The 143,735-nt window shown below is 44.0% G+C and overlaps 6 protein-coding genes and 2 long non-coding RNA genes across 12 annotated transcripts in view; 4 read left to right on the forward strand and 4 right to left on the reverse strand.

Annotated features, from left to right (window-relative positions):
- AMIGO1 (adhesion molecule with Ig like domain 1) overlaps positions 1 to 2,547 on the forward strand; it is an 8,858-nt gene extending 6,311 nt beyond the window's left edge. The window contains exon 1 of the mRNA XM_083620058.1: positions 1 to 2,547. This exon is cut by the window's left edge and continues 6,311 nt beyond it. The gene's annotated coding sequence lies outside the window, so the exon portion shown is untranslated.
- Positions 2,548 to 20,270: 17,723 nt separating this feature from the next.
- CYB561D1 (cytochrome b561 family member D1) lies at positions 20,271 to 26,935 on the reverse strand (the record flags this gene model as incomplete). The annotated part of the gene is made up of 3 exons (XM_083620068.1): positions 20,271 to 20,855; positions 23,826 to 23,863; positions 26,806 to 26,935. 3 exons carry the CDS (start codon positions 26,933 to 26,935, stop codon positions 20,358 to 20,360), a joined length of 666 nt encoding a protein of 221 aa, XP_083476194.1. The 3' UTR covers positions 20,271 to 20,357.
- Positions 26,936 to 32,706: 5,771 nt separating this feature from the next.
- Positions 32,707 to 55,254, reverse strand: ATXN7L2 (ataxin 7 like 2). 4 transcript variants are annotated; one of them, XM_083617802.1, is made up of 11 exons: positions 55,058 to 55,254; positions 51,259 to 51,327; positions 48,820 to 48,924; positions 46,520 to 46,724; positions 44,951 to 45,249; positions 43,809 to 43,891; positions 41,120 to 41,364; positions 40,427 to 40,619; positions 39,758 to 39,879; positions 36,062 to 36,941; positions 32,707 to 32,852 (listed from the first exon to the last, which is right to left on the reverse strand). In XM_083617802.1, exons 1-11 carry the CDS (start codon positions 55,197 to 55,199, stop codon positions 32,838 to 32,840), a joined length of 2,358 nt encoding a protein of 785 aa, XP_083473928.1. In that variant the 5' UTR covers positions 55,200 to 55,254; the 3' UTR covers positions 32,707 to 32,837. The 4 variants fall into 4 exon arrangements, with proteins under 4 accessions (XP_083473928.1, XP_083473925.1, XP_083473926.1 ...); XM_083617799.1 differs by having other exon boundaries at positions 36,062 to 36,938; positions 55,058 to 55,248; XM_083617800.1 differs by lacking the exon at positions 55,058 to 55,254 and adding an exon at positions 54,708 to 54,839.
- Positions 55,255 to 55,328: 74 nt separating this feature from the next.
- On the forward strand, positions 55,329 to 68,254 carry LOC310764287. Its single transcript, XR_014549103.1, has 3 exons — positions 55,329 to 55,351; positions 56,161 to 56,278; positions 61,279 to 68,254. It is a non-coding gene; the product is annotated as an uncharacterized lncRNA (long non-coding RNA).
- SYPL2 (synaptophysin like 2) lies at positions 66,063 to 83,790 on the reverse strand. Its single transcript, XM_083617855.1, is given in 7 exon segments — positions 66,063 to 69,528; positions 71,464 to 71,655; positions 72,590 to 72,794; positions 78,238 to 78,362; positions 83,012 to 83,083; positions 83,280 to 83,642; positions 83,644 to 83,790. Coding segments are annotated over 7 exon segments (1,218 nt in total). The 5' UTR covers positions 83,776 to 83,790; the 3' UTR covers positions 66,063 to 69,399.
- Positions 83,791 to 96,449: 12,659 nt separating this feature from the next.
- Positions 96,450 to 112,122, forward strand: PSMA5 (proteasome 20S subunit alpha 5). The gene is made up of 9 exons (XM_083617862.1): positions 96,450 to 96,653; positions 98,426 to 98,492; positions 101,845 to 101,971; positions 103,615 to 103,682; positions 104,902 to 105,009; positions 105,117 to 105,175; positions 107,660 to 107,762; positions 108,291 to 108,377; positions 111,844 to 112,122. Exons 1-9 carry the CDS (start codon positions 96,625 to 96,627, stop codon positions 111,919 to 111,921), a joined length of 726 nt encoding a protein of 241 aa, XP_083473988.1. The 5' UTR covers positions 96,450 to 96,624; the 3' UTR covers positions 111,922 to 112,122.
- Positions 112,123 to 114,678: 2,556 nt separating this feature from the next.
- Positions 114,679 to 117,917, reverse strand: LOC310764291. The gene is made up of 2 exons (XR_014549109.1): positions 117,821 to 117,917; positions 114,679 to 117,096 (listed from the first exon to the last, which is right to left on the reverse strand). It is a non-coding gene; the product is annotated as an uncharacterized lncRNA (long non-coding RNA).
- Positions 117,756 to 143,735, forward strand: part of SORT1 (sortilin 1) — a 50,379-nt gene continuing 24,399 nt past the window's right edge. The window contains exons 1-2 of one of the 2 annotated variants that reach the window (XM_083617798.1): positions 117,756 to 118,115; positions 143,006 to 143,065. In XM_083617798.1, coding sequence (XP_083473924.1) covers positions 117,933 to 118,115; positions 143,006 to 143,065 — 243 coding nt within the window. In that variant the 5' untranslated portion in view covers positions 117,756 to 117,932. The remainder of the gene's footprint in view (positions 118,116 to 143,005; positions 143,066 to 143,735) is intronic. The other variant, XM_083617797.1, reaches the window with a different exon arrangement.

Below are 143,735 nucleotides of genomic sequence, written 5' to 3' on the forward strand. Positions count from 1 at the left end.
CCAGGATTCCTTGGTCCACCAAAGAGGAAGCAGAACAGAGGACTCTGGGATATCCCTGTATCACTGAGCTTGATCTTGGCAAATTTACTTCTTCATGTGGAAATGCCCTTGGCAGTGTGAGGCAAGGAGCCCAGAGTTTTAGGCACCACCTCGTGTGACATGAACAGCTCATACTGGGCTATGAACAAGGATTCATTGGGGTGTGTTGTTGTGTTTTTTAGCTTGATCACAGGGAAATGTGCAGAAGGAAACCTTGCAAGGGTTGGTTGTCAGGAGTTGGCATTGTTGGGAACTTGCTGAGGTCCACACCATTTCTTCCTTCTGAGCCTTCTGGCCCTACCACTCTTCCCCCTTGCTGTCACTGCCTGTTCTCCTGCCCACTCAGAGCATGTGCGCAAGGGGAAGAGGGAGCAGACGGAGCAGTATCTGCTGTGTGCCTTGCATTCTCCGTCTGGGGGGCTGTGTGACAACAGACAAAATAGGCAGCAGGGACAATCTTGGCTAAGTGTATCCCATTCCCGAAACCCAGAGCTAGCACCATTGGGAGGAGATATTTCTGAAAGGCCCGGGGCAAGAAAGCCACTGGGACCAACCCAAACATTACCTGACCTCACTGGCAGTAGGTAAGCATGAGAGAGAAGCCGGTTGTACCATTGACTACTTGTTTCAAAGCACATCAACGGTCTAGTGTGGATGTAAGACTTCCACCCCTGAGCCCTGGATCCAAACCTCCCTCCCATCTCTCCTGCGCTTAACTCTGGTTTGGTGGTATTCCTGCACCATGAACCCTAACCCTGGCATGGCAATGCCATGGTGATATATAACAAGGTGCTGAATCCTAGCAAAACTAGTTCTGAGCTTTTCTCTCCCTTTGATTTCATAGCTGCCCTCTTCTGGTGTCCATCGGGGACTGGATTGGGGGCCAACGTCTTAAGAGTGGCAGGACCACCATCTTATTTTGTGACCGCTCAGGTCACTCCTTGCACCCTCTTGGTCAAAGCAGTGAAGAAAGGAGCTCTTTTTGCTCCTGTCCTACAGGTGGACGTTGCTACGCCTCATCACTAAGGCAACCTTTTTATTCCATCGAAACTGGCGCAGTCACGAGTGGATGCCACCCACATGGTTTCCCTGTTGTAAGCTCTAGGCTGGTTGCTGAAAGGGAGGCTCTGCCTGCTCTCCACGGGGTGCCAGAACCACTCGCCTCTCAGCAAACCACCTGCTTGTGCCTGCTGTCTGTGTGCAACGTGCCACAGGGTCCCTGCTGAGAATCTAAATATGCTCTGAGTCCACACTAAGCTGCCAGGAGAGAAATATCTTCCTTCCCTTACTGGATAGGGCATCCAAAGGAGTATATATATTTAGTGGAGGTAAGAATAAGGAACACAGCTAGAAATAGCTCCGCTATGGTTGTGGGTACTGAAGTCCTCCTTAGGATCATGCACTGGGCCTGGTATTTACTTTTGTTAAACAGCATAAAGTGCTCGATCCTAACTGAAAATAATCCCTTGATGCCGCTTCCTAGCTGTTTAAAGAGAGAGAATGTGAGTGAATTCCCCCCACTGCCATAATATGCAGTGCGCTCCTTCAGACAAGCAGAAAACAAATAGGCTTTCCCCCATTTAGTTTGACCTTCTGGCTTGCTCATTAATGATTGCCATCTTTGTGGGTTTCTAAGGCTCCTGAATGTTAGGCTATTTTAGAAGGTTCATCTATTTAAACCAAGATATGCAAATCGCTACCACTGGTTTCATTTGCTGTCGGCTCCTGCTCCCACGCCTGGGTCAGCTACCAACATTCCACATAAGCATCTTGAGGGGTTTTAGTTGAATGAGACTTTGGGGACGAGAGCTGCGCTGTCAGATCTGCAGTGGTCAAACGTGAATCTGCCCTGAATCTGTCTGCCCTACTGATAAGGTCAAATGTAGAGTGCCAGCACAGTGGGAAGAAGTCAAGCTGCACACAGCACAATCCTCTTTTTTTAAAGGAACCTTTGTATGTGCTCACCATTCCTGGTGCCTTAGGCAATGCGTGAGCATGACAAATGTGCAGTGCAGCTGCAAACATGCTTGGGAAGGGAGATGAAGGGGGAGTCTGGGGCCTAGACAGAATGGCTGGCAGCAGATGGTTTCTTAGGAGATTACTGGAAATCCCCACCCCCACCCCTTAAAAAAAACAATGGAGGGAGGGCAAGGCAAGAACAAGATTAGGGATGCATGTATTTACGTATGCAAAACAAAAGGCAGGCTTCCCACTGTATTACTGCACTTTTCTGAATCCATACAGCACAGCAAAGAAAGCTCCCTTCACACCACCAAGAAAGGTTGCCCAATGCTTGTAGTACAGCATGGCCCCATCTCTCACTCCCCCCATTCTGTGGTTTGCAGGTCAAGCAAAATGTTATTCCAACCTGCAGAGGATGCATACATGCTTATCTGTTCCAGGCAGAGACAACAATCCCCAAGAGTACCTGGGCTGCATTTTTGTTGAGGAGTCTGTACTCTCCAGCATAGACATAGGTGAAAATAAAACATGTTTTATGAATATGCACCTGCAAGGATCTGTCTCTTTTTTCCACCACCATGATGAATATTGACTTCGGCGTTCTCAATCAGGGCCCAAACACAGAGGCAAGCCTTGGCCATGGATCTTCAGTAAACTTTCATCAGAATTAAACGTAGCTAAGAGGGCACTTTGGGACGTGGTTTGTGGGGTATCGTGTGTGGCACTGCAAAAAGAGACAGAGAGGAAAAAACTGCCAGGGTTGGGATTGTTCGGGTTTTTCCTGCACAGTCAGGCAAAACTCTTTCAGTCGATGCTGCAGTCAAAATCCGCAGACCATGAAGGCGGAAAAGAGTAGAGTTGCTGGGCATTCACCTGGATATGATGTCTTTCCCTTTAAAAGCTCTGCAACACTCAAGGCCTAAATGGCTGTTGCACCTTGTGTTATTAGATGGTTCTCTTCACCCACTCTCATACCTGCTATGGACCAAACACAAGGGTCCTCCTTGGTCCAAAGGCTGACTGCTCTCTCTGGGTGTAGATCTGGCATCTCTAGAGCACATTAGCAGTGATCCAGCACGTGTTTTATTTTTTAGGGTCAAATGTGGATCTCATGGCAGCTTCTCTCATGCATGTTGCACAAGTGTTACCCATCAAGCCTCAGCTAGCAAGATTCAACACCACATACGTCCCAGAAGTGCAATGAATTTATAGAGTAACCCTAAAGTATCAACGGCAGAGCGCAGGCAATCCACAGCACACCTCCCAGGTGTGGACTCTGAAAGTCCTCTGCCTGAGACCTGCTATTACTTTAGGCCAATAGGACTGGACAGCTCTCCAATATCCTTATTTAAGGATAGTGGGCACCGTACTTCATATATCTGAACTCGGCTTACTGTGTGGCAAATCTGGGATTGCTGCCTATTTCTCTGGCTCAGTGCCCTTCAGAGCTGCTGAGAAGACTTTCCTCAGTCACACTACCAGATCATTCCTCCACTGCCACCCATGCAACACCTGTTGACATAGCATAGAACTATGAGCAAGTAAAATAGGGCAAGCTCAACCTAGACACACAGGGCTAGATCTGGATATAGCATAAGGCCATGCAAAATCGTTTCCATTATTCAAAACGTGCAATCCTTTGAGAGCAAGAGGCTCATGTAGAAAGAAAACACCTGATCTAAGCGGACAGCAATGCTCACCCAAGGGGTGGCTGTATTTATTCAAGCATGAAAGACTATTGTGCTCGCCAGGGCTTTCCATCAGTAAGGTATGAACAGCCACTAATGAAGTTCGTTCAGAAAAAAAAGCATTTCCTTTCCCCACTTGGCTGGACAGAAGAGATTGATCTGAGCAGACAGTAACCAATCTCGCTGAAGGGGCCACTCGTGCATTCATGGCTGGACGTTGCCATAGGCTAAGTTGTCAGCACATAATAAGGTATCATCTTTTTCAGGCATTTATATCAAGGAAGATAGTACTGTTGTATGCAGTGTGTGTGTGTGTACTGTGAAAATGCACCTCAACTGCACATGGCTAGGGGTTTCCATTGGAGTTGCCCTCTCATAATCTTAGGGTGCTTCCACACAAGGGCATTGTACTGTAAACTGGTCTCTCAGATCCAGTTTTTCTGGCACAACTGGCACGTGAATATTCACATGCTCCTTTTCAGACAACATTCATGGGCATTCTGCCACTTGACATCCACACCTGTGGGCAGAGCTGGATGGGATGTATCCAGACTGTGTTTTTTTGTTTCATCCTTGCATCCAACCATTTCTCTACCACCCTCCACTGTCTTTTCCTGGGCATACACAGTAGTGTCCCCACAGAAATCTTTAAAGAAAGATCCCAGGAAATTCATACGAGTGCATAAGCAAATTGCGTGTTTCGCAACAGGGAAAATGGACCTGTGAAATTCCCCTATGAGGAATGGTTGCGGCATTCAGGATTTTTCAGTTTACCACAAAAGAGGCGAGTAAGGAATTTAAAAAAAAAAAAATATCCAAGGAATGGAGAAATTGGATAGAGGGGTTTTTCCTCCCTCTCTCATAACACTAGAACCTGTGGACATATAAAGAAACTGAACTTTGGGAGATGCACAAAAGACGCAAGTAAGTACCGTATTTTTCGTTCCATGTCTGTGCGTCTTATGGAGCGAATGTGTGGTCGATTGTTGGCTCCCTTTCTGGCTCCGCCCCCTTGCCCAGGCCTCCATTTTTGAATGTTCTGCAGACGGAGGCTGTTTGTTTCCCCAGCGACATGTGACTGGCTGATTAGACAGATAGTCTGGAAACTGTAGAAACGGCTCCCTTTCCTTTCCTAAAGAAGCTGCAGAACTTTGAGTTGAACCCCATAAAACCAGGATTTTTTCCCCTTTGCAAAGTAAGCTCAACAACTTTGAGCTGATCCTCAAAAAAGGGGGCTTTTCCCCTTTGCAAAAGAAGCTGCACAACTGTGAGCTGATCCTCAAAAAACCCACAGGAGGCAGTGATGACTCACCACCTTGGAGACATAGAGGATAAGGGTAACTACTAGCCAGGATGACTAGGCTCTCTACCTTAATGGCTGGAGGCAGTAATGCTTCTGAATACCAGTTTCTGGAAGTCACATGGGGGAGAGTTGCTCTTGTGCTCTGGTCCTGCTGGTGGGCTTCCCACAGGCATCTGGTTGGCCACTGGGAGAGAGCAGGATACTGGAACAGACCTGTCAGCAGAGCAATAGACCACTGACCTGATCCAGCAGGCTCTCCAAGGAGAATAATGGCTGTTTCATTTCTAAGAATAACCACCTACCCCTTCCCCTAAGGTTCAAGGGAGGTTGCAACATTAAAGCACAATATTAAAAACAGTTCAAAGCAATTTACAATCACAACAACAAGGTGCATCCTAAAAATATGCACTTTGAGTGGGGGAAAACTAGGATAGCAAGGTGTGTGTTTGGCATTTGCTGGAAGCTGTATAATGATGCTGCGAGATGCACCCCTGCGGGGAAGGAGTTCCACAACTTAGGGGCTGCCACAGAAAATACCCTCTCTTGCATCACCACAGTCCCAAGTCTCCGAGGGTGGTGGAACTAGCAATAAGGCCCTCTCCACAAAACATCTGAGGGGGTCTGTACAGAAGGAGGTGGTCTTTCAGATATTTGGGGCCTAAGTTATTTAAACTTGAAACACTAACATCTTTAAACACTAATCTTTTTTGCTCATGGGTTGCTAAGGGTGCTTCCAGACAAACTGTTTATTGAGCAATCGTCCTGAATTGCTTTCAGGGAGATTAAACTACACCAGCTATCTAATATTGCATTCATTCTAATTCATTTGTGAATGATGATGATGATGATGATGATGATGTCTCAAAGCATGTTTTATCACACTGCATTTCCCCCATCACTTTTCTTATCACAAAAACCTGACCTTTGGGGGAAGTGGGTTTGCTGCACAATCACCTATATAACTGTGCAACTTGAATTTACTGGTGTGAGATTATATACTATCACTGCCACTAAAAAGGGGGCAGCCTAACCATCTGGAGCCTAGTAGAAATAAATAAATATAGCTCATGGCTTTCAAAAACAGGCCCCATGTTGGCTTTTGTACATACACGTGAACACACCCATGTGATGTGTGCACCCATGGTTTCTGCAGTGGAGCCAGGTAGGTCTGAGAAATTAATGAAAAGGCATCCCAACGGATGAAAAGGTGGTTCAAACAGGACAAAGGAAGAGTGTGAAAACTTCACAGGTATACACAGATTGGAAGCATATATTTGCACCTAAGTTGGCACTAATGTATGAAAATTCCCAGCAATTGGTTCACTGGCTAGCTGCAAACTGCTAGACAAAGACTGATGGAAAATAGATCACTGTAAGATGTCTAGTAACAAGGGCATTCTAAGAACGAAGCCAATAGTTTATTCATTGCTTTAAACTAGGATTGAGTCTCTGCAGAAAAATCCCCTGAGCTCATAGACAGGTATTAGAAGGGCTTTAGATTCATCTCCATATGAATGGGATAATAACTCTGAAGTTAAAGTATTAAGACCTAATTTATCCTCTCTGACTGAGAGCTTTATGCTACCGCTTGGACTTTAAGACCGGTCAAGCCTTGCAGAGATCACTTGTGAATTAGAAAGCATTGACTGACTTCCTGTAAAGAGAATTAAGAACCTGCCCTTTAATGGTATATATTAGAATACAATATCGTACCTAGAATTTGCTAAAGGCAGTAGAAGCTTGGCTAGTAGAAGCTTGGCTAGCCAGCTTGCTTCTCAGAGACAAACACAGGTGTCACAAGGCTGCTGAATTAGTGAAGATGCCTCCCTTTTGTGATGTTTTCTGGAGCTAAATTCCATCCAAACATTTTATTCACAACCAGTATGGCTCTGACAATGCACTGCTCCAGGCACATGCTGATTCAGAGGAAAATTCATTTCACTGGTCCTTTCTGTGCAAGAGTGGAAAGCATATTCCCATATCACTTGTCATAATTATTCACTAAAAGACACCCACCCACCCGCAGGAACGTAATGGATACCCCGTGTAGATGGCTTGTGATGAGTTGGTGTACAGGAGGTTTTCTGTCTTCTATTCTAGTTGATCCAGAGTGCCTAAATAAATGGAGAGGCAGTGTGGTGTAATGGTTAGAGTGTTGGACCTGGGAGACAAGGGTTCTGTTCCCCACTTGGTCATGAAACTCACTGGGTGACCTTGGGCCAGTCACTGCCTCTCAGCCTAACCTACCTCGGAGGGTTGTTGTGGGGATTAAATGAGGAGGGGGAGAACCATGATCTCTTTAGAGAAAAAGGTGGGATATAAATGCAATAAATAAATAAATGCATACATAGATACCTTCTCAGAAACGGGCTGCTTTTAGCAACGCAGTACAATCAGAAGGTCGGCGGTTCGAATCCCCGTGATGGGGTGGGCTCCCATTGCTCGGTCCCAGCTCCTGCCAACCTAGCAGTTCGAAAGCACACCAAAGTGCTAGTAGATAAATAGGTACTGCTCTGGCAGGAAGGTAAATGGCGTTTCCGTGCGCTGCTCTGGTTCACCAGAAGCGGTTTAGTCATGCTGGCCACATGACCCAGAAGCTGTACGCCAGCTCCCTCGGCCAATAAAGCGAGATGAGCACTGCAACCCCAGAGTCGGCCACGACTGGACCTAATGGTCAGGGGTCCCTTTACCTTTACCGTACACATTACTTTCAGATAAGATACCGTAACTTTCCTCCGGGTGGCACTGGTGCTCCAAAATCCCCTTCTAAGGCAAAACTTTTCAGCAGCTGTTGATCAGCTGGCAAAAATACTGAGCAAGAAAGTCACACAGATGGTCTTTCAACCCCACAGAAAGGGACATGTTTCCGCACAACAGGCCACACCAGGAGGCAGATTGGGAAACAAAGCAAAAGTCTGAGGTGGCAGATAGACTTACTTAAAGTTTTTGTCACACTCCAGCTTCCCAAAGGAACAGTGAAAACACTCCTCACCTTCTCTAGTTGCAGAAGCAGGTTTCTTATAAAAAGCCTGACAGAGAGGCAGAGAGAAGGAACACGATAGCAGCCAAAAACAGGTGAAGACTATCATCTATCTATTGATCTATCTATCTATTTCTATCATCTATCTATCATCTATCTATCATCTATCATCAATCAATCAATCATGTATCTATCTATCTGTCTATATATCTATCATCTATCTATCCATCTAAATATCTAAATTTCTATCTATCATCTATCTATCTATCTATCTATCTATCATCTATCATCTGTCTATCATCTACCTATCTAGCTATCATCTATCTATCTATCTATCTATCTATCTATCTATCTATCATCTATCATCTATCTATATCTATATCTATATCTATATCTATCTATCTATTGCTTTTCTTTACAAAATATAGCCCAAAGTGAATTACAAAATAATGCAAATATTAAAACCAATTAATAAAGAAAAACCAAGCAGAAAAATCCAAAACCACATTTATACATATAAAAGGCACATTCCACCCACTGAAAGAAGTTGCAGATACCTAGAAACCCTACAAACTAAGAGCCAAGGGTCCAGTTAAATAGAAATGTTTTTGTCTGGTACCTAAAAGTAGATCATGACAGTGCTAAATGTACCTCCTTGGGAATAGCATTCCATAAGCGGGGAGCCACTGCTTCTCCCTCAGAATAAAAAACCCCAAAAGCTTGCTCTCTACCACATGCACATATGCACAGAGATCAGCAAAGGTGTGGGACGGGATAACTGGCTTGACTGACGTCCACAATCACACAAACTTCCCATGGATACTGATCTGTGGAACTGAAAGAGGTTGCAGGAACATTTGCAGGCTTGTGGTGGTAACAGGTCAATGGCAGTCAGCTCAGGTTCCACACAGCAGCAATTGCAAGTTCCCACTGTTACCACCCTTGTGACCCAAAGCAATTATTTTTGCCCTGACTTGTATCCAGTTCTCTCATATGGGACAAACATGTACGGTATTTTGTACACAGTAACGCACTTCATACTTGACCCAGAAAACACCTCTGTCTTAAAAGTACAGAACATTTTGAACACACTGGTGAAACCTATTGTTATGAGAAATGGGATGGATGAATCCAGGGATTCCTGGTGGATTACAGACAGACAGACAGACAGACAGACAGACAGACAGACAGACAGACAGTTGTACGTTAGGGGTGGGCCTAGGCTGTATGCCTGAGTCCCTTCTAATTCCTGGATCTAGCAAGGGTTAAAATCTAATGGAGGATCACCATTCTTCTGATAGGAAATGCTCTGTGGGTGGGTTGCGAGACAAAAAATGGGGGGGGGGAGTTTAAGGAGGGTCAGTTGATGTGGAAGTGAGAAATGTCCCTATGTTCATCTGAGGCATGTTTGAGGGTATGTCACCTTTGTCAGGTATGCCACTACAGTGGTACCTTGGGTTAAGTACTTAATTCGTTCCAGAGGTCCGTTCTTAACCTGAAGCACCAATTTAGCTAATGGGGCCTCCTGCTGCCGCTGCGCCGCCGCCGAACAATTTCTCTTCTCATCCTGAAGCAAAGTTCTTAACCCGAGGTACTATTTCTGGGTTAGCGGAGTCTGTAACCTGAAGCATATGTAACCCGAGGTACCACTGTACTTCCCCATCAGTTTCCAGTGATTTGGCCCTAAGTCACCATGTTCCAGATTCCCTACTGACTGCCCCTCTGAATGAGAGCTACTTCTCCCTTGCCTTCAAAAGGCACACCAGTCAAAAAGCTGGGAGAGAGCATCAGGGAAGGCCTTGTCTGCAAATTCTGTGGAAGAGACAATCAGGTGGCCTTGGGCAGGAATTATCTCATTAGGAAGAGAGAGCAGAGAGGGGTCCCATCACCGGCCAAGAAAGCAGGATGCCCTGTGTGTCCAGAATTCATTTGAAAGGAAGGGAAGGCAAAGCGTCTGAGCCAGTGCACCCCTCCCCTTCCTGAACGCGGATGAAAGCAGCTCAGAACTCCCCCACGAAAGAGCAAATTCCTTCAAGTACCACTCAGGAGTCTACCAGGCTGATGAAAGGCAGGCAGCGCAGACAAGAGGGAGCAAAAGATCAAAAACACAAGAGGCCTCCCAAGCACCGCAGCTTTAATTCAGAGCTAAATGACTGAAAAGAAGCTAATGGGCAAGCACCAGTCACTTATGGGAAAGGCCCTGCTGAGCTCCATTGTCTGGCCACCCAGAGCATCCACCCAGGCTAACCATGCGGCCTGCTCAGCTCAGCTCCCATCTGACATCCTGCGAAGGGGAGGCAGCTGCCAGGCAGGCCAAGGCCACAGAGAGGAGCAGAGAGAAAACAGAGCCCATTGCAGGGGTGCGTGTGCGCGCAGTGGTGGGAAACAGAAATATCTGTGAAGGGCTGTGAGGAACATCGAAAACACAAAATACACTGGGTATGTTATTCCCTCAGGACCATGTACCCATCTTGAAAGGCTTCTGCAGCTTTTCTAAAATATATTTTAGGGATGACTAACTAGGGAACCAATCTAGCAGTTTGAAAGCATGTCAAAGTGCAAGTAGATAAATAGATACCGCTCTGGTGGGAAGGTAAACGGCATTTCCGTGCGCTGCTCTGGTTCGCCAGAAGCGGCTTAGTCATGCTGGCCACATGACCCGGAAGCTGTACACCGGCTCCCTTGGCCAATAAAGCAAGATGAGCGCCGCAACCCCAGAGTCGGCCACGACTGGACCTAATGGTCAGGGGTCGCTTTACCTTTACCTAGGGAACATGTTTCATACAGTGGAGGGGAAGTAACAATCTTGCAGTGCGTTGTTCTGAGATGTCAGTCGCTTCACACAGATAACTTTTAGAGCGAAGAAACCGAGAGGGGAATAGAGCTCCACTAGCCAAGAAGGAGCTCTTTCCCACTAAACTAGGCCTGGGGAACCTCAAGCCCACGGTCCAAACGTAGACTGTGAGGTTTCTCTGGTCCTCCAAATGCTCCCCAGGCTACACGCCTCACAGATCCTGCTTTGCCCCCCAAGTGTTTCTGCAGGCTGGAGTGTGACTTTGCAGGCCACATTCAAGGTTCTTGTATTAAGTGACAAGGCTCTTAACATCTTGGGTCCAGGGTACCTCAGGTTAGTCACTGAGATCGTTGGGAGGAGACACTGATAGTGTTCCCTCATGGCTCAGAAGATGCACAGCTCATACCCACAAGGAGCCAGGCATTAAGTATTGTGAGTCCAATTTTGTGGAACTCTGCCCCACTTGAGGTCAGACTGGCACCCTCCCTGTTCCGGCACCTCTCAGGTGGGCTCCATTGCCATTCTAAGAGAATGAGGGAGGTATTCATGATGAGTTCCTGAACCTCTTTTCCTAGAAAAATCCATTGTTCCTATCAATTGTTTCAGTGAAATTAAGCATGATATTCCCAAACTAAAAAGTGTCCATGACAAACTTTATCCAACAAGACTTGCATCTCCAAGATGGCTCCATTATATCCCATGATAAAGTGTAGTCATGGCATTTGAATACAGGCAGCGACTGTTGCATTTTATATGTGTGCAACTGCACACACATGCATCATCCAAACCTGAAAGCGATCCAAAAACAACACAAAAAGCGGTGGGGCGGGGGCAGAATGAGGTGTTTGCAGGCTTTTTCAATGGTGTTTCAAATATACACAATTTCACTTAAACGCACAGTGCCTTGGAATGTAACCCCTGCATAAATTGGGAGTTGCCTGTACAGTAGTATCTCGGGTTAAGTATTTAATTCGTTCCGGAGGTCCGTTCTTAACCTGAAACTGTTCTTAAACTGAAGCACCACTTTAGCTAATGGGGCCTCCCGCTGCCACTGCACCGCTGCTGCGCGATTTCTGTTCTCATCCTGAAGCAAAGTTCTTAACCCGAGGTACTATTTCTGGGTTAGCGGAGTCTGTAACCTGAAGCGTCTGTAACCCGAGGTACCACTGTACTGTTTAGTGGAATCTCCCGCATGTTTCCATTGAGGAAAGCCTTACTTTACCCAAAGGCTATTAACAGTTCAAGACTGCTGTTAACACATTTATTTACTCTGCAACTGTGTTTGCAGAAAATGTATTATAATGGCTACCCCATATTAAAATGTTTCATTTCTTCCTCCCAAATGTAATGAGACGTGTTTTCCTCATTACTGCCGGGACAAGCTCCTTGATCCAGCCAGGAAAAATTGTAATATTTGCTTGCAATACAAACAAGAGGACACAAAGGTTATTTTGCCCTGGTGGCAACAAGATGTCAAAGTTACTTTGCTGCTCATGCTGTAAACCGTAAATTGGACAACTAAGTTCTCTGTAGTACCTGCTACTGCAACTGCTTCCGACACATCTGACTTGCATGAGCATTCAGGTTTGGAGAAGCCTGTACCAATTATCACAATTTATATGGAGTGTCTCTCACAACAACTGCAGGAGGATATAGCAGAGACAGAGAATCCAATTTCCACTGTGAATTATTTCTACTGGGATTTTTTTATTTTTTAAAAAATGCTGCCTATAAGAAGCCTTTGCAAATGGCTCCCCCTTGTGGATATTTAAATTAGAATCATGCACTGGGTGGTTCTTCTACTCTTGGGGATTCAGGGGTTAATATGGTTAATGCAGTCAGGGGTTAATACAGCACTCTGGATTCCGGCAATGCTGCCAACCCTTGTGGCAGTTGAGGAGCACAATATATACATAATATTGCAGAGGCAGACATGCATTATAGGATAACAGCACTAATGAGGTGGCAATAACACAATCTGCCATGCGTTGGCTCCAAGAAGATCCATTTGACACAGAATGCCCCCAATGGCTTGTGAGGGGCAGGTGCTGTTTTTCCTAAACTTGTTTCCATGTGACTGTCAATCATGTTTCACGCGTGATCAGTTTTCAAATGCAGAGCCTCTCAATGTGAGCTCTGGTATTCTACAAAAACGAAAGCACAGCTTAGCTCCCATCAATCCCTACTGGAGAGTCACTTGCAAACAAATTGGTACCCGAGCTGACAGTTACCCAGTGCTGCATTGTGTGGATTGTTTTTCTACCAGCCTGTGAAGTAGCCAGTAGTGTGGGGTCTTCCAACATTCCTTCATTTACTGAAGTGGCAGCTCTTCACATTGAAGGAAACCTCTTATCAGGTTTGCTTATCAAGCATCTCAGGGAAAGTAGCGTTAACAGCAACCCGATTTCTAGAGGTGGGGTAGCCTGGCATTTCAGATTGCTAAAGTTTTAACCACCCCACCTCACCTTAAACAAAAAAAAGCACAAAAAATGTTTACCTTCAAAGATAACACCCCCATATTTGTTCCCTGCATTTTGGTAGACTTTGGCATTCTAGCATCTAGAACAGACATAGGCAAACTCGGCCCTCCAGATGTTTTGGGACTACAATTCCCATCATCCCTGACCACTGGTCCTGTTAACTAGGGGATGATGGGAGTTGTAGTCTCAAAACATCTGGAGGGCCGAGTTTGCCTATGCCTGATCTAGAACAAAGCATCTCCCAATGTGCCATCTTTGCTCAGATTTTATTTATATTCTGTTCTACTTAGGGTTATCCCCCAACATCTCTATATACTATTTTCCCTCATTAATGAGTTTCTTGTCTCAGCCTCCTAGCAACTTGCATCCAGGGGCTTTCATCTATCTGCTTTCTCTCTTCTAATCATTTGTGAGGGAGCTTCCTTCTTTTGCACCCAACCTGGACTCTTGGCTGCTTTCAAGCACCTGCTGGTTCCTCTCTCAGCTATGAAGGCTGCTTTAACCTGGAAAGTGGTTCTTTTCCATCAAGCAGCCATTCCCATCTTGGTGCCCTCTAGATCAGGGGTCACCAAACCTTTTCAGCAGGGGGTCGGTCCCCTGTCCCTCAGACCTTGTGGGGGGCCAGACTATATTTTTTTGGGGGGGGGAATGATGCAAGAGCACCACGAGCCCTGGTGGCTGCTTACCTGTGTCTTGCGAGCAGCAGGGTCTGGCGGCGGCGGGATGATGAGTGGCGCGTGAAAGGGCTCCGGAGAGGGGCTGCTTAAAATGGCAGCCGTTCAAGTACTGCTGCTACTGGCACCAACAAAGCCCAGCCCCCTTCCTCCTCTAGGCAGGGCAGGGAGAAGCCAGGAGGAGGGAGGGAAGAGGCTGCACTGCCATGTGAGGGAGGGAGAGGGAAAGAACGCACGCGCTGGCAATCCATGCAGCAATTCCCGGACCATCTGCGGGCTGAATTCAGAATGCAATTGGGCCTGATCCAGCCCGCAGGACATAGGTCCCCAGATGTTGTTGGACTACAACTCCCATCACCCCTAGCTAGCAAGGCCAGAGCTCAGGAATGATGGGAGTTGTAGTCCAAGAACATCTGGGGACCCACAAGTTGAGAACCGCTGCTTTAGATGGTTTTGGATTACAACTCTCATCACCCCCACCCACTGGTTATGCCAACGGGGAGGTGTAGCTCAATCTGGATGGCACTAGATTGCAAAAGGCAGCATTCCTCGCGCCCCCCCCCCAATCCATGTGGCATTCTTTGCATCCTCGTATGAAATCCATTTCTTCTTAGATGGTCCATCTAGATTGGTCAAGTTCACAATGCAATCCTATACATCTCTATGAAGAACACAAACTTGTTTCTCTAAGGTTAAGTTCGTTTAGGATTTCAGTCACAGCTCCAAGGGCTCATTTATAAAAAGATAACTGTACTCACACATACTCCTTTCTGCAAACCTGAATGTGTGCACTTATACATATTTCATACACACCTGCACACCTGAAATGTGTGCCAAGAAGGGTACACATGTGACTGACTTGGTCCTCAGTAGGACTTGTCAACTTAGTTGTTTCAGAGCACTCTCTCGAAATTCAATACAAAAACCATCGCCGTTACAGGCTAAAAATGCAGATGGGATAAAACGATAGAGCGCTCTTTCCCAAAGAACAGGTATGGCAGCTAAACGAAAGTGTGAAGCAGGGAGCTGCAAAAGATAAATATCAGAAGCAAATGTGCAAATCAGAGATGGATAGGAAAGAGCCCCTGGTGTGAGAAATAAGACACCCTGGTGTCAACATTACTATGCAGAGCGAGCAGAAGCTTGCTGGGGAATGAAGACGTGGAAAGTGTTTTGTTTCTGCTCTACTTCACCTGTAATCCTTACCCATTTTAGTTACTGTGCCGCTAAAGGAGAGTGAATTAGGTTTTCAGCTCAAACATCTATAATCAGAGGAGCTACTCCTTTTTCCACTTCCAGAGTCCTACCAACCTAATGCCAGCGGTGGCTGAAATTTGTTGCTGGTTCAGCAAGATCCTGGACTGTCCATCACTAGCAAAGTTATAGACACTGTCCAGCAGCAACCCAGATCACTTGGGCAATCATCTTCTACATAGCAAAGGAAGCACTGCCTACAGTGATGTGGTGGTGATGTCTGAAGAGCAGAAGCTCAACGTAATAGGCTCATAACAACAGACCCAAGGAGTGTCTTAAATGCAGGAGAGAGAGCACAGTGTCATCAAGGAAGGACTTTGGGGCAGAGGTTCAGAGACCCACTCAGCAGAATGAATCAGAATGGCCCTGAAATGCAGCAGGGCTGGCTTACCACACCTGGAAGGAAGTGAGTGAAGTAATACACACCACCAGCTAAAGAGGACTTTATGGGCTTATCCACACTTGGCCTTTGCCCCGTGCTTTCCAGGCACAGGTCTCCACTTTAAAGCTCTCCCCTAGTGCTCTTTTTTCACCCTGGAAACCAGCTCATTAAAGCTGAAACACAACTAATGACAATTCAGATTTTCCACAGACTGCTGTTTGCTCCAATTCAGCAGTAAAGAGCGGGATTTTGTGCAGAAAGCTCAAAAAAGAAGAAAAAAGAAGAGTGTTCTGACATGGAGGTTTAAAGCGTGGACCATGCCTGGAAAGTATGAACGAAAAGTAAGTGTGGAGAAGCCCGAGCTCATTCGCTGATCAGAGCAAGGAGGGTCTGTCAATTACCCTGGCACTCCGGCAGATGACATCACTCCTACCCTGAAAAAAATCCCAGAGCTGTGTTCCCTGCCACCATTACATGCTAATTAGCTGATGAAACAAGTTGCAAAACATTGTTTAGTGCTGAAAAAATATGAAATTCCTGCAAGATATACAATGGTACCTTGGGTTACATACGCTTCAGGTTACAGACTCTGCTAATCCAGAAATAGTACCTCAGGTTAAGAACTTTGCTTCAGGATGAGAACAGAAATTGTACTCCAGCGGCACGGCGGCAGCAGGAGGCCCCATTAGCTAAAGTGGTGCTTCAGGTTAAGAACAGTTTCAGGTTAAGAATGGACCTCCGGAACGAATTAAGTACTTAACCCGAGGTACCACTGTACACAACCCTTAAGGAAAGACACCTAGAACGTATTAAACACGGTAGAAACAAATTTATTGTGCAAAATATTGACCAAATAACATGGTAGCCTTAGAAAATGACTATCTGTGTTTCATTTGTCTTGTGAACGTGCATAGAAAACCTATAACCTGTATCTAAAAGCTAGATTTGGATTTTACTTTTATTTCCTGTTTCCAATAATAATAATAATACCTTTATTGTCAATGTACAACCTGTGTACAATGAAATTAACCGAGCCTCCCTCCCCCCTGCCAAACACTCGATCTCATTGCACTCTGTGTGCTTGTCGCTGTTTCCACACAGGTTCTTATTCAAACCACCAGTTTCTCATCGGGAAACCTGCTGCATGATGAAGACCACCCTAGTAAAGGTTTCTTCCTGGCTTCAAAATTGTACTTACTTAGTCCAATTCTACCACAAAGAATTCCCCAAACTGCAAATCCTGGCAGCAAGTGCGTATTCCCAAGCCTCAACCATGAATTCTAATTCTTCTTCTATTTTGGCGATCACTCGTAGCCGAGTAAGATTGTCTTCCATAAAAGCCTAGTTCCAGCTGCTTACCTGTGAGTCAGGTCAAGAAACCTAAGAAAGTAGCACCCTACTAATAGTTCCTTTAAATGAAAAAAGATATTGTGCCACATGTGATGGCACAGGCTGTAGCCTGGGTAGCAATGGCTGCTTACGTAGCAAAAACGCCAAGGCCTTTGAAAGGCACTAGTGGTCAGAGGGGAAATCTCAACAACATTTCTGAGCCATGGAGAAAAACTATGCAGCTCCAGAATTTGTCTAACCGACCCCTGGGGAATTTTCTTAACCGACCCCAAGACAGAAGCAGAGGCTATTATAGATTCCGTTAGCTAAACTGCACACTTGTGATGAGGAAGCCTATTCACCCAAAGGACTGCATTGCCTCATGGACCACTTTCTGGTGGCCACATGCTAATGGTGGGCAGGTCCAACAGATTTGATTGGTCCAAAAGTTGGTCAACCTACCGATGCAACTTCGTACAATAGACTACATTCCAGCTATGCAAACAACAGGGTTTCTGCACTAACACCATCCCATCTCTGCATTCAGGAAAGCAAGGGGCACTGCCACCATTCAAAGGCACATTCTAGCCAGGCAAAAGCACCTGAAGGGCAGGTAAGAAATCTAGTTTATCAACAACATGAATATTTGGAGAGCAGGAAATTGATGTTCAGTGTTGAGCAATGGGTATTCAGCACAGGCTTGGTGCTGCTTTTGAGGGAGAGCTTAGTTATTACAAGAAATGGAAAATTGTGGAAATTTTGTGATGGAAGCAAATGGGGTGGGGAGGGAGGTGGGAAGGGAGGGTTGTTGTTCACCAGAGAAGAGAATGCATGTTTTCTCTCTATATAGCTCACTATCAACAGAGGTGGTACATTAAGCCAAGTGTGAGATATGCCTATGCTGTAAGTACAGGAATAAAGGAAGTTGCCTTATACCAAGTCAGGTTATTTGTCCAGCTAGCTCCAGCTCAGACTAGCTTATTCCAGAAATCCTTGTCTTAGACTCTGTGAAAGGATTCTGTGGAACTGTAACAACCCTTCATGTGGATCATTGGACTCTAAGAACAGACAGGTGGAATAGATACCTATACATGTATGGACCTTATGCATGAACTGACTAGAGAATGAACTGATCCACTGGGTCTTCTGCTTTTTTTGTTGAACTTTATGAGACTTCCATTGAAATCTACAATTTGATACAATGAATAGTATACCTTATTTATTCAAAAGTGCACCCGGATACGTCCTGTGTGTTTATTGAGTATGTTTCACGTAACCATAGGTTTGTTGTTGTTGTTTATCTACTCTGAATGACATCAGCTTTCCAGGGTCTTGGGCAGAAGTTCAGTCAGTAGAGCATGAGACTCTTCATCTCAGGGTTGTGAGTTCAAGCCCCACACTGGGCAAAAGATTCCTGCATTTGCAGGGGGGTTGGCTAGATGACCCTCGTGGTCCCTTGCAGCTCTATGATTCTGTGATTTGTTGCCTGGTCCCTTTATGTGTAGATGCCAGGGACCGAACCTGGGCCTTCTGCACACTCATAATGTAAGGTAAAGGTAAAGGGACCCCTGACCATTAGGTCCAGTTGTGGCTGACTCTGGGGTTGTGGCGCTCATCTCGCTTTATTGGCCGAGGGAGCCGGCGTACAGCTTCTGGGTCATGTGGCCAGCACAACTAAGCTGCCTCTGGTGAACCAGAGTAGCACACGGAAATGCCGTTTACCTTCCCACCAGAGCAGTACCTATTTATCTACTTGCACTTTGATGTGCTTTCGAACTGCTAGGTTGGCAGGAGCAAGGACCAAGCAATGGGAGCTCACCCCGTCACAGGGATTCGAACCGCCGACCTTCTGATCGGCAAGCCCTAGGCTCTGTGGTTTAACCCACGGCGCCTGCCACTAATCCATGCAGCCAGTCTGTGCTGCTTCTCAATTCCCAGCAAGGGGAGGCTGCCCTGCACATGCTTAGAGGTATTCAAAATATTTCCACTTTCTCTATTGATTCACTGACTGATTTTGGGCTAACCACTTAACCCTGCTCTTTCGTCTTCCAGTGAAGCAATGACCTCTAACTTCTATAACACACGCACACACATCATTCCTTAACAACAACCCAGCCTTCACCCTTAGGTTCCAGGGCAGGTTACAATTAAAACTTAAAAACAATTTGAAACAACTTAGGGTCACACAAATAAGGTGGGTCTGCTTCCAGGGACAGTTCAATGTGTGGGATATGACCTATAAACCCCTACCCAGCTGAGGTCCAAGCTATCTGCTGCTTCAGCTGCTTAAGCAACAAGGTCTAAGAGCGCTCTCGTGTTGAGTCATCAGTGGGAGTGATGGGAGGCAAAGCTCGTTCCATCAGCTCTGCTGAAAGACAAGCTCCCCCAGGCACCTCCTAGTCTTGAATGATGCCAGCTAGTCATTTTAAGAACTGGTGCCTGAGTTTGATTCCCTGCCCCCTTCCTTCCACATCCTTTTTTCCTTGTGTGGCATAGCATATTCTTTTTAAGATTGTAAGCCTACAAGGCAGCGTCGAGGCAGGGGCTGTATTGTTTTAATGGATAATATATAAGCCACTCTGGGAGCCTGGCTGGGTTTTGAGATCTTCAGGGGAGGCCCTTCTCTTGGTCCCATCACCCTCCAGGACAAACTTCGTAGGGACACAGAAGAGGGTCTTCCCAGTGGCTGCTCCCAGACTTTGAAACTTCCCACCCCCCCACAAGAAAAGGTGGTGTATATAATAATAATAATAATAATAATAATAATAATAATAATAATAATATAATAATAATAATAATAATAATAATAATAATAATAATAATAATAATATGTTGGACTAGGTGACCTTGGTGTCCCTTCCAACTCTACAATTCTATGATTCTAAAAAGAAAGAAGGAACTGGTGGGGGAGTGAAGCACCATGGGGAGAGCACAGGTGTTGGACAGGTGAGGGAAGAACAATTCCAGAAGCACAGAAACCAGGTGAGTATAACTCATGAAGTTCCTAGCTTGTGGGTGGCTACACGTCTAATTACTGAAGCATTTCACAATCTAAGAAACACAAGAAACTATGAAACATTGCTCAAAACCAACCCCATTGCTTCTATGCAACTATTTTCGAAGACACAGTAGTCATGAAGTCCTAGTGGAAACATGCAGACAGCAAGTTGTTGATCCCGTTTTCTGGGAAAGCACCCTAGATTCAGGCATGAGGCTCAGCCAAACACTTGAGTCTACCTGATCAATGAGCTGGAAAATTGAATCAGCAGAATGCTGGAGTACTAGTATTAGCATGTACTTGACCTAAAACAAAACAAAATGTCACTTTGACAAAAGCACACAAAACGCAGCACACAAAACACAGAATCAGGTGTCAACAGAAGGCTAAATTCAGCTGTTATAAACATTAAGCAGAGGAGAAAACAATGGGGGTGTGATATTGATTCCAGTGGGTTCTGATGGGATCCAAGACTCAAATGTACTGTCTCTTCTTACGAGTTCTAGTAATCTGTTTCACAATAACCAAAGCAGGACAGAAAGGTAACCCCAGGCAGAAGTACCAAGCCACCCCTTTAATCTGGGCCTGAAACCAGTCAGAATAAATGCCCAGGGCCACAGTGAAGGTGGCTAGCAGATAAACTATCAGTCCGTACGTCATGTGGATGAGCCGGAGGCGACCCACGGACGAGATCCTCAGCAGCCGAGGAAAGCGAAGGCAGAATCCACACAAGACCTGCCCACAAGCTGCCAGGAGAGTCAGGAGTCCCAGAACACTGTGCCAGGAGACCAGGTGTGGAAGCTCACTCCGGTTCTTGCTGGAGACAATGAAGGCCAAGCCCAGTGTGGCAGCCACAAGGGCCAGTGTCTGGGCAGTCCAGTGCAGCTGCACTTTCATTTTGTGGGAGCAGGAGCAGAAGAGGAGACCCTCTGGCGAGAAGATCAGGATGGCTTCCGTCAGGCACAGGCAGAACTGGTAATACAAGAACCCATTAGCAACCTAGCAGTGGAGCCCGAGTCACCTTCCCAATCAAATAATCTTCAAAATAACAAGCACAGAAGCACAGCCAAAGCTTTGGAACCAGTTATGTACTTAGTCACAGCAGGCAGTAAGCCTCTTCCTAACTGGCACCACTTCAGAGTGCAGACTGGATGGTTTTTAAGTTAAAAGTGGAGCTATACCCTACACCTTTCATTCATTCACCACTCAGGGCAGCCAAGTGTCAAATAATGCATGCTTGTAATGCTCCAATAGCTAGTAAACTCCCTGTACACTTATGACTAGCAGCTCAGGGGAAAGTATTCAGCCCAGCCTTTTCCCCTGCATGTTGTTTTTCCTATATCCAGGTATGGGTGTTGATGATGGGGAGTGTTGTTCATTTTTCAAGAGCATTCAGAACACACTTCTCATTTGCAACCTGAATTGACATGGTCTGGTGTGGCAGGGGGAGCTCTTCTGCCAAGTACATAAATGGGTCTCATGAGTTGGTGTTATCCAGGGTGGCTTATAACGTACCAAGAAGAGTTGCACAGGGTTGGCATTGGGAGTTAGCACCACTGGGCATCTGCTGAGGCTGACATCCTTGTGCAGAGGAATGCTGCTGACCCTGAAGTTTCCTGGCCCAGGTGGTTCTCCTCCTCCTCACTGTCCCTGGTTCACCTACCAGCAACATCCTTCCCTTGCTATGCATCCTCCCTTGGGGTGGTTGTGCAGATTGGGTCCAAAGGGAGAGGCTAAGCAAATGGGCAGGACTGGCAGTGACCAGGAGGAGGGGCATCCTCTCATTGGCACTCCAAAGCCTGGTGCTGGTTCTGAACTTGCTGGACCATTTTGGGCTCCCCTACTGCTTCACCTATTAGGCCCACTTCTAATAATAATAATAATAATAATAATAATAATAATAATAATAATAATGGAAAGATCTGAGGATTGGTCAAGATGCCAAGTCTGGCATGTATTGGCTGCATCCTTTTTAAAGAAAACATATGGTCAACCTACCATTGAAACTACCTATCTGTTGCTATTTGCACAGTGGCCCTGCAGTGGAATAAGTCATTTTCCTCCAGCAGAGGAAGAACAGAGAAATGAGATGTACATCTATAGTGTATGCTTAAAAGCAGTTTTAATTTGGATTAACTATCACAGCTCCCTGAACACTGGGAAGTACAGCTTTACGGCAACAGCTCTGTAAAGGCATTGCTAGCACATAACATTAATCCTTTGCATATGCACTCACAGCACTGTCTGCAGTCATGGTGGGCTTTCAGCCATACTTCTCTACATGCCTGAATTAGATGGCTGGGGGATCTGCATGAAGTGTGCAGCCCTACACATCTAGCTTTGCTCTTGAGATTTGTGGACATCCCACAGGGTGGAGAAAGAAACCAGTTTTTCCCCAGGACACTTTCTCTTTACTTCTTGGTATGCACTTTAGTGCTGAATCAAAAGAACAGGTCACTGTCATACTGACCTGCCTTACCAATCCACAGCTTCTTTAAAAAGCTGCATAACGTAAGACGTTGTGGCCTTTATTTGAAATCCAAACGTTATTGGCTCCTGGCTGAGAGCAAGATGTTCACAGAGAAGCTTTGATATAGGGCAGCACTTTCATTCTTGGCAATGATAGGCATATTTGACTCTTCAGATGCAGCATAACTGCTGAAGGAAGATTCAAGGGGCCAAGCTAGGAGGTGCCATTTTGCAACAAAAGAAAGGTTATTTATTGCAAGTGCGTGCAACAGACTAGCTGCCAAGACTCTAGATGGTTCCAGTCTGGGGTTTATTTATGAGACCATTTTAATCCCATCTTTCAGTTCCCAAGAAACCTCCAAGGTGGCTTGTAAAAAAATAATGCACAAATTAAACACAATAATTTACTAGAATATAGTTCAGTATTATGAGTACAGAGACTATCTGCTAGGGAAATGGCATGTGCAATCTTAGGTTACGAACAGCTAATCACTTTTTCAGGAGAGTGGGAGCAGTTTCTGTCTAGTGGTGTCACCACTTGTACATATGTAATGCTGTGGGGAAGGGGAAGAAAAACTTTGGCAGGCAATTTGCTCCTTTTGTCAGAGGAGAGGCATCTCTGGAGATGCCCCCTCTTTAGCAGTAGAAGGCACATGCATATTATTATTAAAAAATATTGAAATAGCATACAGAAAGCTTTGCAGAGTTTTTTTCTTTCTTAAAAGAAGCACAAACACCAATCCGCTACAGCAGATAAAAAGAATAGGATAGGACAAAAACAAATGTTATTGCAAGAACAATAACCTCCCCAGCTTACCTTTATTCTGTTTGATAGCTTGATAGCTCAACACAATCCTGTGACATAATGGTTTACTTAGCACATACCCGAGAAGCACATGAAGGGGAAAAGTGACTCAAGGTCAGAAGTGAAAAGGCTTAGGGGGTTGGGGTGATGTGACAAGGAGAATGATGCTGGCCATAGTATGTCATTGTAAAAGTGTGGGGGAAAACCACAAGGATGGGGAACATGTAGCCTCCCAATAGTCAGCAGGGTCACTGGCCAGGAATGATGGAAGTCCAGCAACATCTGGAGGGTCACAGATTCCCCATCTCCGCCTTAAAGAAAACCCCACTAAGCATGTGTAAGAGAGTCCTATTGGAGCCATTATGGCAAACGTGCTTGAAATATAGCCACAATGAAAACACATGTCCGAAGTGCTGGCAGAGCTTCTGGAGAGCATTTTGGATTTTAGCAAGTACCTCCCAAGGCACTGCAAAAACAGGTTTATCTGAAAGGCTCACTACAGGGAGAAATTAATGCGTGCATTGTCAGCTGCGAAAGGAGGACAGAAGCCCTTCCACCTCTCTAAAAGATTAGAGTGTGTACACATCTCTAGGCTTTCTGCTATATTCTCCCTAGGCAAAAACAGACAACATTCCTCAGATGTACTGAATAAGCAGGAAGCAACTTACTGCTATTGACATGAACGCAGGGTGCCAGGAAAACAAACCTATAAGAAAGAGAGAAAATGCTTAGCCAAAACTGTGTTCCAGTCCAAAAACAAACATGACTTCAACAACAGATTTGATTGCAGCTGCCCCTTCAAGCTAGGAAGTCTGATCTATCATAACCACTATCCATGTATATTGCTCATCACTGCAAGTTTTCCAAACATATGGCATGTGGAAGGAACTCTTGTTAATGCTTCTTGCAAGAGTTTCAGATGAGGCAGTGTTTGCCACAGCTTGGACCAACCTGATCTTATCAGACTCACCTCAATAAAAAGTCAGTAGCGGCAAACAAACTTTCCTGATAGGCAGCTTGCCCACGATGACCACTGCTACTGCTCTCCCCCTGCTATAAGCAGCCACAAGGGAGCACAAAATGAATTTTTAATTTGTGCAGACCTAGCCAGAATCCTGTATCTGTGGACTGTGTCCCTTGAAGCATCCTTTGCAACAGTCAGGGATTCTATGGCAGAAGTGGAGGGCTTCTTAAAAAGCCCAGTGAACGTACAAAGACTTCTCCAACCATACGAAACTTTAGAACTTCTGCTCTATAGTAGGTGGATTTTCCCCACATGTTCCTGTTCTATTAAGACTAGGGTTAGAAAGAAGATGTTCTAATTTAAAAGCTGGAAGGAGGAAAAGACTTTCCCAATGGGCAGGCCTCGGCTATTCCTTTCTAGCTCAGGAGAAACAAGGGGTGATATTCAACTAAGTTTTACCCAAAGTAAACCCACTGAAATTAATAAACATGGCTAAGTTAGGTCCATTGATTGTAATAGCAGTGCTCTGAATAAAAAACTTAGTTGAATACCACCCAATCCTCCTAAGATACAGCTTGAACCACTCAAACTCAGTAGGAATCAGATTGTAATCGCATATTAATTGCCTTGTTGATTTTAGTGGAAGACTTATGGATGTGCCTAATTCCAATGGAAGCTCTCCATGTCAAAGTGCTTAGCTGTGGTTGACTCATGCCCAGTTATTAAAAGCATGTATAAAAACCTCAAACCTAAAAAAAATGCCAAACTATGTTAACACAGACAGACACAATAGGACTGCCGGATCAAAATTTCAAAAACAAGAGCCTGCAGAGATCTGGTGTGTCTGCCCTATAAAGTTCACTGAAGCTGCTGGATTCTGAAATAAGAAACATCCATTATGTACTATAGAGCTGTCATGTTCTAAAATAAGACTTCCAGCAGCCAGAACGGAAGATAAAAAACCATTCCAGACTTCACTAGAAAGGACTCGCAAAAACACCCACACTAGCTATTAATAAATTACAAAAGGCAGCTATAGCATTTAAATGATTGCAGAAAACTAGGCAGAATATAATGCTATGTTAAAATATATGGGAACAAGCTTGAGTAGCTGTACTGCACTATGCAAATGGGCCAGACAGAGTAGCAAGCTGGGAAATTATGCCCAGAATTTTGGCTTCCCATTGAAGTAAATGGGACTGAATTGCTCAGTTAAAAGCTTAAGTCCAATACCTTTCACAAGGTTACAGTCATGGATTTTAGAGAGCCAGAACATGGATATCCTCGCCCTCTAGCTGTTGTATCCACCTCAAAATATTATGAACTCCTGTATTTCCATGTAGGAAAAGACATGTGTATATTGTCATATGCAACAGTTAAGCACATGCCTTTTCCCTGCATGTATATGAGCCACTGTGATGTAGTGGTTAGAGTGCTGGACTAAGACCTGGGAGACTGGGGTTCTAGCCCCAATCACTCAGTCATGAAGCTAACTGGATGACCTTGGGCCCATCACTGTACGTCAGTGTAACCAACCAGGGTTGTTGCAAGGTTAATATGGAGAGTCATGTATGCCACCTTGAGCTCCTTGGGGAAAAGGTGGAGCATTCAGAGGCCATAAATTAAGGTTACCAGATTTTTTCCCCCAATGAATCCGGAGACACTTTTCAACTTCCTACTAAATAGATGGATTTTGTCAGGGGACTGATTTGTAAATTCAGTGACTGTCCCCAGGAAATAGGGATGTCCTTACCATAAATGGCTTCAGCTTAGCACAGGCACACAATAATCAGTGAAAAGATGCACACTATTGCTGCACATGGAAATCAATATGGGGTCTGCACAATTTTACATACACCAAACTGTTTTTTTTATAAATTATTATTATTATTATTACATAGGTTAATAACATTTGAAGTAGCTCCACAAAGTGGCTTATACAAGGGTGTAAGATCTTTAATCCAACAGTTTTTGAGCTCATTGCAGAAAGTGACAGGGATATCTTGAAGCAAGCTGGGTTGGGATTACTGTTTCAGGTGAACTACTTAGACAATGCTCCATTTAGAATTACCTGTGCATTATTCAAATGTGGGTTGCACAATAATTGTGTTTGGGGGTTGTCTGTCCATTCACAAGGGTGAAACTGCAAATGGAGCAAGGACATCTGGCTAAACTGCTACTACAGCCAAGCCAATGCTGTGTGCACATTTGCTTAATGCTGTTTCGGTGGTGATAGTGGCAGGTCTCCTGCCTGTGTGTGTAGTCGCCTTGTTAACATCCCTTCAACCACGCTGTCACATCACTTGCAGTCCGCTCATTTTTACATCAATCATCGACCTCTCCTTTTTGCAAAGATCGTAGAATCCCTCCTGTGTGTAGCCTGGAAAGGTAAGGGGAACCTAAAGCTTTCAACTCTGCTAAAGCCAAGCCCATTACTTTCAGTGGGTCGACTCAGAGCAGGCCTAACCATGGAGAAAACGCAGGGAGCAGAAGCTCCAGCGCAAGAGCCACTTAACCTTGCGATAGCGAGCCACCCGGTCCAGCAATTGGGTACCCTAGAAACGTGGCCGTGGCGCACGTCTTCCAAGGCGCATCCTGGGCAAGTAGAGGAACGGGTGCCCTTTCCCCCCCTTCGTCCCGTTACTTTGCCTTGGGAATGGAAGCAGGAGGGAGAGTCAACTCACTGGTGCCGGGCCTGGAGAGCAGCAGCAGCAGCGCGGTGGTGCCCAGCGCGGCGAGGTGCGCCAGGACCCCGCAGCCCCGCCGCAGCCAGCGCAGGGTGCGCCGCTCCGCGTTCGCCGGGGCGCCTGACATTGCAGAACGCTTCCGCCTTGGGCTGTTGTTACAGGCGGGGAAAGGAGCGGGCAGGGTGCGGCTTGCTGCAGGTGGCGACGCACACCTGTCGGGGAGGGAGGCGGAGCCCAGGCCACGGGGCGGGTCTCTCGGGGGGAGCTGAAAGGGAATCGGGAAAGGGCCACCGTGGGCGCGGCGTGACCACTTGGTCTCACCCGTTTCGCCTTGAGGGCAGGCAGCAGATGCGGCTCCGTCCTGGGACAGGCTTCGTCTCTCCCCACCCGCAACCCATCTCCATCCCCGCCCTAATAATAATAATAATAATAATAATAATAATAATAATAATAATAATAATAATAATAATAAATTTATACCCCGTCCATCTGGCTGGGTTTCCCCAGCCACTCTGGGCGGCTTCCAACAAAACACTAAAATACAATAACCTATTAAATATTAAAAGCTTCCCTAAACAGGGCTGCCTTTAGATGTCTTCTAAAAGTCTGGTAGTTGTTTTTCTCTTTGACATCTGGTGGGAGGGCATTCCACAGGGCGGGTGCCACTACCGAGAAGGCCCTCTGCCTGGTTCCCTTTAACTTGGCTTCTCGCAGCAAGGGAACCGCCAGAAGGCCCTTGGCGCTGGACCTCAGTGTCCAGGCAGAAGGATGGGGGTGGAGACGCTCCTTCAGGTATACTGGATCGAGGCCCCAAAGGAGTAAGGCTTCTAGGGGAAAGGGTGTCGTTTTCAAGTAGGGTGGAAATTCCGCGATTTCTCACCTTAGGAAGGATAGAGTTGGAAGGATATTAGTCCAACCCCCTGTGATGCAAGAGTCCCAGCTAAAGCATCCTTGGAAGACAGCCATCCAACCTCTGCTTAAAAACCTCCAAGGAAGGACTCTCTCCACCTTCTGGGAGAGTCCGGTCCACTGTTGAACAGCTCTTACCGTCAGAAAGTTCTTCCTGGTGTAGCTATGCGACCATGGGGAGAAATGGGGTTCTGCTAATGCACTGCACTATATGTGTGGTTGTTTCCAGAGGACCCTGAGCATTCAAACCTGATTTACTTGCTAGGTGGGGCAGGCGATATTTAATGAGCATTTATTCCGATTTGTTTGTGGGGAGGTTAGAAAAAATTACAACAAGCAAATGTTGTCCCACACTTTCCAGTGCATCCCACCCCCCTCACCAAAAGTTCAATTTTTGGGGAAGCAGTTTTCCACTCTGAAGATACCGGAGAACTAAGAGCACTATTGTGGGATCGGTGCCGCTTATGCACACAGGTTTTTCACACTGTCCAAGTGAGATTGCCATTATAAAAATGCCAGCCTCTAACCCCCCCCACCCCATTTTATCAGGATTTCCTCTTGTACAGAAATTTTGTTAAATAGAAATAGCCTGTTCTACAGCTGTTTCACCCGCTGTGTTCTACCCTCTGTTCCACAGCGCAGGTGGCACTGTGGTGTAAACCACTGATTGGAATGTTGGCGGTTCGAATCCCTGTGACGGGGTGAGCTCCCGCTGTTTGGTCCCAGCTCCTGCCAACCTAGCAGTTCGAAAGCACGCTAAAAAGTGCAAGTAGATAAATAGGTACCGCTCCGGCAGGAAGGTAAACAGCGTTTCCGTGTGCTGCTCTGGTTCACCAGAAGTGGCTTAGTCATGCTGGCCACATGACCCAGAAAAACTGTCTGTGGACAAACGTCAGCTCCCTTGGCCAATAAAGCGAGATGAGCGCCGCAACCCCAGAGTCGTTCGCGACTGGACTTAATTGTCAGGGGTCCTTTACCTTTACAACTGCCCTTACTGCTGGTGTGGGAACTCGCAGGTATTTTTTGAAGTGTGAGGGCAGACTGTAATTTGTGTGGTGGAGATATAACAACACAAGAGGTATTGCACAAAACCTCTTTATCAGAATTGCAGTATAACTGGGTATCAGTCCTGTGCAAGACCTCTGTATTAATGAAAAGCAACACTGATGTTGCCCTTCCCGTTCAGCTTCTTCAAAGCACAAGCCTCAGTTTCCCTCATGGCAATACAGGAAAACTAGGGATTGGTAATGTTTCTCCTGGTGCTCTCTCTCTCTCTCTCTTTGTGTGTGTGTGTGTGTGTGTGTGTGTGTGTTTAAGGTGCATGCAAGCAAGTACAGATTTATATGCATGCATATGGTGGAGGGAAAGAGAGTGGTGATTGAGGGAGCAGTCAGGAAACTGCACAGAAACAGGTCATCAAGGACTGCACACTGCTGTGGGAGAGGCAGTGGAATACCTTTGAAAAATCTAAGGTTAAAAAAGGTGTGTGTGGCCATGTACCGACAGGGAATAGAAAAACTGAATCTTAATGACGCATTAGTGACATAAAGTCTCTGTCAGGAAGCTCCAGGCCTCACATGGAACAAGTCTATGGTAGAACAGCCAATCTGCACTTTCAAATACAACAGGTACCAGATACACTTGCAGTCTTAGCAATTGTGAATGGCACAAATAAATTTAAATGGCTGGATTTTATTCACAACAAATACTGAAGCACGAGTCTAATTCTTTGCTGGTCGCCATTTTCATGTTTATTGCAGAAGTAGCCATTTAAACGCGTGCCGTTTGCAATTGACAACTCCACACGTGTATTTTGCTCTTCAAACAAGGCTTGTACCAGAATTCAAAATGCAAATTGTGAACCAGCTTTAAAGCCACAGCAGGGAAAATGCACAAAGGCCTGCTTCACACAACCAGTGGTTGCATTGCGTGGGTCTGGGGCAGTTTGTCGTTCAATGGAGGCTGCAACACTTGGCATATTTAGGAATAAAAATGCATGGGATCTGGCTGAAAGCATCTTGTTATTTTCCCTCCATACTATGGGGAGAATACAGACAGTAAGACACCAATGCATGGATGTAGGCCTGAAGTCCCCAACCTGATGCACATATGCAGCACAGCACCTTCAGCCACTTCCCTTGTGACCCACTCAGCCCCCTTCTCAATTTTATTTTTAAAGTTGAGCTGTTTTTGTTTGGAGTGATTGTCTTTTCTTGCAGAGGCACGATGGCTGCCTTTAAAAACTGTTTCATTTGTTTGGGGGTAGCTGAGCATCATCAGTCTTTCTTCTATGAAATGGGTGTTTTCTGGTACCCACAACAGTTTCTTAGATTTCAAAATGTATCCTTGGGCCCAGAAAATGTTGCCGCCTCCCCGACGAGGCCTCATATCTTGACCAACCAGATGGTGAGAATTATCTAACACTTCTGCACCTGATTAAGAGAAACAGGAGACTGGTCTGCTTCTTCTAACCACTTGGCAAGGCAATATAGATGGGCAGCTTCCCAAGTGCTCATACATTGAGTTGTCACTTGGTTAACTGGCCATCTATTTGTCCTGCCAAGTGGAGAATCTTACCACACTTTTGCACCTAATCAGAAATCCTGTGGCCTTCCAGGTGTTGCTGAAGAACTACAACTCCAATCATCTGTGACCCTTGGGCCATGCTGACTGGACTGATAGTTGCTGTAGTCCCAACTATTCTGTGGCACATCTCACCTCGCCGTCTTTGGGGTGGGGGCAAAATGGCTGCTTGGCCAGTGACTGCCCCATATCTCTTGACCATACCCTATGGCATTCAGCAGTGCCCCACAATGGCCAGACACCGATTGAAAAGCTGTGGAAGAGCTCTCCTTTGTCAGTTTACAGGTGACACTCAAATCTCTGATTCATCATCTCACATCACTTCAGAAACCATAAAATGGTGTCCAGCAGCAGCCATAACCAAGAATGTAGTGAAGGTGCTTAAGTAATACCCCCAATGAGTTATTTGGGCCTTGCAAGTTTTTCCCAGTGTGTGTGTGTGTGTGTGTGTGTTTTACACCTCAGGATTATTACCAGCGGCAATGTGGGTGTCTTTTCCCCTCAGGGAGGAAGAGTAGGCACATGAGAGGATGGCTGTTCTCTCAGAATCAGCCCAATGAGGCCTATAAAAGGCTATGTACACACTGTACTTCCCTTCCCTTCCCGCCCCCAAAGGAATCATGAGAACTAGTTTGTTAATGGTGCTGGGAATTGTAGCTCTGCAAAGGGTAAACTACAGTTCCCAGGATTCTTTGCAGAGAAACGTGCTTTTCATGTATGGTGTGTTTCTGGCCTAAGTGTAGTTAAAAATGTGCTAATTGTACCACCAACAAATGGAGGATTAATATTTAGAGGAGGGGGGGGTACCTGCCACCAAATAAAAGCATAAGAAGAAGAAGCCCCTTGTGTTGGTGAAGAGGATGGATGTTGAAGTTGACTGTAATAAGTGGCTCTGGGCTTCACACATTTCCCATCCTAATAAACAGCCAGCGTCCCGCCTGAGAAACCAGCGTCTCTCCTTTAACCTCCACTGCAAAATTAATTATTGCTGTATTTGCACTATAGGCACCAGCCGCCTTGAGCTGTGAAATGGTGAAATGTCAGGATACAAATTTAACTAATAAAATACAGTGGTACCTCGGGTTACAAACACTTTGAGTTACAAACTCTGCTAACCTGGAAGTAGTTACCTCAGCTTTCGAACTTTGCTCCAGGATGAGAACAGAAATCGTGTGCCAGCGGCGCAGCAGCAGCAGGAGGCCCCATTAGCGAAAGCGCACCTCAGGTTAAGAACAGTTTCAGGTTAAGAACGGACCTCCAGAACGAATTAAGTTCGTAACCCGAGATACCACTGTACTAGGAGAACCCCTTTGAAGGCTAAGTGGGAGAACAGAAGCTGTATTTTCATCCTTTAAAGTCCCGACATGCTGTCTGAAAACATTCTAGTACTTTGCTAAGACATCTGCTTCTCTCTTCTCTAGTCCTAAGAGAAGGAGTGGGGAGCTTTATTTGGCTTGAGGGACACATTCCGACCTAGGTATTAATCTGGTCAGCGGTGCCCTGTGCAAGGCCAAAATCCCCCCTCCCCCGCCTTCCGTTCTGCTTGCTATGTGACAGTTGTGATGCCCTGTGACTCCCCCTTGGCTTCAGTGCCCAGCATGACAGAACCAGCTGTGCTGCCCTAAATCCACCTCTGAGGTATCCGTTGCCATCAGGGCCGGAAGTAAAAGTGGGCAGAGCAATGAATGATTTGCCTCTGTGCAGAAGGCTGGCTTTTACACACACACACACACACACACACACACACACACACACACACACACACACTTTTCTCTTTATCCAGAGAAGCAAGAGGCATTATCCAAGTTCAAGGATACCCTCCCACCAGGCAAAAAGACTCAAGGATGGTTCAAATCATGGCGACTAGGGGTTTGGCTGGGAGCTAGGGGAGACCTGGGCCCGAGGTTCCCCATTCCTGCATAATAGAAAGCAGGACTTAAGGGCCAAGGAGAGACAGGGAGAGCTACTGCGCAGAATCACAGCAGTGGTGGGATGGCAGAGGAGAAGCAGCACAGGTGAGCGGAGAAGGGATGCGGGCAATCACCATCCAGGAGCATGTGAAGAGCTGGGTTAATGCCCCCTGGCACCCCTGAGCAGATTGCAAAGGGTGTTTGCATGGCTTCACAAACCCTTTAAGCATTTGGCTCCCACCCTGCCTTCACCATCTCATGGAGCACCCATTTCTCTTTGAACCACCACACTGCCAGAAAACATCCCCATTTCATTAAGGGCATTGAAACGGCTCCCAGCCATTCCACCTGCAACCGCATTTACAAGCCGCATGTTGGCTGCATTTCTATCAGTTTCCCTCGTGTTCAGTTTTTCCTCTCTCCTCCTTCACATCCCACCCAGCCCCTTAAAAAAAAAAGAAAATTAAGCAGGAAAAGAACAGGAGGAGTCTTGAGGTATTTTAGAGGGTTTTTTTTTCCTTTAAAAAAATACTATAAAGTTATAAAAAAAGCAAAGAGGCTTTGAGTCGGACCCGGGGCAGAGTTCTCAGGCTGTTGGCTCCTTCTGCAGAATGCAGGCACTTGCTGTTAATGCGCTTTTGACTGCAAAAGAGAAGAGAGAAGAGAGGGTGTCAGTGCAGAGGGTGACAGTTTATGTAGCACCATTCACAGCAAAGTGTCTATTACAGCCAGGGCTGCAACCAGCACCTATCTGAAATTACAAAGAGCAGCAGCCATGCTTCTAACTTCGTTAGAGGGGTATTTGACATGGCTACCTTTTATTAATTGGGGGAAAGAGCTTTGTATGGGATTGCACGGCACCATGCGAGCTACGTTGCCCCTCTCCACTGTCAAAGACAGGGCGCCACCGAGCACCAGTTTCTGGGAATCACAAGTGGGGAGAATACTGCTGTGCTCAAGTCCCGTTTGTGGGCTTCCCACAGGCGTCTGGCTGGTCACTGTGAGAACAGGATGCTGGACTAGATGAGCCTTTGGCCTGATGCAGCGGGTGCAGGGTTAGATGTGCCAAGGTTCTAATAAAGGAACTTGGAAATTACAATTCCCCAGATAATGCAAATGGAGCCTATCATCCCATGTGATAACCAGGGTTCTGCAAGAATGAATCAAAGCAGGAGTCCCATTTTAAGATGCATCACAATGGCATGTGAGTGATCTCTCAGCAGCTCCTCCCCACGTGGCTGCATAAAGTCAAGTGAGCGATGCTTGAGGGAACAAGGCAGGCCAGAGGCTGCTACAACCTCCTGCTAGGCAAATTTGACAAATTCATGGAGGGTGAGCCTTCAACAGCAGGGATAGGGACTGTGTGGCCCTCCAGATATTGGTGGACTCCAGATCCCATCATCCCCAACCACTGGGGCCGATGGGGAGTTGTTGTCCAACAACATCAGGAAGGCCACACGTTCTTCATCCATAGTCTATCAACAGTTCTCAGTCCACTGGAAACTTCGCCTTCAGGGGAAATTTATTGCTAGCTACTAGATACCAGGGACAACAACGTTGGTCATGCCTGCTAGGAATCAGAGCTCTGTGCTAACTCTAGGATTGAAGGTCTTACGCCTCTGAATTCCGCTCCTTGTTAAACAAGCGCAGGAGAAGGCTGGTGCACTCACATCCTGCTTGTGGGCTTCTCAGAGGCATCTGGTTGGTTACTATGAGAACAGAGCGCTGGACCAGATCGGCCTTTAGTCTGAACCAGCAGGGCTCCTGTGTTCTCGTGCTTTGCTTTGTACTCCCTCCATCACTACAGTTTCATTTTTGGGAATTCGTGGAAACTGTCCCTCTGAGCAAAACCCAAATAGCCCCAATATAATTATCGTATCTCCTTCCTAAACATTTCTACCCTTTATCTTAAAAGTGCTCCTAGCTGGGGTTTGCCATCTTTCCCTCCGCTCCCCACCCCCGCCCAGGAGATCTGTGTCCTTTAACTGCAGCTTAGCAAGAATTTATTCCGCAGGTAAAGCTAAATCAGTGCATCTACATGCTAGGAAGCTGCTTAAGACTAAAGAAGTGGAGGAAAAGTGTCACTCTTAGCTAATATATTATTTCTCTTCTCTACCCTCTGTTCAAGCAGTTAAAAGGTCTTCTATGCAGCTTGAATGCTTCTAGTATTTCAAATTAGCTGAATAAAAGCATCAACTCACTTACTGTGCATTTATTTATTTTTTACATAGGATACCAGTGGCCTCACTCCTAAGGCTTTGATAAAAATCAGAACTGGTCCACCAATGAAATAATGCTAAATCAATCATTTGCCTTTTAAGTGATTGCAAATGTATTTAAATTTAATTATGTTTCCATGAAGCAATATTAGATGCATGCATTAATAAATGAATGAAGTATGATATAACTGCTGAGACAGGTTTGTTACTCAGTGGTATAGAAATTTATTAAGTGCCATATAATCTAATAAACCAAAGCTTAAGCTCAGTGATAGGAAAGCCTGCCTTTAATGGTTTATTTTTCACCCCCTGTTCCACCACCACACCTGAATCAAAGCAACCACAAACATATACATATACAACATCCCTGCGTACTTAGATCTCAGACCCACAGATGGAAATTGGCCCTCACTGATCAATCCATTGAAGGTTTAATTGACTGAGGCACTGCTCTCTCACACCAGGATACAGCTGTAGAAATTGTAAGAACACAAGAGCAGCTTTGCTAGATCAGACAGCTATCTAACCTAGCTGCCCTGTTTCCTACAATGGCCACGTAGATCCCTATGGGAAATCCATAAGCGGAACAGGGGAACAGTATAGCCACTTTGCAATCCTGTTCCCCAGCAAATGGGCTTCCGAGGAAGGAGGAACTACAAAGTCATACTGAGTAGAAGCCACTGGAAACCTTATCTCCATGCATTTGAACAAAACTTGCTTCTAGCCATCAAAGTTGGCTGGCATCAAATATTGAGGCAGCTAATTATCCTGTTTATGATAAACTGTACTTTCTTTTGTCTATGATGACCCTTCCACCCCAAATGTGGTCACACCATAGATCTTTATAAAGGCTTTACAATACTGGCAGTTGTATCTATGATCTCTTTCCTAAGGAGCTCTAGGAAATACCTTGACTTTTCCACACAGCGGCTGCACACTGGGCCAACAGAACTATCTGCCACAGACCCCATAAGGAGGAAGTTAGCCAACAAGCTACAAAAGGGAGCATGACACAACAAAATGTCACTGCTGAACGTTCCTTACCCAACACCATTTTAAACACACTCTCTTGAACACTACCCAAAACTTATCATATGGACTACAACAGAGTTGGTGCATGTGTTGCTATAAATTTATTAGCTTCTGGGGACCATTATATGCCATGTCATGGAGTTATGAAGCAGTCCACCTTGCGGCAGTAAACACAAGTGTGCAGACTTTGTGTCAAAACTCTAGCAAGGGAGAAAAGGCAGCCGACGCAATCCTTTGGAGGCAGATGATCCAGTGTGGGGTGGTGGTTAGAGTGTTGGACTGGGGCCTCAGAGACCAGGGTTCAAATCCCCCACTTGGTCATGAAACTCACTGACTTTGGGTCAGTCACTGTCTCTCAGCCTAACCTACCTCAGAGAGTTGTTGTGGGGATGAAATGAGGAGGGGGAGAACTATGTTGAGCTCCTTGGTGGAAAAGCTGAGAGATAAAGGAAGGAGAAGGAGAAGGAGAAGGAGAAGGAGAAGGAGAAGGAGAAGGAGAAGGAGAAGGAGGAGGAGGAGGAGGAGGAGGAGGAGAAGGAGAAGGAGAAGGAGAAGGAGAAGGAGAAGGAGAAGGAGAAGGAGAATGTGCAAAGAACGTACCTTCATTGTGTTCTGCTTCTCCTCAAATCCCAAGGAGACAACTGGCTTCTTCTTTCGGACAGAGCCACCCAAGTCAGAGGAGGAAGAGGAAGGCAAGGGGGAGGGGGAGTGCCTGGCCTTCATCGGCCTACAGTAGGTGGCTGTATTCTTGCGTCGCTTGGCCTCCTCATCCGAGATGCAGTTGGCTTGCAGTGCCTTTGGCCCATTCAGCGAGGAGGCCCGGTTCTCCAGCTGCGACGCTTTGACTGGGACGTGGCCGGGAGCCCTGCAGTCCAGATGGCTGACCCTCTTAATCCTGGCTCCGGCCGAGATGGTTCCATTCAGGGAAAGAGTCGAGGAGGAGGAGATCATGGATGGCTTGGCCTTGGCAGGCGGGTGGGAGACCTGGCAGCCAGCTGCCTTGCTCTTGCCCAGATCGAGGAAACAGGTCTGTTTGTACGGAGGGCTAGCGGGGGCCCCAGGAGACTGCTTGCGTTTCCGGGCCAAGGCCTCTGGCTCCATGCTGCCAGCCGCCGCCTCCTTGGCTTTGGAGGACTTGCTGGCCTTGGTCAAAGGCAACTTGCTGAAGGACGGCGAAGGGGTGTTGGCCGGGAGTGGGGAGGTGATGGACTGGCTCCCGCCCATGCAGTCCGACTGGCTGCAGGCGGCTGCAGCGTGGGGCGACCCCACTGCATAGTTCATGCTGTGGTGGCTGCGGCTGTCCCTGGAGGCCACGGTGGCTGAAGCCGCGCAAGACACCGAGGTCCTGCCCGGGAGGCTGTGGGGGAGGCTGCACACCAGGGAGGAGCTGCAGTTCTGAGAAGTGCTGGATGTGGAGAAGCCCAGAAGAACAGGGGGTGGTGTGGACAGAATTGGATGGTCAGCAGCGGGAGGGATCCTTCTGGTTGGGCCAATAAAAAGGCGGGGGGGGGGGGGGAGAGAGAGAGAGAGTTAAGAAGACCTGACTTTGGAAAAACCCCTCCAACCCTCAGCTCTTGTTCCTTTTGCCCTCCATGCTGGATCGTAAAACCAGAATCCTCATGGGCTCCCTTGTTTTTTCAGGTTCCAGATATGACGTCGCACCCTGCCGCTCTCAAATCCAAAGCCTCCCTCTTTGGCTTGGGTTGCTATCCCGTTCTAAACCCCTTACATCAACACCTGCAAACACACGCACCCAGGCGCACGCAGACAGCCACCACCCGCCCTCCCCTTTCCCCTTCGCCAGAACCTGGGTGTTTGTTTTCCCTTTGTTCAGATGAGTGCAGCCATCCATAAAGGATGCGGCGGCGGCAAACCCTACAGCCCAGCGCCACCTGCTGGAGACGAGGGGGGCCAAAAGCCCCGACAAAAAACCACGACTACGAGGTCAGCCGGAGGAACGCAATGCTTCTCTCGGCAACCGTGTGCAGAGTGATTGATGGCAAAGCTGTGGACTGGGAACATAATTGCCTGCGCTGCTCTTTTTTACACGGGTGCTTAATAGGTGCTTAAAAGCACATCCACATTTTACGTCCATTTGCAGGGGGAGGGATGTCAAACGTGGATTTCAGCTGCAAGCATAGGCTCGCTTATTTTGGAGGAAGTCACAGTGAGCACAGAGGGGCTTCCTTCTTAGTAAAGCAACATAGGATCTGGCTGCGGGGGGTGGGGGTGGGGGGCTTTCTACATTCCCATCTCCCTGCCACCAACCACACAAGAAGCATGCTGTTGTTTCTCATTTGAACTCCTTGGAGAAAAAGGAGGGAGATACGAATGCAGTCATTAAGCTATTGCCAAGGGTCCAGATGTCCCTTCTCTAGGCACCACTTCTGCCGGAAGAGATAAGGAATGGGAAAAATGCAGGAAATGCAAACACCCAATCTGTCACTTCCACTGCTCCAGCAAGTCCCATGTGGAATGCAGCTGGGAGACGGATGAACATTTGCCACGGGTGACAAACCTCAGGCAAGTCGTCCTCCACTACCAGGACAAACAAACCCTGAGCGTGGGTGGTAGTGAATGGTTCACAAAAGCCTCTGAAGAGACCAAGTGCTCTTTTGCTGTAGCTCTAAAGCCCGAAAGAAGGGGCCATTGAAGCTCAGTGGCAGACACCATGGTCTGCACGGTCCCAGGTCCAATCCTTGCCATCTAGGAAACAGCCCTGCCTGAAACCCCAAAGGACTAAGGCAGCCAATCAGTGCAAAGTGCTATACCAGGCGAGATCAGCCCAGGATTCTATGTAAGGCAGGTCCCTATGTTGCTGCATCTCTAAATAACGCCCATGTAAGCAGGATGCAGGAATGGGCTGGACCCTTATCTCCCTCACCCCTACACCCATGGGGCCACCCATCTGTCAGTTACCTGACACCTCGGTAATGGCAGGTGACCCATTTTCACCTGCGTGGTTTGAAACTAAAACGAGACAGGCATAAGCACACTGCGCGAGCTGCTTTGAAGCCCCGACAGTTGGCTGGTTGTTGTGGCTTCAAAGCCCTGTGTGTGGCTTTTTGCAAGCCCTGATGATTGTCAGGGTTTGCGAACAACAGCGCACGGGGCTTGGCAGGCGGCACGGATCAGAAGTGCCAGCAACCCCCTTTTAACCCTTGGAATACAATCCATTTTTTAATGTTGATTTACAAAGTTGCTGTTCTTAGCTCTTTATGCACTGGCTACTTCGTTGTTTTAGTATGAACCAGCCTGATAATCTGATGCAAAGGCAGGTTATAAAAGGAAGGAGATCTCAATTTCTGAATCAACTAGGTCAGCTGATTCCATAACAGGGGGATTAGATTTCTGAACACAAGGATGGGAACTTCTAGGTGGTGTTGGACTCAGAAACTCCTATCAGATCCAGACAGTGTGGCCTATGGTCAGGAGGTAATGGGAGTTTGAATCCAACAGCATCTGGAGTGCCTATCAGAACAGAAAAAAGGATAAACACATGGGACAGACATGCAAAGGTTGGGGGGGGGGAACCACACTCCAACAAAATACCACATCTCATTGAAACACTATGTTTTGTAGCCTCCATTTTAAATATATTTAGACCTCACTGCTACCCTGCTATGGCCTGGTAAACAGCAGCAATGTCAGTGTCGGGAAGATAGCAGGAGACGATCGGGAGTTGATACCACAAACAATCATACAGTGGTACCTCTGGTTGAGAACGGGATCCGTTCCAGAGGCCCGTTCACAACATGAAAATAGCGCAACTTGAAGCGCCGTATCTGCGCGGGTGCACAGTGCGATTTGGCGCTTGTGCACGTGCACAAAGCTCAATTTAGCGCTTGTGCACATGCGCAAGTGGCGAAGCCCAGAAGTAACCCTTTCCGGTACTTCCAGGTTGCCGCGGGACATAACCTGAAAGAATGTAACACGAAGCAAACTTGTTTCTCTGAAATTTGGTTTGTTTTCCAGTCGCTTGTGCCTCAGAGGACTTTCTAGCGTCCTGAGGTGGGGTGGTGAAACAAACCATGGTTCAAAAGGGTTCACAGTAACACCAAGCCATAGCTAAAACAAACAAAGGTTCATAAGCCAATAACAAACCATGGCTTCAGACGTGTTGGCAGTAAACAAGCTGCTGGGCAGAGTTCGGATGATCAAACAAACCATGGTTTAATAAACCCAATTTTAATCAGCCATAGCTTAGTGTTAAGCACAAACAAGGGCAACACATATGCCCATCTTCAGCCACAATTCATCACAGGATTTTCTCTACTTCCCCCTAGGATTACTTACTTCCACATGTGTGAGCTGAGATGTCTCTCCAGCATGGAACTGAGTGCAGAGCAGAACCGATCCAGCCGTCGACTGAAGACGTAACATCCAGGGCTCACCAACCTGCTTCCGAAAGTGCAGAACTGTTGTGGGGAGATGGAAGCAGGGATAAAAGGCATTAAGAATATTAAATCACGCAAACGGCACGTTCTGAAACCTTTTGCAAATGGGGATGGGATGCTAACACCAAGAGAGTTGTTTCTTCTGCCCACCTCATCTCCTGAGCAAAGGAAGGCAAAACATCGCCACACACACCCCTTCACACCTGGTCTCATTAATATCAACAGAACAAGGGAAACTAACCTAATCCTGGACTGAACCCATAGGTAAGTAGCAGAGGATTTGTTTAGCATGTGTAAGGTCACAGAGTTTAGACCTTGGTGTATCCAGTTAAAGGGATCTCAAAACTCAGGAATACATCTTCTTGGAGCCTTTGAGAACTGCTACTAAATGTCATTGGGTCAGATGGACCAGTGGTCTCACATGGTATAAAAGCAGCTTCATTTGTCCAAGCATCCGACATTCCCCTACCCTTGGCATTCTTCTTGCAAGATTTGGGGCAAGCATTTTTCTCCAAAGGTGTAAAGGACCCATTTCACAGAGCCACACCAGTTTTAGCCTGGTACTTACCGCCTGGGGGCGTGGTGACCGCGTTGCATAATGGCAGTCCACCTTGCGGGAATCATCCACAGCGTCATCCTCACTCTCCTCGCTCGAAACCCGGCCGGTGCTCTTGGGTGCTGGAAAAGGGTAGAGCCCATGGTCGACTTCGCTAGAGGTGGTAGGCAGGTCATCGGGCTCACTCTCTGAGGAAACCCTAGACCTAAAAGCAACACAGGAAGTTAAAGCCCTCTTCAAGGGGAGAGTTTCCTGAATCTGTGGCAGAGATATTACTGGCTTCCTTACTAGGACTAGCAGCCATATGTCCCTTGCTGCTAAGGAATTCTAAGAAACTTCAAAATTAGTGCAGTTTTGAAAGATTCAGTCTGCCATTTTGATTCAAAATGGCACCCTGCTGCATCCAAACAAACAAAAACCATCTCCTTGATCACAGGAACTACTGTACGAAAACTGGTTATATCTTAAGAAGTATCCAAATGCATGGCTAACAAACCACTTCCAAAACATATAGTAGATACTGAATATCTGTGGATAGAGTCTGCTTTTGCAGTGGTACAGAAGGTGGTACAGTGCCACCTTTTCCGAGGTCCTGTCCACATCTGTGATTGAGCCAAAAAATCTCCCAGGCAACTTTAATTAGAAAACTACACAATCAACTTCCTTCCCGTGCTTAACCTGGGACGCTATCTGCCCTTGTTTTACCTGGAAAGTGCACAGTGGGAGTAGGGTTGCTTTATTCGGCAAAGAGAGGCGTTGGGCAGGACCAGCGATGGCTGTGAGAGTAACGAGGAGTCCTGCGAGAGTCGTTCAGAAGGCGCTTCCTTCCTCACTGGGCTCTTGTCTTTGGGGGACTCGCCTTTCCTGGCGTTGGCCTTCAGCTCAGCCACTAAGACGTCAAAATCCTTGGCGCGGCCCTGCACCTCACGGCGCTGGTGGACAGAATGGATCTGGGGCACAGAGAATGGTTAGAGGCATCAGCTGACAAGCGACAAGCACATCCACCACTGCAGGACTTCAAGACACTCGCTTATGGGGGGCTTTTTTCAGCCGGAACTTGCCGGAACTCAGTTCCAGCATGTCTCAGGTGGGCACCTTTGCCATGAGAAGAGAACAAGGCTGGTGTTCATGGCGAGTTCTGGCACCTCTTTTTCTAGAATAATAGCACTGGACCAGAGCATGACAAAAGCAACAAGCTCAGAGAAGAAGTCCATTTCCAAGCCTATTTTATGAGAAGGCAAGCTCTGACAGGGGATGGGAGAGACTGTCACATGGTGGGTGGCTTTCGAATAAGAAATATCCCACGTGGTCACTAAGGTGATACAATGGGGAAACTGGTGCTCTCAACCACTGAACATTTCAATAAATCCAAGCGGCTGGCTCTTAGACAAGTGCTGGATGAACCACTGGGCAGAAAACAAGAGCTCATACAGTTATTAAATTGGATTTTAAACAGGCCCACCTGGAATAAATCTGACTTATGGGTAGAAAGCAGCTGATCATCAAAAAGGTTAACATTATTTACAGTGGCTGCAGCAAAAGCACACTATGAAATTACCCAGTGTTGTCATGGGGATGACTTGACACACTGTGTTTAGCTTGCTTATGTTTTGCTGTCCTGGCTACAACTTCTGCTATGCCTGGATTTTACTAGTAACGCTTCATTATAGCACGTATCTCAAACTGCCCACCCAATATCCCCTCTGCCTGAATCAAGTGTCCTGAATGTTCGGAACAGAGAAACCCCAGTTCCGATTCTTCACACGGGGTAGCTGGCTGCGAGAATACAAAGCTGTCTATATAGAGCCTTAAGACTACCTCAAACAAGTTAACTTGAAGCTACAAAGTTTTCCACCTATATATGATACCTGGCTGCCTTCCAGAGAGAGATGAGAGGCACAATTCCCCCGGGGAAATTCTCTTGAGCACGCTTTATTGCAATGTGCAGGAGCTGAGCAAGACCATCCTCAGTCTCTGGCACAGCTCCCATTTATTTAAGAGTTTTCCAGCAGGTTATGCCCTAGGTGACTCTTCCCCAACCAGGAATCCTCCAGTTGTTGTTGGACTCCAACTCCCATTAGCCTCAGACAACACAGCCAATGGTCAGGGATGAAGGGAGCTGTAGTCCAGCAACAGCTAAAGGGCCATAGATTCCCTGTTTATAGCAAAGTATTTTCCTCTTGAACTTTTCTACAGAGCAGGTGTTGGGACACTGCTGAACTACAGTTCCCATCAGCCCTAGAAAGCATGGCCAATGGCCAGGGATGATGGGAATTGTAGTTCAGAAATATCTGGCAATCCAAAGGTTCCCCACACCTGCCAGTGAGAGTCAGGAGCTTCCACTTGATAGGGTGACCACTTCTTTTTTTCTTTTAGAACCTAGTCTTGCTCCTATGCCTGACGGCAGCCAGAGGCAAAGCCACAAAGCAGGCATCTGTGTTGGCAGACTGATGTTGATGGCGCAGCAACAGGTAAGCCGTATCACAGCACACACTAGCCTTCTTGCAAATGCAGAACTCCTTCATTGGCAACTTGCTTCCAGTAACTCACAACAGTCTTAAGAGGAGGGTAGGCAGCCAATAGGGCTCAGGAACCTGAATAAAGCTGGCAGACCAAGGGCAGCCAACTTTGTGCCCTCCAGATGTTCTTGAACTGCAACTCCCATCAGCTCCAGCCAGCATGGCCAATGGCCCAGTATGGTGGGAGCCACAGCCCAACAACATGATGAACATCAACACCCAGAACTGAAGCTATGCTTGCAGCAGGGGACAGGCTATGCAGAAAGGCCTCTCTACCTTGGAAAACCACAGGCAGTGGCAGAGCAAGCCGATCGGGCGCCTGGGGTGGCGCACGTGCCCTGCGCCAAGGGGCAGGGCCAGCCACCCACGGGGCGAGGCGAGCTGGGGCAGGAAGCTCCATGGGGCCTCCGAGGAGTCTGCCTGTCTCCTCCCACTACAGCTGAGGGAGAGGCAGCGGGCCGACCGTTTGGGGTAGCGAGGAGCCTGCAGGCCCCGCGGTGAGTGCCGCCCGGCATTTTGTCACCCCTCTGAGTGGTGACACCCGGGGTGAACCGCCCCCCCCGCACCCCCCTTCCTCCACCCGACTACGGGCACTCCAGCAAGGTGTGTTGACCAGGGAGGGGAAGACTACGAAACACACACACAGGCTATGCTTGCAGCTTTCCACCATTGAACAGGTGAAGCATTTCTGAGCATAGAAAACTTTTTGCCTTCCAAATTTCCAGATTTGGCAAATGGAAAGGCTCCTTTGTCAGGCAAAGGAACAGGCCCAATTTGGGGGGGGGGAGTAGCAAAGGCTGGTCAAAACTCTTTCTTATGCTGAACTACTCTTTTGCCCCCATTTCACGCCAATTTCATCACATGAAGCATCATACCTTGCAGGTCAGTAACCGAGTGCAAACCTTCTTGGTTTCGGGGTTCACCACCCCACACTGCCTGTTTAGGTCACATTCTTTCCCTGTGGGAGCAAAACACAGAATTAAGATGCAGACGGGCAAACAGAAGGCAAGGCACTCATCCTGCCCCACTCCACCTATGTTTCCTGAGGCCTGGTTTTTTGCCTTCCCCCTTCCAGTGCCTCAGCTCCCCTCTCATCCTTCAAGGAAGCCCTTATTCAAAAACTCCATTTTTCAAGGAACTCTTGACACCTGCTGTCAGAATAGCACAACAGGTTATTTGTCCAACAGTATTTCTTTTCCTGCTGCTTTTTAATTTTATTTTATGGGCATCCTGTGAGGAGTTGTGTCTTTAGCAATCACTACTTCGATGTGGGTGGCTCTCTTCTTATTCTGCATTTATTGTCCTGAGAAGACAAATACTTTGGGGTCGTAAGGGAAAAAAAAAAGATGGCAGGAAACTCCCCTTCTTGTCTTCCTTGGTCAACTGAGCCCCAAGTCGCAGATTATGCACAGTGTTCCCCTTCTTCCCAGTCACCTGGAGGCCAAGTGCACAAACCCGTTCAAGAGAGGGATCTGACATACTGGCTATGCATACCCAGCTTCAATTTGAAATGGGTTGCTTCCCCTTTAAAAAAAGGGTGCTACTGGGTACATACACCTGGCCAGAAACTATCAAGCTGGCAGCTTGGCTTTCTGCTAACCCTTTCCCCCGCTCTATGCACCCAACGAAGTAGCCCACCCAACAAGGGAGATCAATCAAAAGCATGCTCCAGATAAAAGAATCCAGAGATATGAGTGTGGTGCACTTCAGAGTCCAATGCAAATGTTCTATCCTAGTCCTCTGGGGAGTAAACCACCCTTTCTCCCAGCGGAAGCTTGGAAGAACCTGGATTTTGGGGTGTGGCATGCCCAGGCAGTATTCCCTTTGATGCCCACTCTTCCAGAATTTGGGAAATTTGGAGATAATGTTGCGTGCAGAAATGCCACCAAACCATTTGGTGATATGAGAAGCCAGGACTGCAGCGCTGTGAAATGGAATACAAGAAGGGAACACACACACCCCAATGCCTTGGCTAGGTGCTGTGTTGCCTCCAGCTACAGGATACTACGGTACTCACGTGGCATCTTCTTCAGGGATTTCACAGCACCAGTCTCTTTCTCTCCCAAGGCAGGAGCATTCTCCATTTTCCTGCTCAAGCCGTCAGAGGGTATGATGGAGTTGCCACTGGCCTTGGCTGACATTAGGGGTTCTTTCGGTGATGCCACTAAGGAGGGCTTGCCCAGCATCTCTTTTGAGCTGGCAGAAGACTGTCTAGGGGTGGCAGAGTCAGAAAGCTTTGGGGGGGCCTTGATCCCATCGCTGTCTGACTTTGGAAGGCTGGAGATCTTCTCTAGGTTCACAACAGGCACAAACAAACTGGAAGAGAGCAAAGCAGAGCCACAAGTCAGAAACATTGTAAGAATTCGTCATCTCCCACTTCAGTTGACTGAGGTGACACTCTTACGTCTTCATTGTATTAGGTTCTAGCTTCACTACTAACAGTGTCTGGAAGAACATTAGAAGAAGCTGGGCTGATGCTCCAAACATGAAAACTGGAGCCTTAAGATGCCAGCCAAACAGAGTGAATAAAAGGAGAGGCAAAGACAAGAAAAGAGCAGGTGCAGTTTCCACATTGGTACCACATGAATCTTGGAAGGCACCAACGGCCAAATCTCACAGGACTTCCCAGTGTCCTGCAACAACAATGTGTCTGGCCATCAGCAATAGACCAAGATGAAGAAAGCAAACTCTGAAGTGCCTTCAGATCATCTTCCATTAACATCGGCAAGGATGCCCCAGTAGTGGGCACTGAAGGGGGCTCCTTTAAACTTTAGTGCAGCCTTTAAACCAGGATTACTCTACTGTGGTGGCCACCTGACCTCATGAGTCTCTAGAAATAGACTACAGTTCCCTCAGTAGCAAGACCCAACCCTATAATAAACTATTTAAGTTTTCTTAATTCTGCCTTGCTTTCCACAACAAACCTAGAGTCACTAAAAGTGACTAAAACCATCAAGGGGACATCAAATCAGGGGAAACAGATTATATCCCTTCTCTTGCTTTTCAGATTCTTTTTTGTTAAATTTGTTATTTATTGTTGCAATTTTTAGTGAAGTTGTAACTGTCTCGGAGAAGGCATTTTAATAAAAACAAATAAATAAAATAACCAGATGCAACTTATCAAAATCCATAAAACACTCCCCAAATATAACCTCAGTAATAGGATTCATTCAGACCCATCTATGTGTCTGCACGCGCATGCGCGCGCACACACACACACATTAAAAACTGCTTCTAGCTTCACAGGTCTAGAGGTTAATTTAGCCCTTATCTTTTTATACAAGGAACAAAAAGTAAAACTTTAGCATCCCTAGATAATAAAACTTTAGTATCCCTAGAGCTGCATGTAGATTTCCCCGTACTATCTTACAAAATGGAGAATTACACCAGGTTGCACCTGCCATTCTGAAGGGCGCAATTTCTCCAATCCCTCTCCCCCAGCCACCCCAGTAAGCACAGCACTGGGATGCTTCCCCCAAAAGCATTGGAGTGAGATTCTATACAGCCCAAGAAGAATTGGTTGGGCTGTGCTCTGTATCCTAAAGCTCAGAAAGGTCCCCTGCCAACAAACCCAACCCCTCCTTACCAGAGGTTGTCCTTTGACATCTTGTCTGTCCTCTCAGGCGTGTGCTGGGCTTGACTGAAGGAGCCCTGGGACCTCTCCCGCCAGGACTTGGTGGATCCGTGACCTCCACTGGCAAGGGACCGCCCATTGACCGCATGGCACTTTTGTAAATTTGAAGAGGTCTGCACCCGGCCATAGAGCTTGCTGGGAGGTCCATGTCGTCTCTCTAGGTGGGAATTAAGATGCTGTTACTGAAAATATTGCAATCAACTAGCCAATGCGGGAATCCGGATGGCAGCCATCATACTGCAAATGGCAAGTACTGGCCTGGAGTACAGAATGGGAAGCAAAAGCACCCAATTTATGGATTTTATTCTAATACGAAATTTGGAGGTTTACTATGCAAATAGTGCTCAGTGCCAAATTTGTGATCCCCTTAAGGTTTCATGGGCAATGCTCCAGAAGCCCCATACTGTTATTAGAAAACTGTATCCACACCTCTGTCTCTCCTTTCTGTTGGGAACTTGCTGAACCAAAGTTAGTGGCTACATCCAGAACTTCACATTTAGAGCTTCCTAGCTCCAATTTACCAAGTCATGCATTTTGGAACTAATCCTTTCTGCACCACAGAACTGTGAGAGGCGGGCTCCTTCCAAGACCTGCTCCAAAGAGTGGGTAGCAGACAGCCAAGCAGCTACTCTCTCATACAGCCATTTCCCACTTAGGGAGGCCCATAACCTGATCATAGTCAATCACCAGGAAGTAGGCACAGGGTCAAAAAGGGGGCAATCAGGACCAGCTGGAAATCTGCCTAATCTTAGCTGTCACCACCATCTATGTGTTGCTATTCTGTTCCTCGAGGCCTGATTCATAAAGCCCAAGGGAAGTTGTGGGGGGAAATAAAATAAACACAGTTCATTTATATCCTGCTTCTTCTCCCATGATGGAATTCCAAGATGGTGTGGATAGGGTTCCCTCATCCAGGTGTTCACCAGGCCTAGACCTGCTTGGCTTCAGCAGAGCTGCGGCATCCTGCACCTTCAAGCCATGTCCTGGGACACAAATACCAGCCTACCCCACCCTCTTTGCAGGTTCCTTGGCAGGAGGTCAGACTGTACATTGCCCGCCCCCCCAATCCATAGGGTGAGTTGCTAAAGCAGTCCATCTCCAGCTCCTCCACTCTCCCTGCTTCTTGCTCAACAACCCCTTTCAAAGGCAGGCGGATGGCCTTGGACAATCCCAGCGAGATTACTGCTCCCCCCCACCCCAGGGCACCAGGCCAAAGGAAAAAGTCTGGATACGGACAAATCATTCACAGATGGTGGCGAGAGGAGGTTGCCTAATGTTAGATTTCCTTCGTTGTGCTTTCAGAACTTGGGAGGAGAAGCAGCTAGAAAATGGCTGGGCCTAAGTCACTAGTGTAAAGGCTGAAGGGAGAGAAGTCTGTTGGGAGGATGGGATGGAGGAGAGAAGGAACAAACGGTCTGTTTAGAGCAGAAATGACCCATCTGCAGGGCAATGGTTTTCAGGAAGAGATCTCTTTGCCAGATCCTGTACCTGTTACCCTTTATGGCAGCCTTCTCCAAGTCGGTGCCCTCTGGACAGGTCCTTTCTATGCCCACTCCCCTGCTGATGGGAGTGCTATGCTAAAACATCCAGGGGGCACCGAGTTGGGGAAGGCTGAGTCAACCAGAGGTTCAATTTGAGACCTTCTCCCCAAAGCATAAGCTTAGCCACTCAGTTATGGCCTGTCTCCTTTCGAGATGGGACATCACAGGAACATAGGAAATCGCCTCAGACCGAGTCAAACCAAAGGCCCATCTAGCTGTGAATGGTCAACACTCTCACAGCCCTACCTGGAGATGCTAGGGAGTGACCCTGCTCAGCAGGCAAGGCAGATGCTCCACCCATGAGCTAGGGCTCTTCCCCGTGGCTCAAGTGTCTCTCCATTCTGATGTTACCTGATGTGTGTACGACCCTTTCCTAACTGCCTCCCCACATTCTTTCCCCAAACACCAAGGGCAAAGTTGTGACATCGGAAGCGACCCTAGCATGACCAGAATTCTGCCTTTCCGTCTCTCGGGCTGCTTGCTGCCCTCGCAGCGGCTTCCTCGCTGGTTGAAAAGAAATTCAAGGGAAGACAACCTTCCTCTTCCCCCACCCCACCCCCCATTTTCAGGAGGAAAACAGAAAAGGGCCTTTCAAGCCCAGGCACCACCCACTGGGCCGGTGCCTGAGGCGGCAGCAAGCAGCCCTAATTCACAGCTCTCCATCCAGAGGCCACAGAAATTCAATTGGCAGTTTTTGGCTGCTTCGCTTACCGCAGTGCTTCTGAAAGGCTTGAGGTTTGACCACTTGGCCACAGTGGTTACACACCACCAGGTAGAACTCATCGTGAGCTGGGCAGTGACCAAAGATAGACATGTCTGAAAGGACAAGAGAGGCGAGTGATGAGAGAGAACCCTGGAAGAAGCCCCGCGAAACTTTGTCTGTTCTTCAGGCTCAGAAATACTTCAAATAATAGCGGTAACAACACCCCACCATTAATTCTGACAAAAGATGGAACAAGAAGAAAAGTCCGCCAGGTAGCTTAGAAAGGAAGAGAGCTGAGAGGCACATGTTTGCGCCCCTGCCACAACTGTCTGGTGGGGTGGCACGAAGCATGCCTCACACTTCCATCCTCAGTTTTCGCAGCTGCAAACTGGGAATAAGTACCAGGCTGCTTGTCATGCAGGACTGAAAGATCAAGGAGACACTGACTGCAAAGCAGGTCATCCATTCATAATGCCAGAAGGAGCTTTTATACAGACTTAGACCATTGTTCCATCAAACAAAGCCCTCTTTGGCTGCCTCCCCAAGATTCTTCAAGCACAGATACAAGGAGTTTCATACTGGGCTCTTATAAGAGCAGAGCATGTGGTATATTACTGAGCCAATGCAGCACCTAGATGTGAATTGGGGGAACCGCTTGACTGGCAGCCCAGTGCTCCAATGGCACCGAGCTGCACAAGCAAAGATATACACAATTATTTTACATGTGACTTATGTCAAGACTTATCTGCGCAAATGGCTGTCTAGTTCAGAGAACAGCCACTGGGCAAGGCAGCCTCCCCCATCCAGCCTGCTAGTTTAGGCACAGCCCACTTCTTCCAGGCCTGAGACGTGGGCTCACGTTTTAGCAAACACACACAAAAAGGCAGCAGAACAATCGCTTATCCTTGGGTGATGGGGCCGTCACACGCTCCAACTTTGTCAGGAGGCAGCCCCACCTCCTAGCACAGCTGGGGTGGCAGAAAAAAGGGAAAACAAAGAGACACAGACAGGCTGGGAAGCAATGAAAAAAGACCGAGGGCAGCAGGGCAGGGGAGGGGAGCTGTCGGGAGAGACGGGGAGGGGCAAGGCTCAAACTAACTATGGGCTGAGAGTGAGCGCAGAAAAGAGCAGGATGAAAGCCCAGCAGAAGCTCATCTGGAAACTCTGGCTTGGGAGCTCAGTGGAGAGGACAGGTGGCAGCTCACATTTCCAAGGGCTCTGCCGAAAAAGCCCAGGGAGGGAGTTAGTGTGACCGATTTGATTTAGGAAAAATACAGGCCACCATGCAGGGGTCCCACAAAAGACCTGATATCCTTGGGGAAGCCGACCCTTCTTACCTTCTGCTGCAAGCAGGAACTTCCATTTGAGTCTCCACCCTGCCCCCACCACCCAAGACTTGTCTGAGAAACACACACACACAGAGGAGACTTTCTGATCTCTTGGTTGAGGGTAGACAGATGGTGGCTCAGGGTCTTTCCCCCCTAACAATCATTGAGAGAGAGAGAGTGGAATGGGGAGAGTCAGCACATCTTCACCCGTCCTACTATATTGGAGTCACACCAGGAATCCTTTCTTTGCGATGAGCTGGTGAACATGTTTTGCTGGTGGCCAGAGCACGGCAGATATTCCAGCTCAGGAAAGAATTTGGCCGGTGCAGAAACATGGTGTGGTTCTTCTCTGCCACTCGGCTCATTTGCATGAGTCCATCAGCAGCTATTGCTCTGCACCAACTCTGGCTGCTTTTTGTGACACACTGTGGTCTAACTCATATGGGCTGATCAGGAGGGAGGCTGTAGGCAGGAAGGGGTGGAAAGCCAAGGGCCTTTTGTTGTGGACGTCTCTTAACATCATGTTGCTAGAAACCATGGAGGCAAAGGGTTCTCAAAGCAAAGAAGCACGTATGTGGAAGTTCAGCAGCTTTCTGTTATCCTGAAACGCTTGCTAAATCCCTATAACTAAATGTTGGGTATGGGGCAGGGCTGCAGAGGATCACGACAGGACTCAAGGCAAAGTCCATGGACTCATTCATGGGTCATGGAAGATGCAATGTATTCAAGTCTAAGCTTGGAAGAGTATGAATTTCCTGATGAACTACGAGAGACTTCATCCATCATATTCCAAGACCCAGGCAAGGTTTTGAGCTCTAGTAAGGTATAGCCAGACTAGCTCTTGGGGCCAGAATGCCAGCCCTTGGTGGCATGTGCAAATGCAGCTATCAAAAGGGATAGTTGTCTTCTGCTTTTGTTGGGATGCTTTCATCTAAGGGTCACTTGCTGTGTGAGAATGCAATGACTGCTACTCCAGACAGACAGACACACACACACACACACACACACACACACAGAACTCCCAGCTGCCCTTGCACTTCTCTCTTCTGCAAAGCATTCACCAGACACAGGGCAGAGGTCTCTACAACTCAAGTCAGACTCAAAGAAGTCTGTTCTTACCTTCTTTAATGAGGGTCATTGCATCCAGCTTCTTGCTCCCATTCCTACCGTTTTCTTCCACATCAGACCCTAATAGATACATAGAAAAAGAAATCCCATCAGCAACACTAATAACCCTTTGCAGATCCATCATCCAACAAAGCTATTGAGAACCCATGACATCTAGACACATTAAGATGAATCATTCTCTCCCCCCCTTACCACATGATTCGAAGTAACGCTTACATAGAAGCAAATCAACCTGAATGCAATGAGACTTACTAGGAAGCAAGCGTGCTTAGGACTGCAGGCCTTAATAGGCTTGAAAAGAGCTCAGGAAAAGCATCTATTCCAGTCCCAGCTTCCTCAAACTTGTCATGTAGTGTTATGTAGGTCACATTGTGACCCAGAACAGAGAAGATCCATCTGCAAGCCTCAGCAGACAGGACACTAGGACCAGTAAATCTGTACATCAGGATTTCCCCTCTTCGAAACCCCATAAGAATAAACATAGCATGCATGGTCCTGACCCCTTTGAATTTTTTTACTATAGATGTATACAGGCTTTGAGGAGGTATATGCAGGGGTATTCTATTTTATCCTCACAACAGCTCTGTGAAAAAAGGTTAGGCCAAGCATGCAACGTGCCCAAGGTCACTCAATGGGTTTCATAGCGGAGCAGATTAAGAACAATCATTTCCATTTGCCCTAACACTCCAGGTCTTAAAAGTTGCCAGGAGAACAAGGATCCCTAAGAATCAGTTCAGCTAACATGGCAGATGTTCCAGGGCTTCTGCAAACATACAGTAGTGGACTTGCTGAGTCTCCGACTCCACTGCCTGCTGCTTCAGCAGAACTGCTCTGCCAATCCGTATCAATCAAGAGGTGTTTGGAAGACAATGACAAGCACACAGCACCATCCCCTGACTCCTTTCCAAAATACAATGTGCAGGGTAGAAACGTGGCTCTCTCAACTCCACTTGAGATTAGCTGCTTTACAAACTCTTGTTTTCCCATTTCAAAGGGTGGCATTCAGATATCCACGGCCCACCAGATTTCTGTACATGCCCAGGTGTATATGCACGCAGAAAGGGGGCACACTTGCATGACAGGGGATGAGAGACAGCTCTCTCTATTCCATATACCTTTCACATGAGCTTTTCTGCTCTGCTAGTTGGGAACACAAAACTTCAAAGAAAGAAGCCCTAAGATGGACTTTGAAACAGAATCACCAAATTCTGAGTTAAAGAGATACCCCTGGTTTTCAGTTCCGGAAGCCAAATCCTTGCCAATGCCAAATTATATTATAGTTTTGATCACAACACCAGAGCTATTTCCCTGGAAACATGTTAATGTTGACAAGCTTTTCATTATAGCAGAACCATTTTCTTATTATGCTGTGTTTGTGTGTGTAAGCAAATGCCTAGAATGATGTGGTTTGTAACCTAATCCCAACATGCATATAAGAAATCAAACACATGGGATTCAGAACTAATGTCGTCCCCCCCCCATTCAGCTTTCACCAACCTGGTACCCTCCAGATTTTTGGACTACAACTCCCTGTGTAGTCTGGGGCTGATGGGAGTTGTAGGCCAAAAATCTGGAGGGCATCAGGTTGGCAAAGGCTGCCGTAACTCCTTCTGTCTGCGCATCGACCTGAACCTCACAGACATTCATGAAATGCTTGCAAACTCCTTGCGATGCAGATCAAATGCTACCAATTGTGGGGAGGGATCTGGCACAAGGGCTGATTTGTCTCCAAATTAACAGTGTGAAAGCAAGTAGCAGAGCTGGTCCCCAAAGTCCTGACTCCTGTGCTTTAACCATGACATGATACTCCACTTGCATTTAATAGATTTCACACCACATGGTGCCCTCACAAAGACAAGATGTACCTGTTACAATGCATCAACTCTTTCAGCATCAAAATACAAAACGGAAATCCAAAATAGCTTTGCGTTTTTTTTTATTTAAAAAATTGCATTGACACCAAGAACATTAATCTCCCTCTCTCTTTAAAAAAAAACAGAAAAACCCCTAACTGAATTAAAACGCACATACAATTAATCCCATACCACAACCTGTCAAGAGACAGGGTGGGGGCAAAAGGTGGAAACTAAGCAAGCTCCCCCCTCCCCCATCTACGAAATCCTTACCATTCCATATCTATTAGCAATAAATAAATAAAAACAATCCATTCAGACAGCAACAGGAAGCTGTCTGCAAAGGACAATTTACAACCTGCTTCTTAAATCCCTGAAAACACAGGAGTCATTATGTAAACTCTGTTGGAGCTGGAAGTAGATGAGGAAACATTCGAAGCACTAACTATATCAAGTGCAAAGGGAAGATAATGGAGGGGGATGGGAGAAGCTCAACAATATAAAAAGCATCACCAGGGACAGCTCCGTTGAGTCTCACCGCCCCTTCTAGAGTCTGCCATCAGGCTGCACTTGAGAAAGTCAAACATTCTAGGGAGGTGCTCCCGAGCGGTTTCTAGGATTCCAAGGACAAAAATCACAAGGGGCCAATCCATCCATCCACCATTTTCATACAGATATACCACCACCCCCTTAGTAAAGGAGGGCAACAGAGCAAGGGACAAGACGGGGGGGGGGGGGGGAGCATAGGGATGCTGAATCAGGATGTCAGGGAGGAGGATGTGCAGCTTTTCAAGAGAAAAGGGGAAATCCTAGCGAGTGGTAAACTGAGTGGCCAGGTCAACAGTGCAAAACAAAAAAGAGCTTCATGTAAAAGACAGAAGAGAAGATATAAGGAAGGCAAAGCAGATGGATGGGCGGGGACCAGTTTCAAAGGCCTAGGCACAGATCCTAATGGAAATGGAACAACTTCAACAAGAGGAAATCCAGAAATGCAGCACAGCTGGGGGAGAACAGCAAACGGTGGGTTGCTGAAAGCACTTTGAAAGGAATCAGTTGAGGAAAACTGTAACGGGATTTAAAGATCAACCGATGGGGGAAATGTGGTTAAAAAGGGGGGAGGAAGAGAAAAAGAAAAGTGGTCAGGGGTCACCCAGAAGATGATCAAGACCCATCAGGGATATCATACTATCCAGGGAGTCACAGAAGATCAAGAACGCTTGCTGCCCACAAGTGTTCCAGTGGCACCTCAAAAGTGCGTATTATTTGGGGAAAACAGAAAAAGTGAATATGTGGAGCTCAGGAAGAAAGAATGCCCGGGTGAAATGGAAGCAGCCGACATGAGGGCTCGAGGTGCACGAGAGTCAAGGCGCAAATGTTAGGAAACCTGGTGAGATCACTATGTAATAAATAAATTATAAACAGACAAGTCACGCAAGCCTTTACATAGGATGTTTCGGAGACAATCGTGGGCTCGATGACAGAAGAGATCAAAAGTCCGGGGAATCTTGCGAATGTGGCTTTAAAAAACACACACACAAAAAAAGCCATGCTCGTGTAATAAGGGATCAAAGTAGGAACGAGAAGCACATAAGGAGCTGGGAAACGCGTGGGACAAAGATCACAGCATGCCCCTAGTGAAATCAGGCTGGGGGAGAGGGGATCCCGTTAGGGGGATCGAGAGATCCTAGGAAACCCGGTCGAAGCGGCAGGAAAAGGAAGACAGGCTCCATCGGGCGCGAAGCGAGGCGGCGCTAGGACCCGGCGCCTCCTTTGTTTGGGGCGGGCGGGGTGAGGGAGGGGGCGCGGGAGGAGGAGGGGAGGCGAGGGAGGGAGGAAGCTCGACGGCGGCGGCGGCAGCAGAAACGGCGACGGAGGGTCCCCTGCTCCCCGCCGCCTGCCGCCGCCTCCGGGCCCGCGGGCAGGGCGGGCGCGCTCACCTGTCTCGGCAGCGGGCGGCCCGGCCCTCTCCACCCAGGCGCTCCAGCTCTGCCCCGCGAAGTCATCGAGATTCGGCAGCCGCCGATCCACAGCAGCCATTGCTGCTGCTGCTACCACCGCCGCGCGTCCACGCACCGCCATCACCGCACGGGAACGCGCAGCCCTCCCCGCTGGCCGCGGCCCAGTGCGCAGGCGCCCCGCACTCCGCGCACCACGGGAAACGTAGTCCTCGCAACCTGCGGCGCGCTCGCTCTGCGCATGTCTGAGAAAGGCCCGGGGCGCGAGAGTGGCAGGTTCGAATCCTTGCCTCCCTTCCTCGGCCTTCCCGCCGTCCTCCGCCGCCTGCCATTTTAGCAGGACCGAGACCAGAAAACGCCCCGAGTTGATGCCCGGGCTTCTGCGCCTACGCGGGAGTCTCGCCCCGAGAAATACAAAACAAAAGCCAAATGGAGCAGACCGAAGGGTCTCTCAGTCTGGCGTCGCTGCCCCAGCGGCTGCCAAGTGCCTGCCGGGCATGATCAGCATCACACGCTAATCCACGGAGCTATCCAGCTGATGAGGGCAGGACTCCGATGTACTGCCTCTGACCCTGGAGGTTCCGCTAGCTGCTAGAAGTCAAGAGATTGTTCTTCTAGCGGTCGGTAGTTAGCTAATAGCAGAGCCCTACTGAGTTTATCAAATTCCCTTTAAAGGTATTTAAGCTAGTAGCCCTTTCTCCATCTGGAGGAAGCCGATTTTGTTTGTTTATGCATTGTGAGAAGTGCAGGATAACTCTTGCACGCATTTAACTTGCGTGCATTCAGCTTTACACGCTTGGCAAAAAAATAATAAAAAGGGGGTGGAGGAAATGATTTTGGCAAGCCCCACCCACCATTGAACCCGATGTGTTTTGACTACTTGTGATTTTAGCTTTATGCACTTGCCCCAGAATGCAACCCTTACGTAAGTTGAGAGTCGTCTGTACCCCATTTTGTCCGGCTTGAAATGAATCTACTGCCAACCACTGTTGTATGGCCGCAATTTCTAGCAGTAAGAATGTAACTCCACTACTGGATTGGTCCAAAGGTCCATCTACTAGGCCAATGTTTTCTTCTCATGGTAGCTAACCAGATGTCTATGGGAGGGCTGCAAGCGGAACACTCTCCTCACTTGTGATTTCCAGAAGCTGGTATACAAGAACATACCATCCCCAACGCTGGAGACAATATAAAGCCATTATGGTTAGTAGCAATGAATGGCTGTTTTCCTCCACAAATTTCTCTATGCCCTCATTTAAAGCCATCACTACATCTTATGGGAGTGAATTCTATAATTTTAACTATGTACTGTTTGAAGTTCCTCTCAAATAGAAAAACTGCTCTCAATCCACTTTCTCTACATCATGAATAATGTTAGAATCATGTGCCCACCACCCAAATCCAGTCACTTCCCCCTCTTCATAAACCAAAAATACCCAGGCACTACAGCCTTTCCTCATGAAGGTGATGGTCAATCACTTGTTTCAGGTATCTTTTCTGTACCTGTCCTAGCTCTAGGATTTACGTTTTGAGATGGGACCATCAGAACTGTACACTGTTTGAAATACAGACACGTAATAGCTGGCTGCTTTGTTTTCAGTCCTTTTCAAGTAATTCTTTGCTTAGAATATGCTTCCTTCCTCTCATAGGACTCCTTTAGCCATAAAAATGCCTTGCATTTCTTCACACTAGGAGGGTAAAGATATATGCAACGTAAAATATATGTTGTAGACATGCAGTTCTCTCTCCCACACATAAACATGCTGGGGACATGCTGGCGCCACACAGTACATGGTAGTGTAAAAGTCCCTATGCATAGCAAGACAGTTTATATAGGGCAGGTGAATTATGTTGCTGGGAGCTGGAGAGGTGTGGATAGAGCAGGGGTCAGCAAACTTTTTCAGCAGGAGGCCGGTTTACTGTCCCTCAGACCTTGTGGGGGGCCAGGCTATATTTTTTGGGGGGGGGAATGAACGAATTCCTATGCCCCACAAATAACCCAGGGATGCATTTTAAATAAAAGGGCACATTCTACTCATGTAAAAACACGCTGATTCCTGTACCGTCCGCAGGCCGGATTTAGAAGGCGACTGGGCCGGATTCGGCCCCCGGGCCTTAGTTTGCCTACCCATGGGATAGAGAAACAGTAATGACTGAAGATTAAGGCACTTGTGAACGCCTCAATCCTAAGTGCATTTACTCTGAAGTATAAGTCTTGTGCAGTTAAGTGGAGTTTACTTCCACATCAGTGCTGTGAGACTGCACTGCAGCCAGAGCGTGCCTGCCAAGCAAGGTGCGCGCTCAGAGACGTCTTTCCCATAGAGCTTGGTGGGCGCTGCACCACAGCGCCGCCCTCTAGGGGCGGCCCAGCGAGTGGGGGAGTTGCGCGGCTTTGCCTGCGGCCTCCCTTCTCCCTGCACGCCGGAGCGTGCAGCTTGCCTCCCAAGCCCCGAAGAGGGTGGGTGGGAACGGTTTCGTCGGGGAAGCTGAAGCCTCTCCCAGCAGCTCCCTGCCAAAGCTCCCCACCAGCAAGCGAAGACCCCGCCTCTCCCTTTTCGGGCGGCTTCCCGGCAGGCAAAAGGGAACTCCAAAGCGTTTGCAAAGACTCTCCTCCTCACCCAGGAGCAGAAAGAGCTGCTTTGGCTGCTGCCCCTGCGACTCAGTCCATGCTCTTTTCTGGAGATCCAGCTGAACTCTGAGCGAATTATTTCATGGGGTCTGCCCAAGGCGTTTGGCTACCCGCCCCCCAGACCCGTCGTTAGCTGTGCCCGAATGCACTTTTATTTCTCCCTTTAAGTAGCATGATGAAATGCAGCGGGCTGCAAACGCTCACCCCGCACGCTGCGTGTGTGGTCGTGGGCGAGGACAATCTGCTGCTGTCCCGCCTCACCCACCCGCCCACTCACTTCGAGGCGGTCAGGGAAGCCTGCGTGGGCGGGAGGAACGATGCTATTTCTGACCCGGCTCAGCTTCCTGACCCCCACCCTCCTCTCCTCTCCATCGGTGGGTTAAATGCCCTCTCCTTCCTGCTTTCCTCTGCCCCACTTTCTATCCAGTAAAGGAAGGGGTAGGTTCCCCTCACCCCCAGCTCTTGTCTCTCCTTCCCTGTAGTGAAATGTTGTGGAATTCCCAAGTTCAGGTCAACAACTCTGGGGAACCTTTCCTTAAAAAGGTCAACAACTTTGGGGTCCGCCCCCCCCCCTTAAAAAGGTCGACAACATTCTGTTCCTGAGAGCACTAGGCCTGCTCAGCTGGTCTGGATCTTCTGCCACAGAGACAGAAGGCTCCCACGGGTATGGGAAGAATTGCAAGCCAGGGAACCTTTTGCATCCCTGAAAGCTTTTCCACTGCTCCACAGACTCCCCCCCCCACACGTGTAGATCAATATCTTGCGTGCCAGCCAGCATCCTCCCGTCCAGCCTGCACAATGAATTCATCCATCACTTTGCTCTTTTCCTAATGAATATTTTCTCCCTTGTAAGGGTTGTTGCTAAAGTCTCTGCACGGCAATATTTCTCCTTCAGGATGTCACTCTGCTTAGGAGGCTGTGGTAGAGTTTAATAACAGGGCCTGCTGCTGCTGCTGCTGCTGCTCCTTGGTGATTTTTCCCTCTCCCAAATCCATGCTCCTAACCCCCCATCTCCCCCACTTCAGTGCCAATATTTAAAATAAGAGTTATAATACATCTCCTCTGTGAGGTTTTCTGCCGTTAAGAGGTTATTATAATGAATCAAGATAGGCTTCAAAACGCTGTGGAATGCCAGAATTACATTGCAGGGAAGGTTTTCTTGCTTATATGCCTATGCATACAAGGTGCAAGGAACTGCTCTAGGTCCCTGCCCTTCTTACTAAGAATGCATATAATGCTGCATTTTGTATTACCTCGTGAAACTCAAAAGACAATGCTGTTCAGTACAGATGTTATTTCGTTTACGTCTTTTGAAGGCACCCACATTCTAACAATGGGGTTAGCCTGCAGTTAGGCCTTTTAAACAGCAGCGGGAGTCACCTGTGGAAAGAACAAACTGAATTTCTCTGAAGAGGGTTTCGGGGGATGAAGCACATGGTCAGAGTTCATAGCAAGCTGCGGGAAGGTTAACATTGTAACAAATGCTTTTAAAAATGTGCCACACAGTTTAGAGATGGTGATAGTGCAGCAGCAGTTTTTTAGACACTCATGCACGCAATGTCCTCTGGCCATGACACAAACCACATTATAATAAGGGGGGGGGACACCCACATGCATTGTAGACCTTGAAAGTTCATGCTATAATAAATTTGTGATTCTATAAGATGCCCTCCTTTGCTATGAACCACAACCACAACCCCTCAGATTGTTCTGTATTGTGATTTCATTATGTTTTGGGGTTCCCTGGTTGCTTTTCTTGTTGTTAAAGTTCATTGTGCTGTCCGTGTCATATTTATTCTGTAAATGCCAGTCATTCAGTTTGGAAAATTGGAAGGAAATTGACACATGGCAAAGGACACCCTAATTGTTGGGATTCTTTTGTTTGTTACGAGGTTTAAAAATATTTCACAGAGAAAAGGCAAATCCATTGTTTTTCTTCTTTTCTGCCTAACTTCCCCTTGATGTTTTAAATTTATATCCCAACCTTCCTCCCAAAGCAGCTCCAGGGTGGTTAGCAACAAATGACAGAAACAATAACAACATTTTAAAAACTTATTTTATTGGATGATGTGAAAGTGTGCTTGATTGTACGAGAGAAATGCCTGCTAATGACTGTTGAAAAACATTTGTACATAAAATCTGTGGATTTCTTTCTGATAATCAAGCTGTAAATTATCAGAGTAGGCAATAGGAAGCATTTCTTCACGCAACCCATAACAAACTTGTATAGCTCAGTTGGTTAGAGTGTGGTGCTGATAACACCAAGGTCACAGGTTCCATCCCCGTGTGGGACAGCTGCATTTTTGCAGGGGGTTGGACTAGACAATTCTCAGGGTCCAACCCGACAATTCTGTAATTCACTACCACCATATGTACTGATAGCTTTAAAGGAGAGTTACATAAATTTATAAAGGAAATGTCTCTGAGTGATATAAAGCACCAACAGTAACTGGAGCCTCCAAGTTCAGAGGCAGTTTAGCTTTGAATAGACGATGCCTGGGGAGAACAGTTGACCTTCATGCCCTGACCGTAGCCTTGCCTCATGGAAGCATCTGCACAGCCACTGTTGAAATCAGAATGCTGGAGAAGAGGGACCATTGGAATGATCTAGCACGTCTCTCCCTCTGTTCTTATGCAGTACCCTGTGCCTGACGGAAATAAACTACACATTCAGGAACACAATCGGATAGGCCAGATTGGATTACTGTAATGCACTCTACACGAGGACGGTTTGAAACGTAAGAGCCCTGCTGGATCAGGCCAAAGATCCATCTAGGTGCACTCAGGTCCTCCTTGCAAATTTCCCATAGGCAACAACAATCACCCCACTTGCAATTCCCAGCAGCTTGTTCAGAGGGATATTGACACTAGTAGTAAAACATAGCTGTCATAGTGAGTAACCCTCAATAGCATTATCCTCCATTAATTTCTCTACTCCTCTTTTAAAACCATCCAAGTTGGTGGCCATCAGCACATTGTCTAGGAGCAGATCCAGTTTAACTGACTGTGTGAAGTACTTATTTTGTCTGACCCAAATCTTGCATCCTTCCACTTTATTGGATGCACCTGGCTTATAGTATCATGCAGGAGACTTCAGATCTGAGCAGAACATGCAAGTCAGCATGTTAACCAGAGTATCTAAAGCATCACTTGAAGCCCTTCCCCAACTGCCCCTCCTGTAAAATACATCATGGGTGGACAAAACAGGCCAGAGCCTTTTGGTTGAACTGCCAGAATTTGGAATAGCCTCCCAAGAGAGGCCTACCTGGCTTCATCAGTTTACCTTTCAGCAAGCCTTTTGGGATGCTGCATTTAAACAAGATTTGACTTTTTTACCTGCTTGTTTTTAGTGATAGTTGTTATTATTTTTTAAATATATTATAAATTGAACATGTTCATTTCCCTGATTAATTCTCATAGACAGGCAGGATATAAATATTGGAAACAATATAAATAGGACAACCAGGAAATTTCCTAGCATGCCAAACTTCATGCTAGGGATTATTATGAAAGGCACTGGCACTGGAATTAAATTGCTAGTTTTGTAATGCCTTGAAATAAATCTGCCCTACAGCTAAACGTGGAATCCTGGTCACTCCCTTGCACAGAGTTGGAAGATGACAAAATTATCCAAATGGAGAATTCAACCTCAAAACTGCTACTATCCTATACACACCTACCTGTGTGAGTGTAAACCATAAAAAAAATTGCGACTTATTGCATGATTGTAGGCAGGTTTTTGTAATTAGCGTTTTGTGTGTCTTTCTTCAGGATGGATTCTGCTACACTATCTGGCCCTAATGTGCTATAAAAGAGAACCTTTATAAATCTTGGGTACAGAGCTGCAATGGCACCCCATGCAGGCATTGGACTGAAATTTCCCTAAGTGCACAAATACAATAGGAGACCAATCCCCTCTGTTTCGTCGCTCCACTTTTTGATTTCCTGATAATATTCTGAAAAGCAAACTAAGATAATAACACGCCTTGCCACTGTTGACACAAGCTCAAACTGCCCCAGGTTTAAGGAGGCAGGAAGAGATACCCATCAGCACACAGGATGTTGCAAAGCCACCAAGGAAAGCAAGATATATTTTTCTTAGTCTTTAATGGAAACAACCTCAACGGCTTAAGCATGTAGAAAATAATACTGTCAAGTTCTCCTTTCCTTTCTTCTTCCTCCTCCACCCCCTTTTCTTTGTTTAGGAAGGATGATAATACAGTTGTTGCATGCTGGAAACTGTACATTGTATAACCACCAAACAACAACAACAAAAAAACCCCAAACCAGAAATGAAAGCAGAAACAGGATATCCTTTACAATGAGGAACATGCAAGAATCAAGGCTAATGTTATAGAGTTCCTCAGCAGAACTCAGGGTTTTTAATGCATTGCTCAGATTTTGATTTTGCCCCTTCTGGAAGAAGCTCATGGTGCCAATAATGGTCTAAATATTCTGGAGCAGCAAGGACATGTCAACGTCTTCACTTTTTAAGGCACGTATAATACTTTCAAAGGCCACATGAACATACAGGAGGGAAGGCATCTTGTTCCTTTGACACTGGCAGCTGTATAAACAAAGCCTGATATTCATTCTCTAAATATTAAATCAGATATATTTAAGTTCACAGCATTTGAAAAACCTGTAGTTCTTTTTTTTTTATTTGCCTTCTTGCTTCTGGGTGTGGCAGGTATGTACACAGGAATACGATCATCAAGATCATCTTCACAGGGTTTAAAACTACGTAATTTTATATTAAAACAAAAAAAACTCCAAAAGCTCAAGCTCTCAGTTGTTTATAACAAGTGCTAAAAGGTGAACAATATTTTCCAGGTTAACTGTTAATACATGGGGTCAAAGTAATGGGACAAACCCTTAAAGATACAACTCCAAGACACATCATTGTACTCACAGAAGATTTACCTGATAATACACACATTCAATCGAATCAGTACTGTAATAGAATGGCCACATACAAACAATTGAAATTGGATAAAGCTATCATGTCAGTTAAAAAATACAGAATATAAAAAGTCTCTCTCATTTTGTTCAGAAAATCTTTTCCTTTTGTCTCCATTATTCTAAAACTTCACGAGAGCAGCAACACCCTATTTACTTATTTACAGTGCTTTTTTCTGGGGGTACGCATACCCCTAAACATTTTGTGAATCTTTGTACTTTTGTCCATTTACTGTATTTATTTTTCCCAGTTTGAACTATAAAATGGTGCTTTTCTTGAGTCAAAATGACAGTACCCCTAAACTTTTTTTTTTTAAAGAAAAAAGCACTGCTTATTTATATATTAAATTTGTATATCTGAATCATGGGTGATCCTTCTTGACGGTACATTGAAGATGATGAAGACTTGTATACTGTACAATAGCAGCTAATAGGAGCTGAGATATATTAGGCATTTCTAATGGGACCAGGCTGATGTTTGTGACTGAACTTGGGATTGTTTGATTTCTAAACTATTGCTGCAGCAATTGTTTACCTTTGGATTTTTTTTTACAGACTTGATAAGCAATTGCCAGTTGCAATTGTATGTTTATATATGGATATTAAATTTAAAACGATCAGGCTAGATGTGTATGCATTATCGTTGCAATCGTTTGTGTATGCTGTACAAATAACATGCCCCCTTCTTTCAAACAGCAATGCTGCTCCAAACCAGTTTGTAAAAATGAATGTGGGAATTTGAGCAGGGAAACCTGGGCTGAAGACCCAGCTCAGCTGTGAATGCAGCTGAATGGATTGTGACATGGTCATAATCTAACCTAAGTTCCCACATGGAAATGAAGCTGACCCAATAGAATCAATATCAGAACGCATTTCTTGTCGATGTGCCAATGAGACTCTTTTTGTTCTCATTATTCAGTCATCGTTTCCCCTTGACGCACTTGGCATCACAGGAGCGAAATTAGCCGAGGTAGGGAAGATCTCTAAATTTCTCTGGAAAGCAACAGGAGACAGAGGATGCAGTAGAACACAGCATTATCTGAGCCATTTTGCAGGGAAGCTGATAACATACATGATGCCTATTTATGCCGCAAGTAAAGGAATTTGGCATCTACAATAGCATCTGTAAAATCCTTCAGAATCCTTAAAATTTCTTACCTAAAAAGAAAAAGAAAAAGCAAGTTTCTAGTCCTCATAATACCAATCGACTTAAGAGTAGTTATGGATCTGCTGGTGAGCCAGAAACCAAAGGTAAAATTGGTTGAGGATTTCACTTATTTTTACAAACTTTCTTGCCCCTCTCGTTACTTTTCAGTTGCTCTGAATTGGTTTCTCCTCTTTCCCAATTCTATATTCAGCAAGAGAGGGAAAGAAATAAAACAGATTTAAACCTATTTTAACAAAGCAACAATATTTATCCACTTCAGTATTTGTAGGCGTTTTCTCGGTTTCATTTTGTGTGTGTGGAAAAATCAGTGCAGTGTAGTACAGAATGTAAAGACGTTGGTTCAGATCTCCTCACTCAGCCTTGATGACCCTTGCCTTGTCTTACCTTCTCTCCCACCACTCTATGCCACCGAGTTATTGTTTATTCACCTCTCAGATGAAGTTCTGGTGGCTTTTGAAAATCTCTGGATCTGACTACTAAAATAATTCCAACATAGTTATCAGTGGAAAAAGAAATTGTGCTTTCAGCTGAGTACAGACAGTTATTTATCTAGAACAGGACCTATTCTTCTTTACCACTACTGCAGTACTAGCCCTAGTCCAGCATTGAAAACTCATGGAAGAGCTGCAGGATGCACCAGTCAGGGAACTAGACAATGAATTTACTGTCCCCGTTGGAACAAGAACATTCCTAGGAAACTCTTTACTCCACACAGAAGCAACTAAGCCCAGTGCCACCTAGTGGCTACCCTTTATAATGACACTATCCACATAACAACCATACAAATCTAAAGGGTGCATGGGAAATGCCTCTCTGCAAGTCAAAAGACACCTGAAGTGGTTAAAGTAGACTGCTGCAATCAATTTCTAGTGTAGTCAGTTTCACATCTAAGAAAAATCTGTATTTTTTCTTCTTTCCAATGAGGATACTCAACTCCCATTCAAAAACAAACCCTTCAATCTTTAAATTTCCCAAATGCTCTGGACATGGAAAAAGAAAGGATGTGTTATTTATCATGGATTCTACTCACTAAGCATCCCTATCAGTCACACATCTATCTACTGCATCTATCTAATACTAACATTTTTGCGGGTTGCTGACCTCTCTGTAAGCCAGCTTGGAGTAAGCGCACTACTACTCAGCAACCTACTAAACTAGTTTGAGCAGGGACTATGATGGGACACAGATTAATGGGTGGCATCCAAATAAATTGTAAGTGTCACACAACCTCCTCTCTCCTTCCACAGATTTGCTTGGTGGGTCCTCTAAACCAGGGGTCAGCAAACTTTTTCAGCAGGGGGCTGGTCTACTGTCCCTCAGACCTTGTGAAAGGCCGGACTATATTTGGAAGAAAAAAGAAAAAGAATGAATTCCTATGCCCCACAAATAACCCAGAGATGCATTTTTAAAAGAAGCACACATTCTACGCATGTAAAAACACGCTGATTCCCAGACCGTCCGCGGGCTGGATTTAGAAGGTGATTGGGCCGCATCAGGCCCCCGGGCCTTAGTTTGCCCACCCATGCTCTAAACCAGCGGTTCTCAACCTATGGGACCCCAGATGTTGTTGGACTACAACTCCCATCATCCCTGAGCTCTGGCCTTGCTAGCTAGGGGTGATGGGAGTTGTAGTTCAACATCTGGAGACCCACAGGTTGAGAAAGGCTGCAAACCCTCTGGAGTAGATTAGGGGATGGTGTGGCAGGCATGTGGTGGAAGATGAGGGAGGGGGAGTTCTGTTCCACACGCATAATGACTTAGCTGGATTCAACCAAATATATACCACAAGCAATTGCATGCCTACAATATCACTTGCGGGTCTTTATTACCTATTGTCTGCACAAAGTCTTAGAAAGGCAGAAATCATCCATCAAAGAGATATGAAATGTTGGGATGTGCATATGTTCTCTTATGTTAATATCATAATATAATATCATAATATCATATTATAACAATAATATCTTCTGTCATGGAACCCAAGGCAGTAAATGCATGGCGCCTTCCAGGCAATGCCCAGACCTACACCTTCAGACCATGTCATATGTTGGTGTAATGTATACAGTGCCACCTGCGGTTGGTGCAGAAGAAATGAGGGCTCCCTAAAACCTTTCATGCAGCTGATAGCCAGCATAGCAATAAATAATCAAGGAGATAATGGTATTTTATGAACCGGGCTGCAAAAGAGATCAAAGTAGAAACAGAAGGCGAGGACAAAGAAAACCATCCCAAAGTCAGCTCTCCCTCAGAGCAAACTCTCTCGACACTTTATTAGAACCATACTAACAATCGTCAGGAAAGGAGAAAAACATGCAACATACCACCACTAGAAGAGGAAATGATTGAGAGAACTGGGAGACCATGCCCAGGGCTGCTGGTCTCTACTCCACATGGTGGCATTTTCAGGACAGGACAGAGTATATTTTTTGGCATACCCCTCATGGAGCATCACTAACCACACCACTTCTCACACTGAGCTCTTGTACAGATTCCACACCTGCTCTTTTCTCACCCCTACTCAAAACAAATGTGTGGGGGAATCATAGGCCACAAAATGCAAAGCTAGTACAAGCCAAGACTGACCCTTCCCCTTCTTCCAATTACAAGTTCTGCTGGTCCCCAGTCATCTGCTTGAAGTCTGTTTTGTGGGGGCTCCATCACAGAGGAGGGATGTGTCATGTCTAATACGCAGCTAGGAGTCTGAGAGAGTTAGTCATACAGGATAACTGTGGTTTCAATGCATCGGGTGTATCCAAAAAAAGTAGAAAACCCACAAGGGTGTGAAATATCCTGCACCTGCTGTCTGTTCAGCTGCTCCCAACAGCCCTCTCCTGTGCTGTGCCAAATGTAGTGCTACAAGGCTACCCTATATATTCTCTCTCTTATACATAGATTTATAGATAAATACAGAGAGAAACAAACTCACAGGAACTTGGGCCGTGTGGAAAGTGATTTGCATGATCAATGGTACACAATTACCATTTCTTTTCCTGGAACTATTACTGAGGCCTTTATTCCTGCTTCTAGTATCCATCTACATAGAATATTTCCCATGTCTGAAGCAGCATTCTTTAGGCTTTGCCCACGGCTTAGACACAAAGGTCAGGTCTTCAGCTGCACTGGCACCACACACTGTCAATTTATACTGGCTGAGGACCTTGGACAAATCTTTAAATAATTAGAAAATATCCCTATAAGACACAAATGTGATACAAGATACACGTATCCCAGCTTGGGGAGATATGGAGGGTTGATCTGTTTGTACACTCAAGGGCTACAGTGACTGATTCTAGGACTCGCTGTAATGGTCAGTTATGGAAAACACTACCATGCCAGAAGCTGATTCCTAAGCCTACTATTATGGAGTAGCAGCTTGTGGCCAGAAACATGGTGTGAATGGTGATGTTCGGTGAGTGGTTTTTAAAAAAGAATCACTGGGAAAAGTCCTCCTAAAAGACAGTTGGACTGAAAACTGGAGAAAAACCGCCCTCCTATTAGCTAGTCAGCTTTCTTTTTGTATTGTACCAGCCCTTATGTTGCAAGAAAATCTGGACACTGCAACACAAGGGGTGATTGTATGCTTCAGTCTTTGTGGCTTGACTGCAGACATGCCAGAGGATTCCATAAAGGCTGCTGTTCTGTAATGCTGGGGCAATGGCAATAATTAAACTAGGGAAGAAGAAAATTACAAAATGTACAAAGAGGGTCTTCTTAGCGTAGAGGTCCCACACCTCATGAAGCACCATTAATATTTTTCCTTCTGGAGGAGAGAATTCCTCTCTCTCAGCACAAGGAGGAGAAAGAGAATAAGGAAATAAGAGAAAGTCAAAGACCTAACAAGGTCTGATATGAAATATTTAATCAGCATAGAAGAACTCACCCTGCAACCTGCTACACCCCAACCTCCCCAAAAACTAGTTTTCCCCATCCAATATTAGACACATGGAAGCACAGGGATTTAAAGATTCGGGGTGCTTCTTTCCTATTTACCCATATAAGTTTTAGAAAATAGGCAACTAGTAGAGTTTGGAGTAAATGGCAGGCCAGGCTCCAGTCCCTTGTTTATGTCAATGGCATGATCAAAAGAGGGAAGAAAATATGACAGCTCTCTTCACCTGAAAGTATCCGCTTCATATACGCAATAACAAAGAGTTTCTATGATTTAAAAATGTCAGATTTAATACTGTCCTAAACTGGTGGTCCCATCATTTGCTAGAGGGACATCCAGGGATGCTGGAACCTTCCTTAAAGATTCTCATCTTCACTTGGAGGCCTGGGATGCCTCAAGCCTCCATCAGAAATCTACAAGCAGCTGCCTACTGCCACACTGGAGTTAAAAGGGGCGTTGGCCCGAGATAGTGGCATACATGAATTCACTGACAAACAATCCACACCACAAACTTGACAGCTCATCTGTTCCTGTTACCAGAGTGTTCAGAGGCCAGAACTAAGGTCATTAACCACAAATATTCTCAACAAAACAACAAGTTGTACAGAATTCCACCCTTCCCCTGCATCTTTGTCAACCAGAAACGAATGCCCCAAGCCTCTTGGGCCCAAGTTTTATATCAAACTATCCTAGAAGCTGAGAAAAATTCCTCTAGGTTTTCATATTTAAAAGTTTGCATTTTAAAAATAGAACAGGACCTCAGAAGACACTGAAACAGGTGTCCAGTGTTTACATCCTCTGTTTGCCTCCACTATACACAAAAAACACAAGGAAATGGAGGCCAAAAGCTGCCAGTCAGCTCATGCTGGTGGGAGTCAGCACTTGTGGCTCAATATGGACATAGTATACATCTGTGCATGACCTGAGAGGAAAAAATAAAGGCACCAAAACTTTGCTGCTCAAGAGTGAACGACCCATCTGAGGGCAAACGGCAGCTCCAGCTTTCATCCAACTGAATTTAAGAGAAGCAGAGAGATATTTAGCACATTCATACCCCATTATGCAACAGAGAGAAACGCAACACACTCCTTCCTTCAACTGTATGAAAGTAAAAATATTCCCTTTGTATTTCTCCTTTATTTTGCTGCTAAGCCAGGTGGCATATTGCCGCTTCTGCTTCTATTATGGCTGCAGAGTCGAAGGTGTACTTACTCTCAAAGGTGCTTAGATGTCCCAGGTTCTATAGCACTAATGGCTTGGTTGCCTCTATGCTGTTATCCAAATCTACCTGCATTTCTCGTTATAAAGTGGTCAAAAGCAGATGGGAAGGAACAATGCCACACACCCTAGGACTGGTAGTAGCCAATGTTACAATGCACAATAATACATGTTTGTAAAAAAAAAAATATCTGAAGGCAGAAGAGTTTGGTGTTTTTTTTTTGTAACCATGTACAGTCTGTGTATCTAGGACCACAAGAGGACCCCCTGATTTCAGCCAGAGGAAGGCATTCCAGAATAGTCAGGAGACAGAGATGCCAGTATGACTATTGGACAGCAGCAACAATTGGCAGAGAAGGCGTATTTCCTGCCCTGCTGTGAAATGGGATGAGCATATACGTGAGACAAGGCACTGTTCCTGGTGGGGGAAGAGGAGGCTTCAGGAGTGAAGGAGGAGAGCTTCCTTATTGCTTATCAACAGCTCCTTGTTCAGCAGAGCTTTCCTTGTTGGTGGTCTGAGCATGCCAAGGGGTCTCTTTAAAAACAAACCAGCAGTTTCCAGCCCACAGTATAAAGTTGACAAAACCAAACAGCTGAGAAAGAAAGAGAGAAGTGCAGAGTTAATGTAGAAGCACTTGTAGCCGAGCTATCTGAGCAGACTGTATGTTGTAGAGGAGTGCAACCACTCTGGGCTGGAGCCAAATAATGAGGCAAACTGGGTTGATATGGAGCTCTTTTAACCCTTTCGGAATCAAACTGCAATAGCAATAAAATGCCCTAAGCTGGATCAGTGTGTTACAAAACCTCATGTTGTTCTGTTTTTCAGTGCCCTATATGCCTATGTTTGTCTATGTTTCTCTACTCTAGGTCCTTGGGCTTTGCAAGAAGCGAGTTTGTCTAAATGCTGACCTTGGAGCACTGAAGAGCTGTGGATGTTTTTGGTGGTTTTGTTGTTGATAAACCAGAACAATGGATTTTTAAAATGTAAGTTAGACTCCGTTTCTCTCTCTCTCTCTCTCTCTCTCTCACACACACACAGTGTCTGCTGCTCTGTTTGTGTGTGGGGGGGGAAGTAATCTGGAGCTCCTCAGCACTCTGCAGGAAGTATTAAGGACAGCCTTACCTTCTACCTCCTATTGGAGGACATAACATCATAACACAAACAAGCACTGGGAAAGCTAAGCTGGCCAGTGTGAAGATGCTAATATTTTCATCAATGTACAAGCAAGAATATACACCATTTGGCCACCTTTTCATTATTTTAAGGTATGAAAGAACAAAAGAGAAAATCGTCTCCCACCCCCCAAAAGATAGCTAGATTTTGGTGTTTTAGCAGGCCTTATAAAAGCATTGCCCTAGTATGGCTTATGCAGGAAAGTGAAACCCTTTTACTTTCCCTATAAAGGCTCCTGGGCCTGCAGTTTGGTAGACTTAATCCACTCTGGAGGGGCTCCTGTGCTTTCATCTGCTTCTGCCAAAAGGGGAAAAAAGTTTATAGCCATTTTCAGATTTCCCATAAGAGTGAATGGGGAACACAGAGCTCCATTTTATACAGAGCAGCATAAAACCCGAATCACAGTTTGAAGTGGATAGAGAGACTCAAAAACAGATCCTAATTGTTTTTATAAGCAGATACAAAGCAAATCTTAAGGCCCATGCAAAAACTTAGTATGCTCACGTGTTCTTCCTTAATGCCCTTTAATTTTCTTTTCTCTACTTCATCACTTTGATCAACAAAGAATAGAAAGTCAAATTTTCACTAGTTTTCAGTAAGTGTTTGTGAACAGTGGTGACTGGTGATTCTCATCCACATTTGTGAAGGCAGGGACCAAATGAGGTCAATAGTTATTTTAGAATCAATTAATCCATTAAAAAATGGCCTTGAACAGATGCCCTGTCTGTTTGTCTGCTCTTCAGGGGCTGAACTCTGTAGTTAGGTCATCACTAAGTTGCATATATTTTAGGCACTGCTGTACTCCATCACATATGCAATTTAAACCAGCAACCGCTGTACTAGTACTTATTTAAGTACAGATTTGACAAGACTGTTGCCAGTGCTGTAGAAAACTGTGAAATGCCCATAATTAAAAAAAGAAGCTTTATATCAGTACATGCAGACAGGCTGTTCTTCATTGGTGTGCACATCAAGAAGGGCAAGACTTCTGAAAGATGTACTTGGGAAATAAATATACCAACTGCATTTTTTTTTTAAAAAAGGTTAAGATCCATTAGTTAGTAGCTGTTTGTTGTGTCATTATACATTACGAACAGAATGGAAGCTGAAAACTGCACCTACATCACTATTTGTAGCTTTAAGTTACTCAAAGGGTATGAATGTATGAAGTTATGAATGTGTATGAAACTAACCGAGCTCTATTAAAATCAGTGGCTCTATTAAACCACCGAGCTCTATTAAACTAACTGAGCTCTATTAAAACCTATACACTCTATAGGTTCCAATGCAGCGGAAGCTCTGCCATTCCCAGCCCCCCACAACCACACAATATGGCTCCCCAGACAACTCTTACCACAGAGATGTTGGCCAGGCCCATAGAAGGTGTGGCCCCAGCATTGCATACAGCAGTTTTGAGCTGACACACTGACATGGCAGCAATGAGACTGGAAGGCCGTGTAGCTCCTTTCACATCTGACAGACCTTTGCCCCAAGCTGAAAATGCCACTAGCCAGAAAAAGGTAAATGAGACGGTCACACAGAAGTCCTGGGGGAGGAAAAAACAGAGAAGACCACAATAGCTCCATCTCATAGAACAGACTGCCCTTCCTATTCCACCCAAAAGACGCAAGCATTGAGGGCCCTCAATGCTGGGCCATTGCCCCATTCCACCTCTCAGGCCCTTCACATGGTGGGTCTACATGTGCCAAAATAGCCACATCCAATTTTTCCACAGCTACCTAAGACACTCTGAAAGGATCTGCAAGCGATATGGGGTCATCACAATTCAAGTGGCTCCATGCAACCTCAAGGGGAAGGAGTTTAATGTCAACATTAGATAGATAGTTTTTAACTAGTCTTTATGCCACTTGGGGGGGGGATGCTGTTCCAACTAAAGAAGGCCAAAGATTCCACCCTAAAATGAGGGGTGACCAAGGTAAAGGTTCCTGTACATTAAATAGTTGGGTAGAAGCAGGAATTCCAGAAGGCGCAGCTTGTCATGCTACAGCACTGCAGGAAAATACTTGTACAGTGGTACCTCGGGTTACAGACACTTCAGGTTACATACGCTTCAGGTTATAGACTCCGCTAACCCAGAAATAGTACCTCAGGTTAAGAACTTTGCTTCAGGATGAGAACAGAAATCATGTTCTGGTGGTGCAGCAGCAGCAGAAGGCCCCATTAGCTAAAGTGGTGCTTCAGGTTAAGAACACTTTCAGGTTAAGAACAGACCTCTGGAACCAATTAAGTACATAACCTGAGGTACCACTGTATATCAGGCACCGTCCAGATCCACTCAGTGCATAATATGGTTGTGTGAGCTGCTCCTCTGGATTGTCCCAAGGATAAACTGAATTAGAGAGTTTAGGGAAGCAGTGTTTAGGGAGAGAAGTGTCTCTTATCCAAGGAGCGTTTTAGACACTGGTTCTCCGGGGTTTAGGTCCTGCATCAAAGAGCAGAGGACCAAAGTGAAATCTTACCGCAAAAGGAAGCTTCTTATTTTCTTTGTAGAGTGAGTGAAACCGTAGATAGACTGCCAGAGCTGCCATGGTATACAGGAAAGAAAAAACACCCAAGGTCACAAAGAACTCAGCAGGTGCTGAAAAGTCTCCCAAGAGATGCAGCGTCCTTTTAGCAGTAGATCCTTCAATACAGTCTGGCATATCAAATGGAACCTTGTACAACCTGGTCAGGATGAAAAGGAAAGAGAAAGAAACATGTTTGGTACGACTTAGCACATCTGGTACAGAGCTACCTCTGACAAACAGGGGTGAGGGTTGAGACAGATGATAGCTTTTAAGCGAGTTAAAAGTAGTTGAGATTTATTTTGCTCTACTCTTCACTTCAGGTCAAATATATTGTGCAAGGTTTTTGAAGCAGAACAAAACCCTGCAGCACCTGTGTATCAAAGTGAGATGAATGCACACACCAAACAGCAAACAAACCCCTTTCCAAAGTTCCTGTAGCTCTCTGGGGAAAAACACCTCAAACCAACAACCACAGCCTAGCTCCAGCCTTTCCATGATAGAATCATGTCACTCTTCTCATTGGGGAATAAAACCATATCTGCATCTTTGCTTATCCTAATCAGAACACACTTATCGTAAGGCCTGATGACAGGTGGTGCCTTCTCTATATGGCTTGCTGCGATAGTACATTTCACCCTTACTCTGAAGGAGCAAACCTCTTGGGTACTGATACAGCTTTCAAAAAGATACATGTGTGGTAGAGATGCTTTGACGTGACTTGAACAAGACATTTCCTTGAAAGAAAGAAAAGTAGCACCTCTCTGTTTATAATTACATACTTGAGCTTTGGGGTACACTCTGTAGGTTTCCTCTAAAAGTATTAAACCAACTTCCTACCAAAACAGATATAAGGTGGAAACATCTATGAAAGACACCTCCTGCCTTCAAACTTACTGGGACTGTTCTGGCAGCTACCACTTTGCAGGAACAGGGTTTTTTCCACCTTCTGCTTTCCAAAGACTCAGCTTTCCAAAGCAGTGACTTGTCTGATGCGCAGAATTGCAATCTTCATTTCACGGAGAAAATTGGTTGGGCCAGGACTTTGTACAAGTGTAGTACAAATATACATACCCCATCTTCAAAGAGACCAAATATATCAAGCACATGGAGCACATGTTAGCTGTTTGGATATAATTTTTGGTCACTAAGAAGAGCTATTACAGTTCTCCATCTAGCTGCTATCGGGTGGTATAACACCAGCAGCTCTCTACATTATATAAATAGCCTCTAGCCTTTTCCCACATGTGCCATTTGAACCAGGCTGGCACTGAAGTCAGAAGTTCTGTAGCTTGAGCCCTCAGCAACAGCTTCCAACATAAAACTGTGTTTACCGACATTAAAATCAGGAGGTTTCCACATTGCAGACAAGAACTATAAAGCCAATCTGCTTATCTGCAGCAGATCAAATGGTTTGCAGGTTATGTGAAGCTATTCTGCTTATTTTAATAAGCAAGAGCCCACAGAAATCATCTGATAATTTAGAGGGTAGAAAAAGGCAGCTATGATTCCACTGAAAAATGCAAACTTAATACGGGCTTAAACAGAGAAAAATTAATGTTTCCAAGTCTGTCTAATCGCTAGCTTTTTATGTTTAACATACCTCTTAGAAAAGACATTTTTAAGCTCACAGGCTGCAGTTTAAGAAGGATCTAAGGACTTGTTCAGATAGTAATTTAACCATCAACACCTAAGTATATAGGGCTCCCTGCAATGGAGGCTTGGCCATGACAGAACAGGTGTGAATTCCACCCCCACCCCCAACCAAAAGGTAGCAGGGTTCTGTGGTATACTAAAACACAAATAGTAATCTAGAACTCAAGCAGCAAGAAGAGCTCAGAGAATGAGAGCAAAAGCCTCCTTCATCTAAAGTGCTTCTCAACTCATACACAACACAATTCATTATTCCAAGAGACTATTCACCAGATACTTTGTTCTGTGTTTTCTCTGTTAGAACCACTACCACTCCTCCCAATTTGTTCTTCTTGTCAAAGGCATCTCAATAGACTTCACAGACTTGCCTCTATTTATAGCTATCAGATGTTGGCAGGGAAGCAAAGTTGCAGAGATAGAACCATGCTCATATCCTACATACACTGAGTGTAAGATTGATTTCATTCTAACTTTGGCCATGTCTGTACTCATCTGACAAGTCTTGCAGTAGATCCCTAACATACAAATCATTTAATATTGCTATTACTTTCCAAGAAAGGTAATCTTCTGATTTGGCAAGGCAAAAGGACCTATGAATGCCCCCCACAATCTGATCCAGTCTCTTGTTTTTTTGCAGTGGCATTGAACCCCAACACCACCTCGACTAGGACTTAGCAGAACATAGATAGTGGAAGGAAAAGAGGAGAGCAAGCAGCGAAAAGGAAGGGAGGGGTTATTGGTTTGTGTGCATTACTGTCTTGTCGTTATTATGCCTTTTGTGCTTTTATCCTGTATTTTCATGCTGCGAACCGCCCTCAGATCTACAATTGAAGGGCAGTATACAAATTTAATAAATAAAATAATTTTAAAAACATATTTCACATGCTTATATGTCTCTCAACAGATGACAGATGCATCAAGCCAGTTGCAGCTTTTAAGTTTGCTATTAAGGGCATAACCCTCCTTCCCAAAACAAATCACAGAGCACTGAGAATTTACAAGTACAGTGCTGTCCAGACAGCTTTCCCTATGCACAATTAGGTCCTCCAGCAGTGATTTTGAAGGGCTGTGTGTGTAAATGACAGTCAGTGTGGGGTTTTTGCTTTGGATTAGTTCAGAAGACAAATTCCTGCTAGACTCTGATCTGCTATTCCTCTGTCTAGCAGTTATTAGCACAGAGATTTTATTGTGTCAGGTGCACCCATTCATTTAACATTTATTAAACTATCCAATGGTAATGCCCTTAGAAAGCGCCTTCCTTATCATTTCAGCCCTGAAATCAGTGGAAATACAATATAATGCATTTAAACCCACACACACAAAAAAGGAAGAAGGGAGAACTCAAAACACGGTTGGAACAACACTGGCTAGAGCTCCTCCTGAAACAGAAGTCCAAGGCCAATGTAATCCTCCAAGAAGTGTTGGGATGTTGGGAGGAAAGCATCCTCATCTCCTCCTTGGTGGCATTGCAGCAACAAAATTGCCTGCAACCAGGGAGTCTCAGGAACCTGTCCATTTTAAATAGCTATGCTTGGACAAGCTGGAAAAGGTGATACTTGCCTTAAAGGGCACCTAATGAGGGAAAACAGGGGGGCTGGTTGCGCTGTGGTTTAAACCATCAAGCCTCTTGAGCTTGCCAATCATAAGGTTGGCAGTTTGAATCTGCACGATGGGGTGAGCTCCCATTGCTTTGAGCAAGCTCTTGCCAACCTAGCAGTTTGAAAGCATACCAGCACAAGCAGATGGAGAGGTACTACTGTGGCAGGAAGGTAAATGCCGTTTTTGTGTGCTCTGGCACTCATCAGTGTGTTCTGTGCACCAGAAGCGGTTTAGTCATGTTGGCCACATGACCTGGAAAAGCTGTCTGTGGACAAACGCCAGCTCCCTCAGGCTGAAAAGCGAAGATGAGTGCTGCACCCCATAGTTTAATTCAACTGGAGTTAACCGTCCAGGGATCCTTTACCTCTACCTTTTTACCTGAGGGAAAATGCCCGGGACAGATGGACTCCTCTGATATGTTCTGGTGTCCTGGGGAAATGGGGCTGCCCACATTCAAAACACAACAAGGAATTAGGGGAAATTAGGATATGCCCAACAGGGAATTATGGGAAATATTAAACTGATGACCCAATTCTACAAACTCACTGCTTAGAAGCAAAAACATCCCAATTAGCAGTGTTCACTCATGAGGTTCTCTGCAGATCACCAAAAATGGCACATTTTCTAACTTATCTTGCAATGTGACAAGAATTTCTCTTCATTGCTAACATGGCTGACAACTGATTTTGTCAAAAGCCTATGTCCAAAAAGGGAACATAAAATAGGTAGGCGTATGGCAGTCTCTTACAAGTGGATAGAAGCTGAACCCTATGTATCTAAGGGTGCCTTCTCCCTTACATTCCCATTAACAGAACTATGTTCTACAGTATCTTCTTGATGGCAATGTCTGTTTACCTTATGATGCTCACATAGACAAACATGTCAGAAAAACTAACAGTGTCTTTCTCTGGTTCTCTTAAACAGTATATTTAAAAACAAAAAAGTCACATTTGAACTTGCAAGGAACGGGTCTGATGCATTCTGTAACTACTTTCTTTTGCTAGCTTCCAAACAATGGGTGAGTTATAGTCCATATTAAAGCAAATATATATTCTATTTCATTGCTGATGCTTTTACTGTATTTGTTATTTGCTGCTACTAAATGTGTTGCTTTAATTAATCTGCATTTTAGTATTTGTAAGAGTTGTGTGTAAATGCTTTGATTGGTAAAATAAATATGTTACTTCGTGTTAGCAGAACTATTCTTCTGTGAGCACATTCCTACAACATTGGGGGTTGCTTAATTTAGAAAAAAGGTCGGGGAGCAGGACACACAATAGAGATGTATAAAATTAAGCACGGTGTAGAAAAAGCAGAGAGAGAGAGAGATTTCTCTCCCTCTCTCAGAATACCAGAACCCAAGAGTGGCTTGCCTGGTGGGGCAGAGGCAGAGCAGTGCTGCTATGTAATGGCAGGGGTGAGAAGGCAGCAAGGTCATGGCTTGTGGACAAACCAGAAGAAGCAATTCAGGGCTCCTACTGGTATGTCCTCACAACCCCAACCTCACCACCTCATTCCTACCAGTAAGTGGCAGCGACACCACTGCCAGCAGGCTTCTGCAATAAAGAAGATCTAGAACAAACAAAGATCTAGTGGGAGATCTAGTACAAAGTAGCCCTTCCAACTCTGAGTCACCAACTTAGATAGCTTTGAAAGAGGGTTAGGCAAATGCAAGGAGGATAAGGCTACCAGTTGCTTCTAGTAGCAATGTCTATATGCTACTTCCAATATCAGAGGCAATATGCCTCTAATTACCAGGTAATGGGGGTAATGAGTAGACAAGGGCAATTATGTGTGTGTCCTGCTTGGGGACTGAGTGAACAGAATTGCCTGATGAGATGGTCATTTGGTTTGATCTAGTAGAGTTCCCCTTACATTGGAAGGACCCAAAGAACCATAAAACTAGTTGCATACACCCCAAGGGGGACTTTGTGTTTGTGTTTCCATATTGGTGCCCCTGTATGCTGCAGAGCAAACCAGTTCTGAAATCAAAACAATTTACAAAATTGGTTTGAGGTGTTGCGTTGGGGGCGGTTGTTCAAGGTAAATTAGGGGAAAATCCTATTAAGCCCTTGGCATGCCTAACCCCAATAAACCACACAATTCTCTCTACCCCCCCAAATATGTTTTGAGTCATTTCCTAAAAACCCAGAATTTTAGAGTTGGGATACTCTGGAGGTTATCCAGTACAAGCAGAAATTTTGCAACTAAGTTTCATTTTTTCAGGAAGCCTTTCCAAACACAGGAAATATGAGGTGCTAGAAACAGAATCATAAGGACCATGATGTACCTACAATGTCCAGCTCCACATAGTATCTCCCAAGTTAACACTCAGTAAGACTCCCATTTACCTGAAAGGATATCCAAACTGCACAGTGATAGCAGTTGTCTCTTTAGGACTCTCATTGCATTTCACAGTAGCCCCTGTTTCTGCACTGAAAGAACCACAGGCTCCAAAGGCAAATATGGCAAAGAGCTGGAGGAAAAAGCAAAGGAGTTTAGAACTAAATGTGTCCTAGTTGGTAGCAAACAGTGGCACAGGCTCTGGCATCATGCAGGACAACAGATCTGGCATCAACTACTATGAACTATCCAAGACCTAAAAAATCACAATCATCCATGCTTGTCTTGCAAAACATTAAGATAGGCTCACATGCAAGCCACAATGATAAATGCCACAATCCATGTGCAATCCATGTGCAAAGCTAGCCAATTAATTGGGGGGGGGGGGAGAGAAGCAGACAACATATTACTTTTCATTGAACTATTCATCTTTAATATAATACAACCCAAGATAGTTAAATATGGTTTTTTCTTTTAAAAAAATACGCTTCTCATCTGGGTGTGTTATCAGTAACCTCCACAGTACTAAGTACCTCTCCACTACAATGACAGTAACAAATAAATGTCAAGCTGGATTATGCAGAAAACCAGGTTGTGCTAAGGTTCTTAGGTAGAACTTACTGGTTTAAAGAAAATGAATCTTGGGAGTTTATTACCGGTAATTTCTACAATTATCTGGTACAACAACTGAAAGAGGTCAATTTTTATAAAAATTAAAAAGTAATTTGGTCCAAGTTCACCACCAAACTATATACCAAAGAACAGTTGTTCTCTACATGTTAATAGTTTTTTTATTATCAGTACCATTAACCCAGAGTTAAATACAATCAGCTCAAAAGCAAATGCCAATGCATTACAAAGCAGAAGTCTGAAACTTAAAATCTCTCTAACTAAGGGTTATTCCAGTTTAGCATATCATGCCAACCAAGAATATACATGCACCGAAATCAGTATTTTGTTTTCCTATTAGGCCCAAGTATGTCTACATACTGACACAGGCCCATACAAAACTAGATTAGGCTTTTTAAGATGCTTCAGCATTACAACAACAGCAAAAAGAGTCAGCACTTGCCCCTGTTTTGGTGTATCGGTGCTGCATTATGACACCTAGGTTTTACCAGTGGACAACAGGCCCAGCAACAGCTCAGTTGATAGGATCAAAGCTGCTAAAATCATTGCATATAGCATTCTTGAGAATTAAATGCTCAAACATGAAAGGAACTTGCAGGCAAGGGATATAGCTTTAGCGCTAGTCACTCGTTGCACCACTACAGCTGAAGAACTTCAAAACTCGGCCGTCCAAATACAAGTGCAGGGAAAATGAAACCTATGTGAAATCTGCAAACAAATGAGGTGGGGGCCAGGGCTGCAGCTGTTCATATTTCGGACTATGATGGAAGCATAAATAAAAAACAATAATAAATTAATAATGCATTATTATTCCACAAGGGAGCAACTATTTTCCATGACCTCTGTTTCTACACTTGTTCCTGCCTTCTGAGAAGCCAAGAGGCCTGGTCTAGTGAGTTTGGGCCAGACACTCTTACAGGAAGTGAAGCGTCAAGCTAAAAACGTCATCGTACAGCAGGGGTAGGCAACTTAAGGCCCGGGGGCCGGATGCAGCCCAATTGCCTTCTCAATCTGGCCCATGGATGGTCCAGGAATCAGCGTGTTTTTACATGAGTAGAATGTGTCCTTTTATTTAAAATGCATCTTTGGGTTATTTGAGGGGCCTGCCTGGTGTTTTTACATTAGTAGAATGTGTGCTTTTATTTAAAATGCATCTCTGGGTTATTTGTGGAGCATAGGAATTTTTTCATTTAAAAAAAAAAAAGTAGTCCGGCCCACCACCTGGTTTGAGGGATGGCGGACCGGCCAATGGCTGAAAAAGGTTGCTGACCCCTGTCCTACAGTCTGTTCACTAGCCAGTCACATCAACCGACTCCTCCCTCCAGAACTATATAATCCTATCTAAGATCTACATTCATTCAGCAGTTCATGACAGCACCATAATACTCATCAAAGTACTGTATCCATTATTTCCAGGGGTGGAGGGGGAGCTAAGACCAAGCTGCAAGCATAATTGACTGAACTTAACAAAGTAAGCAGCAACAGTCCAAATGCTGAACTGGTGTAGATTTGAACTACACCCAATTTGGGCCAAATATGTGGAAGAAGTGTAGAAGGAAATAGGGACAGAACTGAAAACAAAGGCATTGAGGGATATGGGCCCTGTTTCTACTGAGATCCTGCCCTTTGTTTTCCAGGTCTATAAATTGGCAGGACACATAAGGAAAAGATTTTATATAGGATGAATAATGCTGCAATAGAGCAAAACACCATCTTCCTCGTACCATCACCACAACAGATGGCCTGATCAAGCCATGCACAAATGCTTCCACACTCATTGAGGGTGGGGGGAGGACATGCAAAAAGAGATCCTAACACAGCACAGGAGAACTACTTATTTAATTATACCATGCTCCTTCAGGAACTATTTGTATTATTATCCAAGCCGCATAATTGGATGCTACTAAGGCTATTTATTCCATTCAAAGAATCCAAAACCCATTTTAAGATCTCAAGTCTAGTGCTTCCCTTACTCTTTTTTTTTTTTAGGGGGCGGGGAGCCATCAATGGATGCCTCTTTCTTTTTAAGTCACATACGTTTTTGGCCTATGCCCCAAAATGAAAACCTCTTAAGACTGATTTATACCACCATTTTCCCCCCACAAAGAGGCAGGTAGGCTATAGAGACTTAGTGAGCTATAGAGTTGGCCAGACAACATAATGGAATGTGAAATGTAATCTGTTGCTTATAGGGAGAAGAGCCATATTCACAAAAATTGAGGTGCACACAGAAAATAACCAAGTAGGCAAATACTGCACATCGGAGAAGGCATGAACACTAATACTGCTTCACAGAAAGCAAGTCATTGTGTTGTCATTAGTCTTTGATGCTGCATTGTTCCCATGATCCACTGCTTTAATCGGCCAATTTTTTCATGAGGTCCCCACTGATGCAGGTATGGGAAGCTACCAGGTATCACTGGACACCAGCTCCCACCAGTCCCAACCCACTCGGCCAGTTGTCAGAGATGATGGGAGTTGTAGTCCAATGACACCTGGGGACAGTCTGGAGAAACAGGAAATGTTGCCTTTGCCCTGCCTGCCCTTGGCACTGCCATACCTGCTGGAACTGGTGTTGCTTCTCTGCCTACCCTCCCACTGGTGTGGAAGCGGCGCCAGCACTGGCACCAATTTTGGGTGAGATCTCGCCAAAATCGCACAAGATCTTGCGCACTCTGTAAGATCTCTTGCAATTTCAGCCAATACCGGGATCGCATCTGGTGCCTTGGTGGCTCCTGCCAGCTGAGGCAGGTGCCTCAGTCTGCCTAATAGCAGAGCCTGCTCTGTTTGGAGGGTAACATATCCCCCATCCCTGTCCTATAGCAACACCTGTAGAGTCAGAACTGTGCTGGTTGGAGCTGATGGGACTTGAAGTCCAAAGTAGATGGAGGACACCAGATTGGAAAAGGTTCTCTTATGCTCTTCAGTATTTGTGATGTGTCCACACTGACCTTCAACCTATCCAAGACTGCACTTTCTTACGAAATGGATGCCAGCTCAGTTCTGTTTTGTTACTATCAACCCTCTGCCTTTCATTTAAGTATTGTCACCAGGTAGCCATTGAGTGGGGACGTGGGTGGTGCTGTGGGTTAAACCACAGAGCCCAGGACTTGCTGATCAGAAGGTCGGCGGTTTGAATCCCCGCGACGGGGTGAGCTCCCGTTGCTCGGTCCCTGCTCCTGCCAACCTAGCAGTTCGAAAGCACGTCAAAGTGCAAGTAGATAAAGGTAAATGGTGTTTCCGTGCGCTGCTCTGGTTTACCAGAAGCGGCTTACTCATGCTGGCCACATGACCCGGAAGCTGTACAATGGCTCCCTCGGCCAATAAAGCGAGATGAGCGCTGCAACTTCAGAGTCAGTCATACCATCTCCTTTTGGCCAAAAGGGGGGGGGATCCACTTGAAAGACCTGTCATGTTGTGCCAACATGTGCATTTAGTGAAAGTAAATGCATGTGTTACAACTGTATTGTGGAGCTACTTAGGAAAAAGTACATATCTTAGAGTTTTTCTTTTCTTTTCTTGTAGGTGAGAACAAGGGCTCTTCCCTTTTCAATAAGACATTTAGCTCTAAATAAGGCTCATTCATTTCTCATTCTTGCAGCGACAGAAATTTGGGCATTTTCCTGGCCACCCATTAATCCTAGGGAAATACCCCGAGCCCCTCCAACCCTTGGGCTCCAAATTGGGGACTAAATAAGACCAGGGCTTCTAAGCTCCCCTTGGGAAGCCTGAGAAGAGAGCGAATCCGTGAGCTCAGGGACAAGTTAAGGCGCGGTATGTGCAGGATCAGAACTCCAGAAAGGTTAAACCCGCCCGAGTGAAATGTGAGCGCTGCTAACGCCAGCTCCCATGCATACCCCAGTCCACGAATCCAGACTCCTTGCACATAGAAGGGCTGCCTTAGAGGGCAGGCACTCGGGCGTCTCCCTCCCGCCGTCCCTCCCAAGTCTGCCCCTGCACGCCGCCTCCGGCTCGCAGCCAAAAAGTCGGCTCGCAGGGTCCCACCGCCGGAGAAGGGACGCCCCCTTTCTTCAAGTCCCCCTGATCTCCAAGGGCCTGGTCTCTCAGTGCGTTTGCTGGACGGCAGCGTCCCCTTCCTCTCTCTCGCACCCCCACCCCCCCAAAAAAAGTTGCACGGGAGGCTGAACTTACCCACTCCAGCACCTTAATGAATCCCAGGGGCTCCTCCAAGCGCCCCCAACGCAGCCCCAAGAGCAGCTGGGCCTGGCGAGGGAAGCAAAAAAAAGGGGGGAGGGAAGGAGGGAGAAACAAGGGCAGGGAGTTCAGGTCAGCCAGGAGGGAAAGCCCAAAGAAGAGGAGGAGGGGAAGGGGCGTCGGAAAGAGGAGAGAGAACAATGCGGGGGAGGGAGAGAACAGAAGAGCGACGGGGAGAGAAAGTAGCCAAGAAAGGGCGCCCTACCACCGGGCTCTGGGACTCCTTGTCCGCCGCCGCCGCCGCCCCCCTCTGGGCTCTGGGCTCCGACATTCTCGGCGAGGAGCTGCTGCTGGTGGTCGTCTGCACGGCAGTGGCTGCGGGGAGCGCGGCTTCCTTGCTTCTCCGCCGCGCGGACGGAGGAGTGGTCCAGGCGAGGGGAGCCGGGGCTGACGACGGCCGGAGCTGCAGAGGCGCCTGCTGCTGCTGCTGCTCCCTCCTCCGCGGAGCTGCGGGGAAAAAAGCCCCGTCGAAAGTCCTGTCAAACTCGCAAGTGGAGGCGCGGGTGGGGAGGGGGAGAGGGAGCGCGTCACGCGGCGGCGGGCGCACATGGAGCTTGGCGCCCCCCCCCCCGCGGGCTGTGGGCGGAGCCTCTTGCCTGGCGGCTCCGCCTTCCCCCTCGAAGGGACGGGCGGCGAAGGCGATCCGGATCTGCTCTGAAGTCTTTCTTAAGCGGCGTCACTCGTCTCGAGGGTTGGGACATGCTGGTGGGGCTTCTTGACTGACAGCGCAATCCTAGCCATATTTGTTCAGGTGTAAGCCCTGCATTGTTATGGGGGTTGGACTAGATAGCCCTAAGGGTCCTTCCAGCTCTAGTAAAATCAATCAGTGTGGAATCAGTGCTTTAGGTAATCAGTGCTTTAGGTAACGTGGGGTTAGGATCTCAGCCTCAGTGCGGGCACAGAAAGACCACCAAACCCTGATGAAGTTTTGAAAGCCTGGTTGTTTCAGTTGAGCTGTAGCACTTATATATACAGTATATAAAAAAGGTGGCTAATATCTACTAAACTAAACTAAACTAAACTAAACTAAACTAAACTAAAAGAAAAGCATGTTAAACTCCAAGCAGCAGACCTTTAAACAAACGTGTTGTACTGCTGCTGTTTGCTTAACAAAATTCAGTAAGAAATTTTGTTTTCAAAACACACAACTGTTTGATGGGTAGGAAACCATGTAGGTGACTTGCTCCCACCCTTGGCTTCCTGTTGTCTGTCTTGTTCACTTTTATGCAAACCAAGAGTGCCAGCCAGCGCTCCTTGCTGCTTATCAGATACAAATATTTAGTTGGATTGTGTTCCTGTGCCCCCAGACCAATAAGATTCAAATGGAAGAAGGCTGGACTTGGGGGTGTTTGATATTCTTGCACAGCTCTCTACCAGAATGAATCTGTACATTCCTCATCCCCAGTGGATTCATTCTACTCCCTTCTTCCTTTATTGTTATTTATAAAGGCTGGTGGTGTGGGACTGACTACAGTCATAATAGCAACAAACGTGCCTAACTAGAGGAAGTATTTCATATTCACCAGGAACAAAAATGCTAGGAAAATGGGTTGCATCCAAGTAAGTGTTACTTGGAGTAGACCGACTAAAATTACTGTACCTAAGTTCATCATGTCCATTAATTACAGTGGTTCTGCTCATGAGTATGGCTAACATTCAATACAATCCTCTGCAATACAGAATTTCCAGTACAGTAGACATGTTTGTCTGTTGCAGGAAAAACAACACGCCTTACTCCAGCTTATGCAAGGGAAATTACTTCCTTCTCCTCCCTCTACATGCCCCTCATACCCCTCAAATCTGCTCTGGGTTTCCCCCAACCCTCTGGAGCAGATATGGGGAAGTGTGGGGACAGATGGGAGGAGGAGAGAGAGGGGAAGTTTTGTTGTAAGAGCCAGTCTTTCCACTTGTGCAATGACTTTGTTGGATTCAACCCCATCTTGTTTTTCCAGCAACCCTGGAGAAGTGACTGGTGCCCCATCTAGGAGGCTTCTCACTTGTAGGTAGTATCTTCCGTGGCAAGCTTTTGTGTTGCCTTGAACTCCTCAACATGGAAGATGTTGCACAAAGCGGGTGGTTTTCTTCGTCCCGCCACCTTGTGTTACATCTTCTGGAGAACTCAAAAGGATGCCATGTTTTTGTGCCTTTGGGGTTAGTCCTAATAAAAGGTATTAACCTAACTATGGACTTTGCAGTTTTTAAAAATCATGGTCACCTTTGCCTTTCATCTCCCAAGGCAGGCTCAAAGTGGCCCTGAATCCAGTGTCATTTCGGCATCAATCCTTTTATTTGCCCTGGTATTTTAGGTAATATGTGCTGCAATGTTTTACTTTGCTATTGTATCTCTGATGCTATTACTTTTTAATGATTTTTAAAATATTTTTAAAAAGGTCACTGTTGAAGTTTTTTTGCATTTATTGCAGTTGTGCTTTTAAGGTTATTCTTAGCCACTCTGGGCGGTTTTGCACCTGAAGCGTGAAGAAGAGAATCTTTAACAGAAATAAAAATAAACATAATAACTTGAAGACAGATATTTGGGTCCTGCATGACAGATGGGAAACTAATACACATTTATAGTTGTGATTAAGCTATGAGCAGTGTGACATTAATAAGATGAATGGTAATGTGCTTCACTCACACCATACTGGAGAGTGCACATCTGGATGCACATCTGCATCCTCTCTGTGTGTTCAGCACTGCACATCTGGTTCCTTATCCAGCATCAGAAACCTGTTTACACAGATCCTGAGACAGCAGAGGGAACTGTGGGCCTGAAGCCTGCTTCCATGAATGGCTCTCCTTTACTTGTAGAAGGTGCCTGAGTTTTTCACAGCCACAACTTTAAACTAACCATCCCACACCCGGGATGATACTCCTAGCACAAATGAAAGGATAGTAATGCCAGCGAGAAGGTAAAGCTATTTAAATAAAAGTCCTAACACCTAGATCTTCACGTTTCTGATGTGTACAGAATTTGTACCTACTACCATTTGGCTGACATGTTATCTGCGTGCCTAAGGTTGCTATCCTTTTTCCTAGCAGCTCTCCTGAGCATTGACAGTGGTGCCTATATTGTGCGAATAAAATTAAATTCTGGAAATATTTGGGGAGTGAGATGTTGTATAATGTATGGCACCTAAAATGTCAACGTGTGTCTTCCAAGCATTTTGATGTTCTGATTCTGCACAGCAAGCTGCCAATTCACAACTGTGTTATGAATCTGTTCATTTAAAAATCAAATATGCCTATTTCCCAGCTCAAAGGTTTTCTGGGAGGCCTAAAAAACCATAAACTTAACATTCTAGTGTAGCAAATCCAAAGTTGAGCTTCTGAGCACCAACTCAGCTTATACAGCTTGGTATATTTTACAAAACTGTATATGACAGTTCAAAATACAGTATTTGAGAATAAAACTACCAGAGGAGTCTTGCCATTTAGCAGGAGCCAACCAGCCTGCCAATCTGGTCTCTCTCCAAACAGAGTTAATTATTTTCTCCCTGGTATCAGCTCATGTCATTCTATTAATAAAACAGCAACTTCAGGCCAGGATTTGATTGGTCAGTTCATTTGGACTTTATTTTCAGAGGTACTAAGCTGGTGCTGGTAGGAGCTATGGTTTGTACTCCTGTAAAAATGAAACCTTAGTTTTCCAATTGCGCTCTGAAAAGATGGGGCATCCAGCCTGGCATTGCATAAAGCCACTATTTGGCATTCAGAATACCCAGGGTGCATTTGCTGATGGATACTTATTAGATTCAGAAAACTGTGACATTTAATCTTGTTAAGGCAAGTGAGAAACAGAGGCTGCTCACAGTTGCGGGCAAAGGACATCATAAAATATCATGGTTTAGTGGAATCTAGTTCTTTCTATAGCTGGCTGTACATAAATGCATGAAACAGGAAGTTGCTCTTAATCTCATGGAATTTTGAAAATAGAGGACAGTTACCACTAATGAACGGGGCAGGCTTTTATACATAATTCTCATTTTGGCCTTGTTCCCACTGAAACCCCTCCATTCCCTATCATAACTGAAGGAGCAGCAGATGTGGTCAAGCTGAGACCATATTACTGTTTCAATCAAGCGCTCTCGAATCCACACATTCCCTGGTCTAAAGAGGGTCTATCTAGGGCAGTCACATTAGCAAGATCACTCCTGGTAAAAACACTGTTCCCTGACCAATGCACTCAGGTCTGTCTTGCTGCATGTGCTACTTACTATGGATTTCCCTGAGATACATCAATAGCATCCAACAGAAACTTAGATTGCATGTCACATTAAACCATGGCTAAAATAAACTAAAATTTAATGTGAATGTGCTAGTGCATGCTGCTATCACAGATGTTTCAGTCCTCGACTGCTCCTCTTGACTACTTATTTTCATTATCTTGTTTTTCCTACCATGGGCTCTCCATGCCATAGGGAAATTGCAAGACTGAGTCAGTGTGGTGTGAAGTGCATAAGACTTGGGTCAGGAAGACTTACCTTTAAATCCTTACTCATGAAACTCCCTAGGTGACCTTTGGATAGTCACCACTCCCAACTTAACCTACTTCATAGGGTTGTTGTGAGGATGAAACCGGGGTGTGTGTGTGTGTGCCATGTGTGCTGCCCTGTGCTCCTTGGAGGGAGGACAATATAGAAATCTTATATAAAGAGAGGGACAATCAATCATCATTCCACCCCTGCCACCATTTCGCGCCAGGAGGACAATTGATTTCATGCCCTAGTACAGAAGATTTGCACAGGTAATTTGCATATTGTACTGGTTAATATTTACCACAGTCAAGTGCAAATGCTACTGATGTCAGTCATGTAAAACACTAGCCTAGTATACATACAGTTGGGCCATGGAAGAGAACAATGATAAAGTGATTGAGGCAGATTTGAGAATTACAGCACTTTCAGAATTCAGCTCAGTAGCCCAGCTAGCAGTTTAGTACAGTCACAGATATTATTCCCATTCCTACCCTAGCACCTGGACAGCGGACTCAGGTACACAAAAGCCAAATGGTCAGTCTTACCCACTATGGTGAGTTGCACGGCATTTCTATTTAAATTATAGCAATCATTTCTAAACTTTCATCTACACATAATGTTATGAGTTTGGGAGTGCCAGGCCACTATAATCCCCAGATCTAGCTAGTGTTAGAATTTAGTTAAGGCTTGGGGCTCTAAATTGTGCGCATTTTTAATCCCTGGCTACAGCAACTGTTAAAAGCTAGTTAAGCCACGCTAGTTTCCTGTGAAGTGATAGCCTGGGTGATGGGCCACTTAGAGAACAAAGCAGATAAAGGACTGTGTGCCAGACAGCCAAAGGATGAGGCCCCTCTCTCAAGAGATAAAGCCAGAGCTTAGAGTACAGAGGTAGAAGCAAAGTGAACTAGAAGCTCAAGAGTAGAGAGTTAGGCGTTGTATGACCAAGAAGCCAAGCAGCTGGCAGAGAATGATGTATTATTTCCATTTGAATCCAAAGCTGTTGTTATGGCAGAAACAAGACCCTCTTGGTGTGTTGATGCTGTGAACCCTTCCATCATAGGCTCACATTGTATATATGTGTAAATAAACCATATATCACAGTCTCCACCGTGCCTCATTCCTATAAGGAAACACAGACCTGGGTGAACGCCCTGGAATCTTGCACCACTCGGAGACTGGCAGTGGTGTGCAACAATCTAAATTGACGTTGTGCACATGTTATACAAATTTGTGTCCTATTGTGCCCACCCTGCTTTATTCCCAGTTGTTGCACTTGCCAACAATTATGCACTCACATTTTGTCCTCTCTGTCTTAAGCTGCTCATTCTGAGAGGTTAAAGCAGCAGCCTCTGGTTCTGGCACTATCAAGGCACAACTGTCTCCTTGCGGGGATCCATGGGCTCTCATTGCTCTCCCGATTCCAGAAGGATACTCCATCTTCACAGCTAGGCAAGGACACACCACATCTAAGCAGGCTTTTCAGAGTTCAGCTCAATGTCATCTCTAGAAGCCAGGCCTACCCCCAGATTTTGGCCCAATGTCCTCATAAAGCCTGGTTTAGGCCCAAAGCCTACACTATCATCTACTAGACACTGAACAGGCCTTCCTTAATGGGAGGAGTTTCTTTTGGGGTATTCCCCTTGCCATATATGGTGTGGTGTTTCTACCACAATTCCTCCAGGATCAGAGGAGAATCAGTCAAATTATTATGACACTGATTATTAACAATAAGCAACCATGAGCATCCTTCTCAGCCCAGCCAGACACAGAGATGCCTGATCTTTCTACACCTGAACAGCAGCTTTATTCTCCCAAGAATGCGTGGCCAATTTGGATTGTCACTTTTTCTCCGGACGGGGCTCTGTTATCAAACTTCACTTTGTGCAGAAATCAACATGTTCTAGTTACTTTCATGTCCGTGCTGGGAAAGGCTGCTTGTGTTTAAATGGTGCCTGCCAATGTCAACAGATTTTCAGTAAGAAGAAACAGTTTTGTGTTAGGTCTTGCCTGTCTCCGTAGCAGAAGCTGGTGAAAAAATATTTTTCTCTGCTCCAGAACTGCTTTCCCCTCCGAAATACGACAATCAAAACCATATTTAACTGTGAAAGAGTTGCTAGTTTACAGTTCTTCTACATTACAATATCATCTACACACACTGGAAAATTTACCAATGCCTGTTTACCTGAAGGATCAGCAACATACATAGATAACTTGCTTTAAAAATTCTGTAGCTTTTTACCAGTAACTAGGAATAAAAAGCAAATACGTACACCATATTATTATTGTCAGTAATAATATTTTTTATGTCACAGCTGCCATCCTTGGCTCCTTCAGGAGGAAGGGCAGGATATAAATTGATTGATTGAATGTATGTATGTATGAATGAATGAATGGTAAACTTTTATCCCTTCCTTTCAGAGAAGTTGAAGATGCCTGGAAGATGTGTCTTCAAAAACTCCTGACAGACAGGGCTCTAGCAAGTCTCCTTCAGACTGGTGTTTTATTGCTGGTATATTTGGCCTCATGGTCCTGACACAATCTTCTCTGGAGATCACTCATAGCCGAGTAAGATTGTCTTGCATGAAAACAGTCTTAACAGTGAGTCTATAAGTGACTGTGGAGGCCAGTTCTGGATTCACATGTCCTTCCACAGTAGGGACATAGGTTTCTGAGTGGGAGTTGATCACGGTGAGGGTTTGCCAAACGTGCCTTCCTCTTAGCTTGTTTCTCCTTTTCGCTCTGAGTTTGAGCATCTTCAAAGTCCATGACACCTTTGATAAAGGCTGTTCTCTAATTGGAGCGCTCGTAGGCCAGTGTTTCCCAGTTATCAGTGCTTATACTACATTTTTTTATATTTGCCTTGAGAGTGTCCACCGGTATTTCGCTTTCTATTCTTAAGTTGGGAATAGAGTAGCTGCTTTGGAAGACGATAATAATAGTGTATTAGTGGTGGATTTCGTCTCATTCAGTTTGTTCTGCAATGCTTTCTCAATGCTGAAGGGGCTACAGACAGACACTTTTGGCTACAAAAGTGTGGCCAAAAATAAAAACATTTGTGATATAAAAAGTTTGGGGATTTCAGCAAGAAGTTATAGGATACGCACTGAATGGAAATGAAGCAGCATGATCACTCTAAAACTGTTGCGAGAGCAAACTGTATTAAAAGCAGGATTGATTGGCCTGATAGCAGCATGAGCACAAATAATCATGAATGCAAAATAAAAAATGACATCTGGAAGGGAACTCAGTCCATGTGTACCCTCTAGCTAGTGTGGGGCTGAGACTAGTTTTCAGGTTTGTATATGTGAGGTAAAGAGAAAAGGTTATGGGGGCGATATAGCACAGTCATCGAGAGAAAAACAGATTTGGGCAATGCGGCTGAATGGAAGAAGGATCCTTAGAGAGGCACCAAGTGGATGTTATTTGATTCTGCTGGACTACAGTAGATGCTGGTCTACAGACTATATTTGATTTTGCTTCTTTGAAAGCCACTTAGGTCCATCTTTGATGGAGAATAGTGGGGTGTAAGTTGTTAAAATAAAAATAAAATTGTATACTGAGCTGCCAGGCCAATACTTCCCTCACTGTTTGTATTGTTATGAATTTACAGCAGTGGTGGTGGTGGGGACAAACTCCCCATAATCTCTTCATTGAGTGAAAGATCAGAATTTGAGCAAACTCATACATTCCTGAACTTAGCAAGGACTGAGAATAACAAGAGCTAACTTCCTCATGAGGCCAGCCTGGGATGCTGGGTTGAAACCATGGTGCTGATGGCCAGTCATTAGCTCCTCAATGGAAGTCATCAACCAGGCAGAAGCTCTACCAAGCACAGAGGCAGGTTGTCCAGATAACAAGGTTTGATGTCACTACTGGAAGAGTGGGTGTCCTTTTACAACAGAGGTTTGGAGAACAGGGGTTTCTGAGCAGCAGGAACTGAGCAGAACTCCATGCGGGGACTGAAGGGCAATAGACATATTGGTTGGCAGGAGCAGGCTGTTGCAGGGAAACACAGGGATGGTGCTTAGTATGCCTCTGAATCCAGTGCTGCACTGCTGGGAAGGACAAGCCTCTCTTGGGATGTAAATGCTGTGAACTCTCCCTCTGTCAAACTCAGGTGTATATATGTGTGAATACACCATATTTCTAAGACACTGTAGACTCGATCAAGCCTTGATTTGCCAATGGAAATACAACCCTGGTTAAACCAGGGCCAAGACTCCTGGAATCTTGTTCAGCCACTCAGCCCTCAGTGGATCCACCTTTTCCCTTGCCATGGTCACCACTGCTCTCTTCCTTTGGATCCAGTCTACACTGCTGTCTGGAAGGAGAAGGCAAGACTGTGGTTCCTTTCTTTTACACTTATCACTGCTTGAAGAGGAGGCAGAGACATCAAAGAGGAAAATGAACAAGGCCAGAGAGCTGGCAGCGGGCTCTCTGCTGATGTATGAGCCTCAGCAGGTGCCCATTCAAGCTGACCACTGATGCCAGCCCTGAACATAGTATCATAAAAAAATATAGTAACACCTAGAGTGCTCTCTCATTCAAAAGAAACTAAAACCTGTAAATGTTCTGAAATTTCTCACAGCTTAGGAAAGTGTTGTGTGTTTGTGTGTAACACAGTAAAATCGTTTCATTGCAGAACATCTTAATAAATAGGCAATTGTGAGATTGAAACAACAGTATTTACATCCCTGTCACAACCACACTCCTAGGATAGCTGTGAACCACAAACCCTTTAAACTGAACAACTTGAATTTGTCATCCTTAGATGATATGCTGAAGATCACAGGATCTAGATAGTGCACAGGCATTAAGAAAATTGGAATGCTGCACTCTTGGTATAGATTCTCAATATAGGAGCCAACTCCTAGGGGCCGGGGTCTCTTCCCCCCACTCCAATAAAATATATGAGGAGCTACCCCTTCCCCCCAGTTGATGAGCATTGCCATTCAAATGGTGTGCATGTGCTGGGCTTGTGTTGGATTAGTGGGATGGGTCTTACCTGCCCCATCCAATATTTTATTCAAGTTGGCGCCCCTGATTCTCAAATATTATTTAAAGGTCAGAAAAAGCGAATCCACGTACATCAGTGAGAGTCTCTTTCACTTGAGTAAATATTCTAGAGTACAGAATGTTAAGGAATCCTCCTGAAAAATAAATGTTTGAGGTTAGGTTGTGTAAAAAGGTTTCATTTTTAAAAGCACATTTGAGAATTGAGAAAGGTTTGCAGAACAGTAGCTGTGTTAAATTCATAGCAGCAAAACCTTAGGAATCCTGCATTACCTTTATTTACTGTGGAATGAGAACAGGATAGCCATAGCATCAATTATAATGCCACCATTTTATTATTTCAATTTGCTCAATGGTCAGGACTGAACACTTACTTCTTGATTCCCGCCCCCCCCCCAATGAGGCACAATGACAATTGCTTGCTTAATTGAACAGCAGCAACCCAAGAAGGAAATGAAAGTTGTTGCTGCTTCAAGTTAAAGCAGGTGCTTGCCAGCATATTTAGCAGAATATGCTAGGTTCTGGTCCCCACTGGGCTATTCCTGCTCTCTTATTTGTAAGACAAGGAAACCGTAACTTGAAAAATAATGAGGTGTGATTTATAGGGCAATCCTATCATGTCTCTATCCTGAAGCTCTTACGCTCAGGTACACATGTCAAGAATCACAGCCTCAAACTCACATCTTTCTGCGCTCAAACATTCTGTCTACAGAGAGAGTACAGTATATAGCTATTTCTGGGTCACTTGCTGCACTGTCTCAGAACTTGGTAGTAGGCTTAGATTGTTATTAATTTCCAGGAAATGTGGCAACCCTACCCTGACTTTACTCTAGGACTTAGTATAGGACACAGAAAGTCAGCGACATACCGGTACATCTACCCTTTCCTAGATCTTAACCTCTTTTTGCAAATGCAGCTAGTCTTCTAGGCATCTTCTTCATACAGTAAATTTAATGTTTGGCAGACACCCTGGATAGCACAGGGTTTTATTATAGGCTTGTATGTAATGCAACCTGAAACCCACATGTGAGCCTCCTTCTCTTGAATCGCTATTTAAGCCTTGGACTTTACACCTCCAGCATATTTCCTTATGTGATAGAACAGAGTCCTCCTTCTCTGCTCTACTTATGGCTGGCTCAGCATTCCTCCTATTTTTAGGGAACTTGGGCCATGAAATTAATGCTTGGCTTTAAAAATAGGATATTTTAACATTTTTTAAATGGTGGCTGGCCATTTTGAAATGTTCTTTGCAAAGACGAGCCAATTTTACTCAACAGAAGTGGTATAATATGCCTTGTTCTGGAAGGTATGCCTATCTTACCAGGGGGTCCTGTACTACAAGGAAGATCTGGATTCATTACCTGGATTCAGCTATGCGCTTGAAGATGTTGGTTTGATTTCAAGACAGTGTTATTAGCAGAAAGGGGGGTGGGTTTCAGAAAAGGGTTGTCTCTTGCTCTGTAACTTCAGGGAGAGAAAGGAAGGGAGTCTTTGACTGCAAACCTATACACACTTTTCAGGAGCAAGTCATATTGAACTACCAGGTTACCATGCACCACATCAGCCTACAAAGCAGTAATTTTCAAATGGTCACTTGGGATCCCATTATGGATCAGTGGCAGATTGCCAACTGGGCAGGTTGCCAGCAGCAGGAGTTAGAACACGATGGCACAAGAAACTCCGGGAGGAGTTCACGTTATGAGACTGAATAGATGGGTTCCACACAGAGGTAACATGCCATTTGTGAGTTCTCATGCATAGGTCACCACATACACATGGTGAAGTGTGTACACACTGGCAGCACGCTGGACTGGATGGACCTTTGGTCTGATTCAGCAGGGCTCTTCTTCCGTTCTTAACATGTAAGTCCTACTGTATTCAGCAGAGCTTATTTTTGCATGTATGTGTGCATTGAAAGAAAGTGGGTGGTGCATGAGGTACAGTACTAACAGAATAGGTATAGGAGAACTGGTATCAGGCACCGTGGGTTTTATAACCTGGACCACTAGCACCAGTTCCCTAATCCTAGCACCATTATCATAAAACGAAAGTGCAGGTACCAGTACCTTTGCAAGAAGCTTCATCTGGGGATTATTATTTTTTTTAAAATGTTGAATCAGGTGACCCACAGGCTCCAATGACATCCCTTTCACCCATATTTAACTTGATGGACCTCTCCTTTTTGAGCAAGCTGTTGTGAATATTTTATCTAGAATCTCTTTGCTTAGTTCCAGAGCACTGCTGCAAAATGTAAGGCCATTGGGGGTCCATAGTGGGGGAGCCCACAGCATCCTCCTTATACTATTTGTGAATTACTGAACTGTTATCCAGGCAAAAAAGCAACTTCCTTAGCAGGGGCAAGGGGCTGACATAACAATGGCTGTGTTACCACATGCCTCAACAACACCAGCCCGCCCGCCAAGGTATCTGAAATTGGTAGGTGAAGGTAAAGGACCCTTGGATGGTTAAGTCCAGTCAAATGTGACTACAGGGTTGCAACACCCATCTCCCTTTCAGGCCAAAGAAGCCGGTGTTTGTCCACAGACAACTTTCTGGGTCATGTGGCCAGCATGACTAAACCACTTTGGGCACAATGGAACACCATGAAGGAAACCAGAACGCATGGAAACAGTGTTTACCTTCCTGCCACAGCGGTACCTTTTTATCTACTTGCACTGGCGTGCTTTCGACCTGTTAGGTTGGCAGGAGCTGAGACAGAGCAACGGGAGCTCACTCCGTCGAAGGGATTCGAACCGCCGACCTCCTAACCGGCAAGCCCAAGAGGCTCAGTGGTTTAGACTACAGCGCCACCCGCCAAGGTATGTGGTATTGACCATTTGCCATTATCAGTGGAGAAGGGGACCTGAATCAATTGAACTTTAGGTGCTGCTGTTGTGGGAGCTGTTTTGGCATGTGTGGAGATTTTGTAAGGCAAAGAGTAAGGTACTTACTTGCTGGAGAGCAGCCAGAGCATCCTCAGGTTGGGTCAAAGGATGGATGCTGATGATTGAGTGCAGTTGTCTTGCAGATACAGGATTTAACAGTCATGGTGAGGGGCATTTTAAAGTCTCCATCTACTGCTACCTTTGGCATTCTCTACCATACTCTTCAAACTCTGAGTTCTTTCCATGAACTATGCCTGTGGCCCTTGAATTCAACTTTCCCTGCTTCCCAACTGTGGATCCTTCAGCCTCACAGAGTCCTTGAATCAAGATGAAATTGAGTATGCTATTACAGCTGAGTAGATATGGGAGGGGGGATATCCAGGGCTGGCAGACTATCATAGCTCAGTGTGACACAGTACAGTACTGTATCTGAATAAGTAGAGCACATGGATAAAGTCCCAGTTTCCCTCCTTGGCATCTTTAGCTTAAAATACATTAGGCAGCAAGGCTGGGAAACACCTCTGGTTGGGAATCTAGAGTTTTCTTTAACGCGATTTGTATGCTATCTTTGTTTTTTGTTTTTGTTTTACTTGTTGCAAGTCGCTTTTTCACTTTTCACTGTGAAAAGCGATGAATAAATTTAAATCAAAATCATAGTAAGACTGCCTTTGTCAGTCGGATGGATGAGTTTACTTTGCCAGTTCTGGGATGGGTGAGTTTATTGATGTCCCTCAGAATAAGCTTGTTCCTTATAAGCGTTGAGTAAAAACAGCATTTTCCTCGCGCACTACAGTTGCACCTTCCGATCCACCGTTGCTGCTTCTTGTTCTTCGGAGATTTCCTGTGGCTGATACACTACTGTAGAAGGAAGGGCGGGCCTGAGGTCCCTCCACAGACCATGGCAACCATCAGCCAACCAGGGCTCGGTACGAGTGTTTCTGAGACCAATAGCACGACGGCATCGCGAGAAGTTGATTGGCCGGCGAGCCGCAGCGCGTACGGCGTGACGTTCAACGCATGCGCGGGGCGACAGTGGCTTGTGAAACCGGGTGCTGTGCTGACAGGGCCGCAGCCATCCCCGGCCTAGCGTGGGGGCTCGAACTCGGACCTGCAACTTCCGTGCCCCGCGTGCGCTCAGTTCTTTTCCGGTGCAGCCGCCGCCGCCGCCGCCAACATGTTTCTCACTCGCTCGGAGTACGACAGGTGAGTGCGGGTAGGATGTGAGGGAGCGCGGCCTGCGCCTAGTCAGGGGCTGAGTCACTGCGGGGCGGCCTGCCTGCTTCAGCCTTCGGGTTCCTTGCTAGAGGCGCCTTCCTTCCCTCCCTCCCTCAGGCGCCCCCTCCCCCTGCGAGGGTCTATGGAGGGCGGGGATGCGGGTGGCCTTCGGAAGTCTCTGCTCCCCTCGAGAGACTGAAGCGCCTCGGGCTTGAGAACAGTCGCCTAACCCACCTCCTGCCAGAGAGGAGATCGCGGGAAGCGCCATCATCACGCTCGCTTGAAGGCAAGTCGCCTTGGAAGCGGCGTGGTCTTAAGAAGATGCCGATAAACTTGGGATGCCCGCCCTTGTGCTGCTCAGTTGCAGTAGCAAGTCGCAAGTTGAGGGAAGCAACCCCGCTCTCCTCTTCTGGGCTTCCTTTTTCTCCAGCCAGGTGGGAGTGGAGGACAGACACTTATAAAGGCTAAATTGGAAAATTCTGTCCTGCAGAAGTAATGCACCGGCTACATCAGTAAGAGAATGAGTGTTACTGACTCTGCGCAGGTTTCCAATTATTTTTACTAGTAATGTAGACTGATCACAACAAACCTCCTCTTCTTGTTGCTACCCATTCCCTCTGCCTCCAGGTCCAGTTTGTCTTACATATGCATTCTCAGTGATAGGCAAGCATGAGTTGTGAAGGGGCTTGTGTCCCTTAAGTTGTATGCTGTTTAGAAAAACATAAACAAAGTTAACCTTGTACTTCAATGCTGGCAAAATTCTTGATTGTTCCAATCTATAACTGACAGAACTTGTGTTGTGCAATGGTAGCCTTGTGTTATCTGAACTGTTGCAGAGGCAAGGCCTCAGCAAGTTTCCTTAGTCATAGTGATGGAGTCTTAAAGCTTTTGCTTTCAGTTGCACCGATTTGACAAAGGTTATGAGTGATTCATCATGCTCAATAAACTGAAACTAAACAACACTTCTGTACTTATAAGACAGTGGGTAAATTAACTTATGCAGAATGTCTCAAATTAATTTGTTGAATCTTAGGTAACATCACACAGACAGCTAGCAAATGAACACTGCTCAGTTCCCTGTGATACTTGGGGATTTACAGTATCAGAATTTTCCTTGGGTGCACACTTTACAAAATAAATTTAGTTTTAGTTCGTACTTATTTCTGACTTCAGACTCTCAAGTGCCAAATTCTGGCTTAAATCTCCCCCCCCCCCCCGGAAAATTGGTTGCAGCATGGCAAACCTGCAAGATGCAGTTGAAAGGTACTTTAGGTACTTTTGGTTTTCCCCAGGTGAGGTTGGTGGCCTCTCATTTATGCAAGGTAACACAGAACATTTGTGGTTATAGAAATCACAACTCACTTTAAATGATTTATTCTGCCTTTAAAACCCATACTGGCCATTGGTAGATTTTGCTATAGATGCACAAGCATTGTTGTAGATTATTATTTTTTGTTCGAAAACTGGAACGCTCACTTCCGGGTTTCAGTCGTTCAGGAGTTGATTTGTTTGGGAGCCAATGTGTTCGGCTTCCAATGTACGACTGTATTTAAACACTTACACACCTGCCCACTCACTGAAAGAAGCATACCTAGTTATTGCTTCTTACAGGATATAGCACCATTTACTTCTGTTTGTAAACTTCCTGACACTTTCAAGAGTCTGACTCATTTTTTCAGGTTGTGATAGTAGAAACACTTACTTTTGCGTTACCATGCATAGGATTATGTTCTGAGTTTACTTTTTTCTTTCAATTTCAGGGGTGTGAACACTTTTTCTCCAGAGGGAAGATTATTCCAGGTGGAATATGCCATTGAAGCTATAAAGGTACAATAAGCATTTGAGTCTCTTCTGTAAATACCACCTCTCAATTTGTTGGTGTAATGTGAACAATGGGTTAAATTATACAGTGCATGGTCTCATGTCTTGAGTAGCATACCCCGCCTGGATGTTTTGAGATAAGAGTGCCAGGTGCACTGGGTTACCATAGCAACACCAGCAAGCTTAAATGTATAACTTGCTGATTCATACACTCTCCCATTGGCTCAGGAAATATGCCTACATGTAGAGATGGGTATAATAGTTTCTAGCGCATTGCTTTTATTATGGCCTTCTCCATGTCAATGTCTTGTCCTGTTACATGATTTGTTTCTATCACTGTCTGACTCAGAATCAGTGAGAGTCAAGGAAAGAGGCTGTGGGTTTTACACAGCAGTTTTACCTACCATGGTGATAGTGTTAATGGATCTCTCTGTACTCATGTATCTTGACTGCAGAGACCAGAAGAATGGTATACAGTAGATAATAGTGTTTAGCTTTGTCTTATGTCTGGTGACAATAAACACTTCGTTACTTTGAATCAATGTTAGGAACTCAGATATATAAGCTAATCATCAAATGGCACCTTAAACCTAGGTTATGGACACCATCATTTCTATACCACTTCATATTTTAAAGAAAAAATCTCAAAGCGGTTTACAACACATTAAAGCATCAAGTAAAACTATCCAGAATAAAACAAATTCAAGCTTCAAGGAAAATATTTCAGATCCTTCTCTAAGAGACATTTTGCTTTCCCCATATTTATTTATTTACCTACTTAATTTTAATAGCTGCCCCATAGCAGAAGTACTCTAGGAAGTGGCTTAGAGTGTTGGACTAGGATTTGGGAAATCAGGGTTCATATCCCCAGTCGGTCATGAAGCCCATTGGGTTACCTTGGGCCAGGCACAGCCTCTTAACCTACCTCACAGGGTTATTGTAGGGATTAACTGCGGGGTGTGTGTAAATCATGTAGTCCTTCGGATATAAATGTAATAAATAAGCTCTTCTGCTTACCTGCTTAAGAAAGCTGGAGAGGCTAGCCAGCTGAAGATGTCAGTTGCCAACCTGGCATCCAGAGATCTCCACATGGTTGCACTTGGACCCGCACCAGTTGCAAAATGTGCCTGGCATCTGGCCAGTTTCTAACACTGCTCTGAACTGTGTGAGAGATGAGTTTTTCCCATAATTAGGGACTCTGGAAGAAGCTGTTCTGCTGAAGACTCTGCTGGGGCTCCCACATACTCTGCTGATAAATCATACTGATTGAAGTGTGGTGAACTACCAACTACTAGATGGGCAGGATATAAATAATAAATTATCATCATCATCATCATTATGACTTCCACAAGTCATCAACAAAGTGGATGGGTTGAAATGGGGAATCTCAAAGCCATAGCTTCAGAGTGAGGTGTACAATTTGAGCAACTTTATCCAAAGCTTGTGCTGCTTGTTCAGATCACAAAAGTTTAGATGGTACAGACTGCGAGCAGCTGTGCTTGCTTTGGTTTTGTTGTTGTGCCTAACCTGGTGTTCTTTAATTGTATTAATCTGCATAAATTAGAATTTTTGTAAAATGTTAAACTCATCAAGACTCAATCCTATACATACTTACCTAGAAGGGAGCAGGTCTCATTTAACTGAGTGGAACTTAATTCCAAGGAGACATGAATAGGATTGCACTATTAAGCCAAGCAATAAAGTTGATGTCTGTATACCTTAGATGACGACTTCGGTGTACGGTACACTTAAATTAAATGGGTACTTCTTTCTATCATGCTCTGCATGCAACTAAATTTTAAGAAATCAGTAATTATTGTCCCTTCTAAGAACACACACAATCAGGCTTACTTAGTGTGAGCTTTATATGGTAACTAGCTATTCTGGATCCACTAGTCCTTGCAGTGATGGGCTATACTGGGCCTTGGAACCAGTACAATATATTTGTGCAGGCTTAGTAGAATCAGGACACAACAGTTGTGCATTCATCATTAAGTATCCCACATTTACTCTTAAATATGCTTCCATCATTAAGAAGAGAAGCATTAAAAGCTTATGGTAATGACAATTAGAGGCTTTGAGAGTCCAGCAGGGACTCCCTGTGGCCAGAGCAAGTCTTAGCTTTTGCAATCCACATGTCTTCAAACACTGTTCCCAGTTCATTTCTGCTTACTGCATTATCAATAATCCTTGAGTGCTTCTAACTGTGCTATTTTGCAGTTCAGACAGAGAAAATTTAACTTGTAACATCAGTAGAGAGCTTATCTTAGATAAGCCACTGTTTTCTAACTAAAATGTATTTTTATAAAATATTTGCATTGCTTTGCGTAATTAAGTTTTTTTGCAGTAAGCTAAAGACCAGTTCACAACAATGCCCATGTTCTTTCTTTGTGTTAAGACACATTTATTCTCACCTTTTTCATACTTTGATTTCGTAATTTAACCCATGTGCAGCTGTACTTACTCTTTGTGCCTATTATAGAGTTGTTGTAATTGTTCCCTGTTTTATTTATTTGTTTTGTATAAATGGAATAAAAAATCTTTGTCAAAAGGGAAAAAGCACCTCTAGATGATTTAGGCCCCAAATACCTGAAAGACCGCCTCCTTCCCCACAGATTGTCTTAGGTGTGGTTATCCGTGGAGGGGGCACTCTTGTTTGTTCCACCATTTTCAGAAATTAGAGGGAGGGATCTGGGAGAGGACATTCTTTGCTTCAGTCTCTAAGTTGTGGAATTCCCTCTCCATAGAGGTGCACCAGGCACCTTAACCATTTATTTTCAATTGTGTGCTGAAGAGATACCCTTTTACCCTGGCCTTTGACACTTGAGATACAGTGGTACCTCAGGTTAAGAACTTAATTCATTCCAGAGGTCCGTTCTTAACCTGAAACTGTTCTTAACCTGAAACACCACTTTAGCTAATGGGGCCTCCCGCTGCCGCAGCGTGATTTCTGTTCTCATCCTGAAGCAAAGTTCTTAACCCGAGGTACTATTTCTGGGTTAGCAGAGTCTGTAACCTGAAACATCTGTAACCTGAAGCGTCTGTAACCTGAGGTACCACTGTATATGTTTTAGGACCCCCTCTAGTTGTGCTTGTAATTTGTTTTATTTTTAATGCTTCATTTTATATTGTTGTAACCCGCCCTGGAACCTTATGGTGAAGGTACGATAATAAATTGAATAATAATACATATGTAGGTAAAACATGATTATAATTTTTTCTGATATTCTGAATCTGATTATCACCAATTATGTACTTTAAGATGTGCATCTCTTAAGTATATAGATCAGATACACTAAATATCAAAGGTGGTTGGTAGTACTAATCTTTTCCTCTTCCTTTCAATTTTTTTAAAAAGCTTGGTTCCACAGCGATTGGAATTCAGACAGCAGAAGGGGTTTGCTTGGCTGTGGAGAAGAGGATCACCTCTCCACTTATGGAACCCAGCAGTATTGAGAAAATTGTAGAAATAGATGCTCATATAGGTAAGGGTCACAAAATCTCACTTATTTCTACAGTAAATCATGTAGTGTGTGATGCAGCATGTACGTGAATAAAACCCTTCCTCTGCAGGTCTCTTAGTGAGAAATTATCCTGTAATGCACACTACAAAGTTATGTGCAGACTTTATTTGGTGGGGAATTAATATTTAATGGTGGCAGTCACTGGTTTTCCAGGCTCCAGGCCAGCAGGACATAGTTGCAGAAGTAGGAAGCAGCAGCTGTAACTTGCTTCTGGTTGACCTCACTAGTGAAAGTGTGTCCCCAAAATTAGAACTTGGAGGGCAGGGAATTGCAATGTAAACGCTTGATCCTGAGCCAGCTTCTGTGCTGGAAGCTCACTGATTGGACCACTAATGTTAGCCTGTCCTCTACTCAAGACAGTTTCATGCATAGGCACGCACACACCACAGTAGAAAACTAGGGTGTATTCTTAAATACATTACATTTTTATACCTTCCTTTCCCTGTGTTTAATATTAATATCATCTCTTCAGTGTGGATTTTTCCCTAGTACACCATTAACTTTTTTACTGTTCACAGACAATTGTTTGTGTTTTTAATCAACTCTGAAGATGTAACACTGGTATTTTCATATTTCTAGTAGCACATGAAGGCAGTGTTAGTAACTGAGGTATGAAAGCTAGGGGCTAAATGTGCCCATAGTTATGGGCACAACTATGGAATGTCTAGGCACACTTTTTAAATAGCGAGAATACAAAGCTGAAATTGGATGAACTGAAGCTAAAATAATATGTTCATTTATTCCTTCCCCTGCCCATCCCCCCTAGCATTCTTAAGAGCAGTGCTTTTTTCTGGGGGTATGCAGGGGTGCACATACCCCTAAACATTTTGTGAATCTTTGTACTTTTGTCCATGTATTGTATTTATTTCCCCTGATTTGAACCATAAAATGGTGATTTTCTTGAGTCAAAATGAGAGTCCTCCTAAACATGCTTTTAGAAAAAAGCACTGCTTAAGAGGGTCTCTTCTCTAGTCTTCAGAGAGTAGCTGGAAGTGGGGAGGCAGAAAAAAGTTCTTTCCTTCCACTCTGCAGTTTTAATCTGAAATCTTAGGCACAGTATTGCGCCCAGAACTCAGAAACTGCTCACACTAATGCAATTCCCTGTTGCAAAATGCTCCTAGAACAATAGGAATTTCGAACACTGCATTAAAGTGACTAACACACTACTCTGTACTATCTATATTTGTGAGCATTTAACTTCTCATGGACATGGGTCTGCTTTGTGTATCTGAGAAGCTAAATGAGGTTTTAAAATTAAAATAAATACCACTTTGTCAGAAAGCCGAAGGATTCCACATATAGTTTGGCTTGCCATCTTAAATCTTTGCATTTGCCAGTTAAACCAGAAAAATATGCAGTACCTGTCCAGGGGCTTTGACCTTTTGGTCAGATTTCAAAGCATGAAAAAAAAACCATTTTTGATTGAAAATGGGAGTTGACAAAGCGTCTTTATTCAGGACAGACAAAAGAAAGTACTTCTTCACATGGTGTATAGTTAAACTATGGAGTTCATAGGAATTTTAAGTTTTTTGGGAAACTGAAACTTTTTTTACTTCTTGCAAATTGGATCCAAAGCTGACTAAAGTTTGTGTATCTCTTTACAGGTTGTGCAATGAGTGGTTTAATAGCTGATGCAAAGACATTAATTGACAAAGCAAGAGTTGAGACACAGGTAACATTTAAATGTTGATCCGTGTTGCATCTCTCCCCTCCTCCTTTTGTTAATGTCAGTCATTTATTAGCAGAACATGGTGATAGAGTTTAATATAGAGCAACTTGAATCTCTGTCTTTATCTAAGGAATAAACAAAATTGAAGGTTAACTTTCAAAGGTCAGCAAAGGGTTTTCTTGTTCTTCCTTTATCAATATATTATTTCCTGTTTACCCTGAATATTAAAAGAGTCTAAGATGTAACAGGGTAACTTGTGTTTTTGGAAGAACCTTATTTAATATGTAGAAAATACATACACTCTGAAACAATCCAGCACTAGTCTTGCCCTCTTTGTTCTAGCCAATGAGCTCCATCATTTTGCTCAGGTGGTGGTATAGATCCTTTGTAGGTAGTTAAGAAAGATTGAGGGGCCTTAATTCCCCTAACTGCATAGGAGTCAACACTCTATGAGTGACTTCTCTGTGGCTGAGATGATGTTTAAATGGTCCAACCAGAGGATGCTGTGGTTGGATCTTTATAATCTCCCAACCTGTATAGGAACTGTTTATGAAAAACAGCTCCCAGTGGCTAGAGAGACATTTAAAAACATCCCAAGTAAGTATGTGTTGCAAATCTTAGAATCATAGAATTTGTAGAGTTGATGTACAGTATCTCACCTTCGTCAGATAGTTAGGCTATATGATACTTAGGTGTTCTAAGAGGAATGGCCAGCTGGTGGCCTATGAATCATGTTAATTCTTTCCCCAATTCCTTGTGACTCCCTAATGGCACCACAATGAAATTGGCATGTGAAACTTTTGTGTAATTCTTCCTGGTAAGCACACTCTCACTTTGTTCTGTTCGGAGATACACATGATTGTTACTTGGGGAACAGTGCTGCCTAGAACAAAAGCCAGTATTTTAGGACTCTAGTGCATAATGAGAGTAGATGCCCCCAGCATCCTGAGGTGTCTTCTCAGGATTGGGGTTAAGGACCATTTTAGGATTTTAGTTTCGGGGACGACGACATGCTGAGCCCTTCTTAGCCAAGCTGCTTCCATAGAGTGGGGCCAATGACTAGCTAGCTCTCCAAGCAGAAGAAATTGGCCATTGCTCATTGTAACTGTAAGATCCTTTATTTGATTTGTTGTAACTTTGCTCTGTGTGTGTGTGTGGGTGTGTGTGGGTGGGAAAAGCTCTCATGAAAAGTTACAGAGTTCAACCTGCTCTTTTGTCTTAGAATCACTGGTTTACATACAATGAAATCATGACTGTAGAGAGTGTGACACAGGCCGTGTCCAACTTAGCATTACAGTTTGGAGAAGAAGATGCTGATCCAGGTGCTATGGTGAGTAGGTTCACGTGCCAGTTATATTCTGCATGCACATCTTTGGCAATTGGCTTACCCAGTTACTCAGCCATTAAAGTCTTGATCCTTCTGTGATTATGTTCCAGTCAAGGCCATTTGGTGTGGCACTACTCTTTGGAGGAGTTGATGAAAAGGGACCACAGCTGTAAGTTGCCCATTACTTCTTTCACTCTGTTTTCTTTGTATGTTCAAGTGCAGTGTGTCTACCTGTTGTGCAATTGGTAGGAAATGGGGTACCCTTTTGAAAAAAGGGGGGTATTTGCCACCTTGTGAGATACCATATCAGTAAATAAGTGGCAATACATTGGATTGATAATGCAAGATGATTCAGAATATTGCAGCAGCATCCTAGCCATATTATGCTAGCATCTGTCATAATCACTAAAGTTTGAATAGCGGTGAAAAGCTATTAGGCAGAATAGAAACGATAAATGGCAATATTATTGATGCAGGGTTGGAGACTATTACCCTGTAAGCTGCTTTAAATATATTTTTTCCGTCGGTGCAAACCAGCTACAATAGTGCAACCTAAATACGTCTGATGCAGTTCAGTAACTCCTTATGGTGCAATTGTGATGGACAGGTAGGATAACATGAGGAATTTTGTTACAGTCAAATGTTGGCTCGGGCTACCATATGCCATTGTAGTTATGCCTTATCTATAAGATCGGGGTGCAAGGGAAGTCTACTCCGTTCCTGTTCTCAGAGTTGCCTAAGTGGCACATTGTTACACAGAATGTGACACTTGCATAAATCCCGAATGTTTGAACATGTAAACATTCAGAGTGAATAGGGGAGTATGCAAATAATCCTTTCTAAAGGACTAGCAGAGCTATTGGTAATATAATATCTGTAGTCTGCTATGACATTCCTTAGGTGGGGTTGGGAGAGCATTTGTAACCAGAAACTGTATACTTCAAAGCTGCAAGCTCTTTTTAAAGCAGCAAGCCTTCCTCAGTTTTGTAGGAGAGAGAGCAGTATGAACAAGGGCTGAGAGTGTGATTAAAACAAAGGATTACGTGCACTAAAAGATAAGGGAGTTGCAATCTAAAATTGCAAAAAAAGTTTATTGAAACATTTTTCTTAATTAAATATATGGAACATGCATTCAAGATCATTTGCATATGCAAAACATTCGCAAATACTGCTAGCATTAACCTGAAATCAGAATAAATCTGCAAAATAATAATTGTCTGATTATCTTTCAGTAGTCATCTCAAGCAGACACCCCAATACCTTCTGTACTGTATTTTACTGTATCAGTCAGTTTGTCTCTTGATAATCTATTAGAATTGCAAGTAATATCTTAAATACATTCTCAGAATGGTTGCACATTTGATTCTGACTAAGACTTTAGTTTTTTGCACTCTTCTCTTCCCTTTCCCACCCATTGCCTCATTCCCCATTGTTAGCATTATTAACATTATCTTTATGCCACTTCTTTGCCATTTGTTTTGTTTTTTTAAAAAAACAACTATTTAAAGACCATGAGTGGTTTAAAGTCCAGTCTGTTCTGTCTAATGTTATAACAGATTGAATTATTGCAGGAATATAAGTACAGTTGTCTGGAGTTTGAAGTCACCTCCATGGAATTTTCATCTTCTTTCTCCCATTGAGTTGTATAACGTGAGAGACTTCATAGCCTCTTTGGAAATTTTGGTCCGCACAACTGCTGTATCAGTTCTTGTTCTGCCACTTCATGTTCTGTCCATCATTTAATTTAACTTATTCGGGAACATACATAGAGATCCTTCAGGCAATTCCTTAAACAGGCAATGACCTTTTAACATCTAATGAATCAAACTTCAGTCCTGTGATTTAGTTTGTGGTTTATTAGTTAAGTAAATAGTTGGTCTTTGTAACTCCTTAAAGAATAACATGGCCCTGAACCAGAATAACATGGCCCTGAACCAGAATATGCCATTTGATGTGTGCATTTATTTATTTATTTATATGTGCATATGCATATGCGTGCGCATGCTCTTTTGGAGGGTTCCGTGACCAGGAAAGGCCAGTTCCTGTGCAGAACACCACACAATGCTCTATAGATCAAAATAATCCAACTGTCAAGATTTTAACACTTTGGCTGCCATGCACACCCATGACTGGTTTGCATGTAACTCTAAACTATGTGCTTCTGTGAGTCTGAGCAAAACCTTGGGCTTGAGGATTCCTCTCTCCTCCTCCTGTATGGCCAAGAGGAGAAAAAATGTAGAATTAAATTTCACTTTTCCTAATAGCTTTTTATGTTTAAATTAGGAAGCTTATATTAAAATAAATCCTGTAGTTTATTAAGCAAGCCTGCTTCATAAACCATGGTTTGACTATGGTTTATGTTGCAGTTGACTAGTTTTTTTTTTCCAAGCCACAATTCCTACTTCATGCATAACAAGCCAGAAATTAAATCCTTTTTTCACCCCTCCTCCTTGGCCATGTGGGAGGAAAGAGTGCTTAAGCCTCTAGGTGCTGCTCAAGCTCAGAAGCTTGTGCATGTAGTACTGAATCACAATAGGTCAAGTTTATAGACACCTCTTAATCCTCAAAGTATCATGCTTTACTGTGTCTCTTCTAGAAAAGTTCCTTGTCCCATTAATTTTCTACTCATCCCCCTTGGCCTCTTCTTGTGTAGGTTTCACATGGACCCTTCTGGGACGTTTGTACAGTGTGATGCAAGAGCAATTGGATCAGCTTCAGAAGGTGCACAAAGCTCTCTGCAAGAAGTTTACCACAAGGTAATAGGATGAGATCTGAAAAAAGCATATCTTGATTTTTTTGTCCCATAAAACACTCTTTACTGCAGTTCCCTGGTGGAAGAACAGAGGTAAAAGAGACAAGAATGACAGTTCTGCAATTGACACGTGGTCCCTAATCTTTCTGTTATGAAGGTGTAGTAAAGCAGCTGGTGCCTCCTGATGTAAATGGAACACTACATTTCTCAGTTGTAAAGTTATTCTTATAGTAGTAAGTTGTGGGCAAGTATGGACAAAGATTTCTATTAATACTTCTCTAACAAAGGATTAATAGCTAATTCCTTACCAGCTCTTCATTCTAAACCACTCTGTAGAGCAGTTATTCTATCCAGGCATTCCTATACAATGTCATACCAAAAAGAACAGGAAAATTCTTGTGTGCCATTACAAACCTCTTTTAGCTTTTGCTAAAACAAGCAGATTGTTTGCTATATGGAGACAATCTTGGTATAGAGATTTAAAGTAGTCATGTGTGCACCAGTGCTTAACTTTCATGACTTCTCTTTACAGTCAATGACACTGAAAGAAGCAATCAAGTCATCCCTTGTCATTTTAAAACAAGTTATGGAGGAGAAACTGAATGCAACTAACATTGAGGTATGTATTTTGCTCTTTTGATAAAGGCAAGCATTTTCCACCTGTATCTACATTATGGAAACAACAAGGCATTATGTCCCTTAGCCAATAGCTGCTTCTTCATAGGGGATTCATGTCTTTGCATAAGAACATAAGAAGAGCCTGCTGGATCAGGCCAATGGCTTGTCTAGTCCAGCATCCTGTTCTCACAGTACCCAAACAGATGCCTTTGAGATGCATCTTTAAAGATCTCATACTTATAACTGCAGCTCTGATAGTTCTGACACTCTTTAGCCTTGAAGTGACTGTTCTTGCATCCTCTTGCCCAAATAATAGCAGCCCTAACTTCTTATCATCTTGGTGCCTTTTGAGAGGCTCTTAAGAATTGGTCACTACCTTGGTTCTTCTCTCAATTTCTATAACTGAATTTTATAGAAGCTAGAGACTATTGCTGTGGGAATGAATGCCCTGATTAAACTGTTGTGGGATTCTGGAAATTAATTTCCTGGCAGGTTTTTTGAAAGTGAAAACAGAACTCAGAGTGTTGTTGTTGTTATATATTTTAATACCCTGCTTTTTCCCTTGAAGGGACCCAAGGCAGCTAGTTAAAATCTTCTGTGGTGAGGACTTCTAGAAAACATTTTATACTATCTAGGGAACATGCCTGTTTGCCATCATGCACCTTCTTTAAGAAGGAAGTTTCCTTTGCTTAGCAGTGCTTTCTTGGCACTCAAGTTTTAGATGGAATGAAAATTGTGTGACTTCCAAGGACTTTTTGTAATAAGATCTGAAGCAATGTTAAATCTCTAGTGTAAGTTTTCAATACAAGTTCAGGGAGCAAGTTCTGTGTGCACTGAGGGAAAATCTTCGGGCTCAGAAGCAATGTACATTATTACGAGTTGCAAGATTCAGGGAAGCCTCTATGCATAGAGATCTATGTGCGAGGGCTTCCCTTTTAGATGCCGATGCTAAGGTGTGGATGGTGGAAGCAGGGCTGTGGCTGGGAGGGGGGAAGCTATTCAACAACAGGAGGCGGGCTCAAAGGTACAGTACCTTTTTACACACTTTGCCCCTTTATGTGAGTAATGCGTGATGTGGGTCCTAAGTTTCTAGTACCATAAGAGGGGGAGAAAAAGTTGTTTAGCTACACTTTGCACTTCTCTTTAAATCTCTGATGTCCCCCTTTTGTAGTCTGCCCCTGCAATTAAAAAGCACGAAATGCTTTAAAGAATGTGCTTCTGATCACATCTAACATGGAGTGGAGGCAGGGAGACTTCTGTATTTTTAAAAGTAGTTCTGTGGACTAGAAAGAGAATAGCTCAGTGGTAGAGCATCTGCTTTGTATGCAGAGAATCCCCAGTTTGATCCCGAAATTGCCAGGTATGGCTGGAAATGTTTCCTAGCTGAAACCCTGGAGGACTGCTGCCAGTCAGCAGAGACGATACTGAGTTAGATGGACCAATGTTCTGAGTCTGTAATAAAGCAGCTTTTTACATTCACATCCTAACCTGCCTTCACTGAAGAAGAGAAATAGAGTTGAGTGTCATCTTGCTCTAAACTCTGGACATCACCCAGCAGTTTTCTTAAAAAAATTAAATGCTCGTGAACAGAATTGGGCACTTAAGGACCCTATATCATGATTAAGAGGCTATCACTACCATATTCTGGAATATTCTGACCAACTAGGAGCAAAACCACCACAAAATCATTCTTTCAACTCACAGCTTGTTCAAGTAACTGAGAAGGATATCACAGTTGATAGTGTTGAAAGCTGCTGATTGTCTAGGAGTTTCAGCAGGGTCACACACGCAGTCTGTTTTTCAGCATAGGTCATGTACCAGAGTGATCAAGGCAGTTTCTGTTCCAAAGCTGGGCTTCAAGCCAATTAATAATATTGGATAACAACAACAGATTGGTTTCATCCAGATGTTTTTGGAGTTGCACCACTATCACCTGCCCTCAAGAAGGGTTGTTAGAGGGTTATTTCTGTAGTATGTAAACAACGTACTGTACTGTACAAAAGTAAAGAAAGTCACACCTTTCTACAGTCATAAAACTTTATAATTCATTCTAAAAACGAGCCTAACATGTTTCTTCATAGAGTTACTGAGATAATGTGCTTCAAAGTGCTTCACATACAGTATTCATATTAGGCAGTGGTGGCATTGTTGAAAAGCTGAGAGATGCAACAGACTTAAGCTTGTGCAATGGGACTTCCTCCTCCTCTTTCCTGTAGCCCCCTGTGCACCACCAATATGTTGCAGAGGGTTGGGGGACCCTCTGGAGAAGATTTGAGGGACATGAAGTAGAGGTCCCATTCAAAACACAACTCGATGCAGACAGCATTGAATACAAACCTTTTGACAACATGGAAAACCATACTAAGAGCCTACCTGATTTGTTTGCATGTATATATATATTTAAAAAGAGCCAAGCTCCTTGAGCCATCTCTTGACTATGCTTCAGTTCATACATTTTGAAGGGTCTGCACCACCTTTGTGTGCTGGAGATTACTGCCATCTCCTTTACAATGGGGATGATGGTTAGTGCGAACCGGGCCCTGGAAATGCCCAGTAGCATGGAAATTCAGTTCATATGACTCTTCCCACCCCCTTTCTAAGGGGTGGAATTACAAACACTGGATTCAAGTGCTTTGGAGAAATTGGTTGCACAATAAAAGCCAGTACTATTTTTCTAGAAAAAGAGGTGCCAGAACTCACCATGAACGCCTCCCATGCTCTCTTAGAATGGCACCTGAGAGGTGCTGGAACTCAGTTCTGGCAAGTTCCAGCTAAAAAAAAGCCCTGATAAGAGCTATCATGCTCATTTTGATAAAGGAGCAGCTGAATCCAAGCATGTTCAGTAGAGGCTTCTTGGTTTTGCCTCTGCTACAGAGAAATAAAGTACATTAGAAGTTTCACATACCCTGTCTCCCTGAAAATAAGATAGTATCTTATATTAAGTTTTGCTCCCAAAGGTGCGCTAGGTCTTATTTTCAGGGGATGTCCTATTTGTCCATGAAAAAGAATACAATACACATTTATTGTCTAATTGTGAGTCAGCCAGACTCCGTCAGGGCAGAGCGAGCAGTAGGTGGCGGCACGGGCTCTCTGATTTAAAGAGACCTTGCACTGCCTGAACAGCTCCGGCTGCGCTGCGGCCAATCAGGGAGCTGCGCGGCAGAGCCCGCCGCTACGGTCCAGAGGAGTCAGACGCCTTACGGTAGCTTCGGGGGCCTTATGTTCAGGGGAGGCCTTATGTTCGGGGGATGCCTTATATTACAGCGAGAGGCAAAACTGGAAGGAGGTCTTATTTTGGGGGGGATGTCTTACTTTCGGGGAAACAGGGTAGCTGTTCAGGAATCTGGTACGTGTTCGATTGGAACAGTCCATGAGCCAAAAGAGTTCAGTGATCTGTCTGCTGTATCTTGTGCTATGTCTTCTTAATGTACATAAGCATATGTAACCTTTTCCCCCTGTCCTTGCAGCTTGCAACAGTGCAGCCTGGGAAGAAGTTCCACATGTACACAAAAGAAGAACTTGAAGATGTCATCAAAGATATTTGATGAGGGAGAGAACCTCTCCAAATGCCTCATTCCCTGATCACAGCAAACTGATTCTTCAGTTTTTTTCCAGTGCCCGTAACTTTATTTCAGCAGCAAGTATGCCTGCTCTTAAACAAAGGCTCAAAATATTTTTTACAGTTTCTGTACATATAAAAGATCTTCAGTAAGAGGAAACTAGAATAAATCATTTTGTTACTCTTATGTCAATTCTTCTATAATAAAAGTTCTGGGGTTGGAGGAATGGTTCAACTTGGTGCTGGACCAAACTGGAAACGTTGCAACAACAAGAGAGTGGAAGTACAATATCCCAATGAAAATTCAGGGCTGCCTTCTCTGGTGCCTGTTACTACAGTAGTATTTCAGAATGTGACTCTTAACTTCAGTTGACTGCTTATTCAGTTCATTAAAAAACAAAACAAAAAACTAAATCATCTCCCATCCTGACAACAGTGACAAACATCACTGATACAGTATGCTGTGGGGAAACATTTTAGACCCCCAAATCCCTTTTTCATATTGCAAGATTGCACCTGAGTAAGTAGCACAGTTAAAATACTAACTTTCTGGGCATTTATACTATTCACTACAGTTAAGATTACTGTATAGTACTTATGTGGGGCAATTTTCTGTTACCTTTCTAATCTAACATTACTGTGCTGAGCTGTCTTCCTTTTCTGGGCAGCATTCATAATCAAACTCCCAGACGTGTAGCCTTCAAAATCCACTTCTGGAGCTCCATTTCTAGACATTCAAATGGCATAGCTCCCTCGTGTGGGAACACATGTTCTTAATGAGTCAACAGAACTTAGCCGCTAGTGAATTGATCTAGTCTTGCACCTTGTATCTTCCTATGGGGGAGGATATGCTTCTATCCTAGATAAGAACTGAATTGTCAGACAAATAGGCCTGCCAATTTCATTTTTTAAAGTTTTCGTTTAATAAACTATCTGGTCTGACTTGCTTTTTAGATATTTGATACTGTGGCCAACTGGCTTTATTTTCACTTTAGAACAGGAGTGCGTGGTAACTGTGTGCCATGCCCTTGTTCATTTCTTTTTGTTCTAATGCATCTCAGCAAGGCTAGAGTAATCTAAGCTGCTGTGATAACAAACAATGCAATATCAAACAGGTTGGGTAAAATGGGAAATTGTAGGATTACTCATTCATGAAAGTTAAGAATTGTCTGTCTCATTTAACAGCTTGGCAGACAATATTTGCCTAGCAGTCATTGGTACTTACAAAAATATTTTTGCCAGTAATGAGAGCTGTAATTGCATCCTGAACACAGTATTGCAAAGATTAACACAGAAATGATTGTGTGTGCCTTTGGTGGCTATACTTTGGCTGAGCAGAAGTTAATGGTCTTAATGAGCAATAAGCAGAAAAAGGACAGGCCTATGCTGGGCTAGGTAATGACCTGCATAGCAGGTGGCTAGTCTGTTTGTGCCTTCTGCTTATCTATAAGACTGGATACATCACAGGATAAGCTTGAATGGGTGCATTTTAAAGCCTGTTTGGAATATAGAACTGTTGTTTTTCATCTAGTGTTTGCTCTGTGCAAAAAGGAAAACCTTCCCTGGCACTAAAGACAAAGGCTTTTTATATTCTGCTTTAGGCGCTGTTGCTGGTACCAGAGACCATGTGATCATACCATGATTTCTCTCAAACCAAAAAGCAAGACTTTGTTCTCATCGGTCTTTCTATGACCGGAAGTGATTCAATTTTTGTCTACTACAGTCAGATCTTGGAAAGTGTGTCTCCTTAGCCCATGAGAGACTCTGAAAGTAAATAATCTGTAATGTAGCTGTAAGTATGCCTGCCTGCACATTTCAAATGCAAACTAACATGGGCAAATAAGGTATGAAGAGGCTCACTAATTTTTGAAACAATTATTTTGTCCTTGGTCCAAGGTCAAATACTGGACTCTTTAACTGATCTAAATCACAATTTTTATGTGTACAAGATGCTGAACTTTTCCATGGTGCTTTATTTCCTCATTTTCCTGGGTCAGCTATTGGTTGCCTACAGGATAACATGTACTACTTCCATATCTGCAAGATCTGTTTCACTATATGCTCCAATACACATGGAACATGCTATTTTCTTGAGGGTTTATTGTACCTGCTTTCTATTTTGACAATTTTTAGATACATCATATTAGGTGTCCATAGCTGATGCTGACCAAACCAAAACACCTGTGCCAAATTGTGCTTTCTATAGTGTATAGTTTAATTTGGTTGCTTGTACAGATGCATTTATTCTGTCGCCATAGGTTAAAGCAAATACATCTGTTCAGTTAGCGACATTATTTGATCATCAGCTGATTTTTGCATCAGCTGTTGTCGAGAGGTACCAAAATACTTTGGATGTATTGAATATTATTAGAATATATATATATCCATTTTTTGTGCCCTTGTGCATCCAGCATAAGTATTACAAGGTAACGTTGCCAAAATTGCACACTTTTAGTCTTTATGACCTTAGATACTAAGGATCTGTATTTCAAAGTGACTATCCTACAAAATATAAAGTATGAAAAGTGGCCATTCTAAATAGTGATCTGTGGATACAACCAGTCAACCCCAACTTGGTCCATTAAACTCTGTGGCTCACAATATATAGTAACTGGGATGCTCCATGTCTGGGTGCAACCAAGCAGTCTCTGAACTGTAATTTCATGCATTGTCATCTTTAGAAGGTTGACAGGTATTTTCAAAGATAATTGTAATCTTTGTTCTTCATTCTTTTTCAGTCTTGTTTTTCTGGTGATACTGTTACAGGAACATTTTAAAAGCCTTATTTTAAAATCCTCATTTTAAAAAATCCATTTCCTGATTTCCTAACAGTTTTGGAATATTATTACTACTGCTGCTGCTACATAGGTGGCATCTAGCTAAACAGTTCTGCTAGAGCAAGCACTTTTGGCTTCCTTCTCCCTCAGTGGCCCATAAATCTGTTCTAGGAGGTTGGGGGGGGGGTGGACCCACAAGAGAAGTGCTAGTGGAACTGTTTAGTAGGATATTGCCCTATGTAATTAATATTTCCTTTGCAACTCAAGGTTCTCCAAGGTGACTTTACTTAATGCAGTAGAGTGCAGTGGCATTGCAACTGTAGTTTTCCCTAACTTTTCCTCCCCCCTCCCCGACTGCCTCCAGTGAGCTGTTGAGTAAAGGCAGTTTGTTCCTGGTTGTGTGCTTCTTTCTCCATCCACCTCCCCACCCTAGGACTCCAGATGCAGCAGCTGTACTTACCTGGAACATTATATAATTGTGTATTTCTTTTCTGGGGCAAGTGATCAAAATCCTCAGAAGATTACCATCCTATAGCGTGGCCACTTGCAACCCTGATAGGTTTGGAGATTTGGTGGCAAAGTTCTGAACTGTCCAAATTATTTGTCTCTAGCGTTGACATTCAGAATATACAACTGTTTTCTTTGGTTAATTTCCACTCTTTTTTGTCCATAATGCTATGTAATACTTTATGTGAAATAACTATACACTATTTCAGCAACTTGTGGTTCTTGCATGTAGGTTTCAACTCTTCCCCCTCTCCCATGAATTCATGTTGCAATGCTTCTGTTATGTGATGGTTTCCTGTTCATACTCTGAAGCCTTTACTTTCTAGCTATTTCTAGCTATAACACTTGTTAACCCATTGCTTGCTAGGAGGGCTGCAGTGTTCCTGGGTCTTCAGTTGTGTAAAAGAAAGGAGGGTCAAAGTAAAGTCTGTAGATGCTCCATCTGGCTATCCAACTACTTAGCAGCACTCTACTTCCATTCCTGCAAACAAGAGTAGACCTAGTAGATGAAGGTTCAATGAAGGCATCTCATGAAGTCTGTGCCTTGGTTTCCTCTGTGACTTGGATTAAGGATACCTTACTGTCCAGCCCATTAAAAATAGTATTTGGGAATGCAAGGATTTATCATTTCTGATAACTATCATTAAGTGCTCAGTTTCTAACATCTTCGTTTGTATGTAACCTTAAAACTTCATTTTGCCTTTAGTTTGAATTATATATGGTGATACATGATCCAGCCAAAATAAGCTTTGTTCAGTTTGAAGAAGATTTAATTAAGTACGCACTTTTCCATTGTTATTAATGGAGGTGGAATGTACTTAACTGTGTTTAACTGAGTGAGGTGTGTTGGCAGTTTACCAATACCATTGTCCTAAAGATCAGGCTTTAATTATGTGGAGTCACTACTTACGCTACATTTTGAACTTGGTTGCAGAAAATACATATATACTGCATCATCTGTGAAGGGCATCTGTGTCATGAACCATTGCTTTTCTTTAAAGTACTCATAACTAGGTGTCTGCCTGCCCTGATACTTTTGTGATGGCTATTTTGATGTATCTGCATTTTTGTTAGTAGGACACATTATACCTTCCTCTTCATAAGAAAAAAAGCCTTCAGTACTGTGAGAGCAGTATAAGGAACATCATGTGCCTGTTTGTGTTGCTCGTTAGCAAAATGCCATAATTGTCGGCTCTATGGCAATGAGGAGTGAAGAGAGAATAAATATTTAATGTATCCTTTGCTCTGTTCCAATACTAGGGCTTCACACATTTAGTCAAGCCATTTCTATCATTGAAAAAAGGAAAATGAGGGAGAAAGGGTGTTCAAAATGTTCTGTGTGTGCTTTTTTGACTCTGGGATTATGCTTTAACCATACTGCTGAGACAATGAAGTAAAACAAGCATCATGGAGGAATAAAGAACTTGGATCCTGGATGCACCAAGATAGAATATACTAACTCTCAGAGCAGCAACCCATGTTAACCTACTGTGGAAAAAAATATACTCTAAAATGCTTGGGGCACTCTAAAAACTCTAAAGACACACTCTAAAAGCACAATCTATCCACTTCAGTCAATGGGATTTACTCCTCAGTAAATGGGTGTAGGTTTTAAGCCCATGTCTTGCAGTACTGTACATTTTAGGCATATTGGGAAGGATCTAAATACCATTTCTCTTGGTATGCTTTTGTTTTTCTTTGGAATATCCTTTACACTCAAAAGGGTGGAAGAGAAAGTCATTCAAAAATGACAAAATCTAAGTGACAGACCTGACCTTTTCTTTTTCTGTAATTTGACCCTTGCTTTTTCGCTTGCTGTTTTCACTTGAGTCTTCAACAGAAACCAAACGAGGACCCTGTGCTCATTCAAAGCACATCTGAAAGAGAATGGCCATAAAAATTGCCTGACTCAGAGATCCAAACTGATAAGGCAGTAGGACTTTGTGCATATCTTTTAGGAAGGCCAGCAGGTGTCCAGAAGGCGAGGTGATTTAACTGCAGAAGAGGATTTCAAATCCAGAATGGCTCACAGCCTTGCCCCCCAATGAATCCTTCCCCAAAGGACTAGTTGCTTGCCCATATAAGTGGGCAAATGTAACAAATACCAGTATGTGAAAATTAGGGGGGGGGGAAGTCTCCCTATCTTGGTCTTAATCTCCATCCCAAACGCTCCGAGCCACTCCAAGAAACCCTAGGACGAAAGCAGCATCGAATTTCCGCCAAATAAAAAAAAAAAGCCTTAGTGCCACCCTCTTCTAACCAATCGGAGCACAGCAGCGAGGAGGCTAAGATTACTCCTAGGAGCTGTAAGGGGAAACGCTGGTAGGCAGCTAGCCAATGGGCAAGGTGCTCTCCAAAGTGGGGTGATGCTGCCCAGCTAGAGAATTAGGAGGAGGAGGCTGGTGTTAGGAGGTAGCCAATGGCCACAGGGGGGTGGGGGCAGGGTTGGCTGCTGCGCCGCAATTGGCAGCCCTGTAAACCACTTAGAAAATAGAGGCTGGGGTCGCTGCGCGAATGGCAGAGGAGCTGTCAGAAGAGGCTGTCTGCTGTCTGAAAGGGAGATAAGAGTGCCACCTCCCGCAGCCAATGGCTTCGGCATACCTGAGCGGCGCAGCCCAATCGAGGCTTTGGTGGGCGGGGCGGCGGGGGTGAGCCGCCTCCGTGCTCTGAGGAGAGACTTCTGTGGTGGAGGTTGTTGTCGGCGGCGGCAGAGATGGAGCCGTCGGGCTGGATGCGCGCCGGGATCCTCCTGCTGTTGGCGGCCCCGCTCTACGGCCGCGAGCTCCGCTTCGGAGCGGGAGCGCCGCCGCGGGTCCGGCGGGCCGAATCCGAGGGAGTGTGTGGCCCGCGAGACGGCGGCTTTGATTTGGAGGTGCTGGGCAACAGCACCCACCAGGTGAGAAGAGAGGGAGCGGCGAAGGAGGCGAAGGCGGACGCGGCTGGGGGGGGGGGGGGATGTCGCTCTGGCCGGTGAGGGGGGAGGCAGGTGAGGGGCGCGGGCTGGAGCTTGACGCAGGTGCGGGGAGGGAGACGCACCTGAGGCAGCGTCAGCCTTGGCCTCGCCTCGGCGCCCCAGAACTCTCACAGTCGGCGCCTCTGAACATGTGCAGAGTGCGTTTCGCTGACAGCCACGTAAGAGACGGCAGCAGTTTTTCAGGGTGGGACTGGGCTCCCAGGCCGGTTAACAACGTTGCTCAAAAGGAGGGTTGAGCCCAACCACCTCTCTCTGAGGAAGCAGGGAGCATTAAGAAGCTGGAGTGTGCCTGTTTGTGTTGGGGTGGTGTGATGCAGCTCATATGTGGAGAGGAGGAGAGAGAGAGCCACACCTGTAGAAGTGAGAGTGCAGAATGGCCAGGTAGTTGTGTAAGGACGAGAGGGACTGGTGCATAGGTATAGTGAAGCAGGACAGATGGAGAAAGAATGCAAAAGGAATGGGTGGACTCTCCACTTTCCCCAAATCAAATGAGCACCCTCAGGACTGCTTTGAGGCTTTAAAATGTGGCAGAAGCTGATCAGTGGCCTCCTCTGCCTCATTTGGTTTGGTCCTGAGAGCATTTCCCCCCACATTTGTGGGACCTTCATAGCTGAGAATCATTGACATTCACAGACTAAAGGCTAGTTTACAACACTGCACACAGCCACTGCGTTTTGTGTTAAATGCTGTCTTCAGTATACGGGGCTGACATTCATGTGACCAGCTGCAGTTGCATGGCAGGAAGTTTCTAGAGTTTGACACCAACCCATTTCCCCAAAGCTCACTGCTATACACGTGAACAAGCCCTAAATTGGTGTGTTTAGATGGTGGAACTTTTTCTGAAGTGGTTCAGCTTCAGTTGGCTCTGCAGCAAATATTCATTGGCCGCCCTGCAAAAATCTTCCTCTTGTTAGTTTTGTAGTCTGTTGCACAAGGATTCCCTTCAGAATAAACAAGTTCTGCTTGATAGTCTGCATTTAGTGACTACATAAATCAGGGCACACTGGTGCATAAACAGTTCACCTGAATCTACCACGTATGGACTTGGCACACAATTTAACTAGTATTTGCTGTGCTAACTTAAAAGCTGCTGAAAGTGGATTTAGGGTTGACATGGCAAAATCCCTTTGAATTGTTAGTTGAGCTTATGCTGAAACACTCATACAACTGCTTCACTGAGTGATGAGTATTACATAACTCTTGTTGTAGCAATTGGCTTGTGAATTGCCCCTGACTAGGAGGAAGAATGATGTAGGAGATGGATGTTAACCAAATAATATGGCTTTGTTGCCTGACTCCTAAGTATGAGTAATATGGCTGGGGTTGTTCCCTGTTATATCAACCTGCCCAAATTGGACTCTGTAATATCTGGATGGAACAGAAATGTGTGCTCCCTTGTCATGTGTCTCAAAAAGGGAGTATTACTGTACTTTACTAATCCCTACCAGCCAGCTGCTCTCAGAGAAAGTTTATTGATGGTATGAGTGGCAATTAACTCAAACCAATTTCCTCATTTTTAGCCAATCATTTCTTACTACAACAACCTTAGAATCTTCAAGTTAACTTTACAGCCTTTTTGTTAAGAAAGAAAGAAGTTACTGGTTATTCCTCCCCCTTGATCTCATTACTTTCTTAACTATGCATCACCATTTAATTTCCTTGGCTGACTACGCATTTCTTAAAACTGAATTCTGAAAAAAACAAGTTTCTGCTTCCTTTCTCTTTTTCCTGCTTTACATTTTCTTCTGCTTGGTAGGTCTACTATTTCTTATATACCTCAAGCTTGTAATTTTGGTGTTGCATTGGAGTCTTAATTTCTCTCCCAGTACTCACTCAGCTGCTAAATTTCATGGTTTTTATCTTGGTTATATTTATAGCATTCACAATTATCTCTGTCTTGATGCAACCAATAATTTTGTGTTCACTCTTGTTATCTCTTTAATAAGTTGCAACACCTTTTGCTTAGGCCTCTTCTCTCAAATCTTTCTTTTGTTAAACTCACAATAATTTTATTGTTGTTGTGACCATGTTACTCATTTTATCTCCATTAATTTTGCTTTTTCTCTCTACTGCCGTGTTTTTTACGCTTTTCTCTTGACCTCTGTTAAACCAAAATTATATTCTGTTAAACCAAAATTATATCCTCCCAGTTCCATGCATTCTCATTTGCTGCTCCCTACCATTGGAACTTTTTTTAAAAAACTGGATGTTTGCCTAGCTCCTTCTGTTGGTGTGTTTAAAAACAAAATAAGTTGAGTATTTGCTGTGTCATTTAACTAATCATGCACATCTTTCTTTCCTCTCCATTCCCCTTGCCTTACTTAAATGGTAAGCCTCTTGTTGTATAAACACTAAGTGATAAATAGTAGCACAATAGTAGATTGCATGCCTTATAGCCTCTTGTTTTTGTGCCCCATAATGTGTTTTGGAGCCAATAAATTCATTGCTTTAACAGGGTTCTCAAAGGGGGTGGGATAAACTTTTTATAAAATGTGAGGAAGTTTTTCCTAGGGTTGAACCTAAATATTATCCTCCTGTAAATTAAACCAATTAGATCTAGTCCTGCCGTCTGGGGAAGTAACAAACTCTTCCATGCCCTCTTCCATGTGACAGCCCTTCAGTGAGTCTGAAGGGTGCTGTCATGTCTTCTTTGTCTTCTCTTCTCTAAACTAAACATGCCTAGTTCCTTCGACTAGGGTTGCCATATTTAAAAAAGTAAAAACCAGGACACCCCCAAATTGTTGAGCTTGTTTTTAGGAAACCACCAAAATTGTGGTGTTTTTAGACAAACTTTTTTTAGACAAATGCCAAATTGTGATCTGGGACATTTCGGAAATTCCCCCCGGACGTCATTTCCAACTTTGAAATCCCAGAAATGTCTGGGAAAATCCGGTTGTAGGGCAGCCCTACTTCAACCTTAACTAACAGGACTTGTTTATTTATTCTGCTCACCATCTTTGTTTCCCTGTTCTGAGTCCATTTTAGTTTGTTTACATTCTTCCTGAGGGGTGTTGCCCACGTTGTGGTCTCAAATTTCAGCAGCACCCTGTGCAACACCAAAAATTGGTGCTCCCCCCCGCCCTTTGCACTCCATTCTAAATCATAGTTGCAGCTTCCCCTGTGGCACCCCTGAAGCTCTATGCTCAGTGTGACTGAATTGGTCGTGCTCCCGTAAATCCGCCTCTGGTGTCCAGAACCATACACTGTGTTCAGAAGGAGGTCTGACTACCGCAGAATAAGGTGGAAGAGTACAAAGTGCCAAACCCTCCCTCCCTTTCCACCCCACAATCTCCAGCAAACTTTTTTACTTCTCATGAAGCAAGTTTTAAGTCATTACTTATGCCTTGAGTGTTCATCCCTCTTTTTTCAATTAACCTGCTTGGCTATAAACTGATGATTATGCTGATGATTGTGGTGAATTGTAATTCCTTCAGAGACTTTAATCTGGGTGGATCAGGAAGAATGCTCCAATCACAGCAAATAGGGAGAGTTTCATAAGCTCATCAGACAAGCAGGAGTTTTGTTGTAGTAATCTGCTGGGGGAGCTGGATAAGTTTTACCCCTCTTCTCATGTTCTGTTCCTGATCACAATGACAATGCACATTTCTTTCTCAGTGGATTTCTCATAGCTTAGCTTTTCAACTGAAATGTATTGCTCCTAAGAGGGGAAAGGGCCATATTTCCTTTCCCTGAGACATAGATAACAGCTGCTATGCTGTTTATATACTGTAGTTCTAAATAATATTGCATGAATGAGCTAAAACTCTGGTAGAAACAGTAAACTACTATATCACAGGGCAAATGTAATGATACCATGAAATAAAGATTAAGAGGATGCTGCTGGATTTGGTGAACCTGAAAATCTTATCTGCCCTGATCATTTCCTGTTAGCAATGTTTAAATCCCTGTTATAGTCTTCCCCACGTAGCAGTTTATGCTGTATTTCCCCTCAACATTTGATACTGTTTGTAAAATGAAGATAAAAAATGTGTCAATTTGAGAAGAAGAGTGCCCAACACCAACTGTTCTCTGCTTTTCTAATATAATTGGGTGTTGTCATTTTGCTACTCCACCCTGCATCCCACCCCCCACCTACCACACAGGACTGTCTTGCTTATGGTTTGTTATATTGCCATATTTGCATAGGTACATGTACAATTATCTTAACTCATCACAGGTCTGTCTAGTGCTACAGTTTGTCAGCATCCTATAAGCAGGAAGACACTGATTAATTGAATGAATAAACAATTTAAACAACGCATAAAACCTAAAAGTACTGTTGATTATTTAAAACATAAAAGAAAATCTGATTATTCCAACTCAGCACCCATTTACCAAGTGGAATGAAAGGAATGCCAATATATAGTTATTTTATAGATTTTTATGGTTACTTGCATGCATTTTTATTTATTTTGCATTCATCATCTGGCTATTTTACAGAGCAAAATGTTTCTAAGGTATTTGAAAATCATACTAATGCACATTATCAGAGCATTAAGGTCTATCTAAAACAGCTGGTCTATATATAATCCAAAATTGTAGAAATAATGTTCAGTTTTTCTCCAAGACACTTTCTGAGAGACACTATAGGTTCTCATTCTATGCATTCACAGCTGATTTGAAATAGGAAGAATTCAAAACAAACAAAACTTCTGTTTCATACTTCTTCATGGCCAAGGCACCAAGAAGCCCTCACTGCTTATTTCTCTTTTTAAATACCGTAGAATGGAGAAGACAAGGAAGTGGGAATGGTACAAGCAGATGCTTATTTGTGCTGCATTAGATCTTGCCTGCTGAGAATGCATTCAAAATGCATTCTTTACAATGAGCTGGCTGTTTGTTTCCTGAACCTGCCATATACACAGAAAGATCCCAGGATTTATTTATTTAAATATACTTCTTGCCCTCTTGGGTACTTAGGTTTAGGATAGTTTACGTTTTAAAAATGTTTCTCAGTTGATACAAATTCTCCTGAAACCTCATGGTGCAATGTGAAATTCAGTAGCCAATAGTAGTTTTCACCTACTTCTGTTCCTTTCAGCCACTCTACCCCAAGATTAAACCTCCATTCTCCAGTTCTGTCTTCCCTAGCTCTCATATCTCTTGTGCCAAAATGTAACAAACAGGAATGAATTGAGTGTTCAATGTTAACTTAATGTCTTCTGTCTTCAGTAGAACTTTGCAAGGTGGAGACTAGTATTTGTTACCTAATGTACAAAAATTTGAAATTCTTGAATGTTGATTAAACCAATCTTTTTGAGAATCTTAGCTGAAGAAATAAGTTATTCACTTCTAGTCCACAAAGCTTTTTTCCCTTGTAGTACAAAGCTTCTGTGAGGCTTGGTTCTATAATAAACAAGTGTCATAAGAATTTGGTGTCTCAGCACAAGAAATAATGTGTACTGTAATTGTTTTCTTTTGGTGTCTGTTTTGTCATCACTGTGATAGAATAGATGGTGCCTGTTGGAGACTAGAGAGCCATTCTTGGCTCTGATATTTTCTTTTGGGGCTTTTGCACATTTAAAAGGAGTGAATTGCAAAAGCTGATTTCATCTTTAGCCCTCTGGCTGCAGTTTTGGATCAAGTGTATTCTTCATATCTCTGGGGACCTTCACTCATACAGGTGCATACAGTTGAAACTCTCATTACCATAAGAACTTTTACGTACAGGAGAGATTCCATTATACTCCTCCTTTAGTGGCTTTAGCGCATTTATGTGGAGCTTTGGTTTTTTGATCCCCCCACCCCCAAAAGCCTCTATTGATTGGGATCCGATTTAGTGTTTTACATCACTTACATTCATTCACCAAAATTCAAAAACAATCTTATGAACTGGATAAATGGCTTTTCCAGTAGCCAAATATATTTGGACGGAAATATTTGACTAGGGGAAACATGCAAAAAAGTGCACTTAATGTGGCTTAAATGTTAAAGGTAAAGGGACCCCTGACCATTAGGTCCAGTCGTGACCGACTCTGGGGTTGTGGCACTCATCTTGCTTTATTGGCCAAGGGAGCCGGCGTACAGCTTCTGGGTCATGTAGCCAGCATGACTAAGCCGCTTCTGGCGAACCAGAGCAGTGCACGGAAACGCTGTTTACCTTCCCGCTGGAGCAGTACCTATTTATCTACTTGCACTTTGATGTGCTTTTGAACTGTTAGGTTGGCAGGAGCAGGGACCGAACAATGGGAGCTCACCCCGTCGCGGGGATTCGAACCGCCGACCTTCTGATTGGCAAGTCCTAGGATCTGTGGTTTAACCCACAGCACCACCCGTTACGTTCCATAAATTCAACATTTAGCTAGGAAATTACTTTTACAGCCATATGTCGGCATACAAACGTTGCAGGTTGCGCGTTTTCGGGTTACGGACCGCGCCGAACCTGGAAGTACTGGAACAGGTTACTTCTGGGTTTCAGTGCTCATGCATGCACAGAAGCACAAAATGATGTCACACGCATGCGCAGAAGCGCCAAATCGCATCACGCGCGTGTGCAGATGTAGCACTGCAGGTTGTGAACGTGCCTCCTACACAGATCACATTTGCAACCCGAGGTATGACTGTATTTGAAATACTTGTAAGATAAGACAAAGCAATTCAATAACATACTTTTACCTTGTTTAAATTTTGTTTTTCATAACAGTTTTGACTGCTTTCATTGAACGTGCTATTATATTTATTTCCTTGGTATTCATGATCTAATTACATCTGTAAAAATCTATCTAGTTTGACTGGTATTGTATTAATTATTTTATGAAGCAGTTGCATTTTTAATTAAAAAAATTATATTGAAAAAATGTAGCAGTGGAAAATTTTGTACCCCTCATCACTCATATGAAGCAGAGGACTTTATATAGCATAGTGTCTGTCCAAGAAGAGTGTTGAGTGTGCCAAATGCTGCTGTTCCTTCAAAGATATCCTTTCCCAGGTCAATGTTGTGATTATTCTTAAATCCTGTATTTCTACTTGGGTACAAACACATGCCTCTTTCTCAATAAAACTTCCTAGGTACTGACCTCCCCAACTAAAGGTTAGGCCACTCTAATACCTAATCCTGCAAACCTTTGATGGCTGGTCTTCTACAATAGCTCTTACAATGTTCTGCTTTCTGAAAGTTAACTTGAGAAAAGTTGCTTATCACATATATAGAAGGTCCTGTGATGTTTAGAGCACATGTGTGGCGCAATAACTTAAGTCTAATTCTCACTGATATAATCTAGAATGAACCTTCTGGTATGCTTATCAGGAGAATCCCTGTTAATTCCCTTGTTGCAAGCAGCTCATTTTATTTTGCAATGTGGCGTGATTATTCAAATATGATTACAAGTCTCTACTCCTAATAATAATTTCACTTTGTTGTGAATGCTATATGTGAAGATTGCTTATAACCTCAGATGCTGACAGTGGGTGATATCCAACTAAGATGTACTCAGAGGAGCCCCATTAAAATCAAGAGTTGGGGCTTATCCACACTTACCTTTTGCCCTGTTCTTTCCAGGAAGAGGTCTGTGCTTAAATGCTCTTATGTCTAAGCATCCCCACCCCCTGGCGAGCTTTCCGTGCAAAAACCCGCTCTTTAAAGCGCAATTGGTGCAAGAATCAATTCAGGTTTTCCATGGATTAACATTTGCTCCAGTTGATCTTTAAAGAGCGAGTTTTCATGGGGAAAGCTCTAGAGCAAAAAAAGGGTGCTTGGACACAGAGCTTTAAATTGTGGACTGTGCCTGGAAAGAGCAGAGGGAAAGTAAGTGAGGATAAGCTGGCTATCACCCAGTGTATTGTATGGGGACATACAAAAGAATATCAGCTTTGATCTGTGGTAGGGAGCCAATTCCTTCAACATAAAATGTTTCCATTGGCTATTTTGCTGTGTGTTAGTAAAACCAACTACAATTTCATTTTTTACATAAGTGTTTTTCTGAATGATGTGAAGGATCCTTCAAGTGCATGTACTAAACTACTGTTAAGTCTTGTTGACAATAGTGGAGAAGAAATCAATTTTTCATGCTCATTCTTTGCTGGATTGGGATGTAGACATAATAGGGGGGTTCTATAGAAATACACCATTTTGTTACACAGTACGTGACCCTAAAGCTATTTTTAATAAAAGCCATAGTCAAACTTGAACAATTTACCTGTATTTTTAGATCCCTGATTAGTCACACCATACTATGAAGCTGAAGTTGGTTTAATAACTGAACGGGAAAGTAGAGTATAGATTCTAGTGTAAGTTATACCAAAAGTTGTGCATTAATGTTTCCTATTTGTGTGACTTCACAGTGAACCAACCTCATGTTGCCACTTTAGTTGCCATTTTCAGTCATGTTGGGTTGCTGTTGTGCCCCATCTTGACTTTCTCTATATTACCTGTGCTTTTGTTTTTTTCATAATCCAAAAAGATGGTGGTATCTGGTCAGCATGTTCTCCACATAATTTTCTGTGGCTTTTGTGTTAAATAAGAGTATTCTTTTTGTGGGGAAGGTATGAGTTTTGTTCCACTGCCACATATTGTTGTAAACGCAAAAAGATCAAAAGCAAAATTGGGATTGTAATGCATAACTAATGGCTCTTCCAATGGAGTGGAATGGAAAAGATATTGACAAAAGCCAGTTGACATCCCTTTTAACCTCTGAGAGCCCATGTATTATAGACAGGGTTTGCATGTCACAGTAAGTTGTACTGTGGCTTCTTGAAATTACACGGACTCCTGGAGCTCTGCACTTAGCTAAAACTCAGTACATAACGCTAGGGTTTTGTTTTGTTTAGTCTTAGCATGTTGCTAGAACTCTCTAGGTAACCATGAGCTCTCACCAAGGTTTGTTCTTGGCTTACTGTTTCACATGAAGCAGCCCATAACGAAGAAGCAGTAGTTGATCAACCTGCTTTTGCAGAAAGTCTCAACAAAATACTGCTTGATTTTTGCTATTTGCCTAGTATATTTTCACTAGATTCTGTAGAGAGAGGTACTCCACTTGCTGTTTTTTTTTTAAAAAAAGAAGTGAGATGCAAAGCTCTTGGTGATTTGTGTAGACCTGTCCTGAAATACTCCTTGCTTCGCCAGTGGCAAATGACATTTCACAAATACAACTAGCAACACTTGCTGTATCATAGTATAGTGAACATCTGGTGCAGAGATGTTTTAAAACCTTGTAAGAACTACCGTTTATGGTCACTGATACAAAAGCTGCTTAGGACAGTGCTATGTGCCATGACTCCTGTGAAAAGTGCCAGTATTTCATGCAGCAAATGTAACCAGTGTGAAAGCAATACAGTGGACGCTCGGGTTGCGAACATGATCCGTGCGGGAAGCACGTTTGCAGCCCCCTCAGCGTTCGCAACCCGCAGCGTCGTTTCTGCGCATGCATGGGTCGCGATTCGGCACTTCTGCACATATGCAAAGCGTGATTTAGTGTTTCTGTGCATGCGCAAGCGCCGAAACCCGGAGGTAACCCATTCCGGTACTTCCGGGTTTGGTGCGGTACGCAACCTGAAATCTCACAACCCGAAGCGCCTGTAACCCAAGGTATGACTGTGCATCCATAATGTACTCAGCGCAAGACATGCACGTTGTCAGTCACACATGTGCACATGCCTTGAAAGTCAGATTAAAACAGTCTTCCCAGGTGAATTTTCATTTTTTTTTAAAAAATAATATTTATTAAAGATTTTTTTTTTATAAAAAAGAAAAAACAGAAAAAAAGACAAAACAGAAAAATAGAAAAATAGAAAGAAAAAAAATACATCCATCATTCTCTAATTTCTAACTTTCATTACCTTCTTTCTTTGACCACCTCCTCCTCCCCTTTCTTGTATCCTGGTTAATAATTATCACAGCAAATCCTTTCCATAGTTCATAATATTTTGTCCTTACATTATCTTAATCTATTTTCATCTTGTCTTATAGCAAACCTTAAAACTTAAAACTTAAATCTTATTTTTACCAACTTCTCATAACCATATCATTAACCTAATTCTTTAAACATTTTTACTAGAACCAAGTAGTTCCATTTCAACATTTTCCTAACATTCATCAATTATTTTAAAACAGTCCTAATGATAAAAAAAAGAAAAGTAAGACAATCCAATCTTCATCCAGCGTCCCTTCCTCCTGGTTCCGGATTTTGTCAGTCCTTTTTGTCCCATTTATCTAGCGCATTAACCTGGTGTCCTTATGTCCGAGGCCCTCAAGTCTCTTCCATGTCCCTTCCGCGGCTCTTCTTCATATTTTCCTTTCACTCGTAGGAACTCCAGCTTAGTAATATTTTTGACCATTTTCAACAGATCAGCCCCATTTCCATAGTCCAGACTAAACTCCATGTGATATTTAAACACCTGTTTCAGATTCCCTCCAAAATTAAAAGTCCCCACAGCTCCAAACATCTGACGGCCCATTACCAGACTCAGAAAGTCCAAACATCCCGGCATGGGAGGGTCATTCCAACCCCCCATTTCCAAACCAAACCGAACTTTATCTTTCCAAATCTGGTTTTTTCCAAATTCATTTATCAAATCCAGAGGCTCATGATCCTGCAGGGCCGCAACTCCCTCCATTTCTGACACCCAGGATTCAGCAGTATCCTCTTCTCTCATCTGTGCTGTCATAGCACACTCCTGTTTTAGTTCCTGGGTAGGCTCCATGTAGTTTCCTACTGCCTGTTCAAAATTTCTGGTCGCATTAGTCATCAAATCCGTCTTCTGGCTTAGCTGATCCAATAGGGCATTTATTTTACAGAAAGCACCCAACAGAGCTTCTGAAAACATTGTCCTACAAGGTCACAAGTCCTTTCCCACGATTATAATCTGTAACAGCTGCAAGCTCCTGAAGTTGGTTACAATTTCACAGTCTCCCTCTAGGGGGAAAACTTGTTTATTCTTTCTTTTAAGAACAATAGCAACAAAGTTTCTTTTTTAAGATATTCAGTCAATATTTGTTCCTTTGAAATGTGAAAGGAAACAATGGAGTCACTATGTTACTTTTCTTTTAGCTATCTGTCAAAAACATTTGTCTCTGGTCAATGAGCTTCAAACGTCAGTCCTGACACTCCGCTCCAGGATCAGGACGGTGAAAAGTTACTTTACTTTAAACTCACTTCTGCAGGTTTAAACAGTCCAAAAAGAGGTCCCCCTTCTTCTCCTGCTACCGAAGGGGGGTTCCACGATTTTAAATGATGAAAGTCAATCCTTTAAAAGTGAATTTCTATGCTCTAGTTACGTTGTCTTTGCTTTATTCTGACTACAAAGAAACGGAAGGCTGACTTCCTGTTTAGACCTTCCCGTTTCAGTACCAAATTGAAGTAAATTTTAAGTCCAGTTCCTCTCTACTGGCCAATCCTTATTTAAAGTCCAATTGTTCGAGTTTTAAGTACTCACGGGTGATTCTTTAGATGCCAAATTGTCCCAGGAAAAAGGCAGCGCTCTCCGGCAACGGCTATGCGGCTTCGCTCCACGGAAAAAGCAGTAGACTCATAGCACCGCGCCACTTCCCCCTCTTCGCTTCGGAGCCCGTTTATGGGTTCCTTTGCGGGTTGGGGGGGGCGCTAAAGGTGCCTGCCGAGTCCCATGGTCACAGGCTTCATCCGCCTGTGATTTTTTAAAGGGTCCCCGCTTCGCCGTAGCGGAAACGACCCGTTTCGCGCGGAGCTGGTCCCTCCGGTTCAGAGGGAGTCCGCCATTTCCCAGGTGAATTTTCACCCCCATACTTAACAGCCTGGGACATTTATACTGTCAGATCACATAACATTTGTGTTAATGCTGCTGGCAAAAGTGTTTGGTTTTAAAACTGCATTATGTAAGAGTATCTAAAAGGAAATAAGATTTCCCCCCCATCCAACGGGTTGCATATATATATATATATGCAGGGGCTTTCATTTTTTTCCTGTAAAATGGAATTGCACACGTCATACTATGGACAGTACTCTTGTTCATAGAAGAGAATAAGAAAATCATGTAGTTCATGCCATTTTGTGCATTATTGCATTAGACTCTAATGATTAGAGCAACATTCTTGTCCCATATTTGAAAAGCAAAACAATACATGGAAAACACACAAAAAAGAGAAGTAGTCCATATGACAATGCGACATACGGGTATATCTAAGAGAGAGATACTTGGGAATGCTGTGTGCTTAAATATGTAAAGCAACCTTGGTTTTCCTAGAAATCGTTTTGCAATCATATCCAATCTAACCTTAGTTTCAAAACAATTGTAAGCCATGATGGCTTCACCTTTAATAAGATGGGCAGTGTCCATGGATTCTGGCTCAGTTTGTTGGACAGACCGGTTTTTCAGGGTTTGAACAAGTTTCTGGGAGTGCTGAACTTCCTTGTCCCATTATCCAGCAATTAAATAGCTATCCAATGTGCTGTAGAAGAAACAGGGCAGCAGTGTATGTTACCAAACACTTGGAGAAACACATATTTGCCAAGATCATTATAGTAAAATTGGGGGGTTCTTTTTCTCTCCCCACTCCACCCCCACCTCAGCCACCACACTGGACTTACTTCTGGCCCTGGACTTGGCTGTAGCACAGAAACCAAGAGGAAGCATTGGGTGGGGAAGGTTTAAGCATTTCCCCTGTTTCCATGTTAACATTACAAGGCAAATGCAGGGTTGGGGATTCCATTATTGCCTCTCAAGGTGTAGTTATGCTCACAGTTGACTAAATGAAAAGACAGACTAGTTTTGTCTAAAATAATTTCATTTTCTTCTGCTGGTCTGGGGAAGAAACTATAGCTGAACATATCTTGGTCACTAAATATTTGCAGTAGAAGGAGAGAAGATTGTTCTCTGTGGTCTCTGTGGAGTCCCATGTATGGGTTCTGTGCTTATACCCAGCCAAAGTCTAGGACTTTATAGAGCAGGGCTGGGAACTTGTGGCCGTTCAGATGTTGTTGGACTGCAAATCGTTCCTGACCGTTGGCTAGGTTGGCTGGGGCTGATGGGAGGTGGAGTCCAACATCATCTGGAGGGCTACAGGTTCCTCATCCGTGCTCTAGGGCTAGATGATTAATATTTTTGGTGGGAGGCCTGCACTCTGGGCATATTCTCAGGAGGACTATGACCCTTGCATTCCATTCAATTCCTCCTTGGCCGCAGCAGCAGTTGCATCAGATGGAACTTTCTTTTTTTCCCCCTAGGAAGAAAGTTAAAATCTAGATTCCTTTCTCTTTTCTCTTGTTCAGTCTACAATGAGTTTCAATTTGTTTCTTTTGGTGATTCCCTGTGCTTGTTCATGTTTCCGTTAGTGTTGAAAGGAGTCTTATGATACAGTGATCTCTCTCTCAATGAATATTTTATTGATAGAATGCTCTATTTGTAGCAGTAGTTCCTTCATTTGGACACTGCTGCTGCCACCTTTGCTTTAGTGAGTGGCACATTGTGACACCTTCCCTCTTTGTCAAAAGTCCGTCCTGGCTTTCTATGACCATCTGGTAGCTGATTCTTGTGATGAATTCTGAGGCTCAAGTTATCAGGGCTCCACTGTGACATAACTCTGCTGCATCTCAATCCTTTCACTCTTGCTACTGACAGTGGGTGGCGCTGTGGGCTAAACCACAGAGCCTAGGACTTGCCGATCAGAAGGTTGGCGGTTCGAATCCCTGTGACGGGGTGAGCTCCCGTTGCTTGGTCCCAGCTCCTGCCAACCTAGCAGTTCGAAAGCACGTCAAAGTGCAAGTAGATAAATAGGTACCGCTCCGGTGGGAAGATAAACAGCGTTTCCGTGCACTGCTCTGGTTCGCCAGAAGTGGCTTAGTCATGCTGGCCACATGACCCAGAAGCTGTATGCCAGATCCCTCGGCCAATAAAGCGAGATGAGCGCCGCAACCCCAGAGTTGTCCATGACTGGACCTAATGGTCAGGGGTACCTTTACCTTTACTGACAGCTGAATCTGCCTTGGTGGACTGTTGCAAGTGCTGTGGTGGTTTCCTCTAGTGAAATTAAGACACTGTCCAGTGTGGCAGTTGGCACACCCTCTACAACAAGTGTGCCTCTGGTCTTACTTAGTGCTGACTGGTTTGGTATCAACATTTCTCCCAAACCTTGTTGTGGAGACAGTTGCTCCGATGCTTTGACTTGACTCATTAGGTGTGGAAGTCCAAGTGCATACCTTGGTACAGCTATCAGCCTAGGAATTCAGCTTGGAGGAACTTTCCCCATTGCTGGACAGATACATTGGCACAAGTACATTGGTATGAATGGCCAATGATAAGTTGTCATATTTGTCACTGAAAGCATGGCTAAAAAATAAAATAGAAGAAGAAGGGCAAGGGAAGTAGGGAATTATCTCAGAACCAGCATCTCTAGAGATGGTTTCTACTCAGTCTTCTGCTGTGTTCAGGCTATTACTATCTCAGATCTTAAAGAAGCTCCAGTACATGTCTCCACTGAGGGTGAAGTTTAGGATCAAACCCTTCCTGAATGGAGGATTCACTCACTTTGACAGTTCCACCATCATTCCTGGTTCTGTGATTACTACTCTCTGCAGCATAGCTGTTCCCACAGGGTTTTTGTTCTCCCCCCTGACTGAGGAAGTCCTCACATGCTTCTTGGTCTTGCTTCTAGTACAGATTGCTGCCACTTTGACCCCTGGTTGTCCCTGGGATCCTATTGTCAGGAAACATTCTCATTATTCGTACTGTGATCTCTGTTGTCCTTCAGTACCATAGAAAATTTTGGGAGCGATAGTGTATGCTATGGATTATGAACTATGCCATTACATGTCCACTTTTAACTGGGGACTACTTTCCACATTGATCACATGACCTTCAAAGTTACTCTCACCTCATTTGAGGCATTGGGAGTGATGCTGGCAAACATTTGATATGAAGGGTTTGGGCGAAAGAATCTGGCCTAGGATATCTTGCTGATCTATTCTAACACTATTGGCCTTTTAGATGAAGGTTCTTTCCTATAGGAATAGGAACTTTACTAGTGCTTTTAGCACTTTACTAGTGCTATCTGTATTACCAAACAATGTTCTTGCCTTCCTCCATGTTATGGATGGGAGTGGGACTAACTGTTGGGAGGTTGCAGGGCTGAAAATTTAATTGTAGGAGTTCTGGGTATGAGCACTGGGGAACGTGGACACATCTAAAGAAGGAAAAAGGAATAAAAGTAAAACAGTTTAAATAACTGACCGGATAATAAAAATGTTCTGAGCAGATAAATATATTAGAAGCTGGTTTGTAGTGATGTTATAGGCACCATTTACTCCATCACTTTGCATTAGTATCTTTACCGCAGCTCCAGCAACCCTAATCTCTCCCTGCTGCATGCAAGCAGTATAGGGTACTTTGTTTCAGTAGAGCTGAAGAAGAATTCCTCCACTAGTCCTTGCTAGACGAGTATTATCTTTGCTGGGTCTAAAACAGGCTCCATGATTTTACAATATGCTCTAGTGTCCCTGAAACATTGTGAAGCTGAGCTGCTAATGGCCCTGCTTTGTGAATGTTGTGGTGATTGGCAAAATAAAGTGCTAAGTTGTGATTTTCCTTTCTCACTGAATGTTAACTGAGTTATCAGCAGTATGTGTAAAGAATCCAAGACAACAATATTCTTTAAATATTTGTTTTGTCGTAGATCTTTCATTCTGTAGCTACTCTTCTAAAGATATTACTATTTTATTTTGGACATATTTCACAACATTTATATACTGTTTGAATGTAAACCTCAAAATGGTTTACATAAAAACTTGCTGGGCTCTCTTGTATAGGTAATTCTTCACTGTGGTTGCAGTGATCTGGATGCAGTATTTATGTCTCACAGCACCTATAATGTACCTTTTAGTGCAGTATCTGATTTGAATTAGTATTCGAACTTGTTAATATTGCAAGACTTCTGTTCTAATTTTTGGTTCCGTTGTTTTCGTTTGTGAATTACCACTTGATCATTGCTCTTCATGTGGAAATGTGAGGAACTGAGACATTAGTCCTGCCTACAGTGGGAGAGAAATGAATCTTTCATAATTATGGAGCACAGTAGCATTACTGCTGTCACTCGACTGTTCAGCACACTATCTGTTCTTGTAAGTACCACAATGGGTGATGTGATTAAGATACAGCTTTATTCCCAGAGTATATAACTTCATAAATTAGTGTTGCTAAGGAGGGGCAATGATATTATAAAACCAGATGAGAGTATTGGCTTTATGCAATGGAATTCAAACAATTTCCCCACTGTATTCATAGTTGCTGCTGTTATTTATTGAGTTTATATACCGCCCTATACCTGGAGGTCTCAGGGCGGTTTATTATTGAGAAGTAGCAGGCAGAATTAGCATAAGAGCAACAAAGCAAAGTTTTACTTAGATTCAATTTAATTTGAGATGTTCTAGTTCTGTCTTTTTTTAAACTTAAAAATGTTGAACTTGGTATTAAGACCATTTTCCCCACACTTCCACAACCTGGGCAAATTAGCACTGAGCAAGTCATTAATAGCTTTTAGATAAGGATTAGACAAGATCATGGCCAACCAGATACCTGTGAGAAAACCCACAAGCAGGAGACACCCAAGGCCTTCAGAAAACTCTCATACTAGATGCAGAGGTTTAGCATGCTCCATTGCTGATAAGATCCTGGATATGTGATTATTAGGTGCAAACATGGGGTTGTTAATAAATAGTTATCCTTTATTAGGCATAGCAAACCACACATTATCAAACAGATACCATATACAAATTGTGCAAAATACGAGCTCAACATAAGGTTTGTCCTGGTCAGATCTTTAACTCCAGAGAAAATCAATTTGCATAAATAATACAGTACAGCACTACCTCCCCTACTTTAAAGACATCTCCGCTCCTTAGGAATGTTGAGCAAAGAGCAACGATAAACACAACCCCAATTAACTCCATAGTAGAGGAAAATGAAGAAATAACAAACAGTATTCAAGATTTGATGCGTGACCTGAACAAGCCTAGGACAAACCCCCATGAACCTGCTAACGTGGGCAACAGGAAGACAAACAATGATAGGTCTGGGAAAGAGGAGATACTGGCCTTTCTACAGGAGGAATCCCCGGTAAGAGACTCACCCAACCAAGAAAGGCATTTGCAGACCAAGGGACTGGATCCAACTATGCACCGAACCAACATGTATGATACTATAGATAATCCATCCACACCTCTATCCATAGAACAGACTTTGCTCACAGTTATGGAGGAGGAGCAAGCATGATCAGAAACTACACAAATGTAGTTTGAACTCAATCAGAAGATGCACATTGGGAAGCTGGTCACTCCGAGCGCTGAGCTGCGATTGTCCCCAGACGAGGACCAACCAGAAACCTTCCCGATAGATAACATGGGGTTGTTTCAATACCTCATTTTCAAGTGATGGCATCCAGCATAGTTCCCCTGATCTAATTACTCTTTTGTTTAAATTCCTCTAAGAAAATATGTTGATAGAACTTCATTGGAAGTGTAGTGTAGTTCTATTTGTTCTGTTTGTTTGTGCCCTCACTGTTTGTTTGTGCTTCTTGGCTTCTTCAGTGGAGCAGCCAACATTGTTGAGCTTATGTTAAAGTTTTAGGGGTGGGCTTTGGTTTGGAGGGCGATGGAACCTCAGTTTATTGAGTACTTTCAACGCTTTTCTATAATTTTTGCCCCCCTTGGCTACGTCCATGATCACACATCATTTAATTACAATAATAGGATACATACAATGGAAGACACTTTATTATAGAGATTGTTTTCAGTATTTGAATATTGGGATGTTTACTATTTCCTTTCTTCTTACTGTACACCCACAGAAATGCATATTTCCATAGTCTCTCCTTGCCTGTCTCTTGGTTGTGTGATGGAGAGATGATTACTCTCAAAGTGGTAGTGATTATTTACCTTTACAGCAAAGTAATATGTTGGAAGTTAGTTGGTGGTGGACTGGACAAAGTGTTAAAACTGCCAGTACTGTTGGGAACCATCTTCGAGGGAAAATTAGTTCCTGTGTGGAATGTCTTTTAACCTTTTAATAAAAATTTTGGTGCATATTTGCACCTCAATGTACTCCACATTGTTATTTATCAGTAAATGAAAAACAAATAGTTAAAAATAAAATTCAGTATGATTAATAATAAATTATTACCAATATATTCTATTATATATATGCTTTATAGAGGTTAGTTAAAGACATCTTCTAATCCAAATTAAATATATTAAGTAATAAAAAATATGTGGGCTTGATAATAAATAGAATAACAACTTTCCTATATCATGAATAAATGCAACCTATTCCCTTCTGTGGGATTTCTAATTCTTTAACATAGAGTTACCAAGTTCCAGCAGTATAACATCTGTAAACCTTTCACTAGCTTTAGTGCTTAAAGTTAATTTTATTATGCTTAATTGTTTCCCAAGTTTCATTAACAGACCCATCTTACTAGGTCCCCAAGTGCTTTACATGGCTTTGCCTCTATGTGGAGTGTTTTCATGAGTGTGGTGAGGCAACAGCACAATCTATACCGTGGGTATTCTCCAAGTCTTGATTGAAAATAGCCTTTGAGGCAGACAGTGAGATGTAAATTGTGCTTAATGTATTTTTCCATCCATATAACTTGCTGGCTTTCGGAAAAACATGGTCAGAAGCCTGCTGAATCTAGAACTGGAGACTCCTGGATCACTTAAGTATATGGAATTGCCAATACCACTAAACTGAAAGCTCTTTGGGATACAAATTGTAAAAAATAAATAAAGGTGCTGTGCTCTCAGCTGACACCCATCTTGTTTGGGAACATGTGGATTTGACAGCTCTTGAAAATATAATTGGGGAGACCTCACATGTCCTTAACTGCCCAGTTGATTTCTTGCGTATCAAACTTAGGTCAGAAGCTTCCCTAATTTGTTTTTGAATGTTGCCAACAGGACTGACAGAACCATCTGCCTTCCATTTAATTAATTAATTAAATTTGTATACTGCCCTATACCTTTAGATCTCAGGGCGGCTCACAACATGAAATTGTTCATGGCACAACACTCCTGATAACATACCTGTAGGGTCAGATAATATCTGTTAGGAAAGTCAGCGAGTGCTCTGAGATGTGATTGATCCACTGTTGCCCCTCTGTAATTACGTCTGGCAGGAGCTTGTTTTTCCAGATTTGTGGGGATAATTTGGCACTGGTCGCCTCCAGACTGTATTTTGTGGGTGATTCAGTCACATACCAGATTTGCTCAGTTAAAGTAGACTAAAGTGCATTAACACAACAAACCCACTTTAAAGAAAACTGAACTTTTTGGGATAAGGAGAGTGACAGAAAAAGGATAATGATCAATTAATGAGAAGTCATATTACCGCCGCACAAACAAATCAGGGTGAAGTCTCATCATATACTGAATTCCATATAGCCTCCACACAAACAAATCAGAATGAATATCCAATAAGGTGCAGATACTATATAACAGGTATAGGCAAACTCCGGCCCTCCAGATGTTTGGGACTACAATTCCCATCATCCCTAGCTAACAGGACCAGTGGTCAGGGATGATGAGAATTGTAGTCCTAAACATCTGGAGGGCCAGAGTTTACCTATGCCTGCTATATAACCTCTCTGTGCAAGTTTTGTGCAAACAAATCAGGATAAATTTTCAATAAACAGGTCATATGGAAATGACCATTGTTACCTATAAGTAATAGATTAGCATCCTAATTTATTATTGGAAATTTTTGATTGAAGCGTAGTGCAGAAATATTTTGAGTAAATAATACAAGAACTCAGTTTTCTTGTACTGACATGTTTCATTTTTGAATTTATGAAGGGTAGATTAGTAAAAATATGGGAGGAAAAGAAACAGCCCTTTTAAATTGAAGTATTACATTCCAAGTGTTTAACTTGAATGTTTTGATAGACAAGCAATTCTCAGTTTGTCTGAAGGCAACTAGCCATTATAGCAAAGGCTAAGATCCCAGATTATTTGGACTGTAAAGTGGTGATGGACATTGAGTGTGAAAATATTGTTGAGTAACATGGGTATTGTTTCTGACATCACAGGAGACACACACTGCTAATGCTGCTTATGAATGTGTCTAAGTTATTGTGCAATTAATAAACATCCATTTTATCTTTATTCTTCTTTCTTGCTCCATTTCTTTCACCGAAAGCTCTTTCTTAGTTTGCCTGTGCTGCTGATTCTTAATTTTAACTCGGTCAGTAGTTTCACACTTCTCAGCATCGCTAAACATATTTCTGAACCAGATATGGTTTCGAATCATGGAAGTGCATTGACATTGCCCCTTCTGTTTCTTTATTGAAGGAGCAGTTTGTACACAAATAGTTCTTAGCAGCCTCTCCCTTCTTCAGACTAGTTACTAATTACAGCCATGTTTCCATAGCTAAGAAGGGTAATTTAACCCCCTAGCATCTAATGATCAGTTTCTTACTCAGTTCTGCTTTCATAGCTGATACAGTTTCTTTGCTTACCTCTTTCTTTTATTGCTGTTTGTGCGTAGCATATTACAGGATGCAGTTTTTGGTAACCTTGCTCTGTACCTTGAAAGTAAAATAATTTCAGTAATCCGCAAGGAAGTCTGGCACATATCTGGCCTTGGCCATACAAGCTGACTTTGATTCACATGCTTTGTTTTGGGAAGTTTCCAGCCTTGCTGAAACTTGTTTGTGCCTCTTCTACCTCACTGTGTGGAGAAAGTGATGGCTGAATTGCTGTCTGACCTAGAGATATGAAGACTTGGTGGAAAACAAAGGAAGAATGGTTTTCTCTGGCCCTCCACCATCAGGCCAGAAATAGGACTAATGTTGAAAACAACATTCTGAAAGAGATGCTGGTTGAAATAATTTGGAAATAAGTGGTTTGGAATTACGGGTTGTTTCCAAAGGTTTATTTCCTTCAGAGAGAGAATAAGCTGCAAATCTCCTTTGGGAGAAGGGGTAGGAAAGAAATTAAGGGTTGAACCCAACTTAAGTCATGCTCATAGTAGACCCATTGAAATAATTACACACGGCTAACTTAGGTCCATTTATTTTAATGGGTCTATTCTGAATTTGACATAGTTGGTTTCCACCACAAATAAATATAATATTTTTTTGGACCCAAAATTCAAAGATAGCAAATAACATTGCTACTGTGTGACGAAAGTAGAAAACATATGCTTTGTTAAATTAGTATACTGATACTTGCATATTGCGGTAAGCCATAGTCTGAAACAAACTAGGACTTACTATGAATGAGCAATGTGCTGGTACACGTTGCTTAAGTCACACACCCTCGTCCCTCCTCCTTTCTTTACCAACCCAGAAAGAAAGAAACTGTGTTGCATGCAGATCATGTGATCGGCTTAGTGCTACATGTGAATCAGGACTGTTGGTTTGTTTCCACGCAAACCACAAGAGAAATTCAAGGCTTGTTTGTTTATTCTATGGCTTTCCATTATGGTTGAAAATGATCATTATCTCTCCAGCATCCCAGTTTGTCTGCAGAAAAATGGGGGTTAATATTGGATCTCCAGGGACATGCATCCAAGTGAAGTTGTTCCTTTGTCCTTGTCATAAAGGGAAAGTGTATGGTTAAACCTCATACCCAGTTGTCACTTCTCTTTGAAATAAAACACCGCAGCAACTCTATGAGCTGAGGTACTGCATCATGTTGTACTTCTCCAACATGCACATTAATATCTAAGTTGTAAAATACCATTTAGAAAATATTCTAGTATCTTTCCACTGACCTTTGATTTGGTACAGAAAAGAATAAACAGCACAAGCCTTGTAGATGTCAATTCTTATATTAAAATAATTGCTCGTGAAAGTAATGGTTCAGGTTTTTTTTGAAAAGTCTCAATGTTGCTTGCCATCACACAGCCAATATATTCCACCAGTTTATCCATTGCCACTGTTCCAAGTCTTTAAACAGAATTCTCTCAATACTGAAGGATTAGGATCTTTCCAGTTCATAGTGATGGATAACTTAGCAGCTGCTATTAAATTCAAAACTAATGCTGTTCCTGAAGTTCAGAATATTTCAGATATCTCAATATTTAACAGTTTGCAATGCAAGCTATTACTTGACTCCCAGTTTTATTTGTGTAAAACTTGAGCGTGTGACCCTAGGGAAAGCATTTTTGAAAACACACTGTGGTCTGCAGTAGTTATTGTCCTTTCTCTTTTCCCCTGGGAACCAACAATTGCAACTGGATTCTTGAGCACGATAGCTCATCTTGTTTGCTTTCTAATCAGTGTGACCTGGAAAAGCAGCATTTCTAGCACACATACTTTTTCATGATACGTTTTTGGCTGCTTTCACAGATCTGCACTGATATTGGAAGATTTTTAAGGTTAGCTCTAGTATATACTCCTAGTGATGCAGTTGGTAAGGCAGGGCTTGGTTGGCCAGCCTTCTATTTTCTAGTTTACAGTAGTGTCTGCAGCCTGGCTAGCTTTTCAGACACCTTTTAACTGAATAACTTTCTAAAGAAATGCCTGAAGCAGCTGATATTATAGTGATATTCTGTTATATTTTACTCCAAGAAGACTCATTTATCTTAAATAGAACCCAATAAGGCAGACATGTATGTACAAAATATTTTTAATGTGATCCCATTGATATCCTAAGATGAAATTGTGCAGGTAGCTCTTAGAAATATTAAATAATCAATACAAATTATTGAAAAATTGTAATCATATAATTTTTTTAATCCCTTGAAAAAAATTAAATTTTGTAACTTAAAATTAAAATTTAGAGTAAGTCCATCATGTGATATATTATATTAAAGTTCATGAAGTTCTGAAGAAATTGGTGTTTTTAGTTTTGATGCCTCTCAGTCATGGGCTGAGCTGTTAAGGTTTTTGTGTAGTCCGGCAAGGCCAAAATTGTCATATTTTTGAAATGTCAAACCCTCATAAATAAAAAAAACACAGTTCTGTGATTTCTTTCATCTGTGTCTAGTGGTGTTTTATATATACATATATAAGGCTGCACCTGAGTAGAAAAGTGAGATGCCTAACTACTGTTCAGTTCAAAATTGCCCATTCCAAGCTGCTTTGCCCCCCAGAGGAGTGGGGAAGGGAAACTATGGGGATTATTTCCCTTTTTGTCCTCTGCCTGAAAAAAATAGTTCAGGAGAGGTAATTTCAAACTAAAAAAGGACAAGAGTGGGGAGTGTTAAGCAGCACACCTTTCATGTGCTGAGACTGGCAGGCTCCTTTAGTTTTAAAAGCAAACAAACCATGGAGGAAAGAATCTGAACTTGGCATACCATGTTGCTTGAGCCTTGGCTACATCATGACAGAATAATGCTGTTTGCTTTTGTACATGTGTCAAAAGTGCTTCATTAGTAAGTTCTGTTGAATCTTTCATCTATTCTCCATTGTTGTTGTTATTTTAAACTGAAGTAATTTTTTAATTGCTGTGAAGGAAGCCTTAATTTAAATGTGTCATTCACCTACATTTAAGCAAAATCAAAATTTTGCAAAGTCAAAGAATAATACATGTGTGAAAAGAAATGACATTCTATTTTAGGGTAACTTATGCCTAATTAATGCCCTTCCACCGTATGGATATTTATGATTTGCTGGAGGCTCTAGGTGTCCAACAGAACTATGAGATGGAAGAAGGGTGTTAAAGGTTTTAAATGGCCCCAGGGTCTTGTCCAGGAGCTGTCAAGAGTCTTTGGTGTGGTGTGACTCTGAACTCAGGCTTCTGGTTTAGCAATGGCATACAGATAGCATAGAATAAATAATCATGCTAGGCACCTTGAGTACACTGAAAGGACAGTAAGCTTCTTGTAACAGATATGTTAGAAGTAACAGGTGTGCAGCTTGTTTTGCTTTTAGGACAAAGAGCCATTATGTGTTTTATATATGTAAACCACCATGTGATCTTTGGATGAAGGGCAGTACAGAAATTTAATAAATAAAATAATAATAATAATAATACAGTGGTAACTCGGGTTACATACGCCTCAGGTTACAGACTCCGCTAATCCAGAAATAGTACCTCGGGTTAAGAACTTTGCTTCAGGATGAGAACAGAAATCATGCTCCGGTGGCACGGCGGCAGCGGGAGGCCCCATTAGCTAAAGTGGTGCTTCAGGTTAAGAACAGTTCCAGTTTCAGGTTAAGAATGGACCTCTGGAATGAATGAAGTACTTAACCCGAGGTACCACTGTAATAGAAGAGTAACCAAAGTGATCAAAAGCTCCTGGTGGTAACATACTCAGGGATTTCCAAGAATTACATGGACTGGTTTGAGGAAGTCTCTACAAAACCATGAGGCTAGTGCTGTTTCCAGTTTCTCTCCTACACTGATAGCTACACCTTCATGGGTTACAGAGACCAAAACTATATACAGTACTATATTCTGCACCTCTTCCTTATTGCTTGACATGTCAGCTTGAGGGATTTTATTATGAACAGGATTGTGGGAGGAGTCCCTGCATAAACTCTCTTCCCCAGTTCTATGGAGTCAGCAAAAATCCAGTGATATCCTGAGTAAAAGGACTGAAGATCCATATGGCAATATATTAAATGCCAGCAAGACACATCTAGGAGAGCTTATTTTGGGTCATTTGCTTGTGAGAATTTCATCCACTCAGACCCTTGCATAGGAAATTAAATCTAAACCATAGTAGTACAGAGATGCTGTTGGATCAGCTTCTGGGTTGTATAATGTGTTCCCCGAAACTCAGTAAGCTATTATTTTTCAAATAGGGCACATATGAGGCAATGTGATTATAAAGATCCTGAATTTGTGTCCAGGAACTGCTTGTTACCATGATTAGAGTGAAGGGGAAATTGGGAGAGGCTGTTTCCTTTCTGGCACTGGATGGAAGACTAGAGGACTGAATTATATTTCTAATTGCTTTTACAGCGTGTCTTCAATGATCTCAGTGGCTCAGTGACTCTATCCTGGATTGGTGACAGCACTGGGGTAAGTAATACAGATAGGTTGAATGGATTTTTAAATATTAATTTTGAAAGGAACAAAAGCACAACACGTGAAATAATAATTTCTCCAACTACATGACTCAGTACTCTCAATAATGGATAGTTTTACTTTAATATTCCCACATGGAAAAGTAGGGTTGTTCCTGTTTGATGGGTCATGAATAATGATCCTCTTCAGATGTAGGTGTTGCAAGCCATTTGGGTTCTTCTTTTAGCTATTACCTTCCTACTCATGGCCAAGGAAGAAGGGACACAGTGTAGGTGTTGTGTATATTGGGTGACTCACTCTGGATTTGGTAAGAAGTGTCTAACTGCCCATCCAGACTTGAGGTGAGAATTGCTTCAATACTGAAGTCTTCCCGAGGAGGAGGAGGAAGTACTCACCACCTCTTTCTTCACATCCGGCACAGATAAATGCATCTCTCTTTGAAAATGTAAGCAACAACCAATGTTCCAGGCACACTGAAGAATTGCACTATATAGATATTGTTGGTTTCTGCTTCCCATTTCTCCCTCTGCTGCATCCTGTTGCATGACCGATACCAGGTGTCAGTTGAGGGAGAAGGAAGCCTAATAGAACTAATATCTCAGCTGAACTGCGGTAGTGGTCCAGCTGTCTATCTCTTAAGACTCACCCCTGCCTCCATTTTTTT

Source organism: Podarcis filfolensis, assembly GCF_964270895.1.
Source record: "Podarcis filfolensis genome assembly, chromosome: 6".
Lineage (NCBI taxonomy): Eukaryota > Metazoa > Chordata > Lepidosauria > Squamata > Lacertidae > Podarcis > Podarcis filfolensis.

What these genes read in the sequence shown, in the direction of transcription:
- ATXN7L2 (XM_083617802.1), bottom strand. Translation starts at nt 55,199, where the DNA reads ATGGCGGTGCGTGGACGCGCGGCGGTGGTAGCAGCAGCAGCAATGGCT. An exon ending in AGCCTTTCAGAAGCACTGCG is followed by an intron (nt 46,725 to 48,819) that starts GTAAGCGAAGCA and finishes ATTCCCACCTAG; the next exon opens with AGAGACGACATGGACCTCCC. An exon ending in CTCAGCTCACACATGTGGAA is followed by an intron (nt 36,942 to 39,757) that starts GTAAGTAATCCT and finishes TGGCCCAACCAG; the next exon opens with AAGGATCCCTCCCGCTGCTG.
- PSMA5 (XM_083617862.1), top strand. Translation starts at nt 96,625, where the DNA reads ATGTTTCTCACTCGCTCGGAGTACGACAG. An exon ending in ACTCGCTCGGAGTACGACAG is followed by an intron (nt 96,654 to 98,425) that starts GTGAGTGCGGGT and finishes TTTCAATTTCAG; the next exon opens with GGGTGTGAACACTTTTTCTC. An exon ending in AAGCAAGAGTTGAGACACAG is followed by an intron (nt 103,683 to 104,901) that starts GTAACATTTAAA and finishes CTTTTGTCTTAG; the next exon opens with AATCACTGGTTTACATACAA.